This window comes from Schistocerca serialis, chromosome 4 (genome assembly GCF_023864345.2).
Source record: "Schistocerca serialis cubense isolate TAMUIC-IGC-003099 chromosome 4, iqSchSeri2.2, whole genome shotgun sequence".
Lineage (NCBI taxonomy): Eukaryota > Metazoa > Arthropoda > Insecta > Orthoptera > Acrididae > Schistocerca > Schistocerca serialis.
Window position 1 is genome coordinate 833,482,879 of NC_064641.1, and position 121,896 is coordinate 833,604,774.

The 121,896-nt window shown below is 40.3% G+C and overlaps 1 protein-coding gene across 2 annotated transcripts; it reads left to right on the plus strand.

Moving 5' to 3' along the window:
- The first annotated feature begins 5,455 nt into the window (after positions 1–5,455).
- LOC126473447 (origin recognition complex subunit 2) lies at positions 5,456–121,464 on the plus strand. 2 transcript variants are annotated; one of them, XM_050100499.1, is made up of 9 exons: positions 5,456–5,750; positions 5,857–6,051; positions 26,344–26,769; positions 52,163–52,449; positions 63,280–63,476; positions 76,349–76,481; positions 98,714–98,957; positions 101,093–101,326; positions 120,789–121,464. In XM_050100499.1, the coding sequence occupies exons 1-9, from the start codon at positions 5,648–5,650 to the stop codon at positions 120,992–120,994; spliced, it is 2,025 nt and encodes a 674-aa protein (XP_049956456.1). In that variant the 5' UTR covers positions 5,456–5,647; the 3' UTR covers positions 120,995–121,464. The 2 variants fall into 2 exon arrangements, with proteins under 2 accessions (XP_049956456.1, XP_049956457.1); XM_050100500.1 differs by lacking the exons at positions 5,456–5,750; positions 5,857–6,051 and adding an exon at positions 6,137–6,780.
- Positions 121,465–121,896: the final 432 nt, after the last annotated feature.

Below are 121,896 nucleotides of genomic sequence, written 5' to 3' on the forward strand. Positions count from 1 at the left end.
GGTTACCATTTCTGTTCCTAATATTATCGTCACATATACCCCCACTGAAATTGATTTAGTGGTGAAGACTTACCGAAAGAAAGGCTTCTTATATGTATAGTGCTGGGACAGTTAATATTCTGAGATCTTTAAATTTATTTCTATGGGTATTTGTAGGAGATACATTTAATGGCTTTCTTTTGAACCTTTAAAATTTTCTTATGCACATCTGCAGCTCCACTGGAAATCATACTGCAGTAAATTATTTGTGGTTATATGAGACTAAGGTACATTTTTTGTTTACTATACTAGTAATTTTCCTCAGAAGAAATATGTAAGAGCTTATGTTTTAGCAAATCTTGCCTATGTGATTTTCCTAGTCATGTAACCATTCAATGCCATACCCAGGACATTATAACTGTGTGCCTGCTGTAGGGCTGAGTTTCGAAGACTAAGTCTAAAGCTGTCAGTATGGAGTAGTCTGCTGGCATGTATGTTGTTTTGCTTCCATTTATTACAAAAAATGCTTTTTGAAGTTCACCAACTGTGACACAGCAGGTAATAATAGCAGAGTCATCAGCATATATTAATGACTTTGTCTTGTTGAACAATATTTATATCATATATACACTACTGGCCATTAAAATTGCTACACCAAGAAGAGATGCAGATGATAAACGGGTATTCATTGGACAAATATATTATACTAGAACTGGCATGTGATTACATTTTCACACAATTTGGGTGCATAGATCCTGGGAAATCCGTACCCAGAACAAACACCTCTGGCCGTAATAACGGCCTTGGGACACCTGGACATTGAGTCAAACAGAGCTTGGATGCCACCATCGACCAGATGTTTTCAATTGGTGAGCAATCTGGGGATTTTGCTGGCCAGGGCAGCAGTCGAACATCCTCTGTATCCAGGAAGGCCAGCACAGGACCTGCGACATCGGTCGTGCATTATCCTGCTGAAATGTCGGGTTTCGCAGGGATCGAATGAAGGGTAGAGCCATGGGTCGTAACACATCTGAAATGTAACGTTCACTGTTCAAAGTGCCGTCAATGCGAACAAGAGGTGACCGAAATGTGTAACAAATGGCTCCCCATACCATCACGCCGGGTGATACGCCAGTATTGTGATGACGAATACATGCTTCCAATGTGCTTTCACCACGATGTCGCCAAACACGGATGCGACCATCATGATACTGTAAACAGAACCTGGATTCATCCGAAAAAATGACGTTTTGCCATTCGTGCACCCAGGTTCGTCGTTGAGTACACCATCGCAGGCGCTCCTGTCTGTGATGCAGCGTCAAGGGTAACCGCAGCAATGGTCTCCGAGCTGATAGTCCATGCTGCTGCAAACGTCGTCGAACTGTTCGTGCAGATGATTGTTATCTTGCAAACGTCCCCAACTGTTGACTCAGGGATCGAGACGTGGCTGCACGATCCGTTACAGCCATGCAGATAAGATGCCTGTCATCTCGACTGCTAGTGATACAAGGCCGTTAGGATACAACACAGCATTCCGTATTGCCTTCCTGAACCCACCGATTCCATATTCTGCTAACAGTAATTGGATCTCGACCAACGCGAGCAACAATGTCGCGATACGATAAACCGCAATCGCGATAGGCTAGAATCCGACCTTTATCAAAGTCGGAAACGTGATGGTACTCATTTCTCCACCTTACACTAGGCATCACAGCAACGCTCCACCAGGCAACGGCGGTCAACTGCTGTTTGTGGATGAGAAATCAGTTGGAAACTTTCCTCATGTCAGCACGTTATAAGTGTCGCCACCCGCGACAACCTTGCGTGAATGTTCTGAAATGCTAATCATTTGGATATCACAGCATCTTCTTCCTGTCGGTTAAATTTCGAGTCTATAGCACGTAATCTTCGTGGTGTAGCAATTTTAATGGCCAGTAGTGTATATAGGGACTGTAAAGTCATAGTTCAAGTACTGAACCTCAAGGTACTCCAAACTTGACTTCAAAAAATCCAAAGCAATGTTATCTGTGTAACCTCAGTCCTTTGCTCTCTCTGTTCCACAATAGCTTATACGTTCTCGTAAAGTAGTCTGACTTTCTTCTTACATTATAATGGTGAAGTTTCTGCACTAGTGTTTCTTGACAAACACAATCGCAATCTCTAGAAGGTCAAGAAAATACTTCCTTTTTTTAATTTAATGCCTTTGAAATGAAACGTAAAATGTTATTTGACCTACATTATCCAAATACAAGCCTTGTCTGACTTAGAATGTTGTATGTTTCTTTTAAGTACCTAACTTGTCTTTTATTACTGTATCCAGTATTTTTAGCAAGACATGGTTATTGGCCTATGGTTTAATGGGTCAGTTTTGCTACCTATCATATATAATGGAATTACTTTTATCTTTTGTAATTATTCAGGAGAAGTACCTCCTTCTGGAGTTAGGTTTACCTAGAAAGTTAATGGTCCTACCATGTACTGAACACAATGTTTAATTACCCTTGAAGATATACTGAGTAGCCCTTCTGTGTTTTTAGTTCAAAGGTTTACTATTTATTATTTATTTTCTACCCATGTGTTGGGAATAAAAACAGGCTTTCTGTTACTTCAGAAATGTTAAGTTTTACCTTGGCTTTGTGGGCTTTGTAAACTGCAACTTTGCATACAATTCAAAGGCGTTTTTGTTGTGACGAGATCGTTGCACGAAATTTCAATCTCCAACTTTCCGCTCTGAATGGAAAACTATTATGTTGACACTCGCTGACTTAGGGAGACTTTATATTTTTAATAAAATAAGTGAAATCAGAGCTCACATGGAATGATTTAAGTGTTAGTTTTTCCCACATACTGTTCGAGAATAGAACATTAGGGAAAGAAAGTTAAAATGGTTCAATGTGGCCTCCGCCAGACACTTAAGTGTGAAATGTAGAGTAGTAATATAGATGTAGATGTAAAGGTACCATGGAACACGGATTTTCTGCATTAAGTGAATAAGTGCTCTGCTAACAACTATTAATAATATGACGTTTTTTCGACGTTTTGACGACATTAACTGTTTCTTTAAATTTCATTATGATTTCTTTGTATTAATTATGATTTGATATTGAAGTAGTCACAGAACAAAACAAGACTTTTCATTTTTAAAATTTTATTAACCTTCAGAATAAACAAATGTTCCTTGAAAGTACCAGGACCCTGAAAGTGATGCATCAGGGAAAGTTTGGGAACCCCTGCTATATACTGATGACTGGGTTTGAAAAATTAGTATCATTCTTTCTTAGAGTTGTAATTCCATGCCCTATACTCGATTAGCCTTTCCTTTCTGTATTTTTGTAAATCCAGAGAGTCTTTGGATATTCTCAAAAATTTAATAGAGTTACTGAAGTACCTAGATTTTGAATCCTTCAGTAATCTGTTGTAGCTTTTGTCATAACACTCTATAACTCCTTGTTGATTCGAATTTTATTTTTCAGATATACAGGGTGTTACAAAAAGGTACGGCCAATCTTTCAGGAAACATTCCTCACACACAAATAAAGAAAAGATGTTATGTGGACATGTGTCCGGAAACACTTAATTTCCATGTTAGAGCTCATTTTAGTTTCGTCAGTATATACTGTACTTCCTCGATTCACCACCATGATTTCATACAGGATACTCTACCTGTCCTGCTAGAACATGTGCCTTTACAACTACGACACAACATGTGGTTCATGCACGATGGAGCTCCTGCACGTTTCAATCGAAGTGTTCGTACGTTTCTCAACAACAGATTCGGTGACCAATGGATTGGTAGAGGTGGACCAATTCCATGGCCTCCACGCTCTCCTGACGTCAACCCTCTTGACTTTCATTTATGGGGGCATTTGAAAGCTCTTGTCTACGCAACCCCGGTACCAAATGTAGAGACTCTTCATGCTCGTATTGTGGACGGCTGTGATACAATACGCCATTCTCCAGAGCTGCATCAGTGCATCAGGGATTCCATGTGACGGAGGGTGGATGCATGTATCCTCGCTAACGGAGGACATTTTGAACATTTCCTGTAACAAAGTGTTTGAAGTCACGCTGGTACGCTCTGTTGCTGTGTGTTTCCATTCCATGATTAATGTGATTTGAAGAGAAGTATTAAAATGGGCTCTAACATGGAAAGTAAACGTTTCTGGACACATGTTTACATAACATATTTCCTTTCTTTGTGTGTGAGGAATGTTACCTGGAAGTTTGGCCGTACCTTTTTGTAACACCCTGTATACCAGTTTCAGTTCATATCTGGCGCTTCTAATTTCAGGAGTAATCCAATATTACCTCCTTTTTTAGTTATTTAAGTTTTGAAATCATATCTCCTTGACAAATCCTTCTATACCGTAGATTAATTCTTGAATAAGAATAAATAAATCTGTGGGTATAATATGCGCATTTTATGCCATTTAAGGGAATGGGATAGGCGATAAAAATTTAAGCTTAAAGAAAAAAAGACCTTGATTCATGTATGCATTTCTTATGCACTTGACACTGTCCAAATTATAACGTTTACCGTGAGGTTGATCAATGGAACAGGGAACTAACTTCCCACGTGCGAGAAGTGAAACAAGAAGTTGAAATATCCAACCAGTTTTCTGTCTCAGGAATTTTATTTAGCAAATTGCTATTTGATTTATTCTTCAATCTTATTTCCATGAAAATACAGTCACTATGTCCTATGTGGCCAGTCATTTCTGTTAGCAGTCTATAGTGGTCTGATATTCCAGTCTTTATAACTTGCTTGTACCTTCACGTTCTGCGAAACGTTTGTAATAGCATAGTCTGTCAGTCAATCGGAAGTAATATTGTATACTTCTGGTTTAAATTTCAATGCTGGTTGGAACACTCTACTGCCAAGTATACGTTAATATTAACGTCTCCTTTCACCATAAGTGGACTGAGTACTTACATTAAAATAAATTTGTGATTGAAATCGTGTTCAGTGGGAAGGGGAGTCCAGCTGGAACACAACATAATATCCGCCCGTTTGATCGACTGTTGCGCAGGCATTACCTTGCCCGACCCTCTCCTGCCCTGTGAAGCCTGTGTCATCATTGCTGCTTGTGCCTGCAGAAAACGTAGCACAGTGACACATGTAGTCCAAGAAACAGCTGTGACTGGGTCCGTCCGACCCGTATTACTCGACCAAACGTCAATTACGTGTTATTTTAATCGAAGTACATATGGGTGTGAGAACTCTATTGGTTAGTTATTACAATTTTTCTAGTCTATCTACGTACAGCGATTGCTATAATCAGTCGATGATTATGTTTTTTTACATGTGGCAATATCTCATTTTCCTTTCAGTTTCCCTTTATGCATGATCCAGTGACCTCATCACTTGTAGAAATCACTAGCGTAATCGGTTGTATCTTTGATCTCTGCGTCTTGTGGAATCGTCTACATCTTTGATTGTATTTGCCTCACTGTGCGTCGTTGTTTTGTTTAGCGCGGGAAATTGATGTGGATTGTGAGGAATGTGTACATAATGCGTGATATTGGAAGAAGTATTTGGGATTCTCACTTTACTAATGGGCATTTTGATATTGACATTAAAGCGATCCCCTGAAAACTCCTCAGTGCAGTAATTTAATAGCTATAAACTAATAGAAACAAGATAATTACTGAAATTTTAATTTGAATAATGGAAAAACTGAAGAAGCGTGTAATAGAAATACGAAGTATATCAGATGACGATGTTGAGACAATTATTAAACCACTGTCTGTAGTCATAGAAGACCCTAAAGGTGATATTAATAGGAACACCACTGAATTGACTATTGCTGATACTCGTCATTGTGAGACATTGTAGCTTTCATGATTTTTTTTTTTTTTTTTTTTTTTTTTTTATAGGGGCGAGGATAACACGAAGTAGGAACAACAAGGTAATACCATCACAGATACAGAAAACACCTTCGCGGAGACAGTCATCTCGTATATCAAGAGTCGCACCAATAGTAGAAGAAGATGAAGATGATGACGAGGAAGATACGTTCGTTGATAACGCCAGAATTGCTGCTTCTGTCGTGTCTGATACGCCGAAGGGAGGTGAATAAAACATAGACAAATGACTGTTATTGTATTAATCTGTCAGCGCATTTGAACATTCATATGTTAGTACACTTCTGACATTATCAGCGTGGGCGATCTGTAGTATCGTGAACACTGAATAAATTTTCAGCCGCCAAGATCGCCGAATCATTTATTCATATAGGTGACCTGTTAGGCAATTCTCTGACGAAGCCTTCCGATCTAGAAGACAACAGAGAATTGCCGAAACCGGTCATCTATATGAGTAAATAATTTTAGTGATCGTGGTAGTTGCAAATTTATTTTGTGTTCACATTCCCATGTTTACACTGCTGCAAACTTACTTATTAAGTTTTCCAACCAAACCCTCTCGTAAATAATACAGAATAATAAGTGGATATTAAAGAAGGCCTCAAAACAACTCATTAGCTCCAAATGAATATTTGTTCTTCCAATGTGGCTACGATCATAGAAAGCTGGACGAAAAGTTATTATTCGTTTAGCGTACAATATTGCGGAACAAAGTATTAGTCTATAGATATAAGACAGTGGTACTAACGAAAAGTAGATTAAACATCTGAATCTGTCAGTTTAACATAGAGGACACAAACAAATCTAAATGTCAGTATGGTTAAGCACTAAAATTGCTCCAGGGAGATGAAATGACACCAGACTAACAAGTGGCGATAGCCTTTGATACAGTGGGCAGTGATGTCTTGCAGAGTTTAACTTCTGTTCTGCAACAAAGTGAGTACTGAAATGATTAGTGTATTGCTTTTTTTATAGTTTCTGTATGTATGCTTTGAGAAAAACAACCACTTTGAAAAAAGCCACTGCTTCTCCTGTACTACTCAGCTGGATGTTTTCATCTGACATTGGTACTTCCAAGAAAGCAGTTGTGTAACTTTACAAAGCTGACTATATACTGGCAAAGTAAAGATCCATCTGATATTGGGATTAAGTGGAATCTGCAGTCTTTAACCCAAGTAGTCTGATAAATTGCAGGAAGAGTGGCTAGGCAGGTATTCTTTTACTGTTGGGGCTTTCCTGTTTCATGCCTGATTGTCACTGGAAACCTTTTCTAGATTTTTGCAGCAAAATATAAAACTCACATTGTGAACCATAGAGAGAGATCTGCACTATTTTCTTGTCATGTGCTTCCATGGAATAAATACTTTTTTTCACTTTTGGTACCATGTCCCAGAAGATTATAGCATATGAGAGAGGTGAGTGAAAGGATACTAGCAGTCCTGTCTGCAGACTGATGTGGCAAAAGATATTTATGAGTGCAAAGTGTGCAGAACTGAACTTTCTGTTGATGTTGTGTGCGTGTTGCTGTCAGCTCAGTTTTTCATCCATCTGAATGCCCAGGAACTTCACATATGGAGGCTCATCTAGTGTGTGCCCATTGATCACTGCTTCTGGTACTTATAAATTATTTTTATTTGTTTGTAATTGCATAATGCAATCTTTTTTATTTTTTGTAAGATTAATGGTTAAAATGTTATCTGTGAACTAGTTGCAAGTCTGTTACATTAATCGTGTGTGTGTGTGTGTGTGTGTGTGTGTGTTGTTAAGGTAAGACTCCATCCATGCAAGAGAAAGGTCCTTCATGCTACATCATTTCAGTCTTCTTAGCAACATTTTTTGGTCCACTCACTGAAAGGTCTTGGCAAGATCACATAAAATGCCAAAAAGGTAATTTTCATTGCTTAGTTCTACTAATGCAAAGTTGTTGAGGTCATATATTGCTTCCTCTGCATAGAAGTCCTTATAGAAGCGTGATTGAGCTGCTGTTAAAAGCTTATAGCTTTCAACCCTGTCTCACTTTTTTCTTACTGACTTCCTTTTATTTTTGTTAACTTTTACATCTGCTGTCTGATTGCTGTACAGATTTTAAATAGCATTTGCACTGTGTATTTTATTCCTTTTAGGTCACTTGGTTAAAAGTTTTTTAAATCTGCAAATGCCTCAATACTGAAAGTTATGATTCCACTCATCTGCTTTGACCTGTGACATTATCAAATTGGCAGATACACCTGTTCATCTGTTTCAACCGTATACAATATGGCAACCATAACGCCATGAATACACCTGCAAACAAACGTAACATGTGAAATATTTAATGCCAGTAACAAAATTAAACTAATGGTACAGCTGTGGAAAGTAGGTGGAATTGAGTGGGGTCAAACTAAATATACATCAGTAAGAATAATGATACCATTCCAAATCAGATATCAAGCCAAAGATATTCATGAAGAGGCAAAGTTAGTTCTCTTTGCTGATGATACAAGTATAGTAATCACACCTGACAAACAAGAATTAACTGATGAAATTGTCAATAATGTCTTTCAGAAAATTACTAAGTGGTTCCTTGTAAATGGACTCTCACTGAATTTTGATAAGACACAGTACATACAGTTCTGTACAGTAAATGGTATGACGCCATTAATAAATATAGACCTTAATCAGAAGCATATAGCTAAGGTAGAATATTCAAAATTTATAGGTGTGTCCATTGATGAGAGATTAAATTGGAAGAAACACATTGATGATCTGCTGAAACATTTGAGTTCAGCTACTTATGCAATAAGGGTCATTGCAAATTTTGGTGATAAACATATTAGTAAATTAGCTTACTACACCTATTTTCACTCATTACTTGCATAAGGCATCATATTTTGGGATAATTCATCACTGAGGAATAAAGTATTTATTGCACAAAAGCGTGTAATCAGAATAATAGCTGGAGTCCACCCAAGATCATCCTGCAGACATTTATTTAAGGATCTAGGGATATTCACAGTAGCTTCTCAGTATATATACTCTCTTCTGAACTTGTATCACCACCAGTGTCAATATACACAAACAACTGTAAACATAAACAAACATACTATGCGTATTATTCGCATAGACCGTGTTGACACTCGGCACAGTTGCTGATGAGAGCAACCGTAAATGGGAAATGCCTTTATGATCACTCCCGTCAGCCAACTTGATTTGTGTGGATAATACTATAATAAAAAAGTAATAACAAAAATAAAACCAAACCCACTGTCACCTAAATCTAGGCTGGCCAACCCCCTCCTCTCTACATGCAGAACCTAAAATACAAAACAAAATCACCCTTAAGCAGTCAAAATAACTGTAGGAACTTCATTGTTTACATCACATAGGCCAAATGAGACAAGCAATGATATGCTCTTAAATTTCTGTAAAATATCCTGTATTGACTAATAAAGAAAAACACTATGAAATTTCCAGCCATAACAAACACGCAGAACTAATAATACAAACACAAGCAAGAATCTGTCACCCACAATATGCAAAATCAAAGTAACTCACTGATAAAACGGCGTAAACTCATCCGGTGACAACCTCACACACGCAGCTAAAAATGTCAAATGACTCGCTAAGATATCTAACAACTACTTCAATACATAAACATCCAACGCAAGAGAGCACCACCAAATTGTACAACATGCCATCTACGATCATGACGTGACTCAAAAGCTGTTTTGGCTGATGTCACACAACACAATTACGTCATGGGCTAAAGCATACCGGTGTAACTGCAACTTTCGGTTGGTCCACCAATGCTGTAACCATCCTTCTGCTTATTTATTTATTTTTGTTTGAGGCATTACCTGCGTTCCACATATTTACTTCAATTGACTGTTCATTCTGGTGAGGAATGCAAAAGTTGTGTAAAAAGTCTCCTTTGTAGACTAACAGCATTTTTTCAGTACCCTGTTAATGAAATGAAGTCTGCCACCCACCTTACCTATTACTGAGCTTATGTGATCATTTCATTTCATATCCATATAAATTCTCACACTCAGATATTTGTATGAGGCAAGAAATTTTAATTGCGAAGCTTTGCTATTGTTGTCATATGATTCTGTGATTTTTTATGAAGTGCATAATTTTACATTTCCCTACATTTATAGTAAGTTTCCAGTATCTGTACCAGTTTGAAATCTTATCAAGATCTGAGTGAAAGTTTCTGCAGCTCTTTTTCAGACAGTACTACATTGTAGATAACTGCATCAACTGCTACAAATATTGCATGCTAGGTCATTAAAATGCAACATGGACAATAATGGTCCCAACAAACACCCAACGGGTAAACCTGAAGTTTCTTCTGCTTTTGTTGCTGACACTCCATCCACGATAACGTGCTACATTCTGCCTACGAAGAATTTTGTTTTGAAGAGCCAGGGACTGCTAGTTGTGAGCCTTGTGTCAGTCAGACTCCTGCTGCTGTCTGGTACACACTTATAGAGCAACAAGTCATGTATTCAGTTGCTTCAATGTTTTCTTAGTAGAATATTTCTTAAAATTTATGCATGCTTTTTTTTCTATTTAAAACGTGTAATCTCATGGCTTCTAACTGTAATGTGTTGCCAGGCAGTCTGTAGCATAATTTTCATTTCTGCTGAACAACCAGCATCAAGGCTTACAAGGTGTAGTAATAAGCATTACTGGTGTAGTGAAACAATTGAAAGAGTTACAAGCAAATAAGTTGCCAGGTCGTGATGTAATCCCAATTTCGTTTTACAAAGAGGACTCTTCCACATTGGCATCTTACTATGCTTGCATTTACCATGAATCTCTCGCCCAGTGCAAAGTCTTTGGTGATTGGGAAAAGGTGCAAGCAACTCCTGTATGTAAGAAGAGTAAAACAATAGGCACACAAAGTTACAGATAGATGTCTTTAACATTGATTTGCTGCAAATTCCTTTAACATACTTCCAGTTTGCTTGTGATAAATTTCCTTAAAAGGGAAAAGCTTCTGTTCACAAATCAGCACAGTTTTTGAAAGCATCGCTCATGTGAAACGCAGCTTGCATTTTTCTCACATGATATCCTGTGAAGCGTGGATGAAGACTACTAGGCAGATTCCATATTCCTAAATTTCCGTAAAGTGTTTGACATGATACTGCACTGTCGACTGTTAATGATTATATAAGCATATAGAATAGGTTCACAGATATGTGAGTGGTTTGAATACTTCCTAAGTAACAGAGCACAGTATGTTGTCCTTGATGTTTGGAGCGTTCATCAGAGACAAGGGTATCGTCAATAACTCCCCAGGATGTGTAATAGGGGCATGGTTGTTATCTATACACATAAATGATCTGCTGGATAGGGTAAGCACCAGTCTGTGGTTGTATGTCAATGATGCTGTGATGTACGGATAGGTGTCGTCGTTGGAGTGACGGTAAGAGGGTACAAAGTGACTGAGACAAAATTTCTAGTTGGTGTGATGAATGGAGCTAGCTCTAAATGTAGAAAAATGTAAGTTAATGCAGACGAAAAAAAAAAAATGGTTTGAGTACTGCATTAATAGTGTGCTGCTTGACATAGTCATGTTGATTGAATACCAAGGCATATCATTGCAAAGCAATATGAAACGGAACAAGAATGTGAGGCCCTGTTCAGTAATGTTCAAGTGTTTGTGATCAGCACCATGTCAGATTAAGGAAGACACTGAAATGATTAAGAGGCAGGCTACTATATTTGTTGCTGGTAGGTTTGAAAAACATGCGAGTGTTACGGAGGTGCTTTGGGAACTTGAATGGGAATCCCTGGAGAGAAGGCATATTCTTTCTGAGGAACATTGTTGAGAAAATTTAAAGAACCGGCTTTCAAGGATGACCGCAAAACAATTCTCCATACATTTCGCGTAAGGAGCTTGAAGATAAGATTAGAGATATTAGGGATTGTATTGAGGCATATAGATAGTCATATTTCCACTGCTCTGTTTGCCAGTGGAACCGGAAGGGAAATTACTAGAAGCGCTACAGGGTACCCTCCGCCACGCATCATATGGTGGCTTGCAGAGTTTGTATGTTGATGTAGATCCTCAACCAACCCACAGATGTTGTTTGCTACCCCATGTATTCAAACTTTTGTTAATCAGTGACAGCAGGGATTGACTCTACTGTGTTTACTTTCCTTTCAGGATGACTTGAAAGTATTTTCAGAATCCATGCTGATTGCCATGGAGGATGATACTCTTTTTGATATACCTCATTATGTTTGAGCTCATAATTCGTGTTTTAGAATTTTGCAACATATGGATGTCAGTGAGTTGGGATGGAAGTTTTGTGGATTGTTTCTGTTATGTTGTAGACAGGTGTGACTGTTTCTGTTATGTTGTTGTAGACAGGTGTGACATGTTTTTTTTTTTTTTCCAATCAATGAGCATTTTTTTCTCTCCCCCTCAGGAGAGAGCCTGAATGAAAAGTGGCTGTGAAGAGGCCAATGTGTGTAGACTTCAATGACTGCTGCACGAAAATCTTGTAGAAAGATTTCTCATAAAAACCAAAGCAATTCTGGCCATACTGAAAAGCTATCAGTGGACCAAAGTTACTGTCCATACACCCAAGATGTTTAGGAACTGAAACTGGGGGTAGTAAAGCAAAAGCGGAAATACTGAATTCCATTTTGGTATGTCCGTTTACAAAGGAAAATACACAGATGTGCTACCCAGTTTATGTTCCTTTACAAAGGAAGATACACAGATGTGCTGCCCAGTTTACTCTTCACACTACTGCAAAGATTAGTCATATAGCTATATTAGTATAAATCACTTTGAGAAATAGCAAAATTCACTAAAATTAAACTAAGCTTTAAGGCCTGAAGGGATTCCTTTCAGATTCCATAGAGAACTTGCAGTTGAGTTAGCGTTCATCTTAACCGTAGTATACTGTATATTCCTGGGAGGTATAGTACGGTTAAGATGAAAGCTAACTCAGCTGCAAGTTCTCGGCAGCACATCTGTGTATCTTTCATTGTAAAGGAACATACAAATATGGAATTTTGTATTTCTGCTTTAGCTTTGTTATCTCCAGTTTCAGTTCCTGTGATGTCCTTGAGTGTATGGACAGTAATTTTGGCCCACTTATAGCTTTTAAATATGACCAGAATTGCTTTGGGTTTTATGAGAAATCTTTTGATAAGATTTTCATGCAGCAGTCGTTAAGGCTACACACGTTGGTCTCTTCACAGCCAAATGCTTTTCATTCAGCATCTCTCTGGTGTTTTGTTTCACACCTATTAAGCAGTAGGCTCTGTTCCTTCAGAAGTTTTTTTGCATTGTCTGTATATCATGAAGGGATAATTCTATCATGAACTGTTCTGCCATGTACATATCTGTCAAGTGTATGGTAACTACAGTGCCAAGAGGTAAATGTTTTGAGTTCCTCTTTATGATGTGGCATGACTGCCTCTATATATCTAACTTATTAAATTTTTATCGTGTAATTGGATAGATAAAAAATCTGCTCACCAAGTGGTGGCAGAACATACACATAAAAGGAGGTTATAATTAGGCAATCTTTCGGAGCCAGTGGCTCTTCCTTCAGGCAGAAGGGTTGAAGGGGAGCAGAGAGGGATGAAAGAAAAGGACTGGAGAAGCCTAGGAAAAGGGGTAGATTTCAGAAAAGTCACCCAGAACCACAGATCAGGGGAGACTTACTGGGTGGGATGAGACTGATTGTTGGGGACTACACTGAATGAGATTTGAATACCGGAGAGCTTAAAGCTGTAAGACAGGGTAGTATGCAAGACTAGAGAGTACTGCTAAAACATTGTGTACAAGTTAATAAGAGTGAGAAGCTAAGTGCATTGCACGTAACATAGGTGGGAGGGGGACAGAGAAAAATACACAGGTGAGAAAATGAAAGGTGTAGAAAACTAAAGTGGAGAGAAGAAAGAAATAGTTACTGTGAAGATATGCTGAGATAATGTAAATAAAGGCCATATGGGTGGCAAGGACCAAGGCTGTGTTGTGGGGCTGGTTCCCATCTGTGGAGTTCTGCGAAACTGGCATCTGGGGGAAGAATCCAGATGGCGTGTGTGGTGAAAGAGTCACTGAGGTCACAATAGTCATGTTGTAGAGCACATTCTGCAGCAGGATACTGTGTGTCACCAGTATACACACTCTGCCTATGCCCATTCATCCTAGCTGATAATTTGGTGGTAGTCATGCCGATGTAAAAGGCCACACAGTGTTAAATAACAGCTGGTATATGACGTGTGTCATTTCACAGATGGCTCTCCCTTTGATAGTACCCTATGTTTTGCCAGTTACAGGGCAGGTATAGGCGGTGTTAGAAGGATGCATAGGGCAACTCTTGCAGAGGGGGCGGTCACAGGAGTAGGAGCCATAGGGTAGGGAGATGGGTGCAGAAGGAGCATAGGGTCTGACAGGAAAATTGTGGAGATTGGAAGGGCAATGAAAAACTATTTTAGGTGTGGTGGACAAAATTTCAGACAGAATGGATCTCATTTCAGGGCATGGGTGTAGGAAGTCATGGCCTTGTCAAAGTAACTGATTAATACATTACAGGCCATAATAATACTGAGTGACCAGTGGTGTGCTCCGAAGTTGTTTTTTGGAGGAATCAGCAGTACCAGGCTTAGATGTGATAACTTGAAAATCTGCTTTTGAACTAGCTGGTGGAGTAATTGTGTCCAGTGAAGGCTCAGGTGAGGATGATGGTGTATTGATCTAAAGAATCTGCATCAAAACAAATACATTTGCCTTGAATGCCAAGGCTGTATGGGAGAGAACGTTTGACATGGAAAGGGTGGAAACTGTCAGAATGTAAGTGCTGTTGTTTGTTAGTAGGTTTAATACAAACAGAAGTGTGCAGCTGGCTTTTGGTGAGGATGAGATCAACATCAAGGAAAGTGACATGGGATTCGGAATAGGACCACCATCATCATTATCATCATCATCATCATTTAAGACTGATTATGCCTTTCAGCGTTCAGTCTGGATCATAGCCCCATTATAAAATTCCTCCATGATCCCCTATTCAGTGCTAACATTGGTGCCTCTTCTGATGTTAAACCTATTACTTCAAAATCATTCTTAACCGAATCCAGGTACCTTCTCCTTGGTCTGCCCCGACTCCTCCTACCCTCTACTGCTGAACCCATGAGTCTCTTGGGTAACCTTGCTTCTCCCATGCGTGTAACATGACCCCACCATCTAAGCCTGTTCGCCCTGACTGCTACATCTATAGAGTTCATTCCCAGTTTTTCTCTGATTTCCTCATTGTGGACACCCTCCTGCCATTGTTCCCATCTGCTAGTACCTGCAATCATCCTAGCTACTTTCATATCTGTAACCTCAACCTTGTTGATAAGGTAACCTGAATCCACCCAGCTTTTGCTCCCATACAACAAAGTTGGTCGAAAGATTGAACGCTGCACAGATAACTTAGTCTTGGTACTGACTTCCTTCTTGCAGAAGAGAGTAGATTGTAGCTGAGCGCTCACTGCATTAGCTTTGCTACACCTCGCTTCCAGTTCTTTCACTATGTTGCCATCCTGTGAGAATATGCATCCTAAGTACTTGAAACCGTCCACCTGTTCTAACTTTGTTCCTCCTATTTGGCACTCAATCCGTTTATATTTCTTTCCCACTGACATTACTTTCGTTTTGGAGATGCTAATCTTCATACCATAGTCCTTACATTTCTGATCTAGCTCTGAAATATTACTTTGCAAACTTTCAATCGAATCTGCCATCACGACTAAGTCATCTGCATATGCAAGACTGCTTATTTTGTGTTTACATATCTTAATCTCACCCAGCCAGTCTATTGTTTTCAACATATGATCCATAAATAATATGAACAACAGTGGAGACAGGTTGCAGCCTTGTCTTACCCCTGAAACTACTCTGAACCATGAACTCAATTTACCGTCAACTCTAACTGCTGCCTGACTATCCATGTAAAGACCTTTAATTGCTTGCAAAAGTTTGCCTCCTATTCCATAATCTCGTAGAACAGACAATAACTTCCTCCTGGGAACCTGGTCATATGCCTTTCCTAGATCTATAACGCATAGATACAATTCCCTGTTCCACTCATAACACTTCTCCATTATTTGCCGTAAGCTAAAGATCTGGTCCTGACAACCTCTAAGAGGCCTAAACCCACACTGATTTTCATCCAGTTGGTCCTCAACTAATACTCGCACTTTCCTTTCAACAATACCAGAGAAGATTTTACCCACAACGCTGATTAAAGAGATACCTCTGTAGTTGTTACAATCTTTTCTGTTTCCATGTTTAAAGATTGGTGTGATTACTGCTTTTTTCCAGTCTGATGGAACCTGTCCCGATTCCCAGGCAATTTCAATTATCCTGTGTAGCCATTTAAGACCTGACATTCCACTGTATTTGATGAGTTCCGACTTAATTTCATCCACCCCAACTGCTTTATTGCACTGAAATCTGTTGACCATTTTCTCCACTTCCTCAAATGTGATCCTATTTCCGTCATCATTCCTATCCCATTCTACCTCGAAATCTGAATCATTACTGATCGTATTTTCACCTACATTGAGCAACTCTTCATAATATTCCCTCCATCTGCCCAAGGCATCCACAGGATTCACCAGCAGTTTTCCTGACCTGTCCAAAATACTTGTCATTTCCTTCTTACCTCCCTTTCGAAGATTGCTAATTACACTCCAGAATGGTTTTCCAGCAGCTTGACCCATAGTCTCCAACCTGTTTCCAAAGTCTTCCCAAGATTTCTTCTTGGATGCTGCAATTATCTGTTTGGTTTTGTTTCTTTCTTCAACATAACTTTCTCTGTCTACCTGAGTTCTAGTATGTAGCCGTTTTTGATACGCCTTCTTTTTCCTTTTACAGGCTGCCTTGACACTGTCATTCCACCAAGCTGTTTGCTTCATCCTACTTTTACACACTACTGTTCCAAGACATTCTTTAGCCACTTCTAGTACTGTGTCCCTGTACCTTGTCCATTCCTTTTCCAATGACTGTAATTGACTACATTCAACTAACTGGTACCTTTCTGAGATCGCTGTTATGTACTTGTGCCTGATTTCCTTATCCTGAAGTTTCTCCACTCTTATCCTCCTACATATGGACCTGACCTCCTGCACTTTCGGCCTCACAATCCCAATTTCACTGCAAATTAAATAATGATCAGTGTCATCAAAGAATCCCCTGAATACACATGTGTCCCTAACAGCCTTCCTGAATTCCTGTTCTGTTATTATAGAGTCAATGACAGATCTGGTTCCCCTGCCTTCCCAAGTATACCGGTGAATGTTCTTATGTTTAAAAAAGGAGTTTGTGATTACTAAGCCCATACTGGCACAGAAATTCAAGAGTTGTTTCCCGCTCCTGTTGGCCTCCATATCCTCTCCAAATTTACCCATAACCTTTTCATACCCTTCTGTTCGATTTCCAATCCTGGCGTTAAAATCACCCATGAGCAGAACAGGACCATTTGAAATTTAATTGGGAGAAGGTATTCAGAGATTCTAGGAATTTTAACAGGTCAGCTTAGTTATGTCATGTTCTGTAGATTATTTTATCGATATGATATGGAACAAGTCGGATTTCAAGATATATACACACACATGAGTAGTGCTAATATTAATATTACTGAAATTTTTAGTTCTACACATGCAACTATATTTAGAGGTACAATTTTTTTTACCAGTTCTGAAACAGAAATTCATGACTGGAATAGAAGGAGTTGTCCAAAAGAAATGATTTTAAGCTAGATTTAAAACTTTATCTGCTACCTGCCAGACACTTTCTGTTGTTGGGCAAATGATCAAAGATTTTTGTTGCTGAATATGTACTCCTTTTTGAGCAACTGACAGCTTCAATAATGGAGAGGAAAGGTAATTTTTCCCTCTAGTGTTGTAAGTATGAACATCACTGTTCTTCACGAATTGAGATGGATTATTTACAACGAATTTCATTAGTGAATATATGTACTCTGATGGTGCAGTTAAAAATACATAACTCCTTAAATAGGTGCCTACATGACGTCCTTGGGTGAACACCACTAATTACCCTCACTGCTCTCTTTTGTGCAGTCAATACTTTATGTCTAAGTGGCGAGTTACCCCAGAAAACTATTCTATAAGACATTATTGATTGGAAGTATGCAAATTACGTTAGGAGGCTGATCTGTTTATTACCAAGACTAGCGATTATATGAAGAGCGAAAGAAACTGAACTTAATTGTCTGAGAAGCTCAGTAATATGCTTCTTCCAGTTCAAGTTGTCATCAATGTGAACACCCAAAAATTTGGAGAAATCTACCCTGTTAGCTGTGCCCTGTTCATGTGCTGCATCAATTGTCGATATGACTATTTGCTGTACAGAACTGGATGTAGTGAGTTTTTTCAAAATTAAGGGAGAGTCCATTTTCTGAGAACCACTTAATAATTCTTTGAAAGACATCCTTAAAAATGCCTTCAGCTGCTTTTTCTGGAATGGGATTTATTATAACACTCGTGTCAGCTGCAAAAAGTACTAGTTCTGCTTGCTGAATGTTAAGTGAGAGGTCATCCACATGAATAAGGAACAGCAGAGGACCCATAATTGAATCCTGTGGGACTCCTGTTGTGATAACTCCCCATTCACTAGGATTCACCACCTTCCCAACATTATTTGTGTCATTCAGCACAACTTTTTGTTCTCTGTTCGTCAAGTATGATTCAAACCAGCTGTGTGTGTAGCCTTCAATTCCACAAAACCTGAGTTTTTCTAAGAGTGTGACATGATCCACACAGTCAAATGCCTTGGAAAGATCACAAAAAATACCAACTGGCAATAATTTGTTATTTAGGGCTTGTGCTATTTGATGGTTAAATGCGTAGATAGCATTCTCGGTCAAGTAACCCGTCCGGAATCCGAACTGTGACATGCTGAGTAAATTATTTTCACTTAAATGTGAGACTACTCTTGAATGCATAACTTTTTCAAATATTTTAGAAAATGAAGTCAGCAATGAGATTGGTCTGTAATTATTCAAGTCACTCTTGTCCCCTTTCTTATGAAGAGGTTAGAGAATTGCATATTTCAGTCTGTCTGGAAAAATTCCCTGTGCCAGTGAAGCATTACATATATCACTGAGGGCTCCACATATTAAATTAGAACAACACTTCAAAATTCTGTTAGAGACTCCATCAACACCACATGAGCTCTTGTTTTTCAGTATGTTTATAATTCCCTTAATTTCAGTAAGGGATGTTGGTGCTGTTTCTAAAGGCCTAAAGTCCTGGGGAATGGGATTTTTAATATATTTTTTTGCTTCTTCAACTGAACCCTTTAACCCTATTTTTGCAGCTACATTCCAAAAGTGATTGTTAAAAATACTTGCAACTTGTGAATTATCACTCACAACATCATCATTTAGCTTTATTGCTATGGTATGTTGTGCACTGTCAGGCTGCCCCGTCTCCTGTTTGACAATGTTCCATATAGTTTTAATCTTATTATCGTCATTATTAATTTCTGTCAGAACACACAAGCTTCTTGACTTCTTAATGACTTTCCTTAAAATATTACAGTATCTTTTGTAGTAAGCAAGTAACGTCAGATCCTGACTTATTCTGGCCTGTCCATATGTTTCCCTCTTCCTCTTACACGATATCTTAATTCCCTTAGTAATCCATGGCTTACTTGACTTTGTAATGGCTTTTTTGGATAACGTTTCAGGAAAGCAACTGTCAAATATTGAGACAAATTTACGGAGGATTAAATTGAATTTGCCATCAGCATCATTTTCTGTGTATACTTCATCCCATTCTACCTCTTCAAGGCTGCTCTTAAAACTCTGTATCCTGTTTGCATCAATAAGCCTCCCTGCCGTGTATGAGCCTACCTGAATCCTGTAAGGTGCTTTATGTGTTATTTCCATTAACTGTGCATCATGATCAGATAGCCCATTAACAACTGGGTACACATTAATTGTTTCTGCTTGAGCACTGTTTATGAAAATGTTATTGATAAGTGACCTACTATCCTGCTGCACACGAGTTAGAAAATTTACAACAGATACTAGATTGAAACAAACAAACAAACAAAGATTTTAGAACATTTTTCCTATCCGTATCTTTTAAAAAATATACATTCAAATCACCACAAACCACTAACTGCTTCTTTTTGTCCGACAGGTAGCTCAATAATACGTCTAGATTTTTCATGAATAGCTGAAAGTTCCCTTGAGGGGATCTGTAGATTGTTACAATTACTATAGAAGTATATTGCAGTAGCAACTCACAAGCACATGCTTCAAGGATCTGATCTACACAAAAACTATTTGTTTCAATATTTTTGACTTTGTGTCCAGTTTTTGTATAAGTAGCAACTTTCCTTTCCATGTTGACTCTACATGAATAAGATGCTAATCTGTAATCCCTTACATGTAACTTCTCCATCCCTGCAGTTATGCAATTACATGGTGTTCAGAGAGGCACAAAACATCTATACCTTCAGAATTTACCCCATTTTCTAGGCATACAAAAAGCTCATCTATCTTATTTTTCAATCCTCTAATGTTCTGATGAAATACACAAATTTTATTTCTTTGAGTACTGTTACAGACATTATGGCACTGTTCTGTTTTAATCTCTTTCAATACTCACTGTCTGTAACCTGACTCTAACCTAAAAAATGTGTCCCTGTGACTCCAGTAATCACAGGTATTTTGTCTTGTGTGCATGTGGCTCCCCTTACATTTTCTGCAAGAAGATCAACTAATCTATCCGCCCCCTCCTATTCAGGCGCAGGCCATGACTAGTGTAACCCCACCTTCCAATTGCATCAACAGACACCACACAGATATGAGATTTAGCCTCACCGTGAGTCCATATGGCAAAGACGTCATCCATGTATCTAAACCAAACAAGGTTCTGAAGACTAATGGATCCCAGGAAAGCCCCCTCCAAGTTTGGCATAGGAAGGAGCTATTCGGGTTCCCATGGCTGTATGCCTGATCTGTTTGTATATCTGCCCCTCAAAGGTGGAGTAGTTGATTAAGGTGAGTAGGAAGGACGTCATAGGTTTGTAATCAGGTGTGTAGGAAATATTCAGCAGCAGACAGACCTGGTACGTGGGTGATCTGGTAAAGAGAGAGAGGTGACATCAATGGTGACAAGCAATGTGTGTGGTGGGAGCAGGATGAGTATGGCTTTCAGATGATCTAGGAAATATTTAGTATCTTTGGTATAGGAGGGAATCTTTGCACTGTGGGTTGCAGGTGCTGATCAACTAAGACAGATATACATTCGGTGGGTGCTTGGAAGTCAGTAACCATAGGACGACCAGGGTGACTGGGTTTGTGGATCTTAGGAAGAAGGTAAAAGGTGGGGTGTGTGTGGTTTGGGTGGGATGAGAAGGTCTATGGATTGTGGTGTTAGCCCTTGTGAGGGCCCTGAGGTTTTTAGGAGAGACTGCAGGTCAGTTTGAATCACAGGAATGGGATCTTGATGGCAGATGCTGCATGTAGAGGTGTCAGACAGCTGGTGTAGACCTTCACTGTCATACTCCTTTCGGTCAAGTACTACAGCACTAGATCCTTGTCTGCTGGGAGGATAATGATGGAGTCATCAACTTTTAGGGAACATAGAACCTGGAGTTCTGCAAAGGATGGTTAGGATCATGTTGTAGGGGCCTGAGAAAGAATTGTGAAGCAATGCTGGATGTGAGGAATTCTCGAAATGCTTGTAAGGTGTGACCTTGAAAGTTGTGATTTCATTTGAAGCTGTTCAAGGCAGGGTTCAATGTCGGTTGCAAACTGATATTTACAGTTGATATTATGCATGAAGGAAAGCGGGTCCTTCATCAAAGCAGCATGATCAAATGCATGTTTAGTGCTGAAAGTGAGACCCTCGGATAATACAGATAATTCAGGAGGGGAAAGTGCTTTAGACAAGAGGGTGAGGACACTGTACTGTTGTGACTGGTTCCTGTGATTATGGGTTGTTCTTGGTCTTGGAGGCAGTGCTGAAGGCTGTGGGATGTTAAGGAGGTTGGCTCAGCTTGGTTTGTAGGAGAGAGGTGGTGGCTGATGGTGTGGCTGTTTAGGGAGCTGCAGAGGAACAGCAAGGGAAACACCACTATTCATGTAGTTTAGGAGAAGGTGGGATAGCTTTTTGAGGTGAAGTTTGGCATTTTGTTGCAGTTTGAAGCTGGCTTGGTGGATGATACCATCCAAGGAAACATGAGGGGCAGACACCTGCAGGATTTTGTTGGAGGAGAGAAGTCTGGTTGAATGGAGACTGGCTGATTAGGCATATACAGAGGATAGGCAGAATAATGTGAGCAGTGGTAGTTATGGAATGGTTGTTTTTGATCGTCAACAACGCAGGTAAGGCACGTGTCGCACTGGACTGTGTTTCTTCATTAAGGACTAGACATCAGTGCAACTTGTTTATGAGTAGTGCACACTTTGTATTTGCATTCAGAGGCCAAGGTTGACGTAAAATGAAGACCAAACAGAGTTCCAAAGAGGGCCCGATTAGCTGGAGCATCAGTAACCAAAACAGCCAACATATTAAAAGTTTCAAGACCAACTGCTTCAGCAGTCATGACAGCCTACACAAAACATGCAAAGCCATCATTGTGTAAATGTAATAGTGGGCACAAATCAAACTAAATGAGAGACTAACACTAATTGTGTCAAAACAACACAAAACTACGGTGGCTAAAGTGACTGCAGAGCTCAATAGCCATCTTTGAGACCCTGTATCTGTTGACACTGTCTGCCAAGAACTCTACAAAGCGAATATTCATGAATGAGGTGCTATGCAGAAACCATCAGTGACAACAACCAATGCAAAGAAGCGTAAAACATGGTGTCAGGAGCATAAATCGTGGATGACTGATCAGTGGAAACACGTCATATGGTCAGACGAGTCAATGTTTCTGTTATTTCCAACATTGGCTGGGTTTGCATCTGAAGAACGCCAAAAGAAGCCTACAATCCTAATTGCTTGATTCCACCTGTTAAGTGTGGAGGTGGAAGTGTGATGGTGTGGGCAGCTATATAATGCTATTCTGCTAGTCCCATCATTACTCTCAAAGTCCGTGTAACAGCCAGCAATTGTGTGAATGTTTCAGGTGATCAAGTGCACTCCATGATTCAAATGTTTTTCCCCAACAATGATGCCATATTTCAGGACAATAATGCACCCATTCACACAGCCAGCACTATACAATCATGGTATGGGGAACATGCAACTGGACTGCAGCATCTTCCCTGGCCAACACAGTTCCCAGACTTTAAACATTATCAAACTCCTGTGGGCGGTATTGGAGCACAGACTCTGGAGCAGATTTCGGCCTCCGTCGTCACTATGATGATTTTACAAAAAAACCTCATGTAAATTGTGCCAATTCTTTTTGAGGTCATATGGTGGGAACAGAAAGACAAACATTCATTTTATGTATATATGGATGGGATTATTAATGCCAGTATCCACAATCAGGAAAATTTTGCATCAAGATACTACTGCCCTGAGTTAGCAGCACAGGAGTTAGAAGAGGTTCTTATCGAAGAGTGGCATAAAATTCCACTGGAGACTATACCATCAGTGTATGCCAATATTTCAAGAAGAATCACAGCTGTATTATGGGCAAATTGGGGTCCAGCTCCTTATTAATACACCTTTTCCAAGTAAGTACAGGTGTTCACACTATTTTGCCTATCCCCACAGATTAGCTGGGTAAGAGCAAGAGATTGCTGCATTTTAAACTGTAAAATAGCTTTGTGTAGAGTAGGATTACATCCAGAAATAGGGACTTTCAATGTTGAGCCTTTTGGATGAACTCCAAGGGTCAGGCAGGTTTCTAGAAACAGAATTTGCAGCCTTAGTTTTGATAGTGCTAAAGCATGTTTTCGAAAAGAATGGATGTAGTATGTGATGGGATTCATCAACAGAATTTGAGGACAGTTTGGAGTGTTAGAAATCATGGGAGTCACCAAAAAGATATGCAGAGCATGGATAAAAGATAGAAAACGGAAGAAAAGCAAAGAAAAAATTTAGAAAAAATTGAAAAATTTGTACAAAAATTTAGAGAATAGACAGTGGTTAACAATAGGTAATGAGTGGAGAAGAATTTCTCACTGGAAAAGTGTCTGTATGATATGAAAAAAATGATTGAAGAAGAAAAAAAAATCCGTTGGGAAAGTCGTAAAAAGAGACAAAATTTTGAAAACTGGGTAAAGAGAAAGAGAAATCCATAAGAGAAAATATAAAATAAGTATCTAAACCTTCATACTTATGTTGGCTGCATTTTATACCTCTAATCATTGTTGCTACAACTGCCTCATGGTCACTGATACCAGTTTCAATATGAACATCCTCAAACTGGTAAGGACTACTTGTTCAGCCGGCCACAGTGGTTGAGCGATTGTAGGCACTTCAGTCCGGAAGCGCATGGCTGCTCCGGTCGCAGGTTCGAATCCTGCCTCGGGCGTGGATGTTTGTGATGTCCTTAGGTTAGTTAGGCTAAAGTAGTTATAAGTCTAGGGGACTGATGACCTCAGATGTTAAGTCCCATAGTGCTTATAGCCATTTGAACAATTTGATTTTTACTACTTATTCGCAATATTTTTTACTATTTTTGTGGACTAAAAGTAAAACTCAGCTTGCCCTTTTGTTACGTGATATTCAGCGAACCGTGGACAAAGGGCAACAGGCAGATACCATATTCTTAGATTTCTGGGAAGTGTTTAACACAGTGCACCATTGCATAATGTTAATGAAGGGTTTAGGTTCACAGATCTGTGAGTGGTTCAAAGACTTCCTAAGTAACAGACTTCTTTAATAATTGTCCTGGACAGCAAGTGTTCATCATAGGCAAGAGTATTGTCAGGAGTGCCCCACAGAAGTGTGATGCTCACACAGCTGTGGTATTTTCGATTAAGCTACACACACTCCCAGTTTGTTCTAAATGGCAAGCACCTTAGTGAGCTCAGTATTTGTTTGCTGGATACATGCTTGGCGAACCCCGGTTTCCTGACCTGGGTGCAGTTGAATGCCACCAGTCTTGTGTAACTGTAAGCCGTGTGTGTGCTTCAGTGATCACATTGCTGTGGAACATTGTGTCACAGGGAACGGGGATGTTGTTTAACTGCCCAGATCATGAGGATGGTAAAGAGAGAGGGAGAGAGAGAGAGAGAGAGAGAGAGAGAGAGAGAGTGTGTGTGTGTGTGTGTGTGTAGTGCGCACACACACACACACACACACACACACACACACACACACACACACACACACCATTTGAATTGTTTGCATATATAAATTCTGTGCCTATCAGAAACATATACGAGGGCTCTTCAAAAAGTAAGGTGACTTTTCAAATTGTGCGGGCAATGTACATTCGATTATTGATCTTTTTTTTCTTATGTTGGTACACATGTCCTACACATATTTTCACTTTCAAGTGTACAGCATACTACATTTGTTTTTGACAGATAGAAAGGTGAGATGTGTTTTAGTATGCTTGGTGATTTTCGATTATTATAAAAAAAGGAGCAAAGAATTTGCATCAAAATTTGAGTGAAAAATGGAAACAAGTGCTTGAAATTTTGACAGTGGCTTATGGTGAGTCTACTCTAAATAAAAAAATTGTTAAAAGTGGTACAAGCTCTTCCAAGATGGCCAAGAAGATGCCAATGATGAACCTCGCTCTGGATTCCCCAGCATATCAACAACAGATGATTGCCATATATGGACCTGACGCGACACGAATACGATTCCAAGCAGAGCATGAGAAGGATCTTGCCTCACTTATAGTAGCAGGATACCGTAGGTCGAAAAATGGTTCAAATGGCTCTGAGCACTATGTGACTTAACTTCTGAGGTCATCAGTCACCTAGAACTTTGAACTAATTAAACCTAACTAACCTAAGGACATCACACACATCCATGCCCGAGGCAGGATTCAAACCTGTGACTGTAGCGGTTGCTCGGGTTCAGACTGTAGCGCTTAGAACTGCACGGCCACTCTGGCCGGCTGCAAACAATTCACAGCAGATAAATTCTGTATTCTCATAATGTTATGATAAACTCTTCTTCATAGTCAATCTCTCCTTCCAGTAAAAGTAATCATTAGACTTAGTTCTAAGCAGGCAAAAATGAATAAATTCCTCATCGATGATAGCTAACTGTACTGAAATAAGAACCACTGACTAGCATTTGACGTGAACTCTTATTAAGTTCAATATAAATTCTGAAAATCTCAACAAGCTCATGGCAAACAATATAATGTAAACCTAATTACATTAACATTAATAGAAAATGATAGATTTTAGTCTTTTACAATCCACAAAATCTACCAGACAATAAGAATGCACTTCTCTGCGTAGCAATGACACAAATCAGCTCATGACCCTTCAGCTGTAGGTTGAATGAAAACCTTTAGTTAATGTTATGTATTTGTGGCATAAGAACTGTTTGTCTGTAATTTCTTATAATTGTATTTTATTATCTTATTTATAGCTCTCCTTGGAGATGAGAACGTCAAGGGGGAACAGATGTTTGGATTCCAGACACCAAAAAGGAGGAATGCTTTAGCACAGAAAGCTTTGGAATCTGTGCAGACACCAGACCGGGAAGGAATACCTAAGGCACATGGACTCAATGGCCAGTTCCAGACACCAAAAAGAAGAAGTGCTTTGGCATCTGTACAGACACCTGACCAGGAAGGGGTAACTAAGGCACATGGACTCATTGGCCACGCCACCCCAACTAGTTCTCATACTCGGAGTAAAACCAGAACCCCTCAGCGAAGACTCTCTGTGTGCACTCCACTGAGGAAACTGAGGACACCGTCGAGGCAGGTTCAAACTCCTTCAACTCGACTGAGGCAACTTGATGCGGATACAGCAAAGACACCCTATAATTTGCGCAAGAGAATTGGAAAAAGTGAGTGAAATCCTTATTTATACATTATTGCAAAACATTCTTGATAATCAGTGATTCATATATACTTCTATTATATCATATTTAGTCTTTAAGTTTTCTCCTTCTTCCATTTCTTGTTCTTCGTCTGATAGAGGGAGATATTTGATGTGATTTGTTATGTCTAAAGGAGGAAAACATTTGATTCAATCTGATCGCTAGGATGTCACTCATTTCCTTTTGATAATTTCTTTAGCTTGAGCAACTGATGATTCGGTTTAATAATTATTTTGGTCATGACCTTTGGTAGCCAAACTCTTCCATCACTCTTTTATTTCATATTCACATTGATTTCTCACCAGAGAGACTGCTTATTTTTAAGAATTTCATTTATTTGATGCAAACTTTTATTTGTCTTTACAGATGTAGTTTTCAGTCAAAGTAGCTAGCCATTCATTTAGTTCATAACATTCTCCATTTGCAGTGAAAGAATAAAACATCGTTTTCATATAAATTAACATTTCTTGTATACTATAGAATCGTATATATGCAACATAAAATCACCATGCTCACTGCCCTTAACTGAAATGTGGAGATGAACTGCCATCATTTCCACATTGTAATGATAACATATTCAATATTTCTCATTTACACAGCAAAAGGAAAATTTTCTCAAGAAAACTATAAAGTTATGAGACAAAATTGCTGGCCAGTGTTTGTCTTGAGGAGAAATGTCAGTACTGCCGATAGTTGCATATGAAAATACATACACTACCCTAGCTTTCACAACTGCATCTACATAGATACTCTGCAGTCATCTACATAGATACTCTGCAGTCCATCATACGGTGCATGTCGGAAGGTACTACATACTACTGTTAGTAATTTCCTTTCATGTACCACTCGTAAATAGTGATGGAAAAACGAATGTGTATATGCCTCCATATGAGCCTTAATTTCTCATATCTTAGTAGAATCATTCTGCATTTAGCTTCAAATGCCGTTTCTCTAAATTTTTTCAACAGTGTTCCTCGAAAAGAATGTCACATTTCTTCAAGGAATTTCCATTTGAGTTCCTGAAGCACGTCTGTAATACTTGTGTGCTGTTCGAACCTTCCAATAACAAATCTAGCAGCCAGACTCTGAACTGCTTCGGTGTCTTCCTTTAATCTGACTTGGTATGGAACTATACTCGAGTGTTGCCTGCACTAGTGTCCTATAGGCATTCTCCTTTACAAATGAACCACACTTTCGTAGAATTCTCCCACTAAATCAAGGTCAACCATTCGTGTTCCCTACCACAATCTTCACATACTAGTTCCACTTCATATTGCTTTGCAACATTATGCACTGATATGTAAAAGAAGTGACTGTGTCAAGTAGGACACTACTAATGCTGTATCTATACATTACAGGTTTGTTTTTCCTAGTCATCCACACTACTTACATTTTTCTACATTTAGAGCTAGCTGCCATTCATCACATCAACTATAAACTTTTTCTAAGTCACCTTGTGTCCTCCTACAGTCATTTGACTTCAACACCTTATCATACACATCAGCATCATCAGTAAATAATTGCAGATTGCTGCCCACCCTGTCCGCCAAATCATTTATGTGTATAGAGAATAATACCTGGGGCACTCCTGATGATACCCTCACCATCATTCTGGGTCTATAACTTAAGAAGTCTTCAAGCCACTCGCATATCTCTGACCCTAGTCCATATGGCCTTACCTTCTCTAACAGCCTGTTGTGGAGCACCGTGTCAGACAATTTCCGGATATCTAGAAATATGCCTGTTGCCCTTCATCTATAGTTCACAGTACATTGTGAAAAAAGGGCAAGCCGAGTTTCACAGTAGTGATGCTTTCTGAAACCATACTGATTAGTGTACGTAAGATTCTTGGTCTCAAGAAAATGTATTATATTTGAACTAAGTATGTGTTCAAGGATTTTGCAGAAAACCGATATTAGGGATATTAGTTTTTAATTTTGTGGGTCTGTTCTTTTGCTCTTTTTACATACAGGAGTCACTTGCACTTTTTCCAGTTGCTTGGGACTCAGTTCTTAGCTGAGTATGAGATTTGTGATACATGCAAGCTAGGTAAGGGGCCAGAGCCCTAGAAGACTCCTTGAAAAACAGAACTGGGATTCCAAATGGACTTGGTGACTTATTTTTTTCAACTCTTTCAGTTGTTTCTCTACGACAGGAATGCTTATTACTATGTCATCCATACAGGAGTCTGTTCAGTGGTCAAACAACGGTATGTTTGCATACTTCTCCTGCATTAACTATTTCTTGAATGTGAAATTGAAAACTTTGGCTTTCGTTTTGCCATCTTCAACTGCCACGTCAGACCGGTCAACAAGTGACTGGATAGAAGCCTTACAGTTACTTAGTGATTTTACATAGGACCAGAATTTTTTCAGGTTTTCTGCCAGATCTTTTGGTAAGGAGTGAGCGTGGTAGTTGTTGTATGTTTTGTTCATAGATCTTTCCATAGGTTCACAAATCTCTGATAACCTTTGCTTTTTATCATTTGCATGTTCTCTTTTGAACCGAGAGTGCAACAGCCCCTGCTTCCTCAGCATTTTCTGAATCTCGTTATTAAGCTGTGACAGATCTTTCCCATCCTTAATCCACTTACTAGGCACATAATTCTCCAGATCATGATTTACAAACTGCTTAAATAGTGCCCATAATTCCTCTATGTCCATCCTACTGGAACTAAATGATGTCAATTAACTGTTCAAGTGAGATGCTAACAACTGCTTATCTGCTCTTTCTAGCAGAAACTGGGGTGTATATGATGCGGGACAACTGGGAGATCCGGGAAGAACCCAGGAGTTTTTTCATCCGGGAGAAAACCGGGAAAGACCCGGGAATTTTTTAGAATTCTGGGAACTTTTCATTGTTGTAGTTTACAGTTAAATTTTTGTAATTTTGACTGGTAAGAATGAGTACTGTAACAAAGAATATTACTGTATCTCGGTGCTGCAGAATAATACTGCACCAATAAATCATGAATGAGAGAGAGAGAAAAAAAAGATAATAAAACTTAAGTTGCAAAGGAAATGTGCCATATACAACAAAACACAGTACTCATACAAGCATCTGCCAATAGCAAAATGTGCCAAATGCTTTAGGAAGACTATGCAGTGCTTCATAACAACAATTGCCTCCGATCAACGTGATGTCACAACCGTTTCCATTAGATTCATTTGAGCAGTTGTGAGTGAGCTTGTACGCATGTGCAGTTGAGTTGCGTATCAGTAGTATCTTCTCCCACTTTTGGCTACAGAAGTGTGGCTGTTAGCTGTATAAGCAGTAGCAGCAAGCAACCAGATGCTACCCAGAAAAATTTTACTGGCGTGCTCAAGCTCCCAGATTCACACATGCGCAACAGGCCCAGATGATTTAGGGAGTGGGAGGGCTAACCAGTGTATCTTCCCCAGGCGGCAATTTCGGGGGGGGGGGGGGTCACCAAATTCATATTCTTGAAGAAAAAAACCTTGTTTCACAAAGCGCCTAGCATCCAGCGCACATTGGTCTATCAGTTATTCATATGATTTTGAAACGCACCCCTGTTGGTTTTTGAACACATTGTAAGTTGATTTCTGAATGAATCACAAGTTGATTTTTGAACGCGTGTATCACACATGATGTCACTGCCAGGGGAAACCCCATCACATCTAGAAATAAACTTCCTGCTGACAAAAGGGGACGGGGCTATAAGAGCTGAGCAGAAAAAAGCCAAACGGGTGAATGCCAAGACTACCAGGATGGAAATAAATGACTAACAGCAATAACAGGTTTATTAGAATGGGGAAGGAGATGAAATGGGGACATCGCACAAATTATGGAAGAATATGACATTCCAAGTTTATATAAAAATTTCTTACTACTACTTTTCGATCTTATGCTTGAGAAGCTGGAGCGTATGAATGAACTATTTCCTAACATAAAGCTTTCTGCTTGTAGTAGGCCTAATAGGCATTTCATATTGGTACTTTGTGAATTATATTCTGTCGTGTTATAAAAATGACCATTTGTGCCAAAACAGTCATGTTTATTTGGTGTGTGCTACAACTGCTGCAATATTAGGAAGGCCTATTTTGTAATCAGATTGAGAAACCACACCAGTCTTGGGTACTATTTGTATTAACAGCTTTTTCAGTATTAGAGAACGACATTTCATTTTTTCATGTAGCAAAATGTTGGACAAACTTTGACGAGGTAATTGATCCTTTCCCAGAAAGGAAAGCATGCCATGTAACGCTGTAGCAAGATTAGAGAGAAAAAGGATGTCAAGACTTAAGGATTGAAGAAATGTGTACTGTCGTGCTTGTCTTTTGTCTTTATTGGTTCTATGTATCAGTACCAGAGAAGGAAAGTTCCTACTCACCATGTAGCCGCGATGCTGAGTCGCAATAGGCACAACAAAAAGATTCACAAAGCAGTGTGGTTTCAGCTCTCTGAGACTGCAGACGTGTGTGCAAGTTACGTTTGCGTGTGTGTGTGTGTGTGTGTGTGTGTGTGTGTGTGTGTACTGCTGACAAAGGCCTCAGTGGCCGAAAGCTTTAATTGTGTGAATCTTTTTGTTGTGCCTATCGCGACTCAGCATCTCCGCTATATGGTGAATAGCAACTTTCTTCTCTGATATTGTTACTTCCATCCTGGATTTTCCATTGTCTGGATCTATGCATCTTATATTTAATTTTGTGTCACACAAAACAGCAAGTTATTAGCTCATAGGCAATAGAGAGTGCAAATTTTCTGCCTCAAATGCTCGAGGGTGGGGAGGTGGGCCACTATCTAGTATTGCCCCAGTCCGGAAATATCATAGATCTGGGGCTGATGCACAGAGCACTCTTGAATTGCAGTGGGGAGGTGGGTAGTCTCCACATGACCTGTGTTTACATTTAGTGATTTTGCTGTTTCCTCTTCATTTATTGCTCTCATGTCAAATGAAAACAAAATGGATTTCTGGGAGCTATGAAGTGAATTAAAATACATTCACATAAATGCGGAAGGCTAAAATATGTTATTAGTTTCAGATTTTGTTTTATTTCCACCTTTCTAACAGTCAAGCATTAATTGCCTTGCAGAAAAATGAAGTTATTTTTGTCGGTTTGCTAAAGAAATTTGGATTTTATTAATCTTTTCCACTGAGGCAGTCAATTTGTTTGAAACAAAGTGTTTAATTCCACACTGTTGGTTAGTTTCAACTGGTCGCTGCATTTCAAGTGCATGTTTTCATTTTCTAGCATGTGAGGCATTATGCCATAATAAAGAGCCAAACATGAGATGATACAGTAGTGGTAATCCAAGAAAATTTACATCCGAATCTGGAGATACAAATGTGCACTTTAAGCCGAATTATGCATTTTAGTATTGTTCACAAAATTCTGATGCTCTTGAGGTATTCTCTAATGTCTTGTTTCTTTTATGACCCAATGTAAGACCTTTCAATGTTTTACAAACGTACAGGCTTCCTGCGTCATAGTAGCTGCACAAGCATGGTGATGCCTATTACCTGGTGCTCTCTGGCAACTGCTGAAATGAACCTGTTTCTAACTGGTCTTGGGAAAATATTATGAATGGTTGTTTGGAAAGCTTTACTTTCAAAGTAAATTTCCTTTTACGCAAGGTGAAGTATGTGCGAGAATGTATGATGAATTTCTTAAATCGGGGGAGCATTTGACTCTCATTTAAAAGTCAACTCTTTGGGGATGACCATTTAGAAGAATTTTATGTCATTGTTAAAAATTTTACTGGCACATTTGTGTGATTTATCTTAAAGTGTAACAAGTGCAAAAAAGATAAACATTATATGTGAAAGCTTAGCTTCTCTTGCTGCTTATTAATCTTAGAGACCAATATTATATGTGAAAGCTTTTTTTTTCTTGTAGCAACACTATGTATATTAATTTAAACCATTAACTTTTACTGTTTGTGGGTTTGTGCTACTTAACAGGGATGTTGCCATTGGCTGACTACATCACGTGTCCTATGCTCTGAATATTCTCTGTCATCGGCCGGCAAGATCACGTGACATGAGCTATGTCTAGCTTACAAAAGCACATCACAATCTCGATTTCAATGCTTTGGAAAGTAACATGCGGTGTGTGGTGGAATTCAAATTTATACTTTCCTAATACGAAAATATGCAGTGCACATGTTTGTGCACATCAAAGATCTTTCCAAAACATTTTTTTTTTTCTTGAGTTTTGTTTTCTAAAGTGCTGGGAAGTTCTACACTGGTGTATAAAACCATAATCATTCAAAGGATTGATAAGTTTTACAATTACGAGGAAAAGTATACTGTCACTTAACATGGTAAAGTTGTATGTTCACGTAGGAGAAAGTATTTTTAACTGGGGAAAGATCTGGGAATTTTTTTTTCCTTGTCTGCGTATACACCTTGAGAAACACTTTTCCAGCCTTCTTAATTGATTTATTAACTTTCATAACCATAGTTGCTATAACGACATCATGATCGCTGATCCCCATTTCTATACTGATGCTGTTGATAATGTCTGTCCTATTTGTAGCTACAAGATCCAAGGTATTTCCATTGCATGTAGGCTGCCAAACTAGCTGCTCGTGTTCAAAAGTACTTCACAAGTCTGCCTGTCTGTACCTCTTGCAATGAATCCATAGACATCCTAGTCTCTACTTAGCAGATTAAATTCACTTCTAACCAGTATTGCATGATCCGAGTGTTTACACACTACTGACCATAGGCTTTCTGTGAATGACTCTGGAACTGTCACAGCAAAAGTGGGTGGCTGGTAAAAACATCCAACAATTAACTTGGTTTCACCTGTTACACACGACCAGATAACTTGACTGTCACACTCAGCTTCAACCTCAATACAGGCAATATTTTTGTCAATTGCAGTGAACACATCCCCTTCTATGGCCTATTGTCTGTCTTTGCTATATATGTTCCATGATTCCCTAAATATCTCGGAGCTCTCCACTCCAGGTTTCAGCCAGCTCTCAGTCCTGAGAATAATGTGAGTGCAAGAACTTTACTGGAAGGCAGCAAAATTCAGGAACTTTGTTACGAATACTTTGACAGTGTACTGATAAAATTTTGACAGTTGAAGTGTCTTTACTCGCAAGGCAGTCTGACTTCCGTTGCTGCGTATCAACTGGCAAGTGTTCATCAGAGTACCTCAGACTACCACCTAACCTACAAAACCCTCATGTCCACCCCACAAGTACCCTCTACCCGGGTAGCTGCTTCCTTTGTGTAGTGCATCCCTGACTATCAAGGGAAGTCCTACGAATCTCCAGTCGATAATGCATGTCTAGAAATCTGCAGCCAAGACTGTCACAGAACTGACAAATCCTTTGGTTGAGACTCTCCACTCAGTTTCAAACCGAAGCACTGTCAACTCTGGGAACAATGTTGCAAATTGAAAGCTCTGCGTGCACACCATGCTTGAGGCCAACAGCCTTCACCACTTCCACCATCTGCCTATATGAACTGAGGTTGGCCTCAGAACCCATGCAACAGATGTCAGTGTTGCTGACGTGAGCAACCAGCAGACTGCATCCTGCATGCTTGATAGCCTCAGGCAAGGCCCCTCTGCATCTCGGATGAGGCCTTCCAGCAGACACCTAGTGAATGCAAGCTTTCTTTCCAGCCCTGAATGCTATCTGCCTAAGAGGCTCCATAATGTGCCTAATGTTGGAGCTCCTGATAACTAGTAAACTCCTCCCCCTGTGTACCTACTCAGACCACTGCTGAAGGAGCAGCCACCTGTCCACTCACAGGGTGAATGGGTGAAGCCACACAGCCATTCCCTCCACCTTGAGTGACATGAATGTGTTACTGCTTGCCACTCACTCTGCTATGAGGACAGATCCACCATGTTGTGTGCGCTTGGAGGTGCCTTGGCAGCAGAGCCCCTGGGTGGAACAAGCGACACCTGAAGTGTCCCACGCTACACCCCAGATTCTCTGCCACTGCTACACACTAAGGCAGCAGCCTGAAGGTGATCAGTTGTAGCCAAAGCTACATTCAGCTGTTCGCAAACTGCAGCCAGCTCCTCCTGCATTTGCACACAGCATGCACACATCCTATCCTACACTTTCTAGCGAGGCTAGCTGAAGAAGTAAACTATAAAAGTGGACAGAATCCTAGATATGCAACTTTGTACCTTCCTGATGTGTCACCAATGGATGCTGATGCCTCCATGAGCTGTGAACCTGGCTGTTCAGAAGAAATGAAACATGTGCTACAGACTGCTTGAATTTACACTTACAAAATGCTAGGTTGCACCTCTTAAACAGAAAACCATGCACGAAATTTAAGAAATATACTGGGTGATCAAAAAGTCAGTATAAATTTGAAAACTGAATAAATCACGGAATAATGTAGATAGAGAGGTACAAATTGACACACATGCTGGGAATAACATGGGGTTTCATTAGAACCAAAAAAAATACAAAAGTTCAAAAAATGTCTGACAGATGGCGCTTCATCTGATCAGAATAGCAATAATTAGCATAACAAAGTAAGACAAAGCAGAGATGAAGTTCGTCACAGGAAATGCTCAATATGTCCACCATCATTCCTCAACAATAGCTGCAGTCGAGGAATAATGTTGTGAACAGCACTGTAAAGCATGTCCAGAGTTATGGTGAGGCATTGGCGTCTGATGTTGTCTTTCAGCATCCCTAGAGATGTCAGTCGATCACGATACACTTGCGACTTCAGGTAACCCGAAAGCCAATAATCGCACTGACTGAGGTTTGGGGACCTGGGAGGCCAAGCTGAGGCTGAGCACACGATCATCACCAAACGACATGCGCAAGAGATCTTTCATGCGTCTAGCAATATGGGGTGGAGCCCTATCCTGCATAAACATTGTACGTTCCAGCAGGTGTTTATCAGCCAGGCTGGGGATGATGCGATTCTGTAACATATCGGCGTACCTCTCACCCATCACAGTAGCAGTTACAAAACGAGAATCACACATTTCCTCGAAGGAAAAAGGCCCAATAACGGTAGATGTGGTAAATCCAACCCATACCGTGACTTTATCGTCGTGCAATGAGTTTCCATGACAGGATTTTCGGTAGCCCAAATTCTGCAGTTGTGGGCATTGACAGACCCTTGGAGTGTGAAATGAGCTTCGTCGGTCCACAACACGTTACTCAACCAATCGTCATCTTCTGCCATCTTTTGAAACGTCCAGACCGCAAATGCCCTCTGCTTCACTAAATCGCCAGGTAACAGTTTATGATGCCGATGAATTTTGTACGGGTAGCGTTGGAGGGTACGCCTCAGTGCCAACCAAACAGTAGTGTATGGAATGCCGGTGTGACGTGCGACTGCACGAGCGCTGACTTCCCCGTGCATAGACGAACCCGCTACAGTCTCTATTTCTTCCTGAACTGTCTCAGCAGCATTACACTTTGTGCTCAGTCGGCCAATACAGGGTCTATCGTCTAAACAACCCGCGGCTTCGAACTTCGAAATCATTCTTGCCACAGCTGCATTTGTCAATGGACCTTTACCCGTTTGAATCCCCTTCCTATGGCGATAGGATTGTAATGCTGAACTAGCACATTCCCCATTCTCATAATACAGCTTCACTAAAAGCGCCTTTTCAGGTAACGTCAACATGCTGCGACTGCTGGTGCATCTGATTCTCTCTCTCATTACAGCTCCTTTTATACACGATTGTCATGCGCAGTCACTGACGTTTTGCTGTCCAGCACCATCTGTCGGACATTTTGTGAACTTTTTTTTTTGTTCTGATAAAACCCCATGTCATTCCAAGCATGTGTGTCAATTTTTACCTCTCTATCTACATTATTCCATGGTTTATTAAGTTTTCAAATTTATACTGACTTTTTGATCACCCGGTACTATGAGGAAAGCACAGGAAAAGATAAATACTTAACCTGCCGCTCTGTAGGTGTGTGTCACCCATGAGCTGTAGCCTCACTGATAGTTCCTTCCTTGGGGAGGAGGGAGGGATAGTTTGGCAAGGTTAAAAAGAGAGGACAGGTCACTCAGACTTCATCTGTTGTAATGGCAATGGGAGTCAAAGATCAATACTTCTTTTCCACTCTTCTTCTTATATAGTTTTAGTATGATTTGTGATTGATGAAGATAATTTTTCAAACATTTTCCTGGATCAAAGCGGATAGAGTAGCAATACTTCATTTAAAAATAGGCAATAGATTGTTAGTGTGTTCAGTCAGTTGACATCCACTGCTGGACTGAGGCCTGCTCTAGATTCTTCCATACCTTATGATCTTGAGCCACATGATTCATCCTGTATCTACATGTTTTTAATGCCATCCATCCATGATTCATTAAGTTATTGTATCATTTCTTACCCATCTAGTTGGTTTCTTGCTTTGCATGTTCCATAGACTGTCTGCACTGTTTCCATCAAAATGATATATAGCAAGCTACACTGAAGTGCCAGAGAAACTGGTTTAGTCATGCGAATTCAAATACAGAGATATGTAGAAAGGCAGAATATGGTGCTGCAGTCGGCTACGCCTATATAATACAAGAAGAGTCTGGCACAGTTGTTACAGTGGTTACTGCTGCTACAATGGCAGGTTATCAAGATTTGAGTGAGATTGAACGTGGTGTTATAGTTGGCGTATGAACAATGGGGCACAGCATCTCCGAGGTAGCGATGTAGTGGTGATTTTCCCGTACGACCATTTCACGAGTGTACTGTGAATATCAGGAATTCAGATAAATATCAAATCTCTGTTATCTCTGCAGCTAGTAAAAGATCCTGCAAGAAAGGGACTGACGATGACTGAAGAAAATCATTCAGGATGACAGAAGTGCAGCCCTTCCACATATTGCTGCAGATTTGAATGCTGGGTTTGTGTCAGTGTGAGAACCATTCAACGATATTACTGATATTGGCTTTCGGAACCAAAGGCCCAGTTGTTTATCCATGATGACTAAACGACACAAAGCTTTACACCTCATCTGTGCCCATCAACACCAACACTGGACTGTTGAGGACCGGAAACATGTTACCTGGTGGGACGAGTCTCGTTTTAAATTGTATGGAGTGGACGGACATGTATGGGTATGGAGACAACCTCATGAATTGAGGGACCCTTTATGTCAGCAAGGGACTGTTCAAGATGGTGGAGGCTCTGTAATGGTGTGCAGCGTGTGCAATTGGAACTATGTGGGACCCCTGATACGTCTATACACAACTCTGACAGGTGACACTTCGGTAAGCATCCTGTCTGATCACGTGCATCCTTTCATGTCCATTGTGCATATCGTCAGACTTGGGCAATTCCAGCAGGGCAGTGTGACACCTCACACATCCAGAATTGCTACAGAGTGACTCCAGGAACACTCTTCTGCTTTTAAACACTTCCTCTGGCCCACCAAACTTCTCAGACATGAATATTATTGAGCATATCTGGGATGCCTTGCAACGTGCTGTTGAGAGAAGAGATCTCCACCCCCTCATACTCTTATGTATTTATGGACAGCCCTGCAGGATTTGTGGTGTCAGTTCCCTCCAGCACTACTTCAGACATCAGTCAGTCCCATGCCAAGTCATGTTGCGGCACTTCTGCGTGCTTGTGGAAGGTCCTACATGATATTAGGCAGGTGTACCAGTTTCTTTGCCTCTTCAGTGTAGTATGCAGGCTGTGTGTACATGATTTGTTAGTGTGTATGGCTGCAAGTTTGTCATCTGCAGAGTAGCAAATAGCACAGTGCCTTAGAATGTGGTAAAAGTGAACCATCCACCCTTTTGGTTGGCTGTGTATTCCCTGCCTCTGTTTCATTTTCAGTACAGTCATAAATACGTTTTCCACTCAAGTATTTCCGATGATCCATCACTTGCTGAGCATCCCTTAGGTTTTGAATGATATTTGCATTGATAGTCCATGTCTCACTGCGTAGTCATAATACATGTTAATACTTGTTGATTGTAAACTTTATTTCAGACACATCAGACTATTCATTTTGGAAGCAGTATGCTGTTTACCAAAACAATTATGTGAAACTTTCACTTTTCTGTGTTTCGTTTACTAACCAATGTGTTTTCTCCAATTGGCCTGAATATTGAAACTGGTTCTGTGATTAGTCAGTTTGTACTGTTTTCTTTTTGGGCTTTCATTGTGATCTTTTTGTGGAGTGCACCATGCTGTAGCAGTGCTTTCCTGATAAGTGTGCTGTCACATAGCTGTTTATGTGGTCATTTGCTGCAACTCCAACAGCTGTATCTGTAACGGTCATAGTGACTTTTTTGGAAGATGAATCAGATAAAGCTGTTTTCAAAAATATGAAATTTCCTGCTGTGTATAAATTTCTATTACAATGGAAGGAAACATTTGTCTGAACTGGAACCAGATTTAGAGAAATACGAGGGCAGTTCAATAAGTAATGCAACACATTTTTTTTTCTGAAACAGGGGTTGTTTTATTCAGCATTGAAATACACCAGGTTATTCCCCAATATTTTAGCTACACAACACTATTTTTCAACGTAATCTCCATTCAATGCTACGGCCTTACGCCACCTTGAAATGAGGGCCTGTATGCCTGCACGGTACCATTCCACTGGTCGATGTCGGAGCCAACGTCGTACTGCATCAATAACTTCTTCATCATCCGCGTAGTGCCTCCCACGGATTGCGTCCTTCATTGGGCCAAACATATGGAAATCCGACGGTGCGAGATCGGGGCTGTAGGGTGCATGAGGAAGAACAGTCCACTGAAGTTTTGTGAGCTCCTCTCGGGTGCGAAGACTTGTGTGAGGTCTTGCGTTGTCATGAAGAAGGAGAAGTTCGTTCAGATTTTTATGCCTATGAACACGCTGAAGTCGTTTCTTCAATTTCTGAAGAGTAGCACAATACACTTCAGAGTTGATCGTTTGACCATGGGGAAGGACATCGAACAGAATAACCCCTTCAGCGTCCCAGAAGACTGTAACCATGACTTTACCGGCTGAGGGTATGGCTTTAAACTTTTTCTTGGTAGGGGAGTGGGTGTGGTGCCACTCCATTGATTGCCGTTTTGTTTCAGGTTCGAAGTGATGAACCCATGTTTCATCACCTGTAACAATCTTTGACAAGAAATTGTCACCCTCAGCCACATGACGAGCAAGCAATTCCGCACAGATGGTTCTCCTTTGCTCTTTATGGTGTTCGGTTAGACAACGAGGGACCCAGCGGGAACAAACCTTTGAATATCCCAACTGGTGAACAATTGTGACAGCACTACCAACAGAGATGTCAAGTTGAGCACTGAGTTGTTTGATGGTGATCCGTCGATCATCTCGAACGAGTGTGTTCGCACGCTCCGCCATTGCAGGAGTCACAGCTGTGCATGGCCGGCCCGCACGCGGGAGATCAGTCAGTCTTGCTTGACCTTGCGGCGATGATGACACACGCTTTGCCCAACGACTCACCGTGCTTTTGTACACTGCCAGATCACCATAGACATTCTGCAAGCGCCTATGAATATCTGAGATGCCCTGGTTTTCCGCCAAAAGAAACTCGATCACTGCTCGTTGTTTGCAACGCACATCCGTTACAGACGCCATTTTAACAGCTCCGTACAGCGCTGCCACCTGTCGGAAGTCAATGAAACTATACGAGACGAAGCGGGAATGTTTGAAAATATTCCACAAGAAATTTCCGGTTTTTTCAACCAAAATTGACCGAGAAAAAAAATGTGTTGCATTACTTATTGAACTGCCCTCGTATTTTGACCTGGTTTATTGAATCACTCTCTTTGAAATTCTGAAAGTAGTTAGGATAAAGGCACTGTAAGGTATGTACAACTTGACCAGGAACCAGACTGCAGTGGCTGGATGTGAAAGGGAACCAGTAGTGGAGAAGGGTGACAGATAGGGCTGTAGCTTATTCTCAGTGCTGTTCAATCAGTACGGAGGGCAAGCAGTAGAGGAAACCAGTGAGAAATTTGGAAAGGAAATTGATATTCTGGGCGAAGAAATAAAAACTTTGAGGTTTGTCAGTGATAACTGTAATCCTGACAGAGACGGCAATGGATTTAGAAGAGCAGTTAAACAGGATATATAGTGTCTCAGAAAGAGGTTATAAGATTTATTTATTTAGTGTATGGCTTCCATCACTTGAATTAATTACTTATGAGTAGTCTACAGTACAGATATCAAAAATCCATATAAGACATTTAAGTCATATATAAAGAGAAAAAAATATGTAGACTTACATAAAATATGTACAACTACAAAATATATGAGAACTTAACTACAGCCGAATGTCCACGTCGATGATGTATTCTACCACTTTTCAGCAGCGTACAAGAATTTGGAAGTCACCCATGAAGGCTGTCAGTGGGCAATCTTCAACTGTATGTTTTACAGTTTGCCTAGGAGTGCTACAGTCACACTAGGGAGAAGCTTTTTTTGGCTCATCTGTACGAGTCAGCACATCTGCTACAGTTTGTTCATATTCTATTTAGAGTAGCCCAAAATTTGTGAGACTTATCGCCGGCCGTGGTGGTCTCGCGGTTCTAGGCGTGCAGTCCGGAACCGTGCGACTGCTGCGGTCGCAGGTTTGAATCCTGCCTCAGGCATGGATGTGTGTGATGTCCTTAGGTTAGTTAGGTTTAAGTAGTTCTAAGTTCTAGGGGACTGATGACCACAGCAGTTGAGTCCCATAGTGCTCAGAGCCATTTGAACCATTTGTGAGACTTGTCAATTATAAGATGAACTGTAATGCAATTAAAACAAGAGTAATGGAATACAATTGAATTAAAACAGGTGATACTGAGGGAATTACAAAGGGCGTTCAAAAAGTTTTGTGCAGTCGTCTCTAATTTTTTTTATTTTTTGCTGGAGGAGAATGAATTTTTTTTGTGAACATACTTGGAACATTTAGCTATACATTGAGCCTACTCAATGTAGCTTCCATCAGCTGTGATGCATTTGGACCAACATTCTTTCCGTGATGTAAATGCACTTTGGTAAAATTCTGGGGACTGATTTTTTACACCATCACTTGACACAGGAAATAAGGTCTTTATCACTATCAAATGTTTTACCATGCAGGTGGACCTCCAGACGACCAAAGAGGAAAAAATCAGATAGAGCCAAGTTGGGACTGTAATTAGGAGAGGAACAATTTTCCAACCCATTTTCCTGATTTTCTCCTGCATCATAAGGGCTGTATGGGGTTTGGCATTGTCATGGTGTAGTCTGATGAGCTGACCCTGAAGCTGTGGTGTGTGGGTCTTGATGGCATGTCGCAGCTTGTCCGATGACAAACAGTAACGGTCCCACTTAATTGTGGAACCAGATTCCAAAAAGTCAATGAAAATGACACCACACTGATCACAGAAGAAGGAGGTCATCACCTTTTGGCCTGCTGTTCATGAAAGTCGTGGTTTCCTCTTCCGAGGGGAATCCGGATGATGCCACTCCATGGATTGGGTTTTGCTCTGAGGTTCAGACAAAAACAACCATTTTTCATCCTGAGTAATGATGCCATCAAAATGCTGTTTCCACTCTTCAGTAAAGGTCTTCATGAGATCCTCACACACATTCTTCGTCATCGTTTTCATTTCTCTTGTCAGTAATCCAGGCACCCAACGCGCAGATTTTTCTGTACCCTAGTGACTGTACCAGTGATACCACGCTACCCAATGGCAAACGAGTCATTTCAGCAAGCTGTTGTGTCATCACACATCTGTCATTTTTGATGATTTGATCAATGGTGTCCTTACTCACATCACTCACTGCTGTCTATGGTCTACTGCATCGTGTACTGTCCAGTAGAGAGAAATCACCTTCTTTAAACCTCTGCAATCGCCGCTGGATACTGCTGCAATCCACTGTGTCCTCCCCATAAACAGGGAGCAAATTCCTGTGAACCAATGTGGCAGAGTCATCGCCGGTCTTGAAGAGGAACTCCATCACAGACCGTTGTTGCAACCTGACATCTACTTTGTGGTCCATTATGGCTCACCTGTAAATAAAAGAAAATACTTTTATACACCAACTTATAGCTAAATGTTCCAAGTATGTTCACAAAAAATTTCATTTTCCTCCTGCAAAAAATAAAAAAATTAGAAATGACTGTGCAAAACTTTTTGAATGCCCTTTGTAGATTAGAAAATAAAATAAGAAAGATGAATTTTGCTATTTGGACAGCAAAATAACTGATGATAGCAGAAGTAGAGAAGGTATCAAATGCAGACTGGCAACAGCAAGAATAGCATTTTTGAAAAAGAAAAATTTGTTAATGTCTAATTAAAATTTAAATGCCAGGAAGACTTCTGAGGATGTTAGTATGGATTGCAGCATTGTACAGAAGTGAAATGTGGATGCTGAACATTTCAGACAAGAAGAGAATAGAAGCTTTTGAAACTTGGTGGTATAAAAGAATACCGTACTGAAGATTTGATGGATACATTGAATAACTAATAAGGAGACAGTAGATTAGATTCGAGGAAAAAAGAAATTTATGACACAGCTTGACCGAAAGAAGGGATCGGTTGATAGTACCCATCTCGAGGCATCATCAGTTTGCCACTGGAGGGAAGTTCAGGTGGTAAAAACATAGAGAGAAACCAAGGCTTGAATATAGTAAGCAGATTCAAATGGCTGGAAGTAGCAGTAGTTATGTGGATATGAAGAGACTTGCACCAGTCTTTGGAATGAAGACTACCATGACAGCAACAGCAACAACACCAACACCAAGAACAACAACAAGAGAAACCATAGTGTTTGGATGGATGGTGAATGTTGAACACACACAAAAGTAATATCGCCCATATTCCAAGAAAGTTCAACAGAAGTGCCAGTATCCTCGGTATAAATAAGTGATTTACAAGTTAGTTTGAACAGACTTCTAACTGATGAGCTGTTATCTATCGTTAATAATGGTAAGGAAATGAAAATGACTTGTAATGAATTTCCACTTGGTACAATGGAGGGCAGTTTGCTTTAAAAGTAGATAAGTGTAAAATAATGCCTGTGACAGGGAGAGAATCCAGTAATATTTGAGATTAGTGGTAAATTAATGGAGCCCATAACATATGTTAAATATTTAGGGGAGCTATTGGAAACTAATATGGAATGAGATAAGTGAGTCGTATCAACAGTAGTGAAGGTGAATGGGAAACTTAGATTTGTTGGAAAGGTTTTATGAAAGTTCATTGTATCAGTAAAGGAAGTGGCATACATTATATGCTAATCCAACTAATTCCAGAGTGCTACTCCAGCATTTGGAAATGTGTGTGAATTCCTAAGGGACAAAACTGCTGAGGTCATCAGTCCCTAAACTTAAACACTACTTAACCTAACATAAATTAACTTATGCTTAAGACACACACACACACACACACACACACACACACACACACACACACACACACACACCCCTGAGGGAGGATTTGAACCTCCGGTGGGAGGGGTCGTGCAATCCGTGACGTGGTGCCTCAAACTGCGTGGCCACCCCACGTGGCCAGCATTTGGAGATCTTATCAAGTAGGCATAACAACTTCCAGCACAGGGTGCTAAAATTGTGACAGGTGTAGCTTTTGCAAAAGTATGAAAAGTCCAGTATGTGTGGGTTGTGTATGTATGTATGTTTTCTATTTCGAAAGAAGGATCTTTTATTCTCATAGTTTGTGAGTAACAGGCTTTTTATTGTTCCTGTCTGTGACTCAGTGCCTCTTGTTAAAAAATTCTTCTGCATCCATCTTGTGTAGGAGTTTCAAGAGTAAGATAAAGACTTTAGGGCAATAACTGAGAGACATATGTTTTTTGTCCTCACTCACTGTGTAGATGGAATAGGCCAGAGAACCTCTATAATACTGGTACAAAGTATCTTCTGTCATAACTGTAAGGTGGTTTATGGAGTATAAACATATATCTGTTGTTTATTGCATACTAGCTTCACTGCACCATACCATACTGACTGCCCTATAGGTTGATGTCAGCCTGTGTAAAGCATTTACCTCAGTATTAAAATATATTTATCCATTTTTTGAGCCTCTTGCAAGATTTGTGGGAGATAGATTCTAAGAATGATAGAGAATGTCTAGGTAACACTGTAACTTCAAACAGCAGTAAAGATTAACCTGTGTAAAATAAAAATTCATTTCAGAAGTTCATTAAAGTAAAAAAGAAAGAATGAACAGAACTTAATTTGAGGAGATACATCTCTCAGTATTGCTGATAGAAACGCTTCATATGAACTTTATATAAAGGACAGTACTCATAGCTTTTGGAACACACATATTACTTCTTTTGGAAGGAGAGAAGTATTATTGTCAATAAGTTAAGGGGTGTTCCACCTGTTCCTGGAACCTCATAACAGATGGGATCCCCCTAACTTCAGGTGTGGGTGACCTGCCACTGCCCCCTCCACCCTCTACGTTCCCTTTCCAAACCCCCTCTCCTTTCCTTTCCTCCCTTAAGTAAAATCTGTTCTGTTTAACTGCACCCATTCACTATCCTTTTTTTTTTTTTTTTTGATTGTGTTACAAAGATTAGCAGTGGAATGAGGTAAAATGTTCGTTCAGTGGCACATTAATGTGTGCAATCATATTTGGTCTACATTCTGCGACCATTAGTTGATCTTGATGACTGGAGGAACAACTCCTATCTCTCTCTCTCTCTCTCTCTCTCTCTCTCTCTCTCTCTCTCTCTCTCTCTCTCTCTCTCTCTCTCCCTCCCCCCCCCCCCCCCCCCTCTTTTTCTCTTTCAAAGTCCACTTGAATTTGAATTTCTAGAATTTATATAATTCTCTTATCAGTATAAGGAAAACAACAATAAAGTTGTGACAGTAACATGATCAATAAGCTAGAATGAAAGACACCTGGGTACTATCTGGGATGTCTTATGACAGTCATGGGAGTGTGTTTTAAAGTTGAAATATAAAAGATCGTTGTTCATGCAGTTGCACTATGTCATTTTAAAAACTAGGTAATAATAGTGACTACTGAGATGCCATGTAAATGCAAGTTCTCTGTTTGAGATTAACAATTCCCTACTTAGTCCTGTCACCAACGACAGAATGAGTGAACAGAGCTTTGCCGTTATGGGTACACCTTGAGAGAAATCTTTGTCACTGAGAACTATTCGCCAAAACCGTGTCGATAAAGTAAACAGAGATGGTGGAATGTCATTAATGAAGATAAGATTATTGGCCTTTTCCCAAGAGAGACAATAAATTCGGAAATAAACAAACTGTTCTGCTGCGATGTACACTACTGTTTGTAAAAAGTGAAACACTCAGGAGCTATGGTGTGGAACATGCCACGGTAAGAGAACGTGTGGAACAGTGGAACAATAAGTAATTTAAATGGCAGAGTGCATGGAGGCCCAGCAACAGCATCCTCTTTTGTGTGACTGGACAGATCAGTGTTACCCAATGCTCAGTTGGCGTGGAGCTGTCATACAAAGTGGAAACATGTTACCAGGTGCTACTACGCCTAGCTGACATCACGGGGTAGAATATCGGCATGTGTGTTTGAACGGGGGAGAATGATTGGTCTCTGGGAGGTGAGTCTTTTGTTCCATGACACTGCAGCTCGTACAAGGCACGCTGCTTCAACGATCAGGCATAAGTGGAACCAGTGGAGAGGAGAGGGGCTCACACGTTGCTGACAGGGTACTGGATAACACAGTGCGACTGTAGTGTGAGATGATCGCCACATTATCTGCTTGGCCATAAGAGACAGGACAGCATCGTCCATAGTGTTGGTACAACATTTGAGCACTCAGAAGGTGTGGTCCTGTCCACGTTGATAGTTCAGTTTTGTCTTCTGTGGCGTGGACTGGTGGCACGCATGCTATTGTGTAGATTCCCATAGACTATAATCCGCCAACGCGGCAAACTGCAATTGGTACTTGAATGCCAACACTAAATGCTACTCTGGCATGTTGTGTGGCAAAATATAGTTGCTGTAGCAAGAACAAACATGATTTAGGAAACACAGTACTTTATAGGAGCTACATGTAAGATACAGGTTGTGCATAGCAGTGAACACATTGACTGAACAACAGTAATACAGTTCAGAAAAGGCCGAGAACTTGTTTGTGATTGCTTAACTAATACTGTTTTGTTGACGGCTCATAAGAGCGTGCCGTGGGGCTGACCAAGGTGATCTCCCATGAGAGGGCGTAGAGCAGGACCTGGGACTGTGTTCCATAGTGACATCCTCATTGACGTCAGTGGATGGTGCCAGAGGACCCAACCACAGAGACAGTGGTGGCTGCAGTGTCAGGTGCAGTGGGGGCTGCACCGGCGATGGCGTTTGAGAAGTGGGGGCGGAGGCAGGAACCCCAGATGGTGATCTGCCAGGCAGTGACCCGCCGCTGAGGTGCGAACTGCACCGTCTGTGACACAGGAGCAGTCATTGATGGTAATGGTGACATGGGAGGCAGTGGTTGAAGTGACTAGATGTCCGCCTGTCCGGAGTGCGGATGATGCATAGGTGTTAGCCCCAGTGATGCTCGATGATAGCAGGAACCCAGTTTGGCCGGTGGCCAAAACCATGAGCCCAGACAGGTGCGCCCATTGTGGAGCCGGCAGTCCCAGAGGATGTGGCGTTGGATGCAGCAGGTGAAGCGAGGGCTGTGGTTGGCGTCTATGTAGCAGATCTGCTGAGCTCCTGTCCCACCAGAGTGAAACGGTACAAGTTCAAAAAATGGTCAGAAGCAGCTTCACGGGATCTGCCACACACATACTTCCACATCTGAGTTTTAAATGTCCGAACCATGAAGTCAGTCTCCCCATTAGATTGAGGATGAAATGGAAGCTGTGAGATGGTAAACATCATTAGCCCGACAAAAAGATGTAAATTCTCAAGAAACAAACAGGGGCCAATTTTGGTAACCATGGTATATGGAAGTTCCTCAGTTGCAAAAATCTTAGACAGGGCTGAAATAGTGGCCAATTTGGATGTGGACAGACAATGTGCCTTGTAAGGGAACTTGGAACAGCCATCCACTGCAATGAACTAATACTGATTTAGGAAGAGTCTAGCAAAATCAACGTATAGATACACCCACAGGTGCTGCAATGTTGGCCAGAGGGGAAAAAAAGATGCCTGCAGAGCTGCCTGTAGCTGTACACAGTGAGTGCAAGTGGCAAGAAGCCATGTAATGTCCCCATCTATGCTGCCCAGCCAGTAGACATGCCCGCAGGGCAAAGCTTTGGTGTGAGAGGTCCCCCAATGGCTAACATGCAGAAACTACAGTACATTGCGGCATAAGGAAGTGGCAATCACAACCTGGGGAACAACATCCTTCGTAGCCAGCAAAAGAACCCTGTCAAACACAGAAAGGCAGTGTTGGAGGGAGAAGTAATTATCCAAGGGATCTGAGGCACAGCCCGAGGATTTTTTATGACCATTGGGCTGCACAAAAGAGAGAACAAGATTAAGTACAGGGTCCTCAGCAATGGGCGATGCTATTGTGGCACTAGTGGGAAAACCATTGACCGTGTTCTGGTTCTCATTGTCTATATAGAAACAAAGCAGCTCGTCTTGATTGAATACCAAGTCCAGCTTGATTGGAAGGTGGGATAAGGCATCGGTGTTGATGTGTTGCGCCATCAGCCGTTAATGGATCTGATAATGAAAACAGGAGAGGAAGAGAGCCCACCACTACAAACAATGTGCTACCTTGTCCAGCATGGAAGCTGAAGGATTAAAAAGAGCAACCAACAGATTGTGATCCATGATCATGTGGAACTTAGAACCATACAAGAAGTTGTGAAATTTCTTGAGGGCAGTTGCTGGAAGCTTCCTTTTCAATCTGAGAATTCTGCTGCTGAGCAGGAGTTAGAAGCATTAGCAATGAGTCGTTCAGACCAGTCTGCTTATTTGTGCGCCAACATCGCGCTGAGAGGCACCTGTAGCCAGCACAAGATGCTGACCTGGCTGAAAAGTGGTCAGACACGGGACAGATTGAAGCTTAGATTGAAGCAAAACAAATGCTTGGTCACAAGCTGGGGGCCAGAAAAAAGGCACAGCTTTATGCTAAAGTGCATGCAGGGGCTGAGCAACATTGGATGCATCGAGCAAAAACTTATGGTAGTACACACCTTTACCTAGAAATGCCTGCATCTTCTTAATGGAGGGCGGCTGCAGCAAAGCCACAATTATGTCAGCATGGTGACGCAACAGCTTTACCATTGTGCAAGAAACCTCAAAACCTGGGTACTCAATTGACGGCTGAAAAAATTGAGATTTGGCAAGATTGTTTTTGAGGCCTGCAGACTGCAAAACAGGAAACAGCAATCAGAGGTTGCTAAGGTGGTATTCAGTGGAGGAACCCAAAACAATGATATTGTTGAAGTAATTGATGCAGCCATTTTTGTAAAAAAATGCTGAAAAATTGTGGGCGTGCTAGTGATACCAAAAGGCAAAAAGGCAAGCATTAATACTGGTATAGGCCGAAAGGTGTATTGACAATGAGAAGGCACCTAGTGATCTCATCCAAGGGGAGCTGGAGATATGCTTCCAACAAATCAATCTTGGAAAAATAGTGGCTACCTGATAATTTTGGGAGCAACTCATCAGAGCGGGGCAAAGAGCATGTATCTATTACGGACTGTGCATTAATCATGACACTGAAGTCGCTGCAGAGGTGAAAATTACCCATTGGCTTCCAAATGATGATCAGTGTTGTAACCCGTTCACTGGAGAAAATAGGCTGAATGACATTGAGCATCATCAGACATTCTAATTCTGCCTTGACAGTGTCGCACAATGCGACAGGCATCTCCTGAGCCCAAAAAAAGCAAGATTGGGCAGGCTCTTTCATGGTAATGTGGACTTGAACACTGGTAGCACAACTGAACCCAGGGGAAAACGGAGGTGAAAACTCAGATCAGAGGGAAACCCAGTTGTTGGTACGGAACTTGTTCTAACACTAACTTTACCTCATTGTCAGTAGAGAAACTGGAACAGTTAAATGCAGCTGACCCAAACAGGTCTGCAGTATGGGAATGATCCACAACAAGGAAGGTGAGGGGGTAAAAAACAGATTTGTGAGAGACAGGGGTGGAGAACTGAGCTAGGATCGGAATCTGCTGTTAATGGTAGCTAATCAAATTCTGTGAAATCTGTGTGATGGGAGGAGAGTCCAGGTCCATGTACAGTCGTGCGTTTACTAAAGTCACTGCAGCTCCTGTGTCCACTTTCATTTTTAGTGGTTTATTTAACACACTCAAGCCAATAAACACTTTGTTTAGGGAGACAGCCATTGTAGAGGTGCAGTTTATGTCCATTGGTACTACTGTGTCCGTCACATTTGAAGTGGAGTTACACGCTGATGCAGTGCAGCCTTTCTTTCAACACTTGTTCCAAACAGCCCAATGCTTAGGGCACACAGCACGCTCATGTTGGATGAAGCAGTACAAGCAAAACGGAAGGGCGGCATGTGGCTGATGCTGTGATGTGGCCTGTTGCTGGTGTGGCTGTAACTGACGCTGCCTCATGCTATGTTGAGTCGAAGGTTGTACTGCTGCAGTGGCTTTCCAGTCATCCTGAACACTTGCAGCTTGCTGAACTGGGGTTGATTGAGTAACTTCTGATACCTCCCCCCACAAAGCAATCTGATCACCTGCGGCCCATGACACTTCAAAGGTCTGAGCTATATTCAGCACATCTGTAAGCATCAGATTCTCACATTGAAGTGCTTTTTCATGGACTTCCCTATCCAGAGTCAGACGAATAATATCATCATGTACCATGTGATCAGTGTGAGATTCGTGATAGGTACTAGTGACAAACTTACAGTGACAGCTCAGCCCACGTAATTCTGCAGCACAGGCTTTGTGAGATTGGTTTGGTAAAATTCTACACACATTCCCATGACATGCATTCTGTTACAGTAATAGGTTGGGAGAAGCTTGCACATTTCATCAAATGATAAGCTGGCCAGGTCTTGTAAAGGCACAAGTTGGCACAGCAACTGATAAATGTGTGGCGAAAGCCAGGAAAGAAAGAAAGCCCTACACAGGTTTGCATCACCCGTTTGAAAAACCTGGAAATGTTGGCATAACCGTATCTCATAGGAGTCCCAATCTTCAGCCGATTTATCGTATGCTGGAAAGGGCAATGGTGACACAGATGGGAGAGTAACCTGCTGCGAACACACAGAGGCTGCCTGACTGGCAGCAGTGGTGAGAGCCTGCTGTTGTTCTGGGATACTTTGCTGCTGGGCTATGATACATTGGAGTATTTGTTCCATCGAGATGAGTGTCGGGTGACTTAGCACTGACACTAGCACGCAGAGAAAACGTAACCGTCACTCGTCGCCAATTTTGCTAAAGCAAGAACAAACACGATTTGTTTGACATAGTACGTTATAGAGTAACAAGTAAGATACAGCGTAACACTGAACAAATTTGCTCGACAACAGTAGAACATGTTACAGAATAGGCCAGGCACTCATTTGCGATCGCTTAAACAATACTGTTTCCTTGGTGGCTTACCAGAGTGTGCCAGGTGGCTGACCCACCAGGTCGCCTGTACAAGTGGGCCTGTGAACTGTACGGACATGCGATCTTTGGAATTTCGCTCTTCATGAGTGAAGGTTTTCAGATGAATCCCACTCAGACTTGTCCTGAAGTGATGGTCACATACAAGTTTGACACCCCTGTGATGAACGCAATTGGACAGACTGTATTGCTGAGCGACATAGCAGACAAATGTCGAGTATGTTGGTTTGGGGCACCATTGCCTACAATGCGTGATCTTGCCTCCAATGTCTTGAGGACAATCTGAACAGCAGCTGCTACATCAGGGACGTTTTACAGCCCGAGTCACTGCCCCTCCTGCAGGCCATTCCACATGCCAATTTCAGCAGGACAATGCCTGGTCGCATGAGCTGAGGAATGTGCAAGCCTTCTTCAAAGAATAACAGGTACCAATGCTTCCCTGGCCTGCCCATTTGCCTGACATGTCGCCCATCGAACATGTCTGGGATATGGTTGGACAGCAGCTTGTTCGTTCAGGTCCTCCTGCAGCCACATTTGATACTTTGTGGACATGCCTACTTACCGTGTGGCAGAGTTGCTCTTCTGGTGCTCTTTGATTCTATGCCATGTCATCTAGCGGCTCTGATTGCAGGACATTTTGGCACTACTCCGTACTGTATTTCCACAGTCATAGTGCATGTACAGATCTTAATGCTAATCATTGGTGTAGCATCCTATCCTTAACTGGTGGAATAAATTTCATTGTGGTCACGCATCTCAGTCTTGGTGTTTCACCTTATTAAAAAAATAGTGCATAATCTATTGACAGTTTTGTCACCCTGCTGTTTTGTGAGCAAAGAAAAAAAGATCAATACACACGTAAATTATGTAGCATGTAACAGTGAAGTTCTTCTGTTTATTAATGGTCTTTCACTCTATTCTCCCTATTTATGTTGTAGAGATTGTACAAATGACCAAGGATGATGGCAGTGATAGTGATATTTCTTCAAGTGAAAGTGAGTACTGCCCCAGTGATGAGAATGAGGAAGATATTGCAGAGAATGAGGAAGAAAATACAGAGAATGAGGAAGAAAATAATACATCTGCTGGAGATACTGATTCCGATGATGATCAGAGGTCACATGAGAGTGAACGTGCCAATCGTAGTGCAGCAAGAAAGGAGAAGAGAATACTGCCACAAAATTCAGGCTTACTGTCAGCTTGTAACGTTAAAGAATCTGATTATGTAAGTATTTATTTGCTACGTGAAATTCTCAATCTTTCAAGTGAGCCATGTTAATAAGTGGTTCTTCAAAAATTGCATGCAAGTAAATGTGCCTTTAGAATTTATGGGAACTTTTATGATTATAAAAAATTTAAATAAAGCCTTTCTAAAAATGTGTTAGTGTAGGCCGTGCATGCTGTACTCATAATAAACAGCTGCTGTCACAATCTGGGCTACTTGTATTGTGCTTTAGAAATTTTCTTCTGAACTGATACAGTACTGTGTTTTTAATTTGCTGTCAGCCGTGCAGGAATACATATGCCAAAATCTTAACAAAAGGAAGACTTTTTAATTGTATTTTCATCAGAAATAATAGGTCAGAATGTGGCATAATAATAAACAATGCTTAAAAAGAAAAGAAAATTTATTCAAAGTCATTCAAAATTCTAATGCCAAATAATTTATTTGCAACAAATTTTAATCACACAATATCACCTTCAGGTCCAGTATCAACATTTAAGCATTTGTGCATTATAACAAAAATGAAAGTCTGTGCAGATATTCATGGTTTGCCAAAAATAATGCAACGTATGACTGAAACAAATTGCAAATAAAGTATTTGACACATCAGGCTCAGGTTTCAATTTATAATCATGTAAAAATAAAATAAATATGTAGTTATATAAAATAATAATGACATTATAATGTTAAGCACCTTGTAATGTATTTTCTTCATGGCTTGAAAAGTGCATATATTTTGGAACACTAGGTTTCTTCTTCAGGAACCATGGATCTTGCCAAGGTGGTATGGCTATCATGCCTCCACAATACAAATAGTTCCACTAAAGGTGCAATAACAACAGAGGGCTATCTGTGGAGAGGCCAAACTAACCTGTTGCTCCTGAAGAGGAGCAAAGTCTCATCAGTAGTTGCAGGGAGCAGCAGTCTGGATACTTTATCTTGCCTTGTAATGTTAGCCAACATAGCCTTGCTATGTAGCTACTGTGAACAGCTGGAAGCAAGGGGAACTTAAAGCTGTTAATTCTCTTTATACGTACCTCTACTGTATAGCTTAATGATGGTATTTTCTTGCTTAAAATATGCCAGAGACCAGGACCGGTTTAAGACCCAAGTAACACAAAGTGCCACTTGGGGCACCAAGCTGAGGTGGGTGCCAGGGGTACCCAAGTGTAAGATTTGTAATCAGTTAGTATCACTATTAGTAGGGAAATTGACACAGATGAAAGTTATGAGGTTTGGGGGGGGGGGGGGGGGGGAGGGGGGGCACTTGCCAGACAAGAAGTCACTTGTGAGGAAAAAAATTCTTGAACTGGCCCATCTCCAAGGTAAGATATTCCCCCATTTGGATCCTCAGGTGGGTACTACTCAGAAGGATGTTGTTATTAGAAAAAAAAAAAAAATAACTAGCATCCTATGTGTCAGAGCATGGAAACTTAGATCCATTAATTGAATAGACAGACTAGGGATTTTTTTTATTTTTTTTATTTTTTAGAGGGAATGGATAGGTTGAGGTTATAAAATAACGAAAGTCTAATAATGAATAACAAACCAGAAATGTGGGTAAGCTATTGTGAACAACATACTGAATGCATTATCATTGTCAAGGTAGACATAAACAAAACACTCACCTCAATTGTACAAGTTTATGTGCCTAATACCTCTGTAGATGACAAAGAGAGAGAACGAATATATGATAAGATGAATAGATTTGTTCAGATAGTTAAGGAAGATGAAAATTTGATAATGGTAGAAACCATTTGACAATAGGGAAAGGAAGGAAAGAAAGAAAAAAAAGTTGGAGAGCATGGACTGGTTGGGGGGGAGGGTGGAAGGGGGGAGGGGGAGTGGGGGGGGGGGGGGGAAGGAATGAAAGGGAAGCTGCCAGGTAGAAGAGCACAATTTAAGCATTAGTAACATTAGATTTATGAATCATGAAAGAATGTTGTGTACAGTGAGACCTAGAGACACAGAAAGGTTTCAAGTAGATTACATAATGGTTGGACAGAGATTTCAGAAGCAGATTTTAAACCGCAAAACATTGTTGAGGATTTCAAAGAGATCATTAGGCAGTGCTTGACTGAAACAGGAGTAAGGAACACAATAGAAGACAAATGGGTAGCCTTGAGAGATGAAATACTGCAGGCAGCAGAGGATTAAAAACACAAAAAGGTAAAGCCATGGGCAACACATGAGATACTGAATTGGATTTACAAAAGGGGAAAATATGAAAATGCTGCAACTGAAGTTGGCAAAAGAGAATACAGAATCTTTTGGTGAGCTGTTCATCCAGCTGAGAGAATTGTCATCTGCAGTTGTAATTGTGACCAGTGATTGTCTTAATTACTTTGTATTATTGAAAGAATATGTAACTCTTGTTTATACTGATATTTCCTCCAAAATTGTGACATGTCCTTCCTTGTTTCTTCTGTGATATTAGCCCATGGATGTAAATGGTTACCTGTAGGAGTTAATCCTTTATCTGAACTCACTATAGTAATTCGTGTTAAAAGTTTGCCAATTGTTAGTGTCTGTGCTGAGATATTGAGAATCGGAATAGATTTCCCAAGGCTCCTAGCTGCCAGCAACCTTTCTAAGCTGTGGTGGGTTCTCTTTGGAATGGAGAGAAAAGATTGCACATATTTGCACTCTGTGTCCTTTTATCAGGTGTTAACTATGCTGATGTTCTCTTGCTGAATCCACTGTTCACCTGCTGTGCTGTGTCACACTTATCTCTGGTGACCTCTTTATTTTTTGTTCCATAATTTCAGTTGATGCATAGTGATCAGCAGCTGCCAGTAAGCAGTACCTGCTCTTCCCACCTCTGTTCTGTTGTACTTATCATTTTTCATGTCATTGTAGCTGCCTTTATAGCATTAGTGAACCTTTTCATATCACTGTAGTTAGCTTCATAGCATTAGTGAACTTCGGCAATTGTTTGCTAGAAATTCCCTCAGCCACCCAGTCTTACATACTGCAGTTTACAGTATAACTCCACTTTTACGTTGCTAGAATTAATTTTGTCCCATTGTTTGCATTTTTTCATTGCACCTGTCAAATTTCCTATGTTCATAATGTTAATTGGAACCTGTTTTTGCATTAACATAGTCATAATTTTTCCTTAATTTATGCTTAATGAAAGAATGTTAGCGGAGGGGGAAAAAAAAAAAAAAAAAAAAAAAATACTAACATAATTGACACAAAATGTCGCCTTTTAGTAGTGTCTCCAAACAATATATGTTTAACTTTCTTCAATCCTGGCCCCTGTACCCAGTAGATCTGAATTGGTAAAATTCAGAACGGTTTGTGGCACTAGTGCTTTGTCTCCTATCCCCGACAAGTTTTAGTCAGCCTGGGTGGCTGATGGAAGTAACTGTTTTGACAGAAATTGGCAGAAGATATTCATTTGTTTCTTGCCATGAACAACCTTAGTATTTGATGACATGTGGTATACAAAAAGTAGTATACTGCCATTATTTTAGCCGTATTGGTTCAGTATTAATGCCTCCCTGTGATTATGATCATAAGCAGAGGACATTTGCTTCCCGTTACCTGTAACTAAGAGTATAGTTCAGTTTATGGTTTGTTTATGACTGGACAAAGTGTTGTATGCTAACTAAAGTTGACTACGCTGACTGTACTGACAAGCTGTCTTTACAGAAAAAGGCAAGTCAATTTCATTTAATGTAGCTACTCCTGTCAACCGCTGTGGTAAAAGTTGATTGTGTGTACTGTGTGGCATTGTTCATAGCTTTGTATAGGTGATCAAAGTGTTGCATTGCTAGCTGTTTCTTTCAAGTATTTTCTGTCTCAGTGTTAACAAGGTAAATATTATGGAAAGAGATGAGGAAATTCTTTCCATAGAAGAGAAAGTAAAAATTCCCAGAAGAATTGAAGTTCATCACAGAACACATGTTACTTTAACTAAAGGGTTTAGGGATAGCTCTGCCTGCACTGAACACCATTATCAAAAACAGAGTCTCTGTTTTAGAAAGTGTAAGCAAAAGTGGGCTAAATTGAAAAAAAAAAGATAAAATATGCCAGTTACTCTCAGTATATGGAGCTAGAACGAATTACAAAAAACTGGTTTCAGACAGCATATGCTTTGAATATCCTCATTGACAATGTGATGATGTGCGAAAAGGCATTGAAATTGGCAGAATGCTGAGAATGGGGGACTTATCCATATCTAAGAGGTGGATCAGTAGGTTCAAAAGAAGCTGTATAATGTTGTGTGCAAAACTATATGTAGTGAAAGAAGCAACGTAAACTGTTAGAGAATGGGAGAGTGTAGATTACAAGAACTTATAAGGCCCTATAAACCAAAGGACATCTTCAGCATAGATGAATCTTGTCTCTCTTTCAGCATCATTCCATACAAAACATTTGTCTTAAAGGTGAAAATTGCCATGGAAAGAAACACGGTAAAGCTTGCCTTACAGTAATGCTAAGCCCGTGTACTGGCGGCTATGGAAAAACTAAAATTTTTGTGACTGGCAAACAAAAAAATGCAGGTCGTTTTAAAAATGTGACTGCTACTGATAAAGTGTGAATAAAAGTGAAACTATTCAAGAAGCAAGTGCATAGTTTTGATGCAAGAATGGGAACCTATAACAAGAATATTCTCCTGTTTGTAGACTGTTTTCCTGCATATCAAAAAAATATAAATTTATGCAGTATGGTATGGAGTTAGGCTTCCTGCCACCAAACTGCACAGGCAAATTGCAGCCCTTCAAGTTGGTCAATATGCATGCCTTTGAAACTTATTACAGAAAAGCCATGGTGCAGAAGGCATTAAATTTTGATGAAAGCTGAAAAGGAGCCATCCTCTTTTAAAGTATCAGTTTTAAATCTCTTCCACTATATTGTCAAAGCATGACCAGAGGTTAAGGAGTCCACGACCTCCAACTGCTTTTGAAATGTGGGATTCCTCAAACAGATGAAGAAAATGAATCGGACATAACAGATGTGAGTGTGGGAAAAGCTGCAGTTCGAGCATCCAGTGCAAGATTTTGTACATGGTAATGACAGTGTTGATACTGTCAAAAATATTTCTGTTGAAGATGTGACTGACTTCCATACACAGGAAAATGATGACATTATATGGAGTGATAGTGATAGTGATCGTGATCTATTGAGATGTAAATGCAACAATGAAGACGATAAAGTATATTTCTGCTGCAGACACATTCTATTGTGTTTATGAATCTGAAAACCATATTGAAAATAATTCACCAAAATAAATTTAAAACAACCCATAGTTTTGGACTTTTTATTAAACACATTTATATAAGACATACAAATTAAAAGTAAGTACAGTAAATAAAAGATTTAATGATGTTTTATAAAATTTGTACTTAAAATGCTTAAGTGTGGTTGGTAACCACCCACCACCCCTCCCATAATCCAGGTTATGGTGACACTGATCTGTGGCATAGTCCACAATCTAGTTAAGTTTGAACGTGAAAGTTTAGTTGCACGTTGGCAAAGCCAATGAATGTGAATGTGAAATAAAGCTGGAGTGACAGACGGATCTTTAGCGTAACTCGATCTCTTTATTCGCACATCATATTTAATGTGCTTTATAATATTTCACACACTTTTCGTGACAAGCTCTTGAATGGTTAGGGTACTATGTTCAGCTGCTGACATGACCTTTCTTAGAATTTTAGCAGGACAAATTGCACTAAAAATGACAGTTCATTTAACAAGAAAATTTGCCAAACAGCTGTGCAATCTGAGAATTTACTTTATTTTATATTCGCTGCCATTTGCAGCAATTCAGTATGCCTTCTCTAGGCCCATATGCACGTCTCAAAGATTATTGATATTGACATGCTGGAGCCATCTGTTTCTGGATGTTACAAATTCTCAAATCCTTCCTCCAAAGGAAGGGCCTGAAGATGGCATATTGAATTGCCGAAACTGGTAGTGAAAATAAAATAAAGTAACTTCTCAGATTGCATGGCTGTATGGCAGATTTCCTTTTTACATATTTGACCAGCCAAAGTGCAATATCCACAATTGATCAACAGAGAAAAATGATGGTTGTTGTGTATATCTTTAGTGATTAGTAACACTTAAATTGCATATTTGTGTAGTATGAAAGTATAAATATGAAAATTACAAAATACACCAATTACCTCACAGACACTAAAAACAATAATATAGCAGTTGCTCAATTTGCTGTATCTGCCTCTTTCCAAAACACATCATTTTTAGCACCACTTATTGTGCTGAAGTATCAGGGAACATTGCATTGACAGCTAAACAAAGCACCAAAGTAAAAAAACCTTTATTAGATAATAAACTAATTTCTGTTGGTTATTTTGATCCATTTTCTGTAACTATATCAGACATAAATTATGAAAATGCAGGAGAGTGGTTTTCCCTACAGAGCTTTCACCATTTAAAAAGTAATTTCCCACCTTTTACAGTTTCCCACATTTTACACCATTCCTTGAAAGTCCCTTGAAAAATGTAAAATAGGGTTTCACTGAATTTTGCTGATACTACATCTACATCTACATGATTACTCTGCAATTCACATTTAAGTGCTTGGCAGAGGGTTCATCGAACCACTATCATACTATCTCTCTACCATTCCACTCCCGAACAGCACGCGGGAAAAACGAACACCTAAACCTTTCTGTTTGAGCTCTGATTTCTCTTATTTTATTCTGATGATCATTCTTACCTTTGTAGGTTGGGCTCAACAAAATATTTTCACATTCGGAAGAGAAAATTTGTGACTGAAATTTCGTAAATAGATCTCGCTGCGACGAAAAACGTCTTTACTTTAATGACTTCCATCCCGACTCGTGTATCATATCTGCCACACTCTCTCCCCTATTACGTGATAATACAAAACGAGCTGCCCTTTTTTTGCACCCTTTTGATGTCCTCCGTCAATCCCACCTGGTAAGGATCCCACACCGCGCAGCAATATTCTAACAGAGGACGAACGAGTGTAATGTAAGCTGTCTCTTTAGTGGACGTGTTGCATCTTCTAAGTGTCCTGCCAATGAAACGCAACCTTTGGCTCGCCTTCCCCACAATATTATCTATGTGGTCTTTCCAATTGAAGTTGTTTGTAATTTTAACACCCAGGTACTTAGTTGAATTGACAGCCTTGAGAATTGTACTATTTATCGAGTAATCGAATTCCAACGGATTTCTTTTGGAACTCATGTGGATCACCTCACACTTTTCGTTTTAGTGTCAACTGCCACCTGCCACACCATACAGCAATCTTTTCTAAATCACTTTGCAACTGATACTGGTCTTCGGATGACCTTACTAGACAGTAAATTACTGCATCATCTGCAAACAACCTAAGAGAACTGCTCAGATTGTCACCCAGGTCATTTATATAGATCGGGAACAGCAGAGGTCCCAGGACACTTCCCTGGGGAACACCTGATATCACTTCAGTTTTACTCAATGATTTGCCGTCTATTACTACGAACTGCGTCCTTCCTGACAGGAAATCATGAATCCAGTCGCACAACTGAGACGATACCCCATAGGCCCGCAGCTTGATTAGAAGTCGCTTGTGAGGAACGGTGTCAAAAGCTTTCCGGAAATCTAGAAATACGGAATCAACTTGAGATCCTTTGTCGATAGCGGCCATTACTTCGTGCGAATAAAGAGCTAGCTGCGTTGCACAAGTACTATGTTTTCTGAAGCCATGCTGATACGTATCAATAGATCGTTCCCTTCGAGGTGATTCATAATGTTAAATACAGTATATGCTCCAAAACCCTATTGCAAACTGACGTCAATGATATAGGTCTGTAGTTCGATGGATTACTCCTAGTACCCGTCTTAAACACTGGTGCGACCTGTGCAATTTTCCAATCTGTAGGTACAGATCTGTCGGTGAGCAAGCGGTTGTGTATGATTGCTAAGTAGAGAGCTATTGTATCAGCGTAATCTGAAAGTTACCTAATCAGTATACAATCTGGACCTGAAGACTTGCCCGTATCAAGCGATTTGAGTTGCTTCGCAACCCCTAAGGTATCTACTTCTAAGAAACTCATGCTAGTAGCTGTTCGTGTTTCAAATTCTGGAATATTCCATTCGTCTTCCCTGGTGAAGGAATTTTGGAAAACTGCGTTCAATAACTCCGCTTTAGTGGCACAGTCATCGGTAACAGTACCATCGGCACTGCGCAGCGAAGGTATTGACTGCGTCTTGCCGCTTGTGTACTTTACATACGACCAGAATTTCTTCAGATTTTCTACCAAATTTCAAGACAATGTTTCGTTGTGGACCCTATTAAAGGCATCTCGCATTGAAGTCCGTGCCAAATTTTGCGCGTCTGTAAATTTTAGCCAGTCTTCGGGATTTCACATTCTTCTGAACTTCGCATGCTTTTTCTGTTGCCTCTGCAACAGTGTTTGGACCTGTTTTGTGTACCATGGGGGATCAGTTCCATCTCTTACCAATTTATGATGTATGAATCTCTCAATTGTTGTTGCTACTATATGTTTGAATTTGAGCCAAATCTCATCTACAGTTGTATAATCAGTTCGGAAGGAATGGAGATTGTCTCTTAGGAAGGCTTGTAGTGACACTTTATCCGCTTTTTTAAATAAAATTATTTTCCGTTTGTTTCTGGTGTATTTGGAAGGAACGGTTCAATACCTAGCTACAACGACCTTGTGATCACTAATCCCTGTATCAGTCATGATGCTCTCTATTAGCTCTGGATTGTGTGTGGTTAAGAGGTCAAGTGTGTTTTCGCAACCATTTACAATTCGCGTCGGTTCGTGGCCTAACTGCTCAAAATAATTTTCGGAGAAAGCATTTAGGACAATCTCGGAAGATGTTTTCTGCCTACCACCGGTTTTGAACAAGTATTTTTGCCAACATATCGAGGAAAGGTTAAGTACCCACCAACTATAACTGTATGAGTGGGGTATTTATTTGTTACGAGACTCAAATTTTCTCTGAACTGTTCAACAACTATATCATCGGAGTCTGGGGGTCAGTAGAAGGAGTCAATTATTAACTTAGTTCGGCTGTTAAGTATAACCTCCACCCATACTAATTCACACTATCTACTTTGACTTCACTACAAGATAAACCACTACTTACAGACGCAAACACTCCACCACCAATTCTGCCTAATCTGTCTTTCCTGAACACCGTCTGAGACTTCGTAAAAATTTCTGCAGCACTTATTTCAGGCTTTAGCCAGCTTTCTGTACCTATAACAATTTCAGCTTCTGTGCTTTCTATTAGCGCTTGAAGCTCAGGGACTTTCCCAGCAAAACTACAACAATTTACAACTACAATTCCGACTGTTCCTTGATCCAAACACGTCCTGTATTTGCCATGCACCCTTTGAGATTGCAGCCCACCCCATACTTTCCCGAGGCCTTCTAACCTAAAAAAAACCGCCCAGTCCATGCCACACAGCCTCCGCTACCCGTGTAGCCCCCAGCTGAGTGTAGTGAACTCCTGACCTATTCAGCGGAACCCGAAACCCCACCACCCTATGGTGCAAGTCAAGGAATCTGCAGCCAACATGGTCGCAAAACTGTCTGATCCTCTGATTCAGACCCTCCACTCAGCTCTGCACCAAAGGTCCGCAGTTGGTTCTGTCAACAATGCTGCAGATGGTGAGCTCTGCCTTCATCTTGTAAGCAAGACCGGCAGCCTTCACCAAATCAGATAGCCACTGGAATCCAGAGAGAATTTCCTCAGATTCAAAGCGACACTTGTCATTAGTGCCGACATGTGCCACCACCTGCAGCTGGCTGCACCCTGTGTTCTTCATGGCATCCAGAAGGTCCCTTTCCACATCAGGAATGACTCCACACGGAATGCACACGGAGTGCACATTGAATTTCTTCCCCTCCTTTGCCGCCATATCCCTAAGGGGCCCCATTACGCGCCTAACATTGGAGCTCCCAACTACCAATAAGCTACCCTCTGCGATTGCCTGGTCCTTGAAGGCTGAGAATCATCCTCTGAAACAGGGCAGGCAGCTGCATCTGGCTCAGCCAGAGACAGTACCTGAAACCTGTTCATCAGACGCACCGGGGAGGCTTTCTGATCAGCCTCCGGGGACGTCTTTCGCCGCCTGCCACGCCTTGGAACGACCTCCCAATCAACTACAGGCGAGGGCCCAGCCCCACTGCGGGCAACAACCGGGGCAACCACAGTGGCAGCTCGATCTGGGGACAGATGGGACGAGGTTGACATCCCCATGATACCCAAGTCCGGCTCCTCACAGTGGTGCCCATTGGCAACAGCCTCAAGCTGCGTGACCGAAGTCAGCGCCGCCTGCAGCTGTGAGCGAAGGGATGCCAACTCAGCCCTCATCTGAACACAGCAATCACAGTTCCTGTCCATTCTAATCGATGTTGAACAACAGTTACTGAAACACGAGTCCGTGCCTGGATAATGCAAGGGAAACACGCAAAGAATGTATGAACTAATCTGTACAAATGCCTAATGACTGCGCTACAATCTGCCTGAATTTACGATTACAGTAACTAGTACTCGAAATTACACCTCCTATACGAAACTCAGACCCATTGTAAGTAAGAAACTATGAAGTAAACACGGAAAAGAAGCTATATACGTATCTTTCTGAGCTGTTGATGTGCACCAACTGGGAGCTCAGGCCACACTCTCAGCTGTCTTCAGCAAACAGAGCTTTCTATTCTGATGGTGATGTTATTCATTGTCATCTATACATACTGTGATTTTCATTATATATGTTATTTTGTTGATACTTAGTTTATAATTTATTTATATTTTAGTATTTTTGGCTTTTTGTCTGCAAATGATGTAATCAGTATATACTGAAATTTTCAGAAACTTGAGCCAGAGCAATACTTCAGCACTCATTCGAACAAAAAGCACCATACATCAGGCCGGCTTCTCAGTTCTCGACTGAGCCAGGATGTTCTGCAAAAGCTGTTATCTGAAGTGCCTGAGAAACACAGCAAATGTATTGCTAAACTTTGCAAGAATCATCTGAGACTCTTTCCAAATTGGCACTTTGCTCTCAGGTATACCACTGAATGAAATTTCCATACAGCCTGTACTTTATTGCAAAAGACATAATTCGTTCAGCCTGACTGAAAATATTGCATAAGAAGCACATTATTTCCTTACAGCTTGTTGTATTTTGATACCTTTAGTATCTTACAGTGCCTAGGAAATGAAATAAATTGTTGGTCATTAAAACTGTAACACCATGAAGGTGTCATGCAACAACAGGGTGTATACGTTCCAGGACAACCGGGAGATCCGGGAAAAACCCAGGAATTTTTTCGTCCGGGAGAAAACCGGGAAAAACCCGGGAATTGTTTAGAATTTCGGGAATTTTTCTTTATTTTAATTTTCAGTTAAGTTTTTGTGATTTTGACTGGTAAGAATCAATATTCTATCAAAGGATATTACTGCATCCCACTACTGCAGAATAATACTGCAGCAACAAAACATGAATGAGAGAGATAAAAAACGAAAATAAAACTTACGTTGCAAAGGAAATGCGCTATATACAACAACAAAACAGTGCTCATACAAGCGTCTGCCGGCAGCAAAGTGTGTCAAAGGCTTTAGGAAGACTATGCAATGCTTTATAACAACAAATTGCCTCCGATGAGCGTGACGTGACAACTGTTTAAATTTGATTCGTTTGAGCAGTTGCAGGCGGACTCTTGCGCATGCGCAGTTGAGTCGCGTATGAGTAGTACCTTCTCCTACTTCTGGTTACAGAAATGTGGCTGGGCACCACTACTTAATAGTTCCCCGGTTCAGAAATACAGTAAATCTGGGGCTGATGCACAGAGCAGTCTGAGTTGTCATGGGGAGGTGGGTCGTCTCCACGTGACCTGTGTTTACGTTCAGTGATTTTGTTGTTTCCTCTTCGTTTATTGCTCTCACGTTAAATGTTAACAAAACGGATTTTTGTGGCCGGGAGCTATCAAATGCATTAAATACGTTCTCATAATTACGGAAGGCTGAAATATGTTATTAGTTTCAGATTTTATTTCCACCTTTCTGACAGTCAAGCATTAATCGCCGTATAGAACAATGAAGTTATTTTTGCCGGTTTGCTAAAGAGATTAGGCTTTTTTTAATCTTTTCTGCTGAGGCAGTCAATTTATTTAAAACGAAGTGTTTAATTTCACACTATTGGCTAGTTTCAGCTGTTCGCTGTGTTTCAAGTGCAAGTATGACATTATGCCATAATAAAGAACCAAACATGAGATAATACAGTACTGGTACACCAAGAAAATTTCATACGAATGTGCATTTTAAGCTGAACTATGCATTTTAGTATGGTTCACAAAATTCCGACGCTCTTGAAGTATCCTCTAGTGTCTTGATTCTTTGACATAATGTAAGATCTTTTAATGTTTTGCACGTACGAACAAAAGGGCTTCCTGCATCTTCGTAGCTGCGCAAGCGCGGTGACGCTTGTTATCTGGCGCTTTCTTGCAACTGCTGAAACGAACCTTTTCCTAACAGGTCGCGGGAAAATATTGCGAATGTTGGTTTGAAAAGCGTTACATTCAGAGCAGATTTCCTTTTACGCAAGATGAGCTATGTGCGGGAATGTACGATGAATTTCTTAAATCACAAAGTGTTTGATTCTCATTTAAAAATCAACTCTTTGAGGATGACCATTTAGAAGAATTTCGAGCCCAGAAGATCAGATATTAACGTCGTTATTAAAAATTTTACTGGCACATTTGTGTTATGTATCTTAAAGTGTAACACGAGCAAAAAAGATCAACATTATATGTGGAAGCTTAGCTTGTCTTCCAACTTATTAAGCTTCGAGACCAATATTATAAGTGAATGCTATGTATATTAATTTAAACCATTATCTTTCCTTATTTGTGTGTTCGCACTACTTAAGAGTGATCTTGCTATTGGCTGACTTCATCACGTGTACTATGCTGTCATCACCTGGCAAGATCACGTGACATGAGCTATGACTGGCCTACAAAAGCGCATCGCAATCTCGATTTCAAAGCTTGGGAAAGTGACATGCGGTGTTTGGTTGAATTCAAATTTATACCTTTGTATTATGAAAATATGCAGCGTATATGTTGCTGCACATCAAAGGTCTTTCAAAACGTGTTTTTTCCCCCTGCATTTAGTTTTCTCAAGTGCTGGGAAGTTCTACGTCGGTATATAAAACCATAAACATTCAAAGGATCGATGAGTTTTACAGTGCCGAGGAATATTATACTGTCACTTAACATGGAAAAAGTGTGTTTTCACCCAGGAGAAAGTGTATTTTTAACCGGGAAATCCGGGAATTTTTTTTCCTTGTCCACGTATACACCCTGAACAAACGTCGAATTAACAGATAGTTGTACATGCTGGGTTCTGCAAATGATCAGCATTTCAGTGCAATCGCATAAAATAGGTAGTACCAACTCCAACAAATACTATTATAAGGAAAGATTACGCTATATGTTTGTCATTCAGAGATCACATTGAAATGTTGATTGTTTGTGAGAAAATCTTGTTGCGCTTGTATTGAAACAGAAATATCTACCAGCACATGTGTAAATTCAACAGCAGTTTATGTTTCCATGATAAGGCTGATCATGTTTGTCAGGATCCTGTGACTTGTGCGGATGTAGAATTGATGTGTTACGGAAGGCATACTGAACACCATGAAGCACCTCAGTGATCTATCAAGACAAGCATCCATCAGGACAGACATAGTATTCTCACAGCTGTGCAGGATTGTACACCAGCGTCACGTACCTTCAGTCATGAAATGGGCTCGATGCAGCAAGACAAGTATCCATCTGGCCAGTGGGATGACATCTAGAGCAACACGAGCTGGCAGCACAGTGACCATTGTTCCAGCTTCCTTTGTCCTGGAAACAGAGATAGGTGCATAGACAGTATTGCATCCAAGAACATTAGTCATAGGACTGGCAAAACCTCATCTTTTGAGACGAGTCCTGGTTCTGTGTACATTGTCGTGGTGGACGTATCTATGAGTGAGGACTCTGAGGAGACAGAACTCTGCCAAATTGCATTCATAAGCATCATACGAGCCCAGTGCTGGTGTTACGAATTTCCGTTGGGTACACAACATGATCACCTCTTGTTCCTGTGGCTAGTAATTTGGACAACAGCTGTTACATTTCTGATGTGTTAAGGCTGGTTTCTGTGCCCGAGCTGTTAGGTTTCCATGACATTACCCATCAAGAGATAGTGCAAGATTGCATATTACCCATCAGGCCTTGCTGTCGTGACATATCTCTGCACGGAGAAGGTTCAATTGTTTCCTGGGCAGCACATCTCTCGCTATTGAAGACATATGGCTGATGGTCTTGCACACCCCTATTTGTTAGCCACTATGATTGATGAATTCTGGCATAGAGTTGAAGCATCCAATCTCAGTTCAACTTCATGCCTAGCTGATTTACAGCCATTCTAGCAGCCATAGGTGGCACCTCTATGTACGTAAGGTTTGCTCCCTTTCTCTCTCTCAAATTATCTACAAATTTCATCATGTATTCTTCCAACTGTTCTTTACATGTAAAATAAAATAAAAAAAGATCATTATTTGCTGTTATTCCTGATAGATACTGTGATATTAATGGCCAACAGTGTACATTATGTTACAAAAATCATTCATTCTTCATTCACTCACACTTCATGTCCCATAAATATCATCCGAAAGGGTACCTTGGGGGATGGGGAACTACTCAAATTGTACCATAAATGGCAGGAGCAGCCACGTGTGTTAGGGATATTCAATAGAAAAAACTGTAAAATAATGAAGAGACAATGACTAGCGAGTACTTTTCTTCGTGAGGCAAAATTCCTAGTGTTGCCAATAGATGACTTTAAAAGTAGAAAGAACTTCACTTAGCTTTCATAACGATTTTTTCCACATGGAGGGCAGAGGAGTAGGGCAAGGATAATATGAAAAGAGGATTAGGCCACTCAAATCCCATGTTGAATGGGATCCACCACAAGTGTCAGTGACACCCCCTTTCAACATTCCCCAAAATATCACTTGTTCTTGTGGTAGGTTTACAGCATGTTTCAAGAAACCCAAATGCCTGGCACATCACACAGTGCATTCAGAACTCCCACTGTGTACTAGTTTCCTAGAACGCTGGAGATGGGAACTAACCCTGCATGTACCCTTGTATCCCATCACCTAATTATGACTCCCCTTTTCTGTTCACATTGGTAAAATTTCGTCTTCATATACATTGTTTTTCTGCTCCTCTCTTTGTCTTCCAATTTTTCATTGCACTATTCATTCCATTTCTCATTACTCTTCCTCTTCATCTGTCATTTTTTCTCGCTCTGTACGTCTGTCATCTCTGGACTGAAGTACTTACTGGTGCACTATCTGTGACCTTCATCTTTTGGATACCCTCATTCTGGAAAGAGATCAGTTCTTCTCAACTTCAAGCCTGAGTGATCTGGCTGGACATATGGCAGCACACTGTCTATTCTCATTGTAAATAATCTCCTTTCTTACTGTGTAACAATAACCAATATTATTTCACAGATATCCCTGGATTCTTATGGATATTGTGTGAAAAGTTAAATTTTTTTCTTCAAATTAGGCCTTTTCTACTGATGGTATTTTATCATCTTTTACACTTGCAAATAAAGTACAAGAAATTATAATTCATGATAGCTTACTTTGGTTAAAATAATTTTGTGATTGATACTTCAACAAGTTGCACAATAAGCATAAGCTATTATGTGACTGCACATTTTTTTTCAGACTTGCGTGCTTGTTCTTAACATAGAGGGAATACAAGAAGGAAGATTAGATTTTAACATCCTGTCAACAGAGGGAGTACAGGGAACACAGTTGCACTGAATTATATTTACACAGCAGTTCAGTGCAAGAGGTTCTAAGTGTAATAATTCTCTTCAGGAGATGTGTCCTCTATCGTGTGACTGTGAACCCTGAAGTTCATATACCGACATAATGTTCTGAGTTGTGTTTTGTGCTTGGTTGCCCTGAGTTAGCAGTGTCTCCAGAAAGGAGTAGAAAGGGCCATTTTAGATGCCAGATGGAAATATTTATGAGAGGACTATTGCCCTGAATGGGCAGACTTACGGAGGTTGCAACATATTTAGATATCCATAGAGTGAGAGACCCCCCCCCATGAACCATGGACCTTGACGTTGGTGGGGAGGATTGCGTGCCTCAGCGATACAGATAGCCGTACCGTAGGTGCAACCACAACGGAGGGGTATCTGTTGAGAGGCCAGACAAACGTGTGGTTCCTGAAGAGGGGCAGCAGCCTTTTCAGTAGTTGCAAGGGCAACAGTCTGGATGATTGACTGATCTGGCCTTGTAACAGTAACCAAAACGGCCTTGCTGTGCTGGTACTGCGAACGGCTGAAAGCAAGGGGAAACTACAGCCGTAATTTTTCCCGAGGGCATGCAGCTTTACTGTATGATTAAATGATGATAGCGTCCTCTTGGGTAAAATATTCCGGAGGTAAAATAGTCCTCCATTCGAATCTCCGGGCGGGGACTACTCAAGAAGATGTCGTTATCAGGAGAAAGAAAACTGGCGTTCTACGGATCGGAGCGTGGAATGTCAGATCCCTTAATCGGGCAGGTAGGTTAGAAAATTTAAAAAGGGAAATGGATAGGTTGAAGTTAGATATAGTGGGAATTAGTGAAGTTCGGTGGCAGGAGGAACAAGACTTCTGGTCAGGTGACTGCAGGGTTATAAACACAAAATCAAATAGGGGTAATGCAGGAGTAGGTTTAATAATGAATAGGAAAATAGGAATGCGGGTAAGCTACTACAAACAGCATAGTGAACGCATTATTGTGGCCAAGATAGATACGAAGCCCACACCCACTACAGTATTACAAGTTTATATGCCAACTAGCTCTGCAGATGACGAAGAAATTGAAGAAATGTATGATGAAATAAAAGAAATTATTCAGATTGTGAAGGGAGATAAAAATTTAATAGTCATGGGTGACTGGAATTCGAGTGTAGGAAAAGGGAGAGAGGGAAACATAGTAGGTGAATATGGATTGGGGCTAAGAAATGAATTTAGCACAGAGCACAACATAATCATAGCTAACACTTGGTTTAAGAATCATGAAAGAAGGTTGTATACATGGAAGAACCCTGGAGATACTAAAAGGTATCAGATAGATTATATAATGGTAAGACAGAGATTTAGGAACCAGGTTTTAAATTGTAAGACATTTCCAGGGGCAGATGTGGACTCTGACCACAATCTATTGGTTATGACCTGTAGATTAAAACTGAAGAAACTGCAAAAAGGTGGGAATTTAAGGAGATGGGACCTGGATAAACTGAAAGAACCAGAGATTGTACAGAGTTTCAGGGAGAGCATAAGGGAACAATTGACAGGAATGGGGGAAAGAAATACAGTAGAAGAAGAATGGGTAGCTTTGAAGGATGAAGTAGTGAAGGCAGCAGAGGATCAAGTAGGTAAAAAGACGAGGGCTAGTAGAAATCCTTGGGTAACAGAAGAAATATTGAATTTAATTGATGAAAGGAGAAAATATAAAAATGCAGTAAATGAAGCAGGCAAAAAGGAATACAAACGTCTCAAAAATGAGATCGACAGGAAGTGCAAAATGGCTAAGCAGGCATGGCTAGAGGACAAATGTAAGGATGTAGAGGCTTGTCTCACTAGGGGTAAGATAGATACTGCCTACAGGAAAATTAAAGAGACCTTTGGAGAAAAGAGAATGACTTGTATGAGTATCAAGAGCTCAGATGGAAACCCAGTTCTAAGCAAAGAAGGGAAGGCAGAAAGGTGGAAGGAGTATATGGAGGGTCTATACAAGGGCGATGTACTTGAGGACAATATTATGGAAATGGAAGAGGATGTAGATGAAGATGAAATGGGAGATATGATACTGCGTGAAGAGTTTGACAGAGCACTGAAAGACCTGAGTCGAAACAAGGCCGCTGGAGTAGACAACATTCCATTGGAACTACTGACGGCCTTGGGAGAGCCAGTCCTGACAAAACTCTACCATCTGGTGAGCAAGATGTATGAAACAGGCGAAATACCCTCAGACTTCAAGAAGAATATAATAATTCCAATCCCAAAGAAAGCAGGTGTTGACAGATGTGAAAATTACCGAACTATCAGTTTAATAAGTCACAGCTGCAAAATACTAACATGAATTCTTTACAGACGAATGGAAGAACTAGTAGAAGCCAACCTCGGGGAAGATCAGTTTGGATTCCGTAGAAACACTGGAACATGTGAGGCAATACTGACCTTACGACTTTTCTTAGAAGAAACATTAAGGAAAGGCAAACCTACGTTTCTAGCATTTGTAGACTTAGAGAAAGCTTTTGACAATGTTGACTGGAATACTGTCTTTCAAATTCTGAAGGATGCTGAGGGAATTAGATTAGGAAATGAGACACTTAAAGTAGTAAAGGAGTTTTGCTATTTGGGGAGCAAAATAACTGATGATGGTCGAAGTAGAGAGGATATAAAATGTAGACTGGCATTGGCAAGGAAAGTGTTTCTGAAGAAGAGAAATTTGTTAACATCGAGTATAGATTTAAGTGTCAGGAAGTCATTTCTGAAAGTATTTGTATGGAGTGTAGCCATGTATGGAAGTGAAACATGGATGACAAATAGTTTGGACAAGAAGAGAATAGAAGCTTTCGAAATGTGGTGTTACAGAAGAATGCTGAAGATTAGATGGGTAGATCACATAACTAATGAGGAAGTATTGAATAGGATTGGGGAGAAGAGAAGTTTGTGGCACAACTTGACCAGAAGAAGGGATCGGTTGGTAGGACATGTTCTGAGGCATCAAGGGATCACCAATTTAGTATTGGAGGGCAGCGTGGAGGGTAAAAATCGTAGAGGGAGACCAAGAGATGAATACACTAAGCAGATTCAGAAGGATGTAGGTTGCAGTAGGTACTGGGAGATGAAAAAGCTTGCACAGGATAGAGTAGCATGGAGAGCTGCATCAAACCAGTCTCAGGACTGAAGACCACAACAACAACAACAACAACAACAACAACAACAACAGAGTGAGAGATAGAAAATAGTGTGCAGTCCATACCCGTCAGGACATTTAATAAGAGAGAACCATTTATATAGTAAAATTATACAAAAAATCCATTGTAAGAATGAAGAAGAAAAAATAAAACGGAAGGTAATAAATCCAGAACATCTTACCCAAGTACTTGAAGGAGGAGGAAACACACAGAGCAGGACTTCAAAAATCTTTATGCTTCTAAGAGAGATGTGTTCCATGACCTGCTTACTTATGCACATTTTGGGAAAGGAGCATCCAAATACAGTGAAGTAACTTTTTTTGGAAGAAGCTGGCCTTTTGGATGCAGCAAATCATCGCCGGAAAAATGTAGTTCATGGTTTACTGTTAAAATATAAAAAATTAACATGTGGAAGTTAATGATGGAAAGAGGTGATACTGTAATGATGATTCTAGTTTTTGTAAATACAGCTCTATCAACTTAAAACTTAGTTCATGGTTTACTGTTAAAATATAAAAAATTAACATGTGGAAGTTAATGGTGGAAAGAGGTGATACTGTAATGATGATTCTAGTTTTTCTAAATATAGCTCTATCAACTTAAAACTTTGTCTTGTTACACAACATACAGATACGTTGCACTATGATTAAAAAGGACGACAGAAGAAATGGTAACTGGCATCATTCCAGCACCCATAACAAAATGTGCTACACTAATTCTTCTTCATGCATCTCCATTGTTGGGTTTTGTAGAAAATTTTATTTGTTCATTGGGAACTGAAGAAAATTGCCAGTTACTGTGAAATCATGGATGGAAACAATTTCAGTAGTCTTATCAACCCACTTGCCGACCCAGTTTAACCCTCATAAAATAAGCAAGAATAAAGCCAAACTTTTCAATTCAAAAATATTAATTATTTTTGATATCCACTTATTGTGGTTCTTGCAAAATGATAAATTGAGCCTTGGAATAGGAAAACATTATTAAAATACTTTGATACTTATCTAGTTGAGTTGGAGGTGTCAGAGATTGATAAGCATTGCTGCAGAATTCCTGAGGTGAAAATGTTGAAATTTTTCATATTTTTAACTGGCTTTCTTGTTGTGAGGATTTTGTTTCTTTAAAAAGTCGCAAAATAACTCACTTCTTCATTTATTCACACAAACCAAATAGCACATCTACTGCCTCACACTACTACCAAAGATATTCATGCCACTAATAGTAGTGGTGGTGGTAGTAGTAGTAGTAGTAGTAGTAGTAATTATAATAATAATAATAATAATAATAATAATTGGAAAGTGAGGGAAGTTGTGTAAATGTAGCCCATAGATGGCTGTAATGAAGATAAATAAATAATAAATAAAATAATAATAATAAATAACTTTTTGAAAATTAAACAATCCTATGTATTATAAGAAATGATATATGATATAGCTCCATACAGTAATTCAAAACAGTCCTCCAGAGTATATACGGTTACTGATGACAAGTATGGTCCTGAAGATGATGATGTAGCAACATTGAAACTAGTCGCCAATAAAACCAACACCTTAATACAGCTGGAGGAATTACATCATTTTTCAACATTATTATACCAGCTGACGTCCCAAGTGTCCGTTTTAATTATGGATATACAAAGATGACATATCTAGTAGCTCACTGAAACAGGGCATTTTTCCAGATAGACTGAAATACGCTATTGTTAAACCACTGGATAAAAAAGGGTATAGATCTGCCCAGTCTCACTTCTGACAGCTTTATCAAAATTCTTGTAAAAATGAAGTACTAACAAAATGTCTATTTGGTTTTCAGAAAGGCTTTTCAACAGAAAATGCTATATATGCTTTCATTGATCAAATATTAAATGCACTGAATAACCGAACATCACCCATTGGGATATTTTGTAATCTCTCAAAGGCTTTTGATTGTGTGAATCATGCAATTCTTCTAGACAAGCTTAAGTATTGTGGTATTATTGGGACAGTGCACAAATGTTTAATTCATACTTAACTGGAAGAATGCAGAAGGTTGAAATTAACAGTACAGATAGTCTGCAAAAACCAGCAGAATCCTTTAACTGGAGAGGTATTAAGGACGATGTCCCACAGGGTTCAGGCTTCGGTCCCTTATTGTTCTTTATATATATTAACGACTTGCCACTCTATATTCATGAAGATGCAAAGCTAGTTCTTTTTGGTGATGAAACAAGTATAGTAATCGCACCCAACAAGCAATAATCAGTTGAGGAAATTACACATCATGTCTTTCAGAAAATTATTTAGTGGTTCTCTGCAAATGGACTCTCACTAACCATCAGCAACTGGCCACAAAATCCTTAACAATTTTGGACTCTCACTAAATTTTGAGAAAACACAGTTTATACAATTCTGTACAGTAAATGGCATAATACCATTGATAATATAGACTATGGACAGAAGTCCGTTGCTAAGGCAGAATACTCAACATTTCTGGGTGTGTGCATTGATGAGAAATTGAATTGGAAGAAACACATCGATGATATGCTGAAATGGTTAGGTTCAGCTACTTATGCTATTAGGGTTATTGCAAATTTTGATGATAAACATATCAGTAAATTAGCCTACTATGCTTATTTTCATTCGCCGCTTTCATATGGCGTCATATTTTGGGGCAATTCGTCATTAAGAGGGAAAGTATTCATTGTACAAAAGTGTCTAATCAGAATAATATCTGGAGCTCACCCAAGATCACCTTGCAGACATTTATTTAAGGAACTCGGGATATTCACAGTACTTTCGCAATACATATATTCACTTATGAAATTTGTCATTAACAACACTAGAAGAAATGATGATTTTCACTATTCTGGATTAAATCTCACTTTGGCACAGAAAGGGGTGAATTATGCTGCCACAAAAATCTTTGGTCATTTGCCAAATAGTATTAAAAGTCTGACAGATGGCCTATCAACATTTAAAATCAAATTAAAAGAATTTCTGAATGACAGCTCCTTCTACTCAATAGATGAATTCTTAGATATGAAGTAGTAACTGTAAAAAAATAAAAAAAATTAATTATTTAGTGTAAAGAAAACTTATTTTAAAGTGACACATTCCACATCATTACGAAATGTCATATTCATGATCTATGTAACAAGGATTAATGTATGTGTGGATACTGTAATCAACTCATTGACCTGCAATTAATGATAATCTGTACAAATTTATTTAAGCCTGACAGGATGCACAGCAGAAAATTTATACGATTTCATAATTAGTTTCATAAAATATAGTATTTCACCATTAAACATTACATGAGTATTTTCATTATTAAAATCTTCAAATTTTAATTACAATTAAATAAATGTTTCATTTGCCTACAGTTTTATTAATTGCATTTATCCACACTAATTAATCTGTACGAAGTGCACCATCTCATCTTATACTTAAAACTATTAATTAATACATGTTTACTTAATTAACACAAAGGCTTGAGCAAATTTCTATTAAAATATTTTCAAGATAGTCTCAAATGCTACTAAACAATAATTAGTGTAAGTTGAAAATCAAGACATCACTAAAAGTGAACTATATAATAAAAATTTCTGCATATCTTGTTCTTCACTAATCAGGACTATCTAATATCACAATAAGTGAATCTCCTTCTAATAGATTACATGAGGGACAGCTGGGCACTGCTGACACACAGGCAGTCTTGCAGCTGCACTGTAGCATTTGCAATTGCATTCCACTGGCCGAACACACACAGGCAGAGTTGACCAAGTTGCTGGTGCATGTGCAGAATGTGTGTGACAGACCCGTCTGGCAGGTAGCCTACACTACTCACACTTCCTGCGAACATAATGAGGGGTGGGCAGGGGGTGACCTTGCCCCATGGGGCAGTGTTGTAACAGCCTGGAATAAGGCTTGTTTCTGTGCCTAACATTTAGTCTCCTAATGATGGAGATCCTCAGAGGGAACTACCAAATTCTGTTCTCTGAAACTATAATTTTATTAAGGTCCAGTCATTACAATGCTATAATGTACAGAGACGCTAAGAAATTCAACTTTAACAGAAAAAGTTGTGGGTCTTGATGTTGAATAAAACAAACCACTAACTCTTTTTCCCCATACAAGCTCCATATCATACGTTGGTATAACCCTCCAATCTTTGGCAGTGGTCAGATGACTTCAAGTCACAGTTACGTCTAAATGCTTTTGGCAATGTCTGCTTGCTGAAGTTTGAAAGCTAACTAACAACATGTTTATAGCCCCTGAGGATGCTTCCAACATTAGGAGAGAACATGTTAGTTACAGAAACATACCTTATACTACAGCCTAATGCCTGTAGCAGAGAAATTATAGAGATTGTTTTAGGATTTGTAGTGAAGCTGCCTTTATATGCTGTGGCTGAACTGTCTTACAAATACAGGTGTATTGCTGAGAGTTCCACTGTATCACTGTCATTTTACAAAGTAATCACAAATAAGAGCCAATGATGTGAAGAGCAATAAAAATGCATGCTAGTCAATGTAGAATAATTGATCAAGGATGTTGCAAATTAAGTTTCATTATGTGAATGTTTTGAAATATGCTAGTGGAGTCATAATGCAGATGTGAAGAAATGAATTGCAGTTACATATAATATTGTGCAACTTTTTGTTTCATTAATTCTGACAGCAGTTCATGGAATAGATGAACTGTCAATAACACATTTATTTAAATTTAGATGTAATTGTTAATAGAAACTGTAGCTCTAGTTTATGGCAGTTACTTCATGTGTTATAAATACTTTCATTTCTGTGAGTCCCTAGATATTCTCCTTCATTTACCATTTCTTACCTCCTTCAAGTAATCACCTTTGTTATGCTGTAGTTTAAAATTATATTATTTTGTAATTGTAACTTTCAGGGAAGGCTTCAGTATCCTTCTGTATGGTGTGGGATCAAAAAGGAAGCTCCTGCAGTCTTTTCAGGAAACAGTTATGGATGAGAGTGACGTGCTTGTTGTCAATGGATTTTTCCCAAGTCTTTCAATCAATGAGGTGAGTGTTATCAAATGAATGGAAAGTGAATTAAAACTCAAGAATACAGGACCAAAGAAGATGAAATGACAGATAAAGTGGGTCTTGTTGTCATATTTTTCAATTGGAGGGGACAGTTATCTTTAGTGGTTTATTTTTACAATACTGGCCATTGAAATTGCTACACCAAGAAGAAATGCAGATGATAAACTGGTATTAATTGGACAAATATATTATACTAGAACTGACATGTGCCGATCAAGGTGGCGCAGTGGTTAGCACACTGGACTCACATTCGGGAGGACGACGGTTCAATCCCGTCTCCAGCCATCCTGATTTAGGTTTTCCGTGATTTCCCTAAATCGTTTCAGGCAAATGCTGGGATGGTTCCTTTGAAAGGGCACGGCCAATTTCCTTCCCAATCCTTCCCTCACACGAGCTTGCGCTCCGTCTCTAATGACCTCGTTGTCGACGGGACGTTAAACACTAATCACCACCACCACCAACTGACATGTGATTACATTTTCACGCAATTTGAGTGCATAGGTCCTGGGAAATCAGTACCTAGAACAACCACCTCTGACCGTAATAACAGCCTTGATACGCCTGGGCATTGAGTCAAACAGAGCTTGGATGGTGTGTACAGGTACAACTGCCCATGCAGCTTCAACACGATACCACAGTTCATCAAGAGTAGTGACTGGCGTATTGTGATGAGCCAGTTGCTCGGCCACCATTGACCAGACGTTTTCAATTGGTGATAGATCTGAAGAATGTGCTGGCCAGGGCAGCAGTCGGACATTTTCTGTATCCAGAAAGGCCCGTTCAGGACCTGCAACATGCAGTCGTGCATTATCCTGCTGAAATATAGGGTTTCTCAGGGATCGAATGAAGGGTAGAGCCACGGGTCGTAACACATTGAAATGTAATGTTCACTGTTCAAAGTGCTGTCAATGTGAACAGGAGGTGACCGAGACATGTAACCAATGGCACCCCATACCATCATGCCGAGTGATATGCCAGTATGGTGATGCCGAATACACGCTTCCAATGTGCGTTCACTGTGATGTCGCCAAACATGGATGTGACCATCCTGATGCTGTAAACAGAACCTGGATTCATCTGAAAAAATGACGTTTTGCCATTCGTGCACTCAGGTTCGTCGTTGAGTACACCATCACAGGTGGTCCTGTCTGTGATGCAGCATCAAGGGTAACCGCAGCCATGGTCTCCGAGCTGATAGTGCATGCTGCTGCAAACGTCGTCGAGCTGTTCGTGAAGATGGTTGTTGTCTTGCAAACATCCGCATCTGTTGACTCAGGGATCGAGATGTGGCTGCACGATCCGTTACAGCCATGCGGATAAGATGCCTGTCATCTCAACTGCTAGTGATACGAGGCCATTGGGATCCAGCACGGCGTTGCGTATTACCCTCCTGAACCCACCGATTCCATATTCTGCTAACAGTCATTGGATCTCTACCAATGCGAGCAGCAATGTTGTGATACGATAAACCGCAATCGCGATAGGCTACAATCCGACCTTTATCAAAGTCGGAAACATGATGGTATGCATTTCTTCTCCTTACATGAGGCATCACAACAGCATTTCATCAGGCAACTCCGGTCAACTGCTGTTTGTGTATGAGAAATCGGTTGGAAACTTTCCTCATGTCAGCACGTTGTAGGTGTGGCCACCTGTGCCAACCTTGTGTGAATGCTCTGAAAAGCTAATCATTTGCATATCACAGCATTTTCTTCCTGTCGGTTAAATTTTGCATTTGTAACACGTCATCTTCGTGGTGGTAGCAATCTTAATGGCCAGTAGTGTAGTTGTAATTTTGATGGGCCACTGTTTTCAAAGCAATACTCTCTACCAGTCAGATTGGCTTTTTGATGGACTGCAGTGCTTAGTGCACTTGTTTTTTTCTACTTAGTAGGAATATTTTCAGTTATTTTGGATAAAGCCAAATGAAGTTCTTACGAATGTGTCAGTTGCCGTTGTACTTAAAGAAAAAGGATTCCATCTCTGTAGATTGAGCCCACTTCATGTGTAGGCACAGTGTACTAACAAAAACTGTTGAAAGAGTATATTTGTTTATCACCTTCAGAATACAATACTTGTACCTTGCTTTGCTTTAAAAGCTGGTCGTTGTTTGCATGAAATACTTCTTGAGCCTAAAACTGAAGTTTGTGAATGTTGTGTTGCATTGTTGTCTTTCTTCCTAATCAGAATACTTATATTTATCGGTGAAAAGAAAACAGTTATGCTGTTGAGGCAATTGACAAGAAAAGTTTATTTTATGAGATCTTCTTTGAGTTGCTCATCAAATATTAACTCATGTTTGATTTATACAGTGTCTCACTGAAATTTTTGATACATTGAATCAGACTTCCTGCTATAACGAAGACACGTGAAATTGCAGGCAGGCACAATTAAGACACTTACATAAAGCCTTCGGCCACAGCCTTCATCCGTAAAAGACGCGCACACACACACACACACACACACACAAGCAAAGCACATCTCATGGACATACGACTGCCAACTCAAGCATCTTGGGCCGGAATGCAGCTATCAAGTGAGATGCAAACACCAATCTGGAGGGGTGGGGAAGAGGAAGGGCTTGTAGTGTACAGGTGAGGAGAGAGACAAACGCTGTCTAGTGGAGTATGGTACTAGACTGCCAACAGGCACAGTGCCAGGAGGTTGTGGGACAGGGAGGTGGGGGAAAAAGGAGCAAAGAAGGAGAGGGGCAGAGAAAGAGGAGCGAGTGCATTGACAGAGGGCTGCAAATAGACAGGGTGGGAGATGAGAATGGGAGGAGATGATAGGACAGCAGCGATGGAAACTGTTGGGTGGATGTTGTGTCACCATAGATTGAGGCCAGGATAAATATGGGAGCAGAGAATGTGTTGTAATGATAAACTCCCACCTGCACAGTTCAGAGTAGCTTGTGGTGGAGGGAAGGATCCAGATGGCTGGGGTAGCAAAGCAGCCATTGTAATCAAGTATTTTATGTTCAGCTGCATGTTGTGCCGCAGGTGGTCTACTTTGCTCTTGGCCACATTTTGTGGGTGGGTGTTCATCCTGGTGGACAGCTGGTTGGTGGTCAAACCATTATAAAAGAGTGTGCAATGACTGCAGCAGACTTGGTAAATGACATGGCTGCTTTTACATGTGGCCCAGCACTTGATGGGGTAGGATAAACCTGTGACAAGACTGGAATAGAATGCTGGGTGGATGGGTTGGACAGGTTTTGTACCTGGTTCTTTCCTGGGGATATGATCCTTGTGGCAAGGGGTTGGGATTGTGAATGGCATAGGGATGGACTAGGATGTTGTGCAGACTGGGTAAGCGACGGAACATCATTTTATACCAGGTGGGAAGTATCTTCGGTAAGATGTCCCTCATTTCAGGACAGGATGAGAGGTAATCAAAGCCCTGGCAAAGGATGTGGCTCAGCTGTTCCAGTCAGGGGTGGTGCTGATGAAGGCAACATTTCTTTGTAGCTGGTTTATGGGAGTGATGGGAGGATTGTGGGTGTGAGGGGAAATGGGATGAGAGATCTGTTTGCAGACTAGGTCTGGGGAATATAGTGCCTATCTGTGAAGGCCCTAGCAAGACCCACAGCATACTGAGCAAGGGAGTTTTTGTCACTGCAAATATGTTGTCCCCGGTTGGCCAGGCTGTATGGGAGGGATTTTTTGGTGTGAAAGGGATGACAGCCATCAAAATGCAGGTACTGTTGATGGGTTTAATGTGGGTAGAGGCGCAGATGGAGCCATCAGAGAGAGGAAGAGGTCAACATCTAGGAAGGTGGCACACTTAGTTGAGGAGAGCCACATAAAGCGGATGGGAGAGAAGGTGTTGAGGTTGTGAAGGAACAAAGATCGGGCGTCTCGGCTCTGAGTCCAGATCAGGAAGATATCATCAGTGAACCTGAACCAGACTTTAGGAAAGTCTCCTCTAGATGGCCCATAAAAAAGTTGGCATAGGAGGGTGCTGTGCGTGTGCCCATGGCTGTGCTGCAGATTTCTTTATATACCTTCCCTTAAAATGAGAAGTAGTTGTGGCTTACGATAAAGTTAGTGAGGTGTATGATGATTGAGGTAGCGGGTTTGGAGTCTGAAGGACATTAGGAAAAGTAGTGTTCAATGGTGGTAAGACCGTGGGCATGAGGGATGTTGGTATTTAGGGAGGTGGCATCAACAGTGATGAGTAGGGATCCAGGAAGTAAAGAGGTGGGGATGGTGGAGAGTTGGTGAAGGAATTGGTTGGTGTCTTTGCTGTGGGAGGCTAGATTATGGGCAATTGGTCCATGAGGGCTGAAATTCTTTCAGTGGGGAGGGGGGGGGGGGGTGCATAATAGCTACCCACGATGGGGCATAAGGTGTGTATGTGTGGAGTGTAATAGGGCTGAGGAGGGAAATGGATTCAAGGGAGATGTTCTGGGAAGGGCCTAAGGCATTAAGCAGGGATTGGAGTTTGTGCTGGACTTCTGGGATAGGATCACTCTGGCAGAGATTATAGGAGGAGACAGATAATTGGTGGAGGCCTTCTGCCAGGTAGTCACTGTGATTCATAACAACAGTGGTGGGACCTTTGCCTGCGGGTTGGACGATTAGGTCAGCATTTGTTTTGAGGTAGTATACGGCTGTTCTTTCTTTTCCTGAAAGGCTGGAGTTTTGAGGAAGGGACTTGGGGAAAGATGGTGAAGCTAAGATGGATGTAAGGAATTCTTGGAAAGTGACCAGTGGGTGGTTAGGTGGGTGGGGGAAGGATCACGATCGGATGGGGTATGAACTGGAAGACAGGGTTTAATGTTGGAACTAGGGGGGTTTTGGTTGGACGGATTGGTGGTAAAGAAGTGCTTCTATTGCAGGGATGAGGAGGAGGAGAGTAGATCTCTGACAAGTTGAGCATCATTAAATTTGGGTGTAGGGCTAAAGGTGGGGACTTTGGGTGGGACTGAAACTTCTGTGAAGCTGAGGGTTTTGGTGGAAAGGTTAACAATAGTGTTACAGGGATGTTTTGGCTCTGGATTTGGCGGAGAGCTGGTAGGGAGTTTTGGGGATGTGGCAAGTTGAAAAGGGCAGCTAGGAGGGTTTATCTGCTATGACGGGTGAACGAAGAAGAACCCTGTGGGTACAATAGGGGTTGGATAGTGGTGCCCCGAGGTGGCAGTAGGATGTCAGAAGGTTGCTTAACTTATGGAGGTGATGTCTACAATGCTCCTTCATGTGGTGGAGAGAAAGGGATTCAATTTGAGAGATGTGATGTATGGAATAGGGATTGCAGAGTAGTAGCATCTTGTGGAGGGCAAAGGGATGCGTGTGCCATGGGCATGTATTTTTGCAGTACCAGGTTTGTGAGGGCCAGGGATTGATGGAATCCGAAAAGGCATAGGTTATTGTGAAATAAGGGGTGTGATTCAGAGAAAGGAATATTTACAGCTAGGCCATTTGGAGGAATTCCATGGTTTAGGCAGCATTTGAGAAACAGGATGTGGGACTGGGTTTTAGCCAGGGAAAGGGATACTTTTCTGAACTGGTGCAGAAAGCTGGAGCAAGAGTCCATTGTGGCAGGAATGGTGTAAAGAAAATGGGAATGTTGCAGAAATGGGCAAAAAGGTGTTGATGGTTGTGAGAGGAGCTGGATAAGTGAAAAGACGCATAAAGATGCATAAAAAATTCATAAAGACATACAGAAATACGCAGACACATGCAAAGATATCTACAGATATGTAAAAATATGCACAAATACATAAAAGTATACAAAAATATGTGGTGCTGCATGAAACCACATAAAAATATGCACAAATACATTAAAAACATAACAGAAACATGGGTGAAATGTGGAACAATAAAGTTTTTTTTTTTTTTTTTTTTTTTTTTTTTTTTTTTTTTTTTTTTTTTTTTTTGCGATAAGCGAAGAGAGAGGGGGGGAGGACTGGTTTAGGTCAAGGATCAGGAGTTCGTGTGGCACAGGCAGGTATGGAAAACAAAACGTGGGATCAATGGATAAATATAATTATAACCGTTGGAGGTAAGAATCTGGGGCATTGGATTTGGCATCAAGAATCCACGAAGTCTGTGTTATGTGTGGATGATCATTGATACACTGTGGCTCGGAAGCAGATGCGGTTCCCATTCTCAGAGGTGTGCTTGCTTGTGTGTATAAATTGTATGTGTCTTTCTTTTAGTGATGAAGCTTTACGTAAGTGTCTTTTACTTGTGTCTGTCTGCAACTTGACCTGTCTTCTTTATGGTAAATAGCAATCTGTCTTTTCCTAAATTGTTGATATTCCTATCTGGAGTTTCCATTGTTTGAAACAGACTTCTGCTTTTTCAGAAATGTATTATTCTAAATCAAATTACCTAATGAAGTAGTGTGATGGTTAGGACACAGCTAATTTCCTTTAAAATATTTATCCTTTCATAGCTTGTTGTAACCTTGTCATTGAAAGGACATTTAAATCTAATAATGCTTGCTACCACTAACCATGTCATACTCTGACACGTTATTTCAAGCTACTTACTAAGAAAATTGTGATGTGGCTCCTTGGGAACATTATTTAAAAACACTTCTTAAGTAGACACAGCTACTTCTGAACACTCAAAATTATTTTCACAACTACTTTACATTGAGACAGGTTTGAACTGCAGAGTAAATTCCCATATTTATGGGCCCATGAAATCACAAGAAGTGTCCATGTTAGGTTCCAGTGCCAGAGTGAAAGAAGCAGGTAGACCTCTTTTCTTACAAGTGGTTGAAGAGCTTAGGAAGACATGCTCCATATTGCAAATATGTAGTTGTTATCCTATATTGTTGTCACCATTGTCTTCATGGTCGTTTTCTTCTTCTTCTTCTTCTTCTTCTTCTTCTTATGCAGTCCAGAGACTGGCTTGATGCAGCTCTCCAGGTTGATGTACACTGAGGTGACAGTCATGGAATAGTGATATGCACTTGTGCAGATGGTGGTAATATTGTGTACACAAGGTATAAAATGGCAGTGCATTGATGGAGTTGTCATTTGTACTTGGTGATTCATGTGAAAAGGTTTTTGATGTGATTGTGGCTGCACAATGGGAATGACAGACTTTGAATGCAGAATGGCAGTTGGAGCTAGATGCTTGGGGCATTCTGTTTTGGAAATTGTTGGGGGATTCCATATTTCAAGATCCACAGGGTCAAGAGTGTGGTGAGAATACCATATTTCAGGCATTACCTATCATCATGGACAGTGCAGTGATCGATGTCCTTCACTAAACAACTGGGAGCAGTGGTGCTTGCATAGAGTTGTCAGTGCTAACAGGCAAGGAACTTTGTGTGAAATATCCACAGAAATCAGTGTGGGACGTATGACAAACATATCTGTTAGGACAGTGTGGTAAAATTTGGCGTTAATGGGCTTTGGTAGTAGATGACTGATGCAAGTGCCCCTGCTAACAGCATGACTTTGGCTGCAGCATCTCTCCAGGGCTCATGACCACATAAGTTGGTCCCCAGAGGACTGGAAAACCATGGCCTGGTCAGATGGGTCTCAATTTCAATTGTTAATAGCTGATGGTAGGGTTCGAGTGTGGTGCAGACCCCACAATGCCGTGGACCTGGTTTGCCAACAAGGCACTGTGCAAGCTGGTATTGACTCCATAATGGTGTGGGCTGTATTTACATGGAATGGACTGCATCCTCTGGTCCAGATGAAGTGCTCATTGACTGGAAATTGTTGTGTTCGGCAGCCTGGAGGCAATTTGCAGTCATTCATTGACTTCATGTTGCCAGACAGTGATGGAATTTTTATAGATGACAATGCACTATGTTACTGGGCCACAATTGTTCGTGATTATTTGAAGAATATTCTAGGTGGTTTGAGCAAATGATTTGACCAACTGGATCACCCGACATAAATCCCATTGGACATTTATGGGACATAATTGAGAGGTCACTTTGCGCACAAAAGCCTGCACTGGCCACACTTTCGCAGTTATGGATGGCTATAAAGGCTGCATGGCTCAATATCAGTATGGAAAGTCTAGATTGCTGAGTCGCAGGCAACAACAGTGAAAAAGTATGCTAGTCATTGAATTAAGTTCTTCATCATACATGGATAACTTGCAATCATTTACATGAGCACAAATCACACACACACACACACACACACACACACACACACACACACACACACACACACACACACATGCGCAAAAACAGACATTGGCACTGACATCTCCTGCAATTGAGTTGGATGTAAGCACCCAGAGAGGACAGTGAGCAATTGTGGTGTGTTTTTTTCTATGTTTAATGAAGGAGTAGCCCAATAGCTCAATATATCCAGTATTCTTTTTCATTGTGCCTGTCCATGACTCATCATCTCTGCTGTGTGGTGAATAACAATCTATCCATTCCATATTATTGCTTCTCTATCCAGGATTTTCATTTATTTTTCCATTATTTCCCTTTTATATCTATACCAGTACACCCCTAGTTCTGTAAAGAATCAAACTGCCACCTATAAAACAGCTACAAATATCTGATCACTTTACAAATGAGTTAATGTGTTAAATATTTGACGTTAAGCATGTAAGTGAGAAAATTTTTATAAAAGGTTTGAAACTATGTTTAAAGCCTGTTTGAAGTTGCCAAGTGCTCACATTGTGAAACCCTGTATTAATATATACTCCTGGAAATGGAAAAAAGAACACATTGACACCGGTGTGTCAGACCCACCATACTTGCTCCGGACACTGCGAGACGGCTGTACAAGCAATGATCACACGCACGGCACAGCGGACACACCAGGAACCGCGGTGTTGGCCGTCGAATGGCGCTAGCTGCGCAGCATTTGTGCACCGCCGCCGTCAGTGTCAGCCAGTTTGCCGTGGCATACGGAGCTCCATCGCAGTCTTTAACACTGGTAGCATGCCACGACAGCGTGGACGTGAACCGTATATGCAGTTGACGGACTTTGAGCGAGGGCGTATAGTGGGCATGCGGGAGGCCGGGTGGACGTACCGCCGAATTGCTCAACACGTGGGGCGTGAGGTCTCCACAGTACATCGATGTTGTCGCCAGTGGTCGGCGGAAGGTGCACGTGCCCGTCGACCTGAGACCGGACCGCAGCGACGCACGGATGCACGCCAAGACCGTAGGATCCTACGCAGTGCCGTAGGGGACCGCACCGCCACTTCCCAGCAAATTAGGGACACTGTTGCTCCTGGGGTATCGGCGAGGACCATTCGCAACCGTCTCCATGAAGCTGGGCTACGGTCCCGCACACAGTTAGGCCGTCTTCCGCTCACGCCCCAACATCGTGCAGCCCGCCTCCAGTGGTGTCGCGACAGGCGTGAATGGAGGGACGAATGGGGACGTGTCGTCTTCAGCGATGAGAGTCGCTTCTGCCTTGGTGCCAATGATGGTCGTATGCGTGTTTGGCGCCGTGCAGGTGAGCGCCACAATCAGGACTGCATACGACCGAGGCACACAGGGCCAACACCCGGCATCATGGTGTGGGGAGCGATCTCCTACACTGGCCGTACACCACTGGTGATCGTCGAGGGGACACTGAATAGTGCACGGTACATCCAAACCGTCATCGAACCCATCGTTCTACCATTCCTAGACCGGCAAGGGAACTTGCTGTTCCAACAGGACAATGCACGTCCGCATGTATCCCGTGCCACCCAACGTGCTCTAGAAGGTGTAAGTCAACTACCCTGGCCAGCAAGATCTCCGGATCTGTCCCCCATTGAGCATGTTTGGGACTGGATGAAGCCTCGTCTCACGCGGTCTGCACGTCCAGCACGAACGCGGTCCAACTGAGGCGCCAGGTGGAAATGGCATGGCAAGCCGTTCCACAGGACTACATCCAGCATCTCTACGATCGTCTCCATGGGAGAATAGCAGCCTGCATTGCTGCGAAAGGTGGATATACACTGTACTAGTGCCGACATTGTGCATGCTCTGTTGCCTGTGTCTATGTGCCTGTGGCTCTGTCAGTGTGATCATGCGATGTATCTGACCCCAGGAATGTGTCAATAAAGTTTCCCCTTCCTGGGACAATGAATTCACGGTGTTCTTATTTCAATTTCCAGGAGTGTAGTTTGGGTAATGTGCACTCCATTTTTAGTAGAAGCAAGTTTTTCGTGCATCTCAGTGCTTATGATGTTATAGCTCCTTAACAGTGTGTGTAACAAAAATGACACAATTTTGCAAGTGTATTCAACGATATATGTAGACATTGTCTACAAAGTGTGTTGTGAATAGACTCGTAGTAAGATACTAATAACTTAAAATGTCATGCCGGATGTTGGTGGTTTACTGTGCACCAACAGAAGCTAGTTTTTCACATTTTAAAGGTATATGAAATCATATCTCCTGAGCTGTGTGGTGTACAATGATATAATTATGCAAGTACATTCAGTATTATTTGTGGGTTCTCTCTGAAAACGGCATTGCAAGAAGAGTTGATAGAAAAGAAATGACAAATAAAAATGTCATGTCTGATGTTGAAGTTTTACTGCGTGAACAGCGAAAATGTAGTAAGCAATAAACTTGTTTCCTTTCCTCATTTTATAGAGGGTGTTGGGGAGAAAAATTTTCACTGTGGTTTGAAATTGTGCATATAGTTTATTGGAAGTCACCAAGTGCTCTCTTTCTCAATAACTGGGTGATTGTAGTATGGTTATTTGTATGCCATTAGTTATGCTGCTTTAAGAGAAACACAGTTTGTAACTATAATACTGGCTTTTAACTACAGAGCCAGCACTGCAACGAGAGCCATAAATGATATGAAGTCGATAGGTGAACTCTCCCTGGAAACAACCCTACGACTGTTTGAAGTCAAAGTTGAACCTGTTGCAATTTACGGATTGGAAAACATATGGATTCATCTGAAGAAGACAGACCTCGAAAAAATAGAGAAGCTGAAGGCGAATTACTTTAGAAGGGTGCTATGTCTCTCCAAATACACACTCTCATGGCTTGTGTATGAGTTGGCCAGAGAGCCCTTCTTCATAGAAGAGCTGCAACTGAAACACTTACTACCAGTGACGACAGCCTACCAGGACTTACTGACAGAACTACATGAGAAGAAACACAAGATATGGAAGGATTTCTATGTTAACAGACACCATGACAAACCGTGAATGGACGCAGGGAGAATACGAACTCCGCCACGTAGTGACAAGACTCTCTGTGTGTAGATTTCACCACAAACTGTGCAACACCTGGAGTTTTCACGGGCCCAGCACGAGCTGTATATATGCGAGATGCGGGGACCAGTGCATGAGATGTCGTGTGTTAATCTGTAGGATGAGAACAGAATTGCTGGTGAAATTATGTAGTGACTAAGAAGAATAATAGTGAATAGAGAACAATTCCTATACTAAATGGCCAGTTTGGCTGCAATAAATCTATTATTTTAATACTTGCTGTATTAAGTTAATCTTTTCACATAAAATTATACTTCTTAATGAGTAGATCATGACAGCATTTTAAATTTATAAATTTGGTGAATAATTATGTGAAATATTAAAAATCAATTTCTTTTTACCTTTGGAAGCCATTAGGCAGGCAGCCTGAAATTGGTGCCAGGTTCCGGGCTAATCGCTTTGTAATATAGACAGCTGCTGCATCCTATACCCACTTCAGTCCTCTTATTGTTCTCCAATGTTGATCTCTTTCTACAATCACCCCCAGCCCCCACCCCCCTTTTACACCCCCTCCCCCCCCCCTCTCTCTCTCCCTCTCCCTCTCCCTCTCCCCCTCTCTCTCTCTCTCTCTCTCTCTCTCTCTCTCTCTCTCTCTCTCTCTCTCTCTCTCTCTCTCTCTCTCCCTCTCCCCCCCCCCCCCCTCCCCTCTCCCTTCCAACACCAAATTAACTATCCCTTATACTTCAGGCTTCAAGATATGTCCTACCAACCTACCCCTCCTTGTAGGAAGGTTGGAGGTTGTGCCATAAAACTGTTTTCTCCTCAACTAGGTTTTTATTTAACTTTTATTTATGTTCATCGTATAGCCTCTTATCATGATCCTATCAGTTCAATTCAGCTGACTTTCCATGCCCTTCAGCGTCTCTAACAGGATTTTAATGTCATTGTCAGACACTAAAATTGTAATTTTTTCTTCTCTCTGGACTTTAATTCCCTTTCTCCTTAGTTTCTGCTTCTGCTTGCTCATTTTAAAGATTGAGTAACATGGGGGTATGCTACACCTCTCTCTCACTTCATGCTTAATTTTTCCTTCCCCCATTTATGTTATTTGGCACTTAGAACTGCAGTCTTGTTTCCGTACCGTTTGTGGATAACTTTTTGCAACTCATCATTATTGTTTTGCTTATTTCTACAGTTTTCTGAAACCCATAGCAACATCTATCAGTTGTTCTATCTTTCTGGAAATAATTTCTTTTACTATTTTACCACTGAGCAAGTGCCCTGGCACTGATGACGGACGATGCTGTTGTATTTTGTGTGATTGTAACTCCAAATGAATGCACTGTGAATGGGCCATTGTTATCACCATGTGTGACAGTCACAGGTGTGTACATTGTGACTGTATTAGGTGATTTATGAGAACTTTTAAAATCAGTTCTTCACTCAGCATCTGCTACGAAATCAGTGTGCTTCCATATACTTTCTGACAGCAGTTCCTACTAGTCCAGTTATTTAAGTGTACAACATGCTCTATGTTCCAAAGTTGCACATCATATTTCAAGTACATAATATACCAGAAAAATTGCACCTAAAGTTGCATTTTACTATAGAAATTGCTTATTGAAATCATGGAACTTTTAGAAGAGTTATGCGTGTTTTTCAGGGAAACTTTGTGCAAATTTTTGCTTTATATTGCCACCACATGCTTCAGTCACTGGTAATGTGGTACTTGTTTTGAGGATGCCCAGTTGCTAAGCTCATTAGTGCAAGGATGCCCAATTGAAGTAATTAGTGCTGGAAGATGACATTCTAAGATACTGTACAGAATTGTCATCTAGTGCCAAGGAAAAAGAAATCTTACAATGGCAGAATCATCTGTCCAGGTAGAAAAAGAATGAATCAATGTCAGCATGGCTAAGACATATCCTAATTACAGTTTTGGCACTGTAGATAGTGTGGCACAGACTAATGGTGAAAATATTGTGAATGGTTTTCAAAGTTATAAGCAAGTGGACATTTTTGAAAAGTTTTTTAGTTATGAGTTGTTAAATAGTGTTATGAAAGGAACTATAAAGTGTGCAAAAGAGGGGAAAAACAAACCACATTTTGCTTCCTCAGTAGATAGGTTGAAAGATGACTTTGATGGTGGTGCCTGTTAACAATATTATACCTCATAATAAATGTCTTGAACTTTAAACACTTCCTTTTGTAGATAATAATGAAGTGAATGTCAGTGAAAATGTTCAAGGTACTAGAGCAGAAATTTGGTTACCACTATGGTAAAAAACTATCAGTTGTGAGAAATTTTTTATGCACATCTTTCAGCAAGTAAAGTAATGGCCATGTTTTATGGTTGTAATTATCTGGAGCAATTTTAAAAATGAAACCCATTAGATCTTGACATAAATGTTGGGCTTTGTTTGGAGGTAGTAGCTATTGTTATAATTTTGGTCTCTACTGTGGGAAAGATGCCTCTGACAATTCTCAACTTATGAAAACATGAGTTGTGAAATGAATTGTAACATATATCATTGACACATACAGCCATGTTATATACCTTGATACCATTTTTGGTTCATATGACCTGTGTGTGGAACTGAAAAAATAGACTTCTGTGTGACAGGTACAACAAGACAAAATGACTCTTCATTGTCTTTTGTTACCGGGTAAAATCTTAGCACATGTCCTATCATCCTGCCAATTCTTCTTGTTAGTATTTTCCACATATCCAACTGAAAATTTTGAAACTTTTATTTTTATGTTATAAAATAAAATTGAATTCTCACACAGAAACAATAATAAGCTCTCCTTAACTCATTGACATTCCTTTGTCTGTACTGTAGAGCTGCATTATAATATGTATTGGTGTATTGCTGATGTTCTCACTAATGTTTCCAACCTTACAGCCCTTGCACATAGGCCTGGGCTGTTTGGAAGCTACAGCTCTACCAAGTTGTGAAATGGCGAGTTACAGTGCTGAACTCGGATGTGGGGGAAGCGGTATTCAAGTAATTGTTCAACCTTGCCTAAATTGTGGAGGCAAATACAGGGGCAGTTTCCTAAAACGGCATATGGCTCTTCATTTCTTAGTCCTTTTGCAGCACATTCAATTTTTGTTTAGTTGTGTATCATTTGCCTTATTGAGTTTATTAATTTAATGCATAATAATTTCCCATACTGCCTTTCCTTTTTCTTATGACTTGCTAATGAGTTTTGCTGTATTACTTGCAGTGCATCTTTAAGTTTTGTTTGTAGCTTTTCCTCTGCATTAAATAAAACTCTTTCATCTTACCACAAGATGCTGTGATTGAAGGTGATGGCCACTGTTTCTCTCAGTTTGCACAGTAATAGTTTGTGACCCGTTTTAAGTCACAGTGTTGCAGGTATCTTTTTAAGAAAGAAACCATTCATTCATTCATTGTGTTCCATAGGTCCCAACAAGGAAAACTTTCAGTTGTGAGGGGCAAGTCGAGGCATACATTACCAAGAGTTTAAAAAAATAACAAAATATGTTTACTGTATTAATAATAAACTGTCACTATGTTGCTTAGTGCTGTTTTCACTTAGCTATCTAAATTTAGTCAAGTAAATTTTGAAAAAAAAAAAAAAGTTTTGAAAAAAAAAAAAAAGAGAGAGAGGGAGAGAGAGAGAGAGAGAGAGAGAGAGAGAGAGAGAGAGAAAGGACCTACTGCCTCCTCCATTTTATTACACATCTGCTGTTTACCTGGTATTAGTATCTTAATATTTACTTGATTGAGGTTGTACTTTTTCAAAAAAATATTTTTACATCTATAAATATTGAGTCCTATATCTTATTTGTCATACAGTTTTGTAAGAAACACTGCTGCTTGCAGTTTAGCTAATAAAAATTTGCAATTGTTGAATATAGATAGCCAGATAATTTAGAGAGAGAGAGAGAGAGAGAGAGAGAGAGAGAGACGCTAATGAGGAATTCTGTTTTGAACTTGTAGGGATTCCAAATTTATTGTTGTGTTAGATGGAAGCTTGTTGAAAATCTTCCCACCAGAGCAAATAATTCCATTCTGATGCCTAGGGCAGGGGAGCAAAGTCTACATAAAAATTATTTTTTATGTCTTGTGTAATGACTGTTTAAATCACAGTTTAGCTAAACCTGATTTTTATTACCAGCAGCAATAAGTGTTATTTTACTTTTTTTATGTTAAATGTGAATGACTGTTTAAATCACAGTTTAGCTAAACCTGATTTTTATTAACAGCAGCAATGAGTGTTATTTTACTTTTTTTGGGTTAAATGTGCTGTCCCAGAAGATAATTCCATAAGACAACAGAGAGTAAAAAATATTCAAAATAAGCCACCTCTAATTGCCTTTAAGTCAACACAATAAGAAATTTTTCTATGTGAATAACACACTGAACTGAGCTTTTGAATTAGGTTATCTGTGTGTTAGCTCCATTTTAACTTTTATTCAGCCAAACCCAAGAAATTTAACCTAGTGTGTTTCATTTAGTGTATGGCCAATGTCTTCTTCTGGTGCGAACACATCTAAGGCTGTAAGATTTCATTCGTACAAGCAGGATGCCATTAATGCCACAACAAATCAGTTTAAAGGTCAAAAGGTAAAATTCTGTGTTCTGACCCTAGAAGGCCCAGTCATGCCCGATGAACCTCTGCGTCATCCTTTGTCAGTGGTGTCATTCAATGCGATAGGGAGGGGTATGTGGAGAGTGCATCGCTGTAGCAGTCGTTGTCAGTTTTCTTTACTGTGGAACTGCTGCTAGTCAGTTGAATAGCTCCTCTCAGCTAGAGCACTCTGTACCAGTTCTCACACCAAGGAAAAATCCCTGGCAGTACCAGGAATCGAACCTGGCTCCTTCATATGATAGTCAGCCATGCTGACCACTCAATTATGGAGGCAGACAACACTTTAGTTTGCCATGTAGAGATTTGTGATCTATGCAATCACAGACCTTGGCAAGGTCGCAGAATGTATCAACAGGATAATTTTTCTTGCTTCGTTTTGCTAGGACTTCATTTGTGAGGTGGTGTTGTTGGTTTCTTTGTGGAGAATCTTTCGCGAAAGCCAAACTGAGAATCAGTTAACAAGTACTGCCCACTCAAATCAGTTGGCAGTCTATCATAAGCCACGTTCTCAAACACTTTTGAAAAGATTCTAATGAGTGATACAGGTCTTGAATTACAGGTGGTTTGCTTATTTCCAGTTTTGTAGTTTCTTTTTGAGAAAACAAGGCTCCATGTGGCTATGTTTAAGAAAGAGCTAAGTTTTCCATTAATACTATCTGCTTTATAAATTTCTCCCCAGTCTTCTTCCTGTAATTTCTATCCAAACACTCTGTTTAAGGCACTGTTTATTGTTTTGCAGTACATCTGATAAATATATTTATTGCTAAAATTTGATCATCGTGGCCATATAACACACTGAGCATTGGTTTTACAGTTAAATCACTGCAAGTGGTTGGGTGTGGAATCATGTCGTCAGTAGCTGTTGCATTATTTGCTTCAATACTTGCAAGGAATTTTACTGTAGAAAATAATCCAAAGCTGGGCATCAACAACTCTTGGTGGTCTCACTCAGTACTAACTGATACAAAATTGAGATTGAAACCTCCACAGCCTAGTGAGTGATTCTCCAGTTAAGTCTGCATAACATGCTTAACACTGTTTCTGTCTGCCAAGAATGAAGTGCTCAGATTGAAAAAGTTGTAAGATTGGGGTGCAATCTTTCAACCCTATTGTTCAATCTATATATCAAAGAAGCAGTGGTGGAGAGAAAGGAAGATTCATGAATAGAATTAAAACTTCGGGTGAAAGGGTATCAGTGATAAGATTCAGTGATGATATTGCTATTCTCTGTGAAAGTAAAGAATTACAGGATCTCATGAATGGAATGAACAGTCTAATGAGTACAGAATATGTACTGAGAGTGAACCAAAGAAAGACAAAAATAATGATGAGTAGCAGAAATGATATTAACGACATTAAACTTAACATCGAAATTGGTGACCATGAAGTAGAGAAAGTATGGAAGTCTTCTACCTTGGAAGCAAAATAGCAAGTGATGGATGATGTAAGGAGGACGTAAAAAAGCAGACTATTGCAGGCAAAGTGGGCACAAAAGAAGTATCAAACATGGGCTTTAATTTGAGGAGGAAATGTCTGAGAATATGCTTGGAGTGCAGCATTGTATGGTTGTCAATTGTGGAATGTGGGAAAACCAAAAAAAGAAGAGAATTGATGTGTTTGAGGTGTGACACTGTACAAAGATGCGGAAAACTGCATGGACTGATAAGACAACGAACAAGAATGTTCTCTGCTGAGTTGGCAAAGAATGGAACATGTAGAAAACACTAATAAGAAGAAGAGACAGGATGACAGAATGTGTTAAGACATAAGTGAATAATTTCAACAGCACTAGAGAGAGCTGTAAAGGTTGAAAACTGTAGGGACCATCAGAGATTAGAATACAATCAACAAATAATTGAGAAAATAGTGTGCTGCTCTGAGATGAAGAGTTTGGCACAAGGGAGGAATTCGTGGAGGGCTACATCATATCAGTCAGAAGATTGATTTTTTGGGGGAGGGGGGTGGAAGCTGATTTATGTAGCTTAAGATACTTTTGCTGCTAAGGGTAGCAGTTAATTTTGGAAATGATCTAACATATGAATGAATGTGTTAAGTTGTGATGTGTTTGTTACTGTGCTCCTTGTACCATACTACTAAATTTCCAGCAAAAATGGAAAATTTCTATACATAATTTCAATGGCACACCAAGCAAATGAATCTCATCACTATTGAGATTAATTTAATGTGTGTGTCATAGTAATGCAACTGATCTCACAACATTCTGCTGAAATGCATCATGCTAATTAAACATTAGTGAAGGTGACTAAAGCAGCAGAAATTATTTCATAAATTTACATTATAGTCATAGAGCTCGAACATGGATAAATTTATGCTTAAGATATATCTTGCCAATGGTCTGTACACTGGTGATACTAAAAGATGGATTAAAGTTATAAAAGCTGCAATTTTTTTTCCTCGAACTTATCACACAAAAATTGTAAAACTTGTCGCTTCTCGATCTAATCTCCCTGCAGCTGTGCACTTTTTTTTTCACAATGTTGATGTCATAATTCCGTGGCTGCTGCAAACACTTCTTTAGGAGCCTTATTTGACATCTGAAAAATTGGTGATGAAATAAAGGCATAGCTAGTGAATGTGCGACCATGGAGAGAATCTTTCATTGTAGGAAAGAGCCAAGCCAGACCAGATAAGTAGGGAGCATTAATCACCTCAAAAGTTATTGTCATAAAGAAACTGCAGCATTGCATTTGCCTGATGCGCTGGTGCATTGCCTTGTTGAAAGAGCCTTTACCAGGTGTTTTTCACACAATGCTGGAAGGAACTTGGTCTTCATTAGATCTTGTAGGATGCGCCTGTGACCATAGTTCCCTTTGGTATGTGATGAGTAAGGATTATGCGATCACTAACCCAGGAGATGGCTGCCATCAGATTTTCAGCAAAGCCGCTTACCTGAAATTTTATGGTGACAATGAGTCTGTACTTCCATTGAGATGACAGGCACTTTGTTGTATCTATGTTTCACCCAATGTCACTGTCAGTGGAAAGGAAGTCTCATTCAACCCATCATCGTGTGTCAGCATTGCTCAGCTACATGCTATGTGCACAGCCTTCTGGTCCTCTGTCAGCTTCATGGCACCCACCTGGAGGACACTTTTCGCAATTTCAGGCTTTCATGCAGAGCTGTATGCACAGCTCCCATAGAAATATCAACTTGTGCAATGAGTTCTATACTCATTTGGCGATCCTCCAAAACAACTTTCACCACTTGCCCAGTAATTTTGTCAGACCAACTGGTGCGAGGTGGAGATTGTCTTGGGTGGTTGTCATGTGATGTTCTGCATGTTTTGAACTGTTGCACCCATTAACACACATTAGATACATCCATGACACAATCACCACATACTGTACTCAAATGGCGATGAATTTCTCTCTGTGTCACACTGTGCAAATTGAGGAAACAAATGATTACATGCTGTTTTTGTAATGAAAAGTTCATCATTTTAAGTAACAAGCATCATTCTCACCACTCCGCTGGAGTTGTGTGTGCTGTACAGTGCTGCAATTTCTGTCACATATTCACAATGAGTGCACACAACATGTTTGTATCTGTTTTCAGACAAGAGAAAAAAAAAAAAACTGAGGTGTTGTAACTTGAATGCACCTCAAACAAGCTTGTGTCCCTGACCTACTATTGTGGTGCACATTCAAAAATCTGTTCATTAACCTGAAGGGCCTGGAACTGAAGTACATCTTTTACGTAAATAGCCACTCCCATTTCTTTCTTATTAGTTCTACGCCAGTGTGCTACTAGCTTGTATCCATCAGAACGAATCTGTTCAGATTGTTGGTGTTGATCTCACTGCACTGAGGCAGATTCAAAAACAGTTGTTTTGTAGCATATCCAGTTTATGTTGTTAGGATTTGCTGCATATCATGCTCTAGTCAGTGAAAGACTAATATTTGTGTGTCTGGTCACTTTGTGAATATAATCACAAAACACTTTTCTGGTGACATGCTAGCCCATTTTTAACAACTGTTCATCCACATTTTTAACTGTCTTGGATGTGTACAAAATAACATCATCTGTATATTGAAGTGCGGAGCAAATAAATTGAAAGGGATTAATCTAAATTCCACTATGCAATGTATGGAACAGTGGGTTAAAATGCTTCTTATAATAGAAACCTAGGTCCAGTTATTTGTTTGTCATTTGTATGTAAACCATTCTCTTTTGTAGATATGCTGAGATTCCAGTAATCTGGTAACCTAGTTTGTCCCAATTTCTCGTGCAGTGTTGGTATTTGAACGTTGCTGTTTGTCGATAGGATATGGAGGAAAAATACAATCAGTTACTTTCTTTCTTTGGAGTCAACAAAATACATCTGAAGAAATGGTAGATAAATTGCAGATCTATCCATGACACTTGAAAAAGCCAGATTGGGACTTCAATTGCAATTCATTGCATTCCAACCAATATTCTGGACAGTTTTTAATGGGTCTTCACAAGTGTTCTATACACATGAAGGCAAGGCACAAAGGCCTATAAGGTGCAAAAATTCTAGCATCCTTCTCAGGTTTTAATATGGGAATAATCATATGAGTGGCCCATTCCTCCATTAGCTCTTGTTTCATTGAAGATAAAATTAAATAAAGTGTGGCTCAAGGTGAGTTCCTGTGCAGTGTATAGTGAATAATGTCAAGCCTAAGTGCAGTAACCTGAGAGGGTTTTAAGGCATTTTCTCATCTGTAACATGTAAATGAATTAAGGGAGACTGTGACTGCTATGTGCTGCCTGTGGAATTAGGATCGATAAGATAGTGTAGCAGAATGTTCCATCCACAGATGTTTGCAATCTGGCGGTATTTCTCTGCAAAAGTTTTTTAATATTTGCATTTTTTGCGAAGCATCAGTGATGCTAGTATTGTTTTTTGCACTACTACAATATTCAGGCTAGGATACTTTCTTGCGATGCTTAAAGTACTTCTTTTGATGGCGTTCTCCCTTATGTTTTCCAGATATTTTTGAAAGTTCTGTTCCTTAGATAATCCATGTTGTTGCATCTTCATACTAACAGAAAGGGAATTGTAAAATTATTATCCTATACACACAGAGTGCAGTAACTGTGTATCCATTCTGTGTACTGCATTAGTGAAACGCAGAAGTCACATTAATGCTGAGTATACAGGACGGTCACTGAACAATGGCATTACAAATTAGGCCATAATTGTAAATGTATTTCACAATATATTGAGAGAAGGATTACTGTCCACATGCAAGAGGAATATGCCACGGGCGAGAGAATTATTTCGTTCACTGAATACACATTGTGTTCTGGAGATCTCATCAAGGAGGAGAATAATCAGATCTTTGAAATGAAAGGATGTGTTATAAAGAGAATGCTAATAAACTGTTCTGCCTACTATGCTAGCTGCTGATTAATCATGGTTCTGTTTGTGTTATAACAACAAGAATTGGAAAATATTTTAAGTTTTTTTGTCACTTTCTTCTTGGCAGGAAATATAGTCATGCTCTGCTCTTTGCTGGAGCTAAGAATTTAAGATTAGAGAAATTTATTTGCATTATGATTAATTGTTTTTATAACTAGGAAATCAAACTTTTATATAGTTATACTGGTTGTTTGAAGGACAGTAACTACTTTTTCACAATGTTAAAGTGTTGCCTATTGCTAGAACACACAGATATGTATATACTGCAACTCCCAGAGTGCCAGAGGGAGAGGAAGAGGGATTCTATTATTTTGTATGCATCTTTGTTTTTTTACTGAAACAAGCTAAGTGAGAAATATTTAAGCTTTGTTGCAAAATATTAATATCCCAGCAGAAGGCTGCTCCACCTACACATGTTTTTACTTTATTAATTGAAAAAGATTCACCATCTTGAGGACAATAGTGTTTGAAACTTTGTACATAAAGAAAAATTATTTGTGTACTGTGCGTATGAGGCTTTCATGACTGGGAACATTATTCATGGCAGTAACAACAATAATTTTCTAGTTTAAGAGTCACTTTATCTGAATAATTTGCAAGAGCAGTTCTTGAGTTTATAAAATGTTGTTTGGATGGAAAGGAAAGATTAGAGTGCCACATAAAGGGAACATTCATATTCTGCAATTATGTTCATTCATTCCTTTGTTGTACACTCTGTCTGCTCATGTACCCCAGGGCTACTTCAGTGAGCTATTGAAAAACAACTAAGGTGTATTACTTCTGTAAATCTCTCTCTCTCTCTCTCTCTCTCTCTCTCTCTCTCTCTCTCTCTCTCTCTCTCTCTCTCTCTCACACACACACACACACACACACACACACACACACACACACACACACACACACTCTCCCCCCCCCCCCCCCCCCCCCTTCCTCACTCACACACTTGCTTCTGTTGTGCACCTCTTCTGTCATAAATTTAAAAATACAAATTTGATTATGTAGATTTGACTGAGCTAATTTGAAGTTTTAGCTAATGATCAACATAAATGATCTCTTCAATTTACAGGTTGTCAATATGATAGCTAAAAATATTCTTGAGTTATCAAATGTGCCTGCTGACCTCTATGAATGTTTAGAACTGGTCCAGAGCTGGTACTCTGGCATATACAAGAATTCTTTGTACCTTATTGTGCATAATATTGATGGCGAAATGTTGCGCAATGACAAATGCCAAGATGTTCTGAGTCGTCTAGCTAGCACTCCTAATATATACCTGCTAGCTTCTATAGATCACATAAATGCTCCCTTAGGTAAGTTATTTGTTTACATCTGATTTGACTGGTAAACATATTGTTAGAAAGTTTTATATGTGATTGTGCATGCATTACGATACTGGAAAAAGTTATGATAAATTTGCAGATTTTTGCGGGGGATTAAGCATATTATCAAAGTACAGTTGTAATAGCATGACATGGACAGCATGTAATGATCAAAGGAGTGATTGCAGTATCATGATTGCAACAAACATTTATTACAAGATAGTTTTCAATTTAATGGTGCTGCTAAGATGATGTCATACAACTTGTAGATGGTAACATGTAGCATTATGAGTAGGCATAGGGACAAGAAGACATTTTACTTATTAACAATAAAAACTGTGCCATAGTTATTAGCTCCATTTTATTTAATGATGTCTGAATTTCTCTTCCTGTTTGATCCAAAATGTGTTCATTAAGACCATTTCTGGGCACCTTATTTGTCATTTTATGTCACGTTAATACATCAAAGGAAGTCTGGAGACATTTTAACTGTATGAAAGTGAGTTATACTGCAGAGAATGATATAATGCTGTGCCACAAACATTATGCATTTCATAGCTAGAAGAGGATCATTAACTGAATGCAGTGGTGCATGATATTATGATACTATCAATTAAAATATTATGGTGCTCCATCAATAAACCTGAAGTTTCTTTGCTACCCAAGTAGATCTATGCTAGTTCTATCAAATGAAAAATTCATTACAAGGGGACAGAATGGCTAGCCAGTACTTATCTTTAAGTGGCAAAATTTCAGCACTACCAATGCACACATTCAAGGTAGGAAGAAAACTATAGCTATCTTTATAATATTTAGATATTTTTCTTAGGGATGAAAGAGGACCCATCTGTTGTAAGAACAAAGATCTTCGTCTCCCCCTTATGGTCACACCAGGTGGATTTTGTAGGCAGCACTCAATTTCTACTTCCACATAGATATTTGAATAAATGTGTGAAATAGTGGTATCACAAACTGGAAACAGATAGATTCTTCATAAGCTAAGGCAGGCAAGTCATGATAGGAAGACTAACACAGTCAAAGTCCATGCACATGCATGGTGATGGCATGTACAAGTATTTCTGAAGAGTAAAACAAACACAGACCTAAGCATCATGCTGTCTGTTGTGGAGGTCACACTGATATCTCTGCAAGATGTGATCATACAGTTGGCTCCAACCATTCTTACATTGGCTCAGGAAGAAGACTTAGATGGTACATGGCTGCAGACTTCATGCCAGGCAGCTTGCAGCATCACTGCCTGATATTGTAGCAATTACACAGATTGATGGGGCAGTTTCCATACTGATGTACAGTAGGGCTACTGATGTGGGTCCACTGCAACCTGAGGTCTGAGTGATTTTTGTCTCCTTCTTAAACTTTCCCAGTCTATCCCTCTTGCTTCCCTGGGGAGGATGAAACTGATATGAAAGACAGGTATACTTATTTTCTACTTTAAATGTGTCTATTGTCAGTGATGGAATTTTGCACCCTGAAGGTGAGCACTGACCACCTGTTCTGTCTTTTTACAATTTTACAAAACTTTCATTTTTCAGTGTTAGTACTTCATGAGATTCAACAAATGGCCAAGACAGTTTCTGTAAACTGATTTGAGTTTCTGCTCTGAAAGACACCGTGTTGGTATATTGGCTGGCACAAGTCTGCTTAGTGTGATGTCTCTTGTATTGTGTGGCTTCAGATCAATGTATGTTTTACTCTGATGAAATTGTCATTACATACACTTATTTTTGCAGAATCTTGCTGACATTAGTAAGTTCATCGGGACCAACATCGTCCATCATTTCAAACTCTGGTGGTTATTCAAATCATTACTGAGGCTGTCATGCTGAGTGCCTAGCAATAAATGACACAATTACCTGTAGCTTTAATCCCATTTGTCTTTGCTGTTCTTGCACACTGACTACCATGTTCTTGATTATAACAGAAATATTGATAATAACAGGAATATCATAAATACTTTCCTATCCAGTCTTTTTTATCATAAGTCATAAATATAAAACAGATACCTGACATTTTCTTCATATTTTGTTATAATGCATTACTTTATAGATTTTTTTATGACAGAAGCTAGTATGAGTTGTACTTGAAATTCAGTTTTGATTTTGCAGTCTGGGATCAAGCGAAGTTGAGCAGCTTTAACTTCACATGGTGGGATGTAACAAATTTCCTTCCATATTTCATGGAAACATCATTTGAATGTTCTGTGATGGTGAAAAATTCTGGGAGCCTGGCACTATCATCATTAAATAATGTGTTCAAAGCTCTCACAACAAATGCACGCAGTATCTTCCTGCTCATTGCCCAGCGCCATATTGAAAATAAAGACAACAGTAATTTTCGAGGTAAGCCTAAAAACTCAAAACAGTTTGTTAATGTTGTCAAACAGTCGAAAATCCAGGATGGAATGTAACAATATGATGAAAAGGAAAGTTGTTACTCAACATATAGCAGAGATGTTGAGTCACAGATAGCCATAGCGAAAAGACTGTCACAAATAAGCTCCCACCAACAAAGCCTTTGTCAAAAATAGATGACACAAGTATGGCTTCAGCTGCCAGACTGGCTGAAAGCTTATTTATGACAGCCTTTTTGTTGTGCCTATCTACGACTCAGCATTTCTGCTATATGGTATCAACTTTCCTTTTCATAATTTTGTTTATGTTATAATTGTTCTGGAATTTATTACTAAAATTTTTGAAAAAGAATGAACACTTCAGTTCTTGACTCGTAAAAAACTGAAACTTTATTGATAGACCTAACTGTTGTTTCCTCACTTTTCAAATATTGCAACCCTTAGAACATTCTGTTATACTTGAAAACTTTGTAAATTGATCAATTTAGAACTTGTAAAAAATGATCAAGAGTTCATACACACAACTTCGCAGAAACAGATTTTTTAAACAGATAGAATTAGTTAATAATGAAGTAAATAATATACACCAAATAAAAAGTATGTTAGATTTACTTTAACAGACTCTTTTTACTCCACTGACAAATATTCCTTTCAAAAATTTAACCCCTAAGCAGGTAAAAACAAAATTGGCCATCCTTGTGGTTATAGTTGTGTTTTTAGAAATGCGTTAAAATGTTCTGTTGCCTTTGATGAGCACCCTGAAGTTATCTTGTAATTAGTCAAAAGCATATTTACTGTCAGGCTTACACAACAGTGAAAACCATCTACCAAAATAAAAATAGACCAGTCATGTGTGATTACTGTCCCATTTCAACCATCTAATATCTGAAATTTTAGAGACAGTGGCCTGCAGTAGAACAGTGACAGCATAACTTATTAATTGCATCTCAGGTTAGGGTTCTCTACAGAGTAAACTGTATATGATCTCATATTTGAAGTCCTATGACAGCTTTAAAAAATGCTGTCAGTATATTATCCTGTGCTTTGCTAAGGCTATTTATTGTCAAGATAATATATTCTATGTGGGAAACTAAAGTGTTTAGCTTTAATGGTATCCATCTTGTATTGATACAATTTTACTTTTGTAACAGGAAGTGTGACAAACTGTATGACAGAAATAAATACAAACTGTGACTTTTGTCACTAATTTACCTAAATGATCTTCCGCTATTATTGAAGGATAGATGAAAATCTGTAATGTTAGCTGATGACAAAAGCCATGTGATCAAGGGTCCAGGCTCATCCTTTAAAGAAACAAGCCACACAGCCAAACGTGGTCCACAACTGTTTTACAGTAACAATTTTGTTGTAATCTTACAGAAATTTATATTACGAAATTCGAGCAGTCAAAAATTCCCTCTGGCATCAGAACTCGATGTTGGTGATCATACGCTAAATGAAACCCAGTGTAAAATTTGTTGAGGATGCTGTTAGATAACAAATTAAAATGGCGTCAAGTTAACAAATTTAAGTTTAAATCACCATACTTGGTTCTGCATGTTTTGCAATTAAAATATCTATGGTCATGTTGATTTGAACATCATGTTGTCTTAGAGAATTATCTTCGGAGCAATGCACCTAATGTAAATAGTCTTTTTTTCCTCTTAGGATTCCTTTTTTCCGCAATCACAGTGACGCAAGTAGTATAGATTATATAGCATCTTTTGCAACTGTAATAAAAGTCCTATTTAGACCATATGTGTTTCTCTTTATTTCAAAGTTTTTTCGGTGGTCACTGTAACAGTTTGGATTTTCTTACAAATCTGTTTGTCTAGATGTTCTCACGCTTTACATTGCTAATATAAGACAGTATTAAATTACTACTCACAATTTTATGCCTCTTACTTCAGTCCTAATGTTATTCCATTCACAGGTGCTCAATTTTTAGAACATGTTCACTGACAGTGAATACTGGAGGGTTATAATTAAACTTTTCCTATTTAAAACATTATAACACAGGAACTAATTACCATACAAGTACCAACCTTGGTAACATTAATGTCAAGGACATGCGGAAAAAAATAATGCAGAATCAATTCAATTGAAACACTTTTAATGTGCTGATCTAGTACATCGTACCATTACATACTGGTACCATCACTGCCACAAAAAGGGCTTAATATGATGCCCATCAGTGTCCAGAAGAGTCAGAAAGCACAAGATTGCATTCTTCACAGCAGAATAAAACATGTCCATAGGTATGCTGGCTACCTCTCTTGATATACTGCGCTTCAGATCAGCACACGTGTGAATGTTTCCCTTGTAAACCCTGTCCTGCAGGTAACCCCACAACCATAAATGACAGGGAATGAGATCAGGTGATCTCAGTGGCCAATTTGATTGTTTTTAAATGTGTTTTGGAGATGCAGGTGAACTATATGAGTGATGTGTGATGGGGCCCCATCTTGCGTGAAACTGTAGAGTTCAGTGCGTCTCTATTCTGTAGGGTGGGCATAACATGCTATTGAAGGATATTGTGATAATGCTGGCCAGTCACACTGCACATCTTTGGTCCTTGAGTGCCAACCTGTTAAAAAAAAAGAATTGGCCAATGACGAACGTAACTGTGAAGCCACACCATAAGGCGATGCATTCACCATACAGAGGATCTTCATGATTGGAGATGAAGATCCCCAAACTTGGCAATTCTGTGTGTTCACCTCACCTGTCAGAGAAAAATGAGCTTCATCTGTCCATAGGATGGTCCAGGGCCAGCCCTCGTCAACTTCAATCTTTGTGAGAAACTGGAGAGTGAAGTCAACACATCGTTGTATGTCCTGTGGTGCAAGCTGCTGTACAGTATAGATCTTGTATGGATACCATCTTCATATAGATAAGGCTAACTGGCCATTGACCACCTTCTTCTGTGCGGATGCACATTTATTGCCCGAACTGTTATGGGACTCAGTAAGATTGTCTGCTGCGAGTAATGAGTGTAATGGGCAGGGGCACTAAGAATGTAGTGTGTGGACATTAAGTTGGGAATGTGGGTCTCACAGGGAGCATGCAGGGGATAAATCCCTGCAGTTGCACTAGCCTCTGTGCCCTCAGTGGCTCAGATGGATAGAGTGTCTGCCATGTAAGCAGATCACCTCGGATTCGAGTCCCCGTTGGGGCACACATTTTCGACAGCGTAGGATCTTGTTTTAGTTATCATTTCATTCTAGAGTGCTGCATGGACACCGATGGTATCTGTTTTTTCGGACATGTCCGAAAGAACAGATATCATCTTCATATCGATTACATACTATCTTCTCGGTATATCCAAGGAAATGAAATTCTGACACAAAATTTTTACCATATTGCTACATTATCAGTTGTACAGTCACCAGTTAGCAGCCACTTAATTCTATTCTTGGAATATTGCAGGAAATGCCTTGTATGTACACATAACAATACTTAACCTGAAAATAAACGCGAGGCATCTAAACCAGTGGTTCTGGCAGGATTAGTGAAGCTAACTGAAGAATAAGTTTCGGCAATGGCAGGAATAGTTACAGAATTAATTATGACAAGATTCTTAGAACGAGAAGGAGAAGAAACAGGGGCATCACACAAATTAAATGGAAAAATATGATGATACCAACTTAATATAAAAATTTTGTACTACTCCTTTTTGGTCTCGTATTTGAGAAACTGGAGCACATGAATGAAATATGAAACTATTTTCTAACCTAAAACTTTTGACTTGTAGTAGGCCTAACAGGCATTTGATGTTGGTATCTAATGAATTATGTTCTGTCGTGTTATTTGTGTGAATGAGGTATATAAAAATGAACATTTGTGCCAAAACAGTCTCACTTATTTGGTTTGTATTACAGTTGCTGCAATATTAGAAAGGCCTATTATTATTATTTTTTTTTTTATCTAGCAGACAGTGATAAAATAGATGTAACCAAATCGAGAAACCATGCCAGTCTTGGGTACTACTCATATTAACAGCTTGTTCAATATTAGACTACAACATTTTGATTTTTGATGTAGCAAAATGTTCGACGAACTTTGATGAGGTAATATATTATTTCACAGAAGGGCAAGAACACTGTGTAAAGCTGTAGCAAGAGTAGGGAGGAAAAAATGCTGGGACATAAGGAGTGCAGAAATGTGTAATGTCTTCCTTATCTCTTGTCTTTACTGCTTTTATGTCTCATATTTAATTTTATGTCACACGAAAGAGGAAGTTATTAGCTAAACAGCAATAAAGAATGCAAATTTTCTGAAGCATTCTTATTCTCCCGGTCACAAATAACCCTACCCAGTATTAATTGTGAGTTTTTTTAAAGGGGGGGTAGGATGTCAAATTGGCTGACTGGGAGCAGGAGAGGCATCAGAGGTCTTTCTAATTTCCACTGTCCTGAATGTAGGTTGGATGGCTTCCATTACAAAATATACACGTTTGAATTCCACAGAGTGAAATACAGTGACGTCCAATAGAAGAATGCTGTGTGAAGAGGTGTGGCACTGTACTTTGGCGCATTTAGGATCGAATAACATGTCTTACATTTCCTTGAACATATATGTTTTATAGGTATAACTCTTCAGAAATACAAAATAAACATATCTGTGAAAAACGTATTTTTAAAAAATTTTTGACGTCCCTTCTCAAACACTTGAGGGGGGGCATCCACTATCAAGTTTTTTCCCCAGTTTGGAAATATCGGAGATACAGGGCTGTAAAGTATACCACGCATGGCAGAATGACGCTATCCAAAATCAGCACCAAGGCAGCTGTGGTACGCCATGGGCTGTAGGTGACAGGCGTGAATGACAGCTGTAGGTACGTGTACGGGCGAATAGACATGCAGCGAAAGCTGGAATTTGAGTGCCAGTACCACAACTGGATATCCACTGAGTGGCGACAGGTGGCAGTTTCAGATGAATCACATTTTCTGCTCCATCAGATAGGTGACAGCTGGTTTGTATGGTGAGAAACATCTGAAAGTGTTGTGTACATAGTTCCGCGTAGTCAGTGCATACACAACTTTCCCACTAGAGCGCGCCCCACTAAGCACAACAGTGCAGGCGCAGCGCTCGTCTGTCTCCGCTCTACGAGATGGCACTGCCATAAAGACGGACCACATTCTGCTTCCGCCGATCTGCATATTAATATGTAACGCAGCCAATGAGATTGCTGCTAACGTAGAACCTTTTCTCCTCGCGGATCACACTCGCGCAGTGATACATCAACGCGCGAGGTATTATAACGAGTGTACAGGCCTCCGATTAGTCAGTCTGCATTTATCTGCCTCAGTCTGCATTAGTCTATAGTCAAGTTTCAGTCTGCGCCTAATAAGATTATCATATTCCTGTACATAGCCATGTAGATAAATGTATAGACACTTTGTCAAGTATCAGAGATATGTGAGAATAAGATTAACGTACCAAGACCAAAGGAACTTCAGATTGTCAATTGTAATAGCATCCAGAGCTAAGTTAAGTAATGTTTATGCTGGTTATTATTTTAATAAATGTGTGTGAAAATTTATCAAGTTCTGTTTAAAGTTGGTCACCGTCAATCAGCTACTCTAAGTGTGCAAGTGGCATTTCTATCGTCTGACCTAACGGCAGAAGATAAACACGCCACGATAAGACCACGAGACATATTGCTGACACTTGCCTACTTTGTTAGAGCGACAAGTCAAATAATCTGATGGTGTGTGTACCAAAGGTCTTACAGTACGCACTCCACAGAAAGCAAACACCCTGCAACAGTTGTTGGAAGGTCCAGGCGGAAAGAGGAAGTGTTGTGGTTTGGGGAATGTTTTCATGTCATTTCTTGGGTGACCTCATCATTGTGGAAGGCACATTAGATCAACACAGTATGCATTTATCCTTGGGGACCATGTCCAGCCCTACAAGTAGTTTGGATAGATAAAACATTTACCCACCAAGCTGTGGAAAGAGAACACACATATAAAAAAAGGTTTTATTTATGCAAACTTTCAGAGCGAGTGGCTTTTCCTTCTGGCAGAAGAGTTGAAGAGGAAGGAATGAGGGTGAAAGAAAAGGCTGGAGAGGTTTAGGAAAAGGGTTGGAGTTTGGAAAAGTCACCCAGAACCTCGGGTCACCGAACAGGATGAGAATGAAAGACAGACTGTTGGGGACTGCACCGGACAGATTTGAAAACCTGGGAGCTTAAAGGTGGAAGACTGTGTAATATGCAATACTGATATTACTGTTAAAACACCGTTCGCAAGTTAATAAGGAGCAAAAAGCTAGGTGTATTGTGTGTAACAGAGGTGAGAGAGGGACGGCGAAAAATAGACAGGTCAGAAAATGAAAGATGTAGAAAACTAAAATGGAGTGAATAAAGGAGTAGTTACTGTGAAGAATTACTGAGACAGAAGAAATTAAAGTAAATTAAGGCCAGGTGGTTGGTGAGAACCAAGGACACTGGTGTGTGGTGAAGAATCCAAATGATGCATGTGGTGAAACAGATCTGACTTCCAGCCCTAAACCTTCATTTGATCATGCTGCTTTGGTGAAGGACCTCCTTTCCTTCACAGGTAATATCCATTGGAAATATCATTTTGCAACCCAACCCCAAAACCTTTCCAACAGCAAATCTGACACTGAACCCTGTCTTGAACAGTTCAGACCACGATCCCAACTTGATCCACCACCACTACCTCAAGACCACCCCCTTCCAAGCCTTCCAAGAATTCCTCACATCCAGCATTGCTTCACAATCCTTCCTCAGTCCCCTACAACATGACTTTAACTTGTCTCTGCAGAACTCCAGGATCTGCATTCCCTAAAAACTGATGACTCCATCATTATCCTCCCAGCAGACAAAGGATCTACAACTGTATTATTCAACCAAAAGGAGTGAAGGTCTAAGGCAGCTGTCTGACACCCTACATACAGTGTCTGCCATCGAGATGCCATCCCTTTGATTCAAACTGACCTGCAGTCTCTCCTAAAAACCTCAGCCCTCTCACAAGGACTAACCTCCATCCATAGAACTTCTTACTCCGCCCAAACCACGGGCCCTCACCTTTTACCTTTTTCCTAGGATTCCTGGCCATCCTATAGTAGCCAGTTTGAAAGCATCCACCAAATGTGTATCTGCCTTCATTGATCAACACTTGCAACGTTTAGTACAAAGACTTCCCTCCTGTATTAGAAACATCAACCATTTCCTAGATCCTCTGAAATCCGTGCCTGTCCCACTCCCACCAAACACCTTGCTAGTCACCATTGATGCTACCTCCCTCTCTACCAACATTCCCCACGTACATGGTTTGTCTGCTGCTGAAGACCTCCTCAGTAAGTGCCCACCTGATTCCAAACCTAGACATTCTTCGTGCTCATATAAATCAACTTTATACTTACCAACAATGACATCATCTTTGAGGGCAGACGTACAGACAGATCAAGGGTATGGCCATTGGAACCAGGATGGCTCCTTCCCATGCCAACTTTTTTTCTTGGGTTGGAGGGGGTTTTCCTGGTATTCATAAGCCTTCAGCCCCTGGTTTATTTGACATGCATTGATGACAACTTTACCATATGGACTCATGGTGAGGTTGACCTGTTAAAATTCCTGGAATCTCTAAATACCTTCTCCTAATTAAATATCACATGGCGCTATTCTGAATCCCATGCCACTTTCCTTGATGTCGATCTCATCCTCACTGAAGGCCAGTTACACACTTCTGTCCACATTAAACCTGCTAACAAAAAACAGTACTTACATTTTGACAGTTGCCATCCTTTCCATGTCAAACATTCCTTCTCATAGAGCCTTGGCATTCGAGGCAAATGTATTTGTTCGGATGCAGACTCTTTCCAGCAGTACACCACCATTCTCATCTCAGCCTTCAATGGACGTAATTACCTTACCAGCCTAATTCAAAAACAGATTTCCTGGGCTATCACATCCAGTCCTGGTACTGCTGATCCCTCCAAAAAAACAACTTTGGAGCACACCACTTGTCACCCAGTATTATCTTGGTCTTGATTGCATTAATCAACTACTTTGTCGAGGCCATGACTTCCGAAAATCATGCCCTGAGAAACGATCCATTCTGTCTGAGGTTTTGCCCACCACACCTAGAATAGCTTTTTGTCATGCTCCTAAACTCTGCAATATCCTTGTCAGACCCTATGTTCCTTCTGCACCCATCTCCCTACCCTATGGCTCCCACCCCTGTGACAGTCCCCACTGCAAGACTTGCCTTTTGCATCTTACTGCAACCACCTACACCAGTCCTGTAACTGGCAAAACATATACTATCAAAGGGAGTGGCATCTGTGAAACGACATATGTTGTATACCAGCTGTTGCGTAAACACTGTTCAGCCTTTTACATCGGCATGACTACCACCAAGTTATCTGTTAGGATGATTGGGCATAGGCAGTGCACAATATCCTGTTGCAGAGCATGTCTTACAACATGACAGTAGTGACCTTGGTGCCTGTTTGGCCATATGCACCAGTTGAATTCTTCCCCCAGACTCCAGTTTCTCAGAACACTGCAGGTGAGAACTCGTGCTACAATTTGTCTTTGGCTTTCGTCACCTATCCAGCCATAATTTACATTAATTCCTTCTGTCTCAGTATTTCTTTGCAGTAATTACTTCATTCTTCACTTCATTTTTGTTTTCTACTTCTTTCATTTTCTGATCTATTTTTCTCCAGCTGCCTCCTGCCTCTGGTACATACAATGCTTTTAGCTTTTCACTCTTATTAACTTGTGCACTATGTTTTACCAATAATCTCTGTCTTTCATATTTCCTCGTTTTCCATGTTTAAGCTCTCAGCTTTTTAAATCTCGTCTGGTGCAGTCCCCAACAATCAACCTTTCCTTCTCATCCTGTCCAGTAAGTCACCCCTGACCTGGGGTCCTGGCCAACTTTTCCGGATGTTCACTTTTTTCTTCACCTCTCCTCCTTCCCTTTCAATCCTTCTGCCGGAAGAGGGAGCCACTGCCTCTGAAAGGTTGCATATATAAAACCTTTTTTTTATATATGTATTCTCTTGACACCGCTTGGTGAGTAGATTTGTTATCTATCCAACTACGTTATATTGTCAAATATTGATTAGTTTCATTGTTGTATTATGGTACAAGTAGTTTGTTTTTCCTTGGCACATTGGCATCTACCAGCAGAACAATACTGGCACATTGGTATCTACCAGCAGAACAATGCAACATCTCCAACAGCTTGTAGTGCATGTGCATTGTTTGAAGAGCACCAGGATTAGTTTACTGCATATTCCTCTGGCTACCAATCTCTCCGGATTTATATCAAATCGAGAATCTGTGAATCTGCCTGGATCAGGCTGTTTGTGCCGAGGAACCCAGCACAGCTGGCCCAAGCGCTGGATTCAGCATGGCCCTACAAACATGTCGGAACCTTCCGGAACCTCAATGGTTACTTTCCTGCATATCTCACATTGGTCCGCACTGCAAAAGGTGGTTATTCAGGCTTTTGACAGGTGGTCACATTAATGTGACTGGATAATGTGCACATAGTTGTGGTAACATTTATAGGTTTATTCCATGCTCATGTGGTTTGTGTGTCAAGTGCTACTTGAAATGTACACATACCTTTATCTACAGTAACGTTCTATGATGGCGTGTATGCAAAGTAGTAATTTGTCTTGGGAATGTAATGCGCAGATGCGCAGATTAGAAAGGAAATTGTTGAATAGTAAAATTTTATACTATCTCAATTTTAACCGCATTTTTCTATGTCTGTGGACATTTGTAGCTACAGTCTGGGGCAGAGATATTCTACTAGAAAAGCTGATGGACGGTAACTGTTATGAGTTGAACATTTCTTTTAAAATCTTTCATAAGACTTATAGCATTGAAAGCTTTCCTGAGTCAAATTTTACTAAAAATTTGAATGTACACAACTTGGCTTTCAATTAAATCCAGTTTGACAGTGGCAAAAGCCGTTTAGTAACTTCTAATTTATTCATTTGTAGTCTTATTTCATTGTCACTTATGCTGTCTCCCAGGAAGCTTATTGCCTTCCTCACAAACTCTGATACTCATAGTAGATGTTCATTCCACCAGTTTCTAAGTCTATTACTGCTTTGTGCACTAAATTTATATTTCCTGTTCAGTGATATTAAATTGTAGTATTGAGTCATGTAATCCTTGCTTGAGGAAGGCTCCTTTAATGCTGGAAGTTAGTTCAGTAAATGGAGAACACAGTTCAAATAGCACAGTAAGCTTATTCCATTGAAATATGAAGGGAATTAAAGTTAAATTAGATAAATTGCTAATAGGTTTTGACACTGGTATTATTTTTACCTCAGAGTTTGTCACATAGGGAAGAAATACTAAGGCTTCCTTTGGAAGGGAACATCTCATTTGATTTCTGTGAAAAAGCGTTTATTACAAAAGGAAGGACTGGCTATTTATATCAAGTGTAATTTTTTATTTAAAGAAGTTGACATATCAAAATATTGTAAAAAACCAAATATTTTAAGGTTGTGGAGCAGATTCTGAATTTTCAAAGAAAAAAAGAACTTTTGTTCATAATTCAGATCCCCCATTTCAGACTACTGGGTTTTCCTCTCCAGACTTGCTCCTGTGCTAAGGTTGATTCTTAAGAAGCACATGAAGTTCATTTTGTTGGGATTTCATTACAAACTGTATAATTGATTCTCCAGAGAAACAAGGGTTATTGGACTTAATTGAATCGTACAGCCCAGTACAGACAGTGAACTTCCCGTTCAGAGTCCAGGGAAACAACAGTATGATTGTAGGCATTGCCTGCAATTATTATTGTTCTCTAACAGAAGGGTACAGTGTGAGAAAACCTAGTAATACCATGTCAGATAATGATGCACAGGTAATAATACTGAAAAGAAATGTGGCAGAATAGTGAACAAGGGATTTAGAAATGCAAGTTTTCTTGCAGTGCAGACACTTAAAGCAACTCTCAAAGGGGAAGCTTGTTAAGAGTTCTACAATGCATACAACTTGAATGATAAGTATAATACATGTCTTCACGTTTGTCACCTTCCATGGTAGCTCTTTCTCACTGAGAAATTGCAGGTAGACAAATTAGAATATCATGTAGGAGGAAATGGGAGCTGTATCGTAATATGATGAACAGTCAGATGTAGGTAACAGAATTTCACTACTGCAGAGTACTGATTAATGCAATCAGACAGGCAAAACAATGCATTACACAAAGAGAATTAATAGCTCTCACAGTATAATTAAAACTACATGGTCAGATGTGAAAAAGGTATGAGGGGTGAATGAGGGTGTTCAACATATTACACCTCTTTTGTATGAGACTGGAACTGTTAGTGATCTCCAGAGTAGTACAAAATATTTGATAACCACTTCTTGTCAACATTTGGCAAGTTAAATCAAACTTTTATTGGTGCAGGTAAATATACAGAACTCTTAGCAGTTGGTGGTCTGAGAAACTGTATCACATGCAGTCACAAGAAACAAGCAAAGATAAAACTGAATTAATTATTAGAAGAGTAAAGACTCCTATTGGCTATGATGACATTTCAAGTGGAATTAAGATGATCAGCACACCACACATTACCTCTGTATTCAGTCATCTTTGCAGTTTGTCTTTTAGGTGTGGTCTATTTTCTGGCTGACTGAAATACTTGTTAGTGAAACCAATTATATAATAGGTGTTAGAGAGAATGTAGACATATACTGCCCAGTTTCTTTGCTGCCAGTGTTTTCGAGAAAGTAATATATAGAGGAGTAGTAGCACATCTTACTCACAAAATCTGTTGACAGACTCACAGTTTGATTACAAGAAATGGGGTGTCAGCAGCAAATGCAATTTACTGTTTTTTGTATGAAGCACAATCAGTGTTTAATGATAATGTGATGACAATATTTTCTTTGATGTAACAGCAGTATTTGAGTGCGTGGACCATGCAGTACTCCTGCATAAGTCGGAAAATTATGAGATTAGGAAGAAAACTTAACAATGGTTCACTTAATAACTGGGGATTAGCAGGCTGAAGAGGCTCTTTTCCAGTGTCAACAAACAGGAAAGTGGTTTGAATCTGTATGGGATCATGTAAAAAGTGTGGGTGGGAGAGGGAGGGGGGGTGGGGGGGGGGTGGGGAGGGAAAAGAAGGAGGGGAGTGGGGTGCCACATAGTTCTGTTCATATATATATATATATATATATATATATATATATATATATATATATATATATATATATATATATATATATATATAGAGAGAGAGAGAGAGAGAGAGAGAGGGAAACATTCCACGTGGGAAAAATATATCTAAAAACAAAGATGATGTGACTTACCGAACGAAAGCGCTGGCAGGTCGATAGACACACAAACATACACACAAAATTCTAGCTTTTGCAACAAACAATTGCTTCGTCAGGAAAGAGGGAAGGACAGGGAAAGACGAAAGGAAGTGGGTTTTAAGGGAGAGGGTAAGGAGTCATTCCAATCCCGGGAGCGGAAAGACTTACCTTAGGGGGGAAAAAGGACGGGTATACACTCGCACACACACACATATCCATCCACACATATAAAGACACAAGCAGACATATACAGAGGCAAAGAGTTTGGGCAGAGATGTCAGTCGAGGTGGAAGTGCAGAGGCAAAGATGTTGTTGAATGACAGGTGAGGTATGAGTGGCGGCAACTTGAAATTAGCGGAGATTGAGGCCTGGTGGATAACGGCAAGAGAGGATATATTGAAGAGTAAGTTCCCATCTCCGGAGTTCGGATAGGTTGGTGTTAGTGGGAAGTATCCAGATAACCCGGACGGTGTAACACTGTGCCAAGATGTGCTGGCCGTGCACCAAGGCATGTTTAGCCACAGGGTGATCCTCATTACCAACAAACACTGTCTGCCTGTGTCCATTCATGCGAATGGACAGTTTGTTGCTGGTCATTCCCACATAGAATGCATCACAGTGTAGGCAGGTCAGTTGGTAGATCACGTGGGTGCTTTCACACGTGGCTCTGCCTTTGATCGTGTACACCTTCCGGGTTACAGGACTGGAGTAGGTGGTGGTGGGAGGGTGCATGGGACAGGTTTTACACCGGGGGCGGTTACAAGGGTAGGAGCCAGAGGGTAGGGAAGGTGGTTTGGGGATTTCATAGGGATGAACTAAGAGGTTACGAAGGTTAGGTGGATGGCGGAAAGACACTCTTGGTGGAGTGGGGAGGATTTCATGAAGGATGGATCTCATTTCAGGGCAGGATTTGAGGAAGTCGTATCCCTGCTGGAGAGCCACATTCAGAATCTGATCCAGTCCCGGAAAGTATCCTGTCACAAGTGGGGCACTTTTGTGGTTCTTCTGTGGGAGGTTCTGGGTTTGAGAGGATGAGGAAGTGGCTCTGGTTATTTGCTTCTGTACCAGGTCGGGAGGGTAGTTGCGGGGTGCGTAAGCTGTTGTCAGGTTGTTGGTGTAATGGTTCAGGGATTCCGGACTGGAGCAGATTCGTTTGCCACGAAGACCACCAAATCCTTTCGTCTTTCCCTCTCCTTCCATCTTTCCTGACAAGGCAACCGTTGGTTGCGAAAGCTAGAATTGTGTGTGTGTGTGTGTGTGTGTGTGTGTGTGTGTGTGTGTGTGTGTGTGTGTGTGTGTGTGTCTATATATATATATATATAATGGAAGGAAACATTCCACGTGGGAAAAATTATATATAAAAACAAAGATGAGGTGACTTACCGAACAAAAGCGCTGGCAGGTCGATAGACACACAAACAAACACAAACATACACACAAAATTCAAGCTTTCGCAACAAACTGTTGCCTCATCAGGAAAGAGGGAAGGAGAGGGGAAGACGAAAGGAAGTGGGTTTTAAAGGAGAGGGTAAGGAGTCATTCCAATCCCGGGAGCGGAAAGACTTACCTTAGGGGGAAAAAAGGACAGGTATACACTCGCACACACGCACATTTCCATCCACACATACAGACACAAGCAGACATATTTAAATATGTCTGCTTGTGTCTGTATGTGTGGATGGAAATGTGCGTGTGTGCGAGTGTATACCTGTCCTTTTTTCCCCCTAAGGTAAGTCTTTCCGCTCCCGGGATTGGAATGACTCCTTACCCTCTCCTTTAAAACCCACTTCCTTTCGTCTTCCCCTCTCCTTCCCTCTTTCCTGATGAGGCAACAGTTTGTTGCGAAAGCTTGAATTTTGTGTGTATGTTTGTGTTTGTTTGTGTGTCTATCAACCTGCCAGCGCTTTTGTTCGGTAAGTCACCTCATCTTTGTTTTTTTATATATATATATATATATATATATATATATATATATATATATATATATATATATACATACATATGGTTATAATAGAGGGAAACATTCCACGTAGGAAAAATATATCTAAAAACAAAGATGATGTGACTTACCAAATGAAAGTGCTGGCAGGTTGACAGACACACAAACACACACACAAAATTCAAGCTTTCGCAACAAACTGTTGCCTCATCAGGAAAGAGGGAAGGACAGGGAAAGACGAAAGGATGTGGGTTTTAAGGGAGAGGGTAAGGAGTCATTCCAATCCCGGGAGCGGAAAGACTTACCTTAGGGGGGAAAAAGGACGGGTATACACTCGCGCACACACACACATATCCATCCACACATATACAGACACAAGCAGACATATACAGAGGCAAAGAGTTTGGGCAGAGATGTCAGTCGAGGCGGAAGTGCAGAGGCAAAGATGTTGTTGAATGACAGGTGAGGTATGAGTGGCGGCAACTTGAAATTAGCGGAGATTGAGGCCTGGTGGATAACGGGAAGAGAGGATATATTGAAGAGCAAGTTCCCATCTCCGGAGTTCGGATAGGTTGGTGTTAGTGGGAAGTATCCAGATAACCCGGACGGTGTAACACTGTGCCAAGATGTGCTGGCCGTGCACCAAGGCATGTTTAGCCACAGGGTGATCCTCATTACCAACAAACACTGTCTGCCTGTGTCCATTCATGCGAATGGACAGTTTGTTGCTGGTCATTCCCACATAGAATGCATCACAGTGTAGGCAGGTCAGTTGGTAGATCACGTTGGTGCTTTCACACGTGGCTCTGCCTTTGATCGTGTACACCTTCCGGGTTACAGGACTGGAGTAGGTGGTGGTGGGAGGGTGCATGGGACAGGTTTTACACCGGGGGCAGTTACAAGGGTAGGAGCCAGAGGGTAGGGAAGGGGGTTTGGGGATTTCATAGGGATGAACTACCAGGGCCTCGCTGCGATAGAGCACTTCCTTTCACGCCGATCACCTGCCACCCTACCTAAAACCTCTTTCCTCATTACCTTAGCCAGCTTCATCCTGAGCCACAACTTCTTCACTTTTGAAGGCCAGACATACCAACAATTAAAGGGAACAGCCATGGGTACCAGGATGGCCCCTTTGTATGCCAACCTATTCATGGGTCGCTTAGAGGAAGCCTTCTTGGTTACCCAGGCCTGCCAACCCAAAGTTTGGTACAGATTTATTGATGACATCTTCATGATCTGGACTCACAGTGAAGAAGAACTCCAGAATTTCCTCTCCAACCTCAACTCCTTTGGTTCCATCAGATTCACCTGGTCCTACTCCAAATCCCATGCCACTTTCCTTGATGTTGACCTCCACCTGTCCAATGGCCAGCTTCACACGTCTGTCCACATCAAACCCACCAACAAGCAACAGTACCTCCATTACGACAGCTGCCACCCATTCCACATCAAACGGTCCCTTCCCTACAGCCTAGGTCTTCGTGGCAAACGAATCTGCTCCAGTCCGGAATCCCTGAAGCATTACACCAACAACCTGACAACAGCTTTCGCATCCCGCAACTACCCTCCCGACCTAGTACAGAAGCAAATAACCAGAGCCACTACCTCATCCTCTCAAACCCAGAACCTCCCACAGAAGAACCACAAAAGTGCCCCACTTGTGACAGGATACTTTCCGGGACTGGATCAGATTCTGAATGTGGCTCTCCAGCAGGGATACGACTTCCTCAAATCCTGCCCTGAAATGAGATCCATCCTTCATGAAATCCTCCCCACTCCACCAAGAGTGTCTTTCCACCGTCCACCTAACCTTCGTAACCTCTCAGTTCATCCCTATGAAATCCCCAAACCACCTTCCCTACCCTCTGGCTCCTACCCTTGTAACCGCCCCCGGTGTAAAACCTGTCCCATGCATCCTCCCACCACCACCTACTCCAGTCCTGTAACCCGGAGGGTGTACACAATCAAAGGCAGAGCCACGTGTGAAAGCACCTACGTGATCTACCAACTGACCTGCCTACACTGTGACGCATTCTATGTGGGAATGACCAACAACAAACTGTCCATTCGCATGAATGGACACAGGCAGACAGTGTTTGTTGGTAATGAGGATCACCCTGTGGCTAAACATGCCTTGGTGCACGGCCAGCACATCTTGGCACAGTGTTACACCGTCCGGGTTATCTGGATACTTCCCACTAACACCAACCTATCCGAACTCCGGAGATGGGAACTTGCTCTTCAATATATCCTCTCTTCCCGTTATCCACCAGGCCTCAATCTCCGCTAATTTCAAGTTGCCGCCACTCATACCTCACCTGTCATTCAACAACATCTTTGCCTCTGCACTTCCACCTCGACTGACATCTCTGCCCAAACTCTTTGTCTTTAAATATGTCTGCTTGTGTCTGTATATGTGTGGATGGATATGTGTGTGTGTGCGCGAGTGTATACCCGTCCTTTTTTCCCCCTAAGGTAAGTCTTTCCACTCCCGGGATTGGAATGACTCCTTACCCTCTCCCTTAAAACCCACATCCTTTTGTCTTTCCCTCTCCTTCCCTCTTTCCTGATGAGGCAACAGTTTGATGCGAAAGCTTGAATTTTGTGTGTATGTTTGTGTTCGTTTGTGTGTCTGTCGACCTGCCAGCACTTTCACTTGGTATATATAATCTCTTGTGAAAGGTGTGGAAAGTAATAAGAACAAGGTAACTTGTAGGATATTGAGTAATATCAGCGTGGAGCTTTCAGAGAACAGGTTAACACTTAACTGTAACGAACTGCTATTCACACAGTTTCTGGCATGAAACTAGTATAAAAGTGAGGTTTTATTATCCAAAGGTGGACAAACAGTCAGAAAAGTTGACCACTTTACATTCTTAAGACAGAAGCTAGAAGAAAGACTTTCTTGGAATTGCTATGTTCAAGATTTTGTGCAAAAACGGCATGCTGCAGTCTTTAGTCTAAGAGTGATTTCCAATGTCTCTGGCAATGAAACATAAAGGCTTGTTTACTTTCCTTACTTTCACTCTATTATCTGATATGGCGCAGTAACTTCATGTAGGCCATTTTTCAGGTGTGTCTGCCATCCCTTTACATACATTCCATCATAGGTTTTGTTATTCACAATATTGACTAATTCAGAAGAAATTGCAATATTTATTAAGTGAATAATGTATGGAAAAATCGCTAACATTTCGTTAAGCACTAAAAATATGAGCACTATCCAGCAGGTTTCACTTTCAGTAGACTTGCAGCAGAACTGAAAAAAATGGTGTGATAAACCCCAAGTTTAATTAAGAAGACACACGATCCATATCAGTTAACTGTATGACCAATTAGATATATAATGAACATTTAACTGTTTCCTCATATTTCTAATAGGTCCTTTAAACATCACTTGTTGGTAATCCCAATGAACATTAATATACTGTCAGTAGAATTTAACTTAAAATAAATTACAGACAATAAATATAAGGGGTGTTCAAAAAGAAGGCAGCCAGAAGTCTAGAATGTGCAAACTGGTGACAGGTGAGTAATATCATTGTGTGTGTAATGAGGTGTGGTTCTGACCAGAGCGTGGAAGTTCACAGCCTGTCGCTAGAGGGACGCGTGCATGTCACGTGACTATACAGAGCTAGCAGCAGCATGCCAGCCACATTGCAAACAGTGACATGGGACATCAAAAGAAGAGAAAAGAGGTGTAGTTCATTTTCTGACAGCAGAAGGAGTAGGAGGAACGGACATTCATCAACGGCTGTCACAAGTGTATGGTGAACGCTGCATGTCCTTTGCAATGGTCAAGGCGTGGCACAAGCGCTTCAGGGCAGGACAGTTGTAGATAGCCGATGATGCACAGTCTGGAGCACCACACTGCATTACTGATGACATTGTCCAGCTGTGGATGTACTCATTACCCAGGAACGCTAAGTGACAGTGAAAGCCATAGCCAACATGGTCGGATTGAGTGTCGGAAGTGTTCACACCATCATGAAGGAACGACTGCATATGCATAAAGTGTGTGCCCAGTGGGTGCCCCACAGTCTTCAACCACACCAGGAAGCATGTCAAATGGCCCACTGTCTTGCTCACATGCAGTGCTATGCTTGGGAAGGGAATGCGTTCCTGGCACGAGTGGTGGCTGGAGATTAATCATGGTGTCATCACTTCGAACCAGAATCAAATGACAAAGTCTCTGGTGGAAGCATCCAGGGTCACCACCACCAAAAGAAGGCAAGGCCATCCAGACGAGTGCAGGGAAGGTTATGCTGATGTTCTTCTTTGACCAAGATGGCCCCCTTCTGTTTCACTTTTTCACTTCCTGCAGCATGGGACAACAGTGAATGCCGAGCATTACTCGCAAACCTTGACCACCCTTCACCAAGCGATCAAATCAAATCAAAACAACCAGGCAATCTCATGCATGGAGTCATTCTGCTCCACAACAATGCAAAGCCTCATATGGCCAACTTAATCACGGCACTCATGCAGAAATTCAAATGGGAGGTTCTTGGCCACCCTCCATTCAGTCCAGACCTCTCTCCCTGTGATTACGCCATTTTTGGTCCCCTTAAAATGGCTCTGAGGGACAAACGATTCACCTCGGACAACGATGTCCAGCTGTACGTGTGGAACTGGTTGACATCGCAGCCCCGGGAATTTTATGAGACAGCCATTCACCGCCTTGTCACAGTGGGACAAGTGTCTCAACACCCAGGGTCAATACTTCTAACATAGAGGTACCAGTTTCTGTAATTATGCCTCCAGCTCGTTTCTTTTTGAATGCCCCTTATACATAAAAAATCAAACAGTATGAAAATTATTACTGTGTCAATAGATAATATTGAAATTGTGTTCTCTGAAAGTTTAGACATGCACCAGCTCTCTTTCTGTATAGATGTTAACAAAGTAAACAAGAAATTGCCATATTTAACAGCCACTTTACATAGCATTTGTGACTGGCATGCGGGAGTTAAATTGATGTACTTTTGTATAATAAAACTTTCTGGTATTGGTGAAATATTGTCTACCTTCCACAGCCATTGTGCAACATTTTTTCCCCCTTGTTTGATAGTAGAGCCATAGGCATTGCAGGGTAATATTCATTATTTTATTAACTGAAACAAATATTAGAAGTAATGAAAGCTGTTTCAGATATTTACCTTGTAAAAAACTTTTCAGGTGTTTTGTTCCGAGATCTGTACCAGGCCTGTCGTGATGCTCTTCTTGTAAGCTCAGACCTGGCTCTTCGTTCGCAACTCACTGATTTTTTGGACCACCACATGCTGAGATCACGCCGTGGAGCTGATGGTTCTGAGTACCTTCACATCCCAGTAGAGAGTTCAGTTCTGAATCAGTTTATGGCACAACATAGTTGTGATGATTAATGTCATAAAAATGTCCTGAAGGAGGAGCTATGTGCTAAAAACAGAGCTACAACCCTACGAAGAGTATGTTGTAAAGAGTATGTAAATAGTTTTTGTTGGGACTATAGATTTTTAGAATTATTTGTCATGTACATCACTGTTATTGACCATGGCCCACACACATAAACAAAACAGCTGTAATAGTCTCACAAAGATTTTTCCTGTGAGGTGTTGGCGATTACTGAAAGACATATGTCTTCTTATTTGTTATATATTTTAGTTTACTGGAATGAGTTTTTACTGTTCTGACACATAATCAGGCTGCATGATACTTTGTCAGATGTTTGAGAAGTGAGTGTTTTATAAAAGAAAAGCAGAATCTTGAAATTAATTTCTTATTTATTATACATCTTAGTTTACTTGGATGTATATTTATCATTGTGACACACATTTTTTATATTTTTAATCCGACTGTGAATGTGATTATTTTACAATAAAAAAACTGAATTATTGATTGTACTTATTTATTTTATTTATTCCTATAAATTCGTCATGAAAGAGTTGCTCCCTCTTGTTACCGGCAATGATACAAACATGTAATTAAACTTCAGCCACATTTAGCATGTTTCTTAACACTAACAGGTAAATTTAAGGCACACAATACTTGTATATAAAAAACTGTGAGTCCGCCTTATTGCAGGATAAAATATTTATTTTTTAACACACACTTGTATTTAGTACTGTTCTGTCATATACAGTGAGCCACAAAATTATTAAAAGATATACAGTGTACTGCAGAATTGTATGCTACATATTACAGAGATTTTGTTGCGAGAACAATTATTACTTGCAGAATTGGTATGAAAAAAGGTTTTTTCTTAAAAAGTTAAGTAAGATGAAACATGTTCAGGTAAATTTACCTG

Excerpts from the sequence above, each read along its gene's own strand:
- LOC126473447 (XM_050100499.1), top strand. The coding sequence starts at position 5,648 with ATGGAAAAACTGAAGAAGCGTGTAATAGAAATACGAAGTATATCAGAT. Across the intron at positions 5,751-5,856 it reads AGTCATAGAAGACCCTAAAG|GGGCGAGGATAACACGAAGT; the intron begins GTGATATTAATA and ends TTTTTTTTATAG. Across the intron at positions 26,770-52,162 it reads GCGCAAGAGAATTGGAAAAA|AGATTGTACAAATGACCAAG; the intron begins GTGAGTGAAATC and ends TTTATGTTGTAG.